Below are 121,896 nucleotides of genomic sequence, written 5' to 3'. Positions count from 1 at the left end.
GAGTGTGTGACTTGCTTTGGATCTGCAGGGGCTAACTGGTTTGATGCTAATAGCATCTGGCAGTACTAGGTTGTTTTTTTTTTTTTCTTGCATCTGCAGATTTAACTTTAATTCTGTCTATGTAGGGTACTAATTTCACCAAGATTTTTGAATCATCAAATATATATTTTTTAATTCCAAGACACATGAAAACATGCGTTGATAATCTTTGGCTAATCCCACCAAATGGAATTATGAAAATCTAATAATCGCGTTAGTACTTTCACTTTGTCCCCGGGAGAGTGACTTGCAGGACAGGTTGTATGCAGCGAGGTAGCCTGTCAGACCTGTCTGAGGGCGAAGGAACATGGCGTAGTGACAACACACTGCTCAGCCGTCAGTCACATCGGCATGAGGAGAGGAGACCAGACAGCCTCGCTGATCTGACTTTCATAACTGCAGAGTTGGAAAACTCAAAATACAACAACCTCTGGTGTCGACCACAGACAGGAAGATGCCGCATGGTGTCCGCTCAGCGGCCACCGTAGGCTAAAGAGGAGAGGCTAGCTAGCGAGCTAGCTGAATTTTGGTGACGAACATAGCCTGAAGCAAGTTAACCGGAGACTTCCCCCTAAATCAGGTTAGAGCGTTTTCCTTTATTCTGGACGTATCACAAGACACTTTTTAACAGGCGGCATATTTTGTTTAGTATATAAGATGCAATGATTGCATACAAAGAGACAAGCAGACGAGATGTGGGATAAGTAAAACTTGCAATTTAGCTTAGAGGAACTAGCAGCTAGCTTCTTTTACCCTGGCTATGTGGAAAAACAGGAGACGTGGTTACTTATCAAAATGTGAATATTATATTTTAAGGGTAGGAACTCACTGTAGTTCAGGACAGACAGGTTAACGTTGATTTACTTGTGTAATAGTAATAGTGAATTTACTATATTTGTTTTCTGCAGAGTCAGTGCCCTGCTGGCTTTCTCTGACATTGGTGTCTCAGGCACAAACTTGCCTCAAGTCGGAGATGTGCCCTATTGTAAGACGGCCAAGTGTCCATAAAAGAGTCCAAATAATTAATTTTAAGAAAAATGTGACTCTTAATTCGTGCCAACTTTCAGTCAGCGCTTACAAGAAGCTGATATTTTCAATTCAACATTGGGCTGATAAGAGGCTGAAGAGTTTGTTTCCCTGCTATGACTCTTTAAAGTCAATAATGTCTGCATTTTGTCAGCTTTTCTCTATTTGTGAGAAATGGAGGCAATCTCCTCATAAAGCTTCCATTTTCTGATCAAACATTACAGCTAAACAGGGAAACATTGTCCATTCCTAGCAGTATTACTACTAGTTTAGATTCCATACGTCATTCTGAGTTTATCAGGTGAAGATGCCTGAATTAGTGGTTACAGGCTGTGAATGTAAATGGAACTGAGTTGGCAGCAGTGGTGCAGCTAAAAGATGCGTGCTTCCCTCCCTCACAGGTGCAGTAGTTGTGTTTTTGCCAGCTTTTAAACTTAATATCCGAAAAATATGATGAAGGATCCCTTTCACAGTTTTACTCGTGCTTTTCTCTAGATGGACTTAAAATATATTTTGATTTGTGGGTAAAAAAAACTGTTTTTTGTAGCAAATTTTACTAATGCAAAGTACCATGTAACCTATGATAACGTGATAAATCAGTCTTTCGTCATTTTTTTCTTTTGATCCTAACATGACGGGAACAACAGGTTTTTTTTATTGGCACGTATTACATAATCCATTTTGTGAAGGAGTGTAGCTGGTTCTTTTATCATGGATAATCAAACTTGTTATCGATAATCTTGTTCTTGTACTTCTTTTGTCCTTTCAGACTAACCAATCATGACACAGAAAGCCAGTCTGTGTTCAGTTTCCCTCGGAGTGGAGGGTATGACTTGTGGCTCCTGTGTTCAGTCCATCGAGCAGCGCATTGGAACTTTCCCAGGAGTGATACATATCAAAGTAAATGCAGTCTTTGTAATGATATTTTTAACATTCAGCGGCAGACTAAGAATTTCTTGCACTTAATGATCTGAAATGACAACCATGGATGTTATAATGATTCAGCCTGTATTTTACTATCAGACTTGCTATAACTTAAAGCCTTCTGTTTAATTTAGAGGTATACAGCTTTAATAATATTGCGGCCTCTCCCTTGGGACTAGCTGCTCTCATTTACAATAAATCAATGGAGCCATTAGAGGTAGTTAAATTACAATTGTTGTTGCCTGCTGTTTTGGTTATTGTGTGTTTACCCCTCAGGCTGAGGTTAAATGAGAAGATAATGTAATAATGTGTTTGAGATGGAGCTCTGCCCTTTGCAGACCTGTGACGGTTGGGTCAAAATGCAATATGTACCAACAGGAAATGTCATTTGGGTCCGACGATAATCTCGTGCCTGCCTCGTTTCATGGTTATCTTAAGAGACATTCTGGGAAGAGTGTATAGATTTTTCTTCCTGAAACAATGATTGCCTCATTCTAAACTTTTTCCCATTTCTCCCTCTTAGAAAAAATGGTTAATCTAATAGTCAGGCACATTCACTTCATGCAAAACCCAAGCTGTGGTTTGTGACTCATGGCTCAGTCAGGTGATCCCTTCAGAGTGTCACATGGTGAGAGCTAAGGGTCATCACAATGAAAAAACATTCTGGAAGCTCACCAAAGCTGTTGACTCATTCGCTGTTTTTTATATCCTAATGTTACATTATTAGAAAAAGACAGAATTTGACAGGAATTTAGATACCCTTGAAGGGTATACAGTTACATTTGGCATATTTGGCTTTTTTTTTTTTTTGACAGAGTAATCCGTCAGTTTATAGTAGTTTAAATTATTTAGGCTGGCATGATTTTGATTTTAGAGAGTGACTTAGTTAAACTCAAAACATGACTATTTTTATAGGTGTCTTTAGAGCAGAAGAACGCCACTGTCATATTTGACCACAACCAACAGAGTCCAGAGTCTCTGTCTGAGGCCATCGAGGACATGGGCTTTGAATCAAGCCTATCCGAGTCCATCAAAGCTACACAAGTCTTGACTGACACGCAGCTGATATCGACCTCAGGTCTGACATCTGCAGCCCAAGAGGAAGCTTTGAAGAACCTTTCCCAGATTCAGGGGGTGCTGGATGTCAGCGAGAGCCAGAAGGGTTTCACTGTCACTTTTGTTCCTTCATTGACTTCATTGCTGCAGCTGAGTCAGGTAGTGGCCAGCGTAAAACCTCAGGAGGTCCCCACTCCCAGCAGCTCTGAGAGAAAAGATCCAACCATGTCCCCATCTCACAGCAGGGGAGGAGAGGTGGCACTCCTTAAGTTGTGCATTGAAGGAATGACATGCCACTCCTGCACCACCACTATTGAAGGGAAGATTGGAAAACTGAAAGGGATTGAAAAGATCAAAGGTAATGTACTTGACCTGTTCATAAAATTACCTTATAGTCTGAGCTAATGGGGATGTGATCACGCAGTTGCACTGTAGAAGAATAAATGTCTTTAAGATAACAGGGGTCATATCATTGTATATATCAGTCAATTTGTAGGTTCACTAGTGACACATTACTTAGTAGGATTTGACCATGACTCATAAAACCCCTTATCAGTGCTATTGCAGAATTGGATTATAGGATGTCACAAGTTTGTTGAGTATGTCAACTGGCTGTATATACTGCTGGGCATATGCTTCATATTGCTTTAAAAGAAATTTGTGTTAAATTTTATTCTGATGACAGATTTATAATAATTGGTTACACATAAATGCCATTTATGCGATTATTGACATTGTTAAACACCCATTGTATCTCTGCTTTTGTAACTTACTCATGTCTCAATTATCCACAGTTGTTTTAGATTCTCAGGAAGCCTCAATCATGTACCTGCCTTACCTCATCACAGTCCAAACCATCATTGACCAGATTGCTGTGGCTGGCTTCAAAGCTTTTGTCAAATCCAAGCCTCACTCGCTGCAGCTGTCCCCCAGTGAAATTGAACGTTTTGTTCATTCTCAAAAACCAACAGTTCTTTCACCATCAGAGTCTTCAGAAGAAACAGAAATCTTCATAGACACAACACTTATAATGCTCAGGGTGAAAGGTATGCACTGTCATTCCTGTGTGGTCAATATTCAGGACAATATATCTATGCTGCCTGGTGTCTCCTCTGTGGAGGTCTCTCTGGAGAAAGAGAAGGCGTCCATCTGTTATGATCCTCTAAAGGTTACTGTGCCTCAGCTGCAGCGGGCCATTGAGGCACTGCCTCCAGGAAACTTTAAGACTCAGTTGTGGGACTCCTCTGGCCCTCTTAGTCCTGTATCCATCTCACCTATACCTGCCTTGTCATCACCTTGGCCTGCAGGACCACCCCAGGCCAAACTTCCTGCCTTACAGCCTTGCTTCTCCCAGCCCCTTGTATCTGTAGCTAAGATTTGCATCGAAGGCATGACGTGCAACTCCTGTGTCCAGTCCATTGAAGGCATGATCGCCCAGAGGAATGGGGTCATGTCTGCCCAGGTCTCTTTGGCTGATCACCAGGGGATTTTTGAATATGATCCCCTCAAGACCTCACCTAAGGAGCTGCAGGAGGCCATAGAAGACATGGGCTTTGACGCCTTCCTACTTGGTGAGGACAGTTGGTGTTGCTTTTCAATTGTCTATTTACTTACATAGTGAAATTGCTAGCTATATATTTCTGTTTTAACCAGACCATTGTCTGTAAATAGTCTAAAGAAGAACTTTGTTGACTCTGCATGCTAAAACACTGTTTGGAGTGTCTCCTCCTACAAGTAGCTTCTGTTTGTTTGACTAAGCAACAGGGGTCTGGTGTAGAATTGGAGACGTCATAGCTAACTGCAATGTCTTGATAGATAATATGTTTTCCACAGAGACCAATTCCCTGCTAACTGTGCCAGATCCCAGCCTGTCAAAGTCTTTGAGTCGAGCCCCTGTGAAGGATGAGGAACTGGACAGTGGTCTCCATGAAGAAACACCCCAGGGACGCAACAGAGACAAGCACTCTACTAAATGCTTTATCCAGATTGGTGGGATGACCTGTGCATCCTGTGTGGCAAATATTGAACGAAACCTCAAGAATGAACCTGGTCTGTTGCACAAATATATTTCCTTATTGTTATATATTATATATTTCCCAAGGATTTTCTAACTCATTGCTTTCACTGGGAACTAAACAGAACATCTTTAATGTTGTGCAGGTATCTACTCTGTTCTGGTGGCGCTAATGGCCAGTAAAGCAGAGGTGCGCTACAATGCTGAGATCATCGACCCTGTGAAGATAACAGAGTGTGTGAAAGAGCTGGGCTTTACTGCCTCTGTGATGGAGAACTATGAAGGCTCAGATGGAAACCTGGAACTAGTGGTGAGTTACTTGGTGGTGGAACAGTCTTTTTAATATGTTAGATAAAATGGAGAAGATATTTTCACCTCATGAAATCCATGTTCATCAGCATCTGAAAAGAAAGTTGAATACATGCAACATTCTTTTGATTGCATTAAATGAGTTATACAGTCCCCTCTTCATACTCTTTTGAAGATAATTTTGTCCCTTTCTCTACTTGTGCTCCTCTCCACCTTCTTTCAGGTGAGGGGAATGACGTGTGCATCTTGTGTTCACAAAATTGAATCCAGCCTTATGAGAGAAAAGGGGATTATATATGCCTCCGTTGCCTTAGCAACCAACAAAGCACATATTAAGTACGACTCGGAAATTATAGGGCCACGAGACATCATCAAGCTCATTGAGGTATTGCAACCTTTGTGAATGTTATTTAAGCATTTGTTATTTGTTATTTTTATCAATGTTCTTTATTTCCTGGTGAAACCAGCATGTACTTACCAATATATTAAAGGCAATTTGTTTCAGACTTTTTATGTGCTGCATTACAGTTGAGTTGATCAGTGGTTTGATTGTTTATTATTTGTAGAATCTGGGATTTGAAGCATCTTTGGTAAAGAGGGACCGCAGTGCTAGTCACCTGGACCATAGCAAGGAAATACGACAGTGAGTACCTTTTTTATGCATAATGTTTATGCTTAGTTTTCTTGCTTATGTGCTTGTATGAAAGTAGAAATGCCACTAAATAACATTACATCTTATTGCATTCTGTTATGACAAGATGGTACGATTTAGGATTTAAACCTAGGTCATAAATTGAATTAAAATCTGAAAAACAAATATTTTCACCCTCTAAGGTGGAGGAAATCTTTCCTGGTGAGTTTGATTTTCTGTGTGCCTGTAATGGGCATGATGATCTACATGATTATCATGGACCACCAGATGAATCATCAACACAACGCTACACTGGAGGACCGCACCCATTACCACTCCAACATGTTCCTTGAGAGACAGCTGCTCCCAGGCCTCTCCATCATGAACCTCCTCTCCTTCCTCTTCTGCGTGCCTGTACAGGTAAATCAGAGGGATCCAGTACAGCTGCATGAAAAATTATCACAACTTTTTTCCATTCTTTTTATATTGTTTTGTGTGCAACATAGGCACGTTTATAGCATAGGGAGAGTCTGAATGAAATATTTGAGCTTCTGTGAATTTAAATTGTTCTGTTTTTCCTCTTCTTAGTTTATTGGAGGTCGCTACTTCTACATTCAAGCCTACAAAGCTGTCAAACATCGATCTGCCAACATGGATGTGCTCATAGTTCTGGCTACCTCCATAGCATTCACCTACTCTCTGGTTGTCGTGATAGTGGCTATGGTGGAGAAGGCTAAAGTCAACCCCATCACCTTCTTTGACACACCACCTATGCTGTTTGTCTTCATCTCCCTTGGACGCTGGCTGGAACAAATCGCCAAGGTATAGCTCATAATTTTTAATGATTATTAATATTTAATGTAATTATATTTTTAAGATACTGAAATTAACACCCTTTTAAATAAACGTTTGGAAAATGTTTTCTCTGCGTGCTTCTCCATCCAGAGCAAGACGTCTGAAGCTTTGTCCAAACTCATGTCTCTACAAGCTACTGAGGCCACAGTGGTCACTCTCAGCAGTGACAAGTCCATTCTCAGGTACTCTACATTTACGGTTAACAAGCACGTTTATTATCTTATTATCTTAAGTTAGTGTAGACACATTCCATATAAATGTTCAGTTTAAATGCCAGTAGAACGATTTAATGTGGCCTAAAAGGCCAGGTACACATGCTGAGAGTGGTTTTCAACAGCGAGTTGTCAGATCCAACTGATTAAATTCCACTATATCTCATTTCCAGTTATAATTGTACACACTAGCCTCTCACATGACGCTATCATAAATTGATCTTCTTAATGTCCATTTTTTATATTTGATGCGAAAAATATATGTCCAATATTTGTCTCATTACTCAATTTCTCAAAAATGGGATATAAATAAGGAAAAGTCCTTTTGGTCTAATGCTCTTAGGGATCCAGCAGAAAGAAATCTATCTGAAGAAAACTGTGCATTATTGTGCGTACTGTGCGTTATTTTCTGTTGTGAAAAATAGAACGTCAAAACTAGTTTGCAAAATCTACATTGTTTTACATCCATATGTGTCATTTAGTGAGGAACAGGTGGATGTTGAGCTGGTGCAGAGGGGTGATGTGGTGAAAGTTGTTCCAGGAGGGAAGTTTCCAGTAGATGGGAGGGTCATTGAGGGACACTCCATGGCCGACGAGTCTCTTATCACAGGTTGGTCACAGGACATGAGATGCAATGTTGGCAAACTACAACAATAATAATATATCACCTATTTTATATCAATCAAAAAATAACTTAAATGTGAAAAGATCATTTACCAGATTTAATGAAACATTTTGGTGAATATTTCAGCTCTGCCATCTGTTATCTGACCAGCTGGTTCTTTTCAACCCCAGGTGAGGCCATGCCAGTGACCAAGAAGCCTGGGAGCTCTGTGATTGCTGGCTCCATTAACCAGAACGGCTCTCTGCTTGTCAGTGCCACACATGTTGGAACGGACACGACATTGTCCCAGATTGTTAAACTAGTGGAGGAGGCTCAAACTTCAAAGGTGAACGTGGTTTGAGTTCTGTCCTGTGTCTTCCTCCTCTGAGATTACATTGGGCAGGTGTGTCATTGCATACATATTTTTTTCTTCAGGCTCCAATCCAGCAGTATGCAGATAAGATCAGTGGCTACTTTGTACCTTTCATTGTTGGCATATCTGTTCTTACACTACTTGCCTGGATCATCATTGGATTTTTGGACTTCTCACTTGTGGAGAAGTACTTCCCTGTGAGTCCTCTTGTCTGACTGTATCAGTCTTCTCACTATACATATTGTGCCGTATCATTTTCAAAAACATTCCCTAAGTGAAAGTAAATTGGAATTAATTTGAAATAAAAACTAACTGTAACCATTTCCTCCCTGCAGGGTTATGACAGGAGCATATCCAGGTTTGAGGTAGTGATTCGCTTTGCCTTCCAGGCCTCCATAACAGTGTTATGTATCGCCTGCCCCTGTTCCCTTGGCTTAGCAACTCCGACAGCTGTCATGGTGGGCACAGGTGTTGGAGCCCAGAATGGTATTCTTATAAAGGGAGGAGAGCCTCTCGAAATGGCACATAAGGTGTGTTAATGATGATACTTCCTTATGCTGTATGTAATCTAACAGAACAGTTGTCTATTTTATGAAATGATTCTGTTTTAAAAGGTTACAAAAGCAATTTAGAGCACATATTATCATGATTAAATATCCTAAAACATTTGAAACGGCATCAAATATTTCTTCAGTTTAATGGTGTTTATTCTTCATGACTATTTTATCTCTCGTTTGTGCAGGTTCGGTCTGTGGTTTTTGATAAAACTGGAACCATCACATATGGTGCTCCGAAGGTCATCCAAGTCAAGATAGTTGTAGAAGGGAACAAGATGCCTCGGTCCCGACTCCTGGCCATCGTGGGTACGGCTGAGAACAACAGCGAACACCCGCTGGGAGCAGCTATCACCAAATACTGCAAACAGGTCAGTCGCTTACTTAAGTTTAACCTCCACACTACTCCTTCTGGTGAGACACATGATGTTGTCTTATTATACATCCGTTTGTATTATACATCCACGTGCATCTGTGTGCAGGAGCTCAACACAGAGTCTCTTGGGACGTGCACAGACTTTCAGGCAGTGCCAGGCTGTGGCATCCGATGTCACGTCAGCAACACAGAGACCCTGCTGAAACAGGCGGACAGTGACAGCGAGGACAGCAACCAGCGTAACAGTGTCCTTGTCCAGATCAGTGACACCCGAATAACAACGAGCGCCCATCCACTCATCATGGACCCGCAACCATTAAGTAAGCTGGGAAATGCAGTTCTAACACACAGCTTTGCTCACATATTAAACAAAGTATTGAAATATGAATTCAAGTTATAATGGAATTAGATTTGCTTAATTTTGCTTCATTCAGGTTTCCTTGCTGCCGTGTAATCCATGTGTTCTCTGTGTGTTAGGCCTCATCCAGACAGCCACTTACGTCGTCCTGATTGGAAACAGAGAGTGGATGAGAAGAAATTGCCTTCAGATCACACCAGATCTAGATGAAGCTATGATGGAGCATGAGCGTAGAGGACGCACTGCTGTTCTGGTAGCTGTTGATAGTAAGTAATAATATTTCACATGTAATCTTAGTCTAATATGCTTTTTACCATAATTCCAGTTACTCACTGTCTAGAGTTATCATCTTCCCTAAAATGTATGTAAATTGCACAGCTGTAGTCTAATTGTTAACCCTTTTCCTTTTGTATATAGACTCACTGTGTGCAATGATAGCCATAGCTGACACAGTGAAACCAGAGGCTGAGCTTGCAGTACGCACTCTGAATAACATGGGTCTGGAAGTTGTGTTGATGACTGGAGACAACAGCAAAACAGCACGGGCCATTGCTGCACAGGTATGAAGAGAGTTTGGGTGTAGAGCTAGGTGGCAGACAATATCGACGAGTGATAATTATAGTCATTATTTTACATTCTCTGCAGATGCATACTAAAACATGTATTCAATAGAACTGGATGCTTTAGCATATTCTTAAATGGTTTTAGTATTTAAGTGTGCTAAGTTGGAAAAGGAAGCTATCAGTTTTTGTTTTTTTTGTATATTTCTGAAATGTTGTCTGTCCTCCAGGTGGGCATCAGAAAGGTGTTTGCTGAGGTGCTTCCTTCCCACAAGGTGGCCAAAGTGGAGCAGCTGCAGCAGGGAGGCAAGAGAGTAGCCATGGTGGGTGACGGTATAAATGACTCACCTGCTCTGGCTATGGCTGATGTGGGCATTGCCATAGGAACCGGCACAGATGTGGCCATAGAAGCAGCAGATGTAGTGCTGATCAGAGTAAGTGGATTTTGTCATGGAACTATTTGTGTTTCAAATGTTTTGACCTGTTAAAACCTCATTGAAACTGTTGATTTGTGTTGTGCAGAGGAGAGATAAATGAATCCTTTTTAATTTAATGAACAGAAACACAATAGGTTGACACTACAACCCTTTTCATTTCATGTTTTTCCTGTCTACAGAACGACCTCTTGGATGTGGTGGGTAGTATCGACCTGTCCAAGAAGACTGTAAGGAGAATCAGGATCAACTTTGTATTTGCTCTCATCTACAACCTAGTTGGCATTCCTATTGCTGCTGGTAGGTGACTGCACAACATTACAAGATTTAATGATATTACAAAATTACACTGAAGGCAGTAATTCAAATAATTTCAACCACAGCAGTCATTTGAAATTTGTCTGCTTGCAGGTGTATTTCTTCCCCTTGGTCTGGTCTTACAGCCATGGATGGGCTCTGCTGCCATGGCACTGTCATCTGTCTCTGTGGTTTTGTCCTCTCTACTGCTCAAATGGTAATGAGATATTAAATTCTTAGTTGCAGCCCTTTTATCTGTTTGTTGTTTTTCTTGCTCTAATTGTAGTCAAACTGTTTCCCGATCCTTTCTGCATTTGTCTCTCCCATTGTCTAGTTACACCAAGCCCACTGCAGAGAAGTTGGAGGCTCGACTAGACAGCAGGCATCAGGGCAGCCTTTCTGATGTCAGCATTCACATTGGCATGGGTGAGATGCGTCGTCCCTCCCCTAAACTCAGCCTGCTGGACCGCGTTGTCAACTACAGTCGTGCCTCCATCAACTCCCTTCGCTCTGACAAGCACTCACTCAACAGCCTGGCGCTCAATGAGCCTGACAAACACTCTCTGCTGGTGGGGGAGGCGCAGCACGAGGAGGAGTTTTGCTGAATATGGAAGGCCCACACGGACCAGCCATGAGATTGGTATGCTGAAGTAAATGTATTCATCCAAGTCTAGACCATGCTCAGCTGAAAGAGTTACACTGAATAATGGTGTATCCATCTGCTGTAGGTGCCTCGGAGGCAGCACCTCTGACCCGAAGAGCGCTTAGATTGCCCTTGTTTTCTTTATGATCAGCCACCACATCACATGGTCATCAGAGCTTGCAGAGCTTGCAGAGATGGTTTCCTTTCTTTCAGTAGCAGACTATCTTTTGTTGAAAGTACTGCCCTTGGGCACACTGTTTGACTGATCCTTTGGCGCTCTGGTCCTCTGACACTGTGTAGGGGCATGACACATCCTGAGAGCCTTCAAGCAGATGTCCACATCCAGAGAACAGTGATGATTAGCTGTGCCTCTGTGGTCATTTGCTAGTACAATCTTTAATATCTATCCAAAGACATTTTAACAGTGGTGTCCTTTGTAAGAGTGGACACTAAAGAGTTGTATTTTAACAAATTTTCCCTGAGTGGAAAATTATGATAACACTGTTGTATTATAATATTCCAGAGTATTTATATTACCATTATTTATCTTTTTTTTCTCCATTATATCTTATGTGAACAATGAAGTTGTTGAGTCCAAATGGCAATTTTAATTTTCAGTCTCCCAAATGTCTAATTACTGAACAAGGTAAGACAAATTGACTGACTCTCAGAATCTATGTAACCTGCAGAGACAAATTGTGCAAAATACCAGAAAAATTTAAATGCCAGTTTGACCCAAGTGCCCATTAAAATGCCACTCTGGCAAAGTACAACACATTCCAAAGATAGAACATTAGCGGTTACCTTGGAAATAATGTGCACAAAGTGCAAATATAGAAAAGGTCAATGACACAAAGCAGAGAAGAGGAAGTCTGACTGTGAATGGTGACGTCAACTACAGAAGACTCCAGTCACAGGTTTCTGTTGTTGCGTTCGCCTTCTGGATCTTAGGTTGATTATATAAGATGTCTATGAATGTGAACATTATTCATCTTTAAATTTAAACAGAAGTTGTTACATGAATTACATGTTCGTACCTGTTTGGTAATCATTATTTGCTTGCTGCAAAGAGAAGGTTTATGTTATGAAAAGGCTTAATTGTAAATGCATTTGTGCTCTTTTTGTCACAGCAGGAGATGATGTTACTGTTGAAGAGTTTCATTCACTGCTGCATATTTTTCATTTCTTTTGTTTCGTATGACGATGAAAATTTGCGCTGATGCACTTGATCAAAGAATAATGTTTGAACCCAGGGCAACAGGAAACACATAAATGTCAGCAGACTAGATCCAGGAGTTTCACCAAACAAGTTACTGGCAAATGCAAAACACGAGCAATGGAGTTGAATTTCATCAAATCTAATTGTACAAGTTATAAAATTTAAATACAAACTACTTCTTGCCTTTGTGGACGGAGACCATTCAGTTGAGTATACTTGATTTTTTTTTCTCTCCTGTGAGTGATTACAATGATTATTTTTTGCATGGCTATCTGGTGAGGGAAATCAGGAGATAACATTGTCCACCTATTCCTTGAATGTTTCAGTCCAAATTTCTCTGGTGTTCCTTCCTGGTGCTGTAAGAAGGCATCAGATTATCCTGCCACCTCCTAGAGAAGCAGTAGGTTCTGTAGCAGCCACATGTTTTGAATGTGATATGCCAATCGGATGTTTCATTGCTTTGTGAAGCCTGTGAGAGTTAAAATCTGTGTGCACTTAAATGGAGTCCACGCTTTCTATCGATGCATAGTTCTTATGAACAGGATGTGCCTTGGAATAAAACGTTTGTTACTTTGTTCTGTCGTGGTCAGTTAAAACCAAAAAATGGGGCTGTAGAGCCACATGTCTATCATAGAGAAACACCAGACACAAGAGTTCATCAACTTTATTTCATCCAGTTAGTCTAAACATTACATCGCCTCAATGTACTGCAAAACAATCAAATACTTTGTCATCTATTTAAAAATATTCATTTCGGTGGATGCAAACTGTAATTTTTTCTTTTTTTTGATTTGAATTACTTTGGCTGTAATAGGATTTAATTTAATTTGGTAGTTTTAATCTTTTGTTGAACATGTTAATTCAATTCTTTAACAAATGAAAGGATGAATTGTCAGACACAGAGTTTAATGCTGAGAAATAATGTCTACCTAAGGGCAAGAATAATATTTCTCTTCTTAATCCATCTAATCAACAATTTACTGAAAAGCATTGTGGCCAGGGAACTGGCCAGGTTTGCCAAGTTTTAAAACAATGTGCAGTTTTTGAAATCTGTTACAACATTGTGCTTTTCTGGACTAACGCACCATAAAACTTGTAATTTGAAAATGCTACATTCAGTTACCTTGAACACTAAAATAGCAAAACTTTACTTCAAACTAGCTTGAAACAGCTCCAACTCCCAACATGGACCACTTAAAAGAGTTACTTTTACAGCTATATATATGTATATATATATATATATATATATATATATATATATATATATATATATATATATATATATATATATATATATATATATATGTATATATATATATATATGCACACACACAGTATATTAAACACCTTACAGAAATCACACCGTGAGGAACAGAGGGTACAATGAATGCAAATTAGTTCATTTCACAAACGTTTGATGTGAAATGCATTTGCATTAATTGCACTGAATGATTTCAATGATTTCAACAAACACTGAGTCCTAAAATATATTCAAAATCACTTACAGACTTAAAATGAGGAGATATGGATCAGTGATTTAAATCTTGTGATTATGTGGCTTCAGTCCATTATTTTTACTGTCATCCCTGATTTCAAAATATGTGATGCAATCTGACATGTTGAACAATCTCTTTAATCTAAAACTGGCCTGATATCTAACATAGACACCAAATAGACATAGAAATGCACTATGAAACTGCCACATTAAGTCTGTGTAAGGCATGAATGAGTTATTGAATTTTAGTGGGGTCAAATATAGTCAAACAAAATCCTGATCAACCACTGGTTGTTAGAAATTCTATAAATGAAAGCCAGTGTGTTTTCCTGAAAAGATCACCGATAACATTTTTAGCTCTCCTGAACGTAGCTTCAGTGTGACAAAATATACAGAAAAGTTAGTTTTCAGAGAAGCCATTGTTAAATCGCTTGCCACTCGGACAAGGAGTGGTTTGTTTATGCATGTTTATGCACATATATATATCTATTTATATAGATATAGATATATATATGTTATATATAAATAGTATGATAGACACTGAGACATCAAATAGCACCATGTTGGCCCATCAATGGCTGCCACCATCATCGCGTCACATTTTATGGGGTGGATCCCTGGACAATGGTCTTCAGATTCACGATTGGATGTCAAGAGGTCTCAAGGCTTGTTGTATTTCATTCATTTGGCAAAATGATCGCAATCCAAGTGAGTTGAAGCGAATATCATCAGAAAATTACTGAGTACAGATTTGGCAAAGGCATGAACTGCAGAGGACTGATCAGTGTTAATATCTGATTATGTTGTAATACAGGTACAAAATGGACCGTCCGCTAACCTTCAGTAGGAGAATATGAAATGATTGGTGGCAACATACAACCAAACAAATGAGCAAAAATATACTGCACAGGAAATAAAAGTCCACTTTAAAATAATCATACATGGGCCACTCTATCTTTTGTCTTGCACACACTTTTCATCCGGCCCTGTCAGAGAAAAATCTTCTCTAGCAGTAATAAGGAAGTCACAATGACAATGCAAACACTCTTTACAAAGGGACTGAGTGAGAGAGGGAGTCATCCGATACCAATCTGTATAGTGGAGATGAGGAGACACAAACTTAACTTTGGCACACTGAATGAGGAGGGCTGGCAGAGAGGCAAGGACCGAGCCTGCAGCTGTGTTATGGCAGTGATTGGATGAAGGGGCTGCACACTCATAGCCCTTTGTTGAAGTAGACCCTCTCCACCCCTGGGTGGTTGGCCCTGATTTTCTCCTGCAACTCTGGCTCCAAGCGGCTCACTGATATAGAGCTAGAGCAAGGAGAAGAATGGAGAGAAAAGTCAGAAATGAATGGGTTACACACATTTACTGTTGGCGTATTGTGCAAAAATTCAGGCAGACGAGAATAGTGCCTACAGGTTTGACTGGTTCCTGTTAAGATAGTACCAAAAGATCAGCCAATTGACTCACCTCTTCTGAGGGAACAAAGCACAGCACAGGGGAGTAGCAAACACCAGGCTGAAAGAGAAAGAAAGTAGGAAACACCTCTAGGAAACACACAAGCACAGTCCAGAATTTATTCATTTGTCTTACTAAAAATTCAGGATGTTATTAGAGTCTGCCTGTTGGCATCCAATGAACCACAGTTTAGATTTCTGAACTCACAGGCACTACATTACACTGAGTAAAACAATTTTTATGGATCCCGGGATTTCATATCCTTGTAAATTTCAGCTTGAAATTTTAAGGGATTTGACATGGCCGCTTATCAGGTGAACCATCTCTGACGACTCACCAGAATCCCACCAGGCTGACTTGAATAGGTGCACTCATCCATGGGAACTTCTGAAAAGGCCAGGCAGAAAAAAACGAATAAGGGGCACAAAAGCAGCAGCGAATTCCCATACTAGAGTGGCCTCATGTTGACAGCGCTTTTCATTCCTTTGATGTGTGATTACTAAAAAGAGCCAAGTGGCAGAGACAGTGTGGAACATCGCGCTCCCACCATCCAGTTTATAACTTTGTGGTATTTGAAATGATGGATTGATGAAACGGAGGAGATTACCACAGCAGATGCATTCCCCTCAAGTTCCTATCTTCAAGAAAAGAGAAATCTGCCTACCTTCAGAAAAGCCTTCTTTTCCAAATGGTTCATCAGAAATGGAGGGATAGCTAAAAAGACATGACATATTAACAAACAATGCAATGTCAAGTAAAATTTTAGCTGCAAAGATGGAGGTTTGGTACTAAACAATGCCATCAGCTGACAGGTAGGAATTAACCTCAAAGCAGGAGTTTAAATGAGCTGGTGAGGCAATATTGTTCGTACCCATTCCTGGAGAAGCCATGAGGATTCTGGAGACCACAACCTGAGAAATAGCCTGTTGTGCAGCTTTTGTTGACTCTCCTAACCTGTTGTCATTCTCATCTGTTATGGGAATACCATGCTGAAGTTCTCTGAAGACAAGGAGCAAAACACATTTAATCAGAGAAGCAGTCCAAATGGCGGGTCTTACCTGCTCTGTAACAGGGACATTTTAAATCATTAGTATTGTGTCTTCAAAAGATCAAAACCATGAGGCTTTAAATTGTGCCTTACCTTTGTCTCATCAGTGGGATGTTGATGCAGTTAGCAGCAGCTACAGCAGCGAACGGAACAAAACGTCCAATCAGAGGTGAAACGTGCTACAACAGGAGTGAAGAAGCATAGAAACAGGAGGGGAGAAATGAAATTTGGCTATGCAGTAATCCTGACAACACAATCAATTTCATTTTTCAGGCCTTTATTACAGGTTACATTTAAGATGCTGTACATCACGGCTTTTCAACATAAATCAGGATGTACCCACACCAAGTCACTATAAAAGCTGGCATGACAACATGCTGATTACAAAGCATGACCATGTGAATAATATGGCTCCTCTATGACAAAGAGATTATTTGTGCATGGCTAATTTCATGTCAGCACACCCGTGCGGCTGAGGTCAGTGCATTAAAATGAGATGTGGAATGGGGTTAGATGAACTGATACCTTTGTTAGTGCATTTAGTCCTAGAGCGGTGGCAACTGCCCCTGTGGTGGCAGACACATAAGCTGTGCCAAGCTGACTGCAAACAAAAGAATCACCGGTCACAACAAACGAAAACTGTCCACACAAAAAGTGTTGAACTAAAGGGTTAATAGGAGCCACTGTCAGCAGCATCATGCCTTTCTCTTACCTGACTGTGATCGGTGCATCTCCACTCCGGTTGGTGTAGTTCACTATTGCATTGAAGGACTGATTGATCCACTGCCAGAACAAAACAGCTGGGGTCGTCCTGAAAGAGTTAAACTATAAAAGTTAAAAGATCATATTTATATATATATATAAAAATATATATATATATATATATATATATATATATATATATATATATATATATATATATATATATATATATATATATATATATATATATATGTATGTATGTATGTATGTATGTATGTATGTATGTATGTATGTATGTTACGATTTCTGTTAGTCCAATAAAATGGTTCTAAAACAAGTTCTTACTTGTAAAATGTCATCATGCAGCCAGTGATCGTCATGTTCATTGGAACCTGTGCTGACATGCGGCCAATCAGGATCATCTTCTCCCCAGTGTCAGGATGGAAAGCTGAGTCGAAAACATATTTGGCTCTCCACAGTTCATCCTCTGTCAGCCCTGGAGAGACTATTCCTTGCCTGCAGCACGGAAAAGAAACAACGTGGATCTGATATCAGCAATGAATTGTATCTGGCACCTGGTAAGTTGCAGCTGCAGCCTGGTTTACCTGTAGTCAGTGATGACTTTGTGTGCATGGGCTAGTTGTTCATTGCTGAGGAGTATGTTTCTGGGGTCTGTGACAGTGAAGAAGTGTTTAGCCCGACCTACGAATGTACTCTGGTCCCACCGGGGCTCCTTGATGTTTATGGAAGTTGATAGCTCTGCTGCCATATTTATCTGTGGAAAGGAAAAATGTTACAATTATCACATGAGGTATGTGTCAGCAAACAGCACATGCATGGATAATGCTCTAAGATGCAAGACTTTCCCAGAACAACATGGTGAATTACAGCACACCCCAACCCTGGATCATCATCGGGGATCATCATCATATTTTTCTTGGAATTGCGAGCTGGACCTTGTTTTCTTTTACTGAACCAAGTAAATGGAGGAAAACCAGTGAAAAATATGTTTCTTTTTGGATGGCAATGTTGCTAATTCATGTAATGTTGCCATGGAGAATGCTGACCTAACACAAAGGTTGCGAAGCTGCAAAGGCCTATTATGGGCACACACCAACCCCCCCAGACTGCGAGTCAAAGCAGCTCTTTGAAAGTGATAAAGCCCATGAACCCTGAACAAAGTATTTCTGTATTTTCACTCGTAAACTACATTTTGTATGGGGATACTGTAAGTCACGTGTAGTAGCTTACACAACAATCGAGGTTATCTTCACTAATAGGTGATATTTCATTCACGCTTTCTGCATTTATGATCTGGAACCAGATCAGACTGCCCTGCAATGAATAGACACTCCACTATCAAGAACATGAGCCCTGTGGATGTGCATGCAGCATGCTCCTTCCTCTCAGTGTGTGGGGGTCACTGTAACCCAGTCTGATCTGGTTTTTAACCATTTGTTCCTTGCTTCATGCGGGGAGACACCACCATACGGCAAATCCATGCACTGATCTGCAGCAGAACGATGAAACCCCAGCAGAAATTGCACCAAAGATGGCTGCTGGACTGACAATAGCACAGGAAGGTCCGGTGTTTGCAGGAGACTGTGTAATGTGGGAGGCGTGATGTCTCTTTAAACTGAACCAAACTCCATAAGGTTCTCACGAGATGGCAACAAAACACCCCCTTCTCTCAGCTTAACCAGCAAAACACCACACCACTGCAGAGGCTGGAAGGCCCTGCCTGTCCATAAAGCTCCACATTTACTCACCTTTAATGGAAGTGATTGATTATTGATGGAGGGGGCTTGGAGGACTGAACTTTGACTTCACACGGCCTTTGATCCATAAACCCTCAGCTGCCTCTGCCCTCACTCTCAGCCAATCAACAGCGGCCTGCGTGGCTGCACATTAACCTGAGATACACAACAGCTCCTCACAATCAGACACACCGGGGATCCGGACCTGTGGCTGCGGGAGCAGGGTGAGCATGCCCCGGGACTGGATACGGTTAAGAGTCCGACCCGACGTAGACCAGTCCAATCTGGACTGGGACTGGAGATGTTCCTGCATCTGGGCATCTGTCTACCGAAGTGTCCACCAAAAAATTATGACAACAAAACGCATTTCAACGTTTTGAAAACGGCCAATCAGGCTCGACATCTGTCCAGTTGTGCACCCCAGATTCGACTAGTCTGAGCCAGCCACATCCACACAGCCAGCCGGTCCCGTCTGGTCCCGTCTGGTCCCGGAGTCCCCCACCTCTCCGACACCGGGGCATGCTGCTCTTTTCATTTCATCTCAATGTCTCACAAATACAGAGAGCTTACTTACTGTACTGAGGGCTCTGGCGGTCCGCAAGAGGTGTCCCTGACAAACTGCAGCTGATTCAACACACAACAGCGTCAGCAGAGACGGAGACACGTCCCCCTGACAGGAACCTCACCGACAAAATAAGAGTCCCTTCTGCGAGCGAGAACGTCCACCAGAAAACACCGGAGAGCCCGTTTTATCCGTCTGCAGAAATGACACGGTGAAAGCGCAAGAGTTCATTCTCTTTGATAGATCATTACAATCTTTGAATAACATCCGAGGCGACAAAATAAGCGTCACTTCACTTTTTCCTTTCAATAGACGCTTTTATTTTCACCAGCGAACTGGTCACTACTTCCGGTCCTGAACTGACATTTTCGCAGAGTTAAATCAGTAAATCATTAATAACTGGCTAAACTTTGCAGGACACACACATGCAAAGCCAGACATACCGCTTAAATATAAGACCTAATAGGTGTTAGAAAAAACATGCCAGAGGTTAATATAAAACAACAAATAAAACTAAAATAAAAGCAAAATGTGTTGCCTGGTCGGCTTAGAGTGGCTTTCAAATGTCATGGAATATGTGATAAAACTATAATTAATAGTTTTAAACCTGCAAACTCAAAATAAAGCCGATAGAACGATACTGATAATCTTATCTGAGTTGCTCATCGGCTGTTTCGATAATGTTTCCATCTAGTGGCGATTACTGAGAGCTGTTACATGTAATGCCACACAGTGTAGCCAGAAAAAAAAGGACAAAGCAACTTCAGTCTTTATTTTGTGTATCTGTGGCTGCAAAGCATGACGTTATTTCTTTTTGTCACTGACATTTATATCAATAGTTCCTGCTTAAATGAATTACATTGATTCTCATCAGAGACAGCAGAGCAGAAAGAGAGCTAGTTACACTCCACAGGGTATAAAAACAAACATAGTCTGTCAGTGCCATGTGATAAAAATCAAATATAAAAGTGCAAAGAGACCATCATTTCTGACATCTAACCCTATCAGCTTACATCACAAAATAAAACTGTTGCGCTTCAAATACAAAAAGAAACAAGTTCACATTATATTTACTGCAACCTTTGATTTGAGGCCATGCCAAGTGAAAGATGCAGCTTAAATACCGTATATATCAACACACTCTGGTCATCATTAACACTCTAACACAAACATTACGTACATTTAGTCATTATTCTCAGCATTGGTTCGTTTTCCTGACAAACCAGCAGGTATTGTGATTGTAATGTTCAGAGTAGCAATCATTTCGAGCAATAAAAACATCATGCACAGAGAGGAAAAAGTTGAAAGGAGGTGGGTCTTTCACTAGATGTGATAGTTTCCTTTTCATTGTGATTATGGCACACATTTTTTTGGTCCATGGTATAATGAATTCTTCTTTTGTCAAGCCTCTGTTGCCATCCTCACCTGTCATCTTACAGGAAATAATCTGGAGTGCGCCGCGTCACATGGGGCTCTCCTCTGCGTGGTGCAGGATCAAACTGTAGGCTTAAAGAGGAAGAAGAGGACTTACTTACTTTTGAGAATTTATGCGGGTACTAGTTATTTAAAGGAAATGCCAAAAGGTCATACAAACAGGAACATTTTTATTCAAATAATAAAAACACTTGTACTTACAAGGAGTATTTCAATGTGTCATCAAGTTCCATGATTGCTGCCTGATTTCCACAACGATAACAATAGTTTGGTGCGCTGAAGATTGTCACTACATTGCGGTCGTGGCACCAATTATAACCCTGGAGAGAGATTATGTGTATGTTAACTGCTTTCATTTCACTGTGTGTATTCTCATGAGTGAATCAGCTCTGTCTCCATGGGAAAAAAAATATTTACATTCACCAGATATACTACCAGTCAAACATTTTTGAACATCCCCATTTTTCTAGTTTTATTTATATTGTATGCAGAAAGTAACCTTAAATGGGAGAGGTCAATTGAAAACTGCCAAACTACAAAACCTGCAAAATGCACAGTCCCCAGACTTTAGCCCCATGAGGCTGTTTTGGATGAAAAAGGAGAATGTAACAGCAAAACGAACTTCAAGAGTAATTCACCTGTGAGAACTTTTGCAATGTTGCTGGACTAAACTTTCCAAACATTGCTTTAGTTTCAGTTGTTGAGAGAACATAATGTTTCTTTGGCTGCTGAGTAAGTCACTTGTTTTTATTAAATTAGGTAGTTAGTTTATAAAATTAGAGATATCCTATCTTTTGTCTGCTGGAGGCTTCAATTTCAGCAAACATTAAAATGTGTACATTTCAGTAATGTATTCTACTGACTGCTAGCATACACAATAATACAGTACCTCCATCACCAGCTGGTGTGCTCTTGATACCAAAGTTAGGCCATTTGCATGATTGAAAGTCTCCGAGATGTCCTGTCCAAAGGTGTAACCAGCACCACGAGGGGAAATGCCCCAACCTCCACGGTCATCTGGGTCCGACCATAACAAGTCACACATGGGACCCTGATACAGGAGGGAAACGCAGGTGCTGTTGAGTCCATTGACCATGCACACATTTGTAATTGATCTGTAGAAAAATCAAACTTTTCCAGAAATCAAGATGACATATTCAGATGCTATTGTTTAATTTAATCCCAAAGCTTCTCTATGCACTGAAATAAAATGACCACTTTGGACATTACAATTGAATTTACCTCATGAGGAACCTCCTGCAAGCGATCCAGCGCTCTGATGTGTTCCAGTGTGTCTATTGAAGGGGACAATCCTCCATGGAGACAGAAAATCTGCAAGAATAAGTATATACGTAAATACACTGAAGGTACAGTCTCTGGATCCGTACCATTTATACATCATGGGAGGCATATGAAGACACAACATTCTCACCTGGTTATCTACTAGTGCAGTGAGGGGCAGATAGTCAAATAGATCTGTGAAGTACTTCCAAACATTGGCATTTCCATATTTCCTCAAGCACTCGTCGTAGAAGCCGTACACTTGTGTGATCTGTCTGCTCTCATGGTTCCCTCTCAGAATTGTGATTCTTTCACGAAACCTTACCTAGATTTTTTTTAGAAATAAGATTCAACACTGGATGCCAACTTTACCAAAAAAAAAAGAAAAGAAAAGTTTTTTGTTTTTTTTTTACCTTCAGAGAAACGAGGAGTGTGACTGTCTCCACAGAGTAATAGCCTCTGTCAACATAATCGCCCATGAAGAGGTAGTTGGTGTCTGGAGACTTCCCTCCTATCTTAAAAAGCTCCATGAGGTCATGAAACTGACCGTGGACATCTCCACAGACTGTCACTGGACACCTAACCTCCTGCACATTGGACTCCTTCGTCAGGATCTCCTTGGCCTGAAGAGAAGCAGCAGGAAAACACAGTATGATGGTGATGAATAGGAAACAGACAGTGGTGCAGAGTAGGCGTGTAGGGTGGGTATGTGTCTTAAGCAGAGAAACCATTCATTTTTATCAAAGCGGAATCAGAATAATTCAGGTCGCTGTGGTGCCGCCGGTGCGCCCCGGTGATGGAGAGGCACCGGGAGTGGGCGTAGCTACTGAAAACATGTCCAGGCGTCCCCTCCATCTTCTTGCAGAGCGGGCTCCTTCAGCGGCGTGCTGCGTGCAGCTGCAGCCAAATGGTGCTCTCCAAAGCAAGGCCACATGCATTTGCTGACGTTAGTCCTGTCAATACTTTTACAAAACGGCACGATGCATCAGCCAAGGCTGCAAAGCCGAAGACGGGTACCAATAGCTCCTCCTGCGCAAACCTTACCTTTTCGCACAGCACTTTGACCTGATTCTCGGTGAGCTGTTTGCACTCATTCAGCTGTTCGATCCATCCGTCCAACTCCTTGGTGAATGACTTGTCGTCCATGCCGGATTCGCTGTCAGCTAAAGAGCCGAGCAGCTTTGAAACTGTTCAGAAAAAGCCTGCGGTGGTTCGGTTTGGCTGGCCCGGCTCCGTCCTGGCGGGTTCCCTGGTGCGGGTGTGATCTCCGCAAAAAAAGCAATGCGTCACCTGTCCCGCGTCCCTGCAGCTTTGTGGGGGGACAGAGTAATTTAGTTCACATGATACGCTAATGACTGACCTCTCCTGGCTAACTATTGTGATAAAATCGATGGAATATGTGAGAGGTGGGAGACCCAGCCCAGCCCGCTGTCATCCAAACCGAGGCTGAGCACCAAATCACACGTACGTCATCGCATCCCCGGTCTGCACGGTGGATGTGTGGAGGCAGATGACGACTGGATTTAATTTTAGTTGACTATGTTATCCGATTTTACTTTTGCCTGCTGTTATCGTACAGTTTAAAGTAAAAAAAATGTTTAAAAATGCAGCAACGTCGTTGAAATAACCGAGATGAACTAATCACATGCATTTAAGCGGTAAATACTCAGATAATATATATAATAGGAACAAAAAAAAAAAAAATCCCCAACATTGTCAACGTTAGACCATGGTTGATAGCTGCTATCAAACAACCTGGCTCGGGTGTTGTGGCCACTGTAATGTCACTGTCACTTGTTTGGGTTTATGTGACTACTCTGTGTTTAGTGTTTTCTGTGACTTTACTGATGTTTGCCTGACTTTATTTATTCCTATTTCTGATCGTTGTGTTTTTTCTTTTACGACACTAAACCTAATACCTCGTGAGATTTTATTTTGGCATTTACAACCTTTCACAAGGCGCTACCAGAAAACTACATTACCCATAGATGCGCGTAAACGTATCATGTGCACATGCGCAGTCGGTCGTTCTACTCTGGACAGCTGTAGGAGAAAATGGCAGCACACATGCTAGGACAGCAGGTAAGACATTCAATGATTTTGGTTTTCTATAACTATCCTACAACTTCTTATGGAAAACTGTCTGGCGTAAAAATATGTCTTGAGTGTTATATTCTCTCCTATGGTAGGGAAATAATGTTAAATGTCCCAAAGAATTCAGACGAGGCATTGCACTTGAATGACTGCTAACTTGTTAGCATGCTAGCTAGTTGGCTTTAACGTAAAATTATACAAAGCGTGCCAAAGGTTAAAACATTAAACTTTTATTTTCTCGCTGTTGACACCATACAACTTTTCATTTTTAGGTCCGCCAGTTCAGCACGTCTGTGATCAGACCTGCAGCAAAACTGGTCAAGGTAAATAATGTCAAACTACACGCAGCGTTACCGCTTGTCTGCAGACGGCTTCATGCTTGTTATATGGTATCAGCTAACCAGGCCTGTATTTATTTTCTTCCAGCCTCCCATCCAGGTGTATGGTGTAGAGGGCCGTTATGCCACTGCTCTGTTCTCAGCTGCCAGTAAGCAGAGCAAGCTGGACCAAGTGGAGCAGGAGTTGGGTAAACTGTCTGTAAGTCAAAAATGATCCTAAATTGCATGAATGACTTCAGTGGCTTATGAAAGTAGTGGGCTCCTCGATATTTCATTGCAAAGTGATTTTAATATTATTCTCATATGCATTTCAGCACTCAATGCTCTTGCAATGTATTTTTATTTGTGGGTACTGAAGATCTTGATAACGGTGTCAAGTTGTGGCAATAAATGTAACATCCATCCAATTTATACCTCTCCTTCTCTGCTCTAACTCAATCATCCTCTGTTGTGCTCATTCTGTTTTTCAGACCATGATCAAGGACCCCAAGATTTCCAGTATCGTAATGAATCCTCATGTGAAACGCAACATCAAGTTGAAGACATTCACTGATGCCCTCACAAAGGCTAAGGTTTCACCCATTACCACCAACCTCATCAGTGAGTGGGGATAAGTGGGCCCCATTGCTATTCAATGAATTACACAAGAGTTTGTCTGTATGTGATTACAGTGTTCATGCATTTCATAATTAAAATGAAAAGTCTGGTTACTCAGGTCAGTATAGTTTAGGCATTCCCTACCAAAATTTATAAACACTAAGTGGTAAATAACAGGAGTGATAGTACACAAACATGATAAAACACAACCTTTCACTTTGAATTAAAAGTAGAATCGTCAACATAGACGCATTCACATTTAACCTATTTGGTTTTCTCCAAAGTTATGTGATACTTGTATCACAATTAATACATTAAAATTAATCATTTTTTAATACAATAAGTTCTCTCACCTCAGACATTTTTTACAGTTGGTCTTAAATTGAAATTCAATGGAATTTTTATTGTAATGGTGCAAACATTTTCTCTGGCCTCTCATGAGAACTGGATAGACTTTCTTGTGTTCCTTTGACATGGACAAGAAATTATCAGATGAAAAGACTATACTTGGCAACAGAATTACTTTACTTATGAACAAAACAAGAAAACAAAGTGATAACTAAAACTTAAGTAAAATCTGACATTTTTGCCAACAAATAAAAACTAGACAATGCCAATGAGAGCAGCTTTTGGCATCATTTTTTTTGGGGGGGGGGTTCGAACTCTTTACCTTTGGGGTAGTTAACAGCAGTTATTCTCTGTAAAAATATCTTTGTGGCCATAAATACAAAAAATTGGTCCTAAGAGACAAGCAGACATCCATTTTTTTTGGTTGCTGCATTTGACTTCAAGATGAAAATATGACTAAAACTAAATGCCATTTTCATTCAGATTAAAAATGGCGAATGAAGATGAGATGAACTGCTTGGCTACACAAATTCACTAATTCATATTAGTGAGAAGGCAGCAATTTTATAGAAAAATTAAAACATTCTCAAGTACAAGTGTCATATTCAACTCTGGTCCTGTCTGCTCAGGAGTACAGCGTTAATATTGCTCATAACATGAAGTTTAGAGATGTTCCAAAATTTGACCTTCAACATAAAATATAGATGTATGAAATATTACAATATTAATGCTGTACAATTTATAATCTCTGTTCAATGTGTATTTTTTTGCAGAAGTTTTGGCTGACAATGGTCGCCTTACTCTAACTGGTGACGTTATCACTGCTTTTGGTAAGATGATGAGTGCTCATCGTGGAGAAGTAATCTGCTCAGTCACTACTGCACAGGTATGAAATGTAGTGATACAACAATTTATGCCTATATTTTCTGAATTTCCCTACAGTTAAAAAAGATTAATAAAACATAAACAGCTCTCATTATGCATCAGTCACTGGGTACAGTCATGCAAACAATAATTTTTCCATTTCAGCCATTGGATGAAGCTAATCTTGCTGACCTGAAAGTGGCTCTTAAGGGCTTTCTCCAGAAAGGTGAAACAATCAAGCTTGAAACAAAGGTACTGTGTAAATAGATTTGAAACATGTAATTTTAGTGAATTAATCAGTGTGATTTTAAGTGTTCATTAATTTCCCCTCTGTCACCTCTTCACAGTCGGATCCTTCAATTCTTGGTGGCATGATTGTCAGTATCGGCGACAAGTATGTGGACATGTCCACCAAAACAAAGATTCAGAAGCTGACCAAGCTCATGAGGGAAACTTAAGTCCCGTGGACTTAGTTTTGGAAAAGATTGGAGATAACCATTGGAGGAAATGCTGATAAATGTATATTGCTACCTGTTTTAGCACTGCAATTGCTCCATAAATCCAGTGTATGTGCTTAAGTTCATATGGATGTTAATAAAACCTACAAAAATGAAAAATGGTCTGTCATTGTTATGAGACATGCATTCCTTTCTATGATCTTCAGTGAGTAATAATGATGTGGAGACGTTGGGGTTTTTGTTTTTATAAGTATAATTGTAAGTTGTACACAATGAAGTACTTGTGTAACTTTTAGAGTTAAATCTGACGTCTGAGCCGACCTACCTTCTGCTGTTGAGACTAATGTCGCTTTTGAGCCACATTGTGACACTAATCTACGTTTCCTGGAAGACTTACTGCGCATGCGTGGTCAGCGCATCCTGTTTTTTTTTTTTCCTTTTTTTAAATTTTTTTTTTTCCAGGCGAAAATGGCTGCCTCTCTCATCTAAACCTCTGCATAAACGATCAAATCAACATAAAAAGGCACCAGAAATCGCGTTGCCTCTGCAGGACAGCACTGATGGGTGTCCCGGCCTAGTTTGTACTGCGCCTTCATGAAGATTAAGCTGCCAGAGAAGGAAAATGTATGCAACTCGAAATTAACCCTTCCCAGCCCAACGTCCACCAACAAATGAGGTACGAACAAATCGTTTTACAGTTTGCATTTGACAATGATCATGAGTAGTGTTTCCGTCCAATGCCTGTTTACTCCCACAAAATGTTGTTTTTAAAAATGCTCCTTTGGATTTCAGTTAGTCGGGGGAAACGTGTACTTTTAGTTCTTCTATCTAATGTTTGTTTTTCTGCACTCCAACAGAAAATGATGCATCAAGTGACCAGTAGCAGTAATGACTATTGTATGAGTGGGCTGGCAGAGGACTGCCATCCACCCAGCCACTTTGATTTGTGTAGCACCCAGTCCAACAAATTCTACCCCTCTCCAACAAACCCTGGTTTGCAGCTGTCTCTTGCCGACATAGCCCCTTTGCCACAGGGCATGCACAAAGCCATATCATGCCAAATGCAAGACACCCAGAACGACTTCCATACTCAGACAGTGCGAATCAGGGGCAATGAAGCTGCAGGGCCCGATAGCACCAAGAAGAAGAAGGGCATAGCAAAGTCAGGGCGGAGAGGGAGACCATCAGGGACCACAAAGTCTGCTGGTTACCGTACAAGTACCGGACGTCCACTTGGAACAACTAAAGCAGCTGGGTTCAAAACAAGCCCAGGGAGGCCCCTTGGTACCACCAAAGCAGCAGGATATAAGGTTAGTCCCGGCAGACCTCCTGGCAGCATCAAGAGTCTAGCTCGGCTCAAGAAGCTGGAGTTAGGTTGTGACAGCAGCAAGAAACTTGACTTTAGCAACTGCAGTGTTCCCAAGAAACTGGACTTCACTGGCTGTGATATCCCTCAATTACCGTACACCATGATGGAGAAAAGAGACCTCTGTGAGCAAAATAGCAAAGTGGATGAAACTGGTGAATAGTTAAATTAGCCTGAAAAGTTTTTTGGGTGCCTCCAGTAAGAGGACCCGAGGAAAACATTGCTCTAAAGTGTTTCAACTGTGTCATTCAGAAATCGTTCTGAGTTTTCACTGTAAAGTTATTGAAATTGTCTTCACCCTCATAATAAACGACTGAATCAGAAGTATGTAATTGCAGTGTGGAAGAGATGCATGCATTTGAATTAATCACACCAATCAGTATAGGCAAAAAATGTATGCAGTTTGTGATTCCAAGCTCACTGGAGACTGGATCTTTTTTCCCCTCAAGCATTTTGTTCCTGAGTTCTTACACGTTTTCTTACTCTGCTTTAACATTTCTATGACCAGCTTCTTGTGATATTTTATACATTTATAAAATTGCATTTTAGTTTAACCAGCCTATGAAAGCAGCTTTGTTCCCTTACCATATATATGTGTTGATGTGTAATTGTCATTTCTGTGTGCTGTCCTCAATATGTTCTTTATTTTGATGTTACCCTAACTCATGACTAACATGGAGTCACTGCAGAACATTTTGATTAGCTTGAACAATGCATCGTATCCATTTGAACACAGTATTTGTTACTTTGTGAATCTAGTTTTGATTATGTATTGTATTGCCTGTTTTTGTCGCTAAACTCACTTGTTTAGCACTTCCAGACTTACATGTATGTTGTTATGCTGTTAATTAGGGAAAAAGATTACTAATAAAGCAGAAAAAATGCCGTGTGGAATATATAATAAATTGCTAATGTGATGTATGTCAAACCACAATAAAAGAACGAAAATGTCTTTTTCACATTAGTTCTCTTTTAAATCGAGGTCGTGTAATTCTCACAGCAGACACCAGGGGGCTCACGTCCCAAGACAATAGTATTCACCTTGAAATAACACCTTTATTTGCCTCCTGCTTAACTAAATTGTGGCGGGTTGACACACGGTCTTACTTTAAAAAGTGATTCCGACTCCACGTGAAAGCAGACTTGGTTAAAGGGTCTGATAACACTCGTTTTTATGTAGACGCCGTGCAGATGATCTATTTGGGGTGGGTGAATAAGTTTCTTCTCGAAGCTGCTCTGGTCTTTCTACTGTACCATTCACCTCATGGGTTTGAGAAATGAACCCCATAGAGATTTGAGCCAACAACCCCGACAGTTTAAACAAAATCAGCACAGAGGTAAGCGCCTCTGCTGTCAAGTCGGCATGTAACTGCATGGGCTTTGTTTGATCATGACGGACTGGCCCGCTGCAGCGAGCCCATTGTGCGCTTTGCGTTTGCGCGTATATTTATTATCAAGGTTACACAATACGGGCACCAAACACTTATTAATGTGAGCCGGAAGACAAGTTCTGATGTTTTTTGAACGGGAGCAGTGGCCCAGTTGTTCTTCACGTTTCCTTCAGTGTGTCCGTCCCTTTGCTCGGCGCCTGGCGGCCTGTTTCCTCATGTCAGAGATCTCTGTGGAGGCAACATGGCGCACGGAGTTGGGTTTGACCGCACAGGCCGTGAGGCTGTTTGCGCAGGGCAATCATTTTGTTTTCACCATCTCTCCCGTCGCCAGTCTGGATCAGCCAGTGCACATTAACTCACAGGCAGCGGGCCAGCCGCACACAAATGCGCCACATAAGAAAAAAAAAATCTAACTAACAAGCATGTTATTCAGTCATCTGTGATTATTGCGTTAAATATATATGGTCACGTACCAGTGGGCATTAGAAACTTCACCTGCGCGTGCACGCGCGCGCCCGTGTGCGCGTGTGCTCGCAGGGTGAGTGTCACGGCCCTCTGCAGACGGGGGGTTGGGTAGCAGTGCCGATTGGTTGCTGCTCACCAACACAGTCGGTCTGGGCTTGTTTTAACATTAACCGGGGGCACTTCGACAGCAGGCAAAAATCATGTAGTAAATAAGCCGCTGCGGCTGTTCGGGGATCTGTGGTGGCACATTGAATTTCGCTGCTGTGTTCTGTTGCAGCGTGATGGAGATTTACTTGTTATTTTGTATTTGAGGTGACAGTTTTTGGAGGCCGCCGCTGATGAGGCGATGAAGTGCAGAGAATGAGAGCGGTGCCTTGGCCTGCTAGTGCTGCTGCAGCTGGGATTGTGCAGATCCGCTTTCACAAACCGAGAAAAACACTCGTGTGCCACACTGTTACACATCCATTGTTGGTTTCACGGTGACCGACCTCCAAATGGTGAGTTTTTTGTCTTTTTCCACGTGTTGATAGTGTTGTGAACTTAGTGCTGATCAGCCCTTTTTTTTGTGAGTCCATAGTAGCTTCCTATGTCGGTGTGTGGTTGTAGCTTGTTTGTGTGAGCCACTCACTGTGTTTCTGTGATGGCTCAGTGTCACTGCCTCTCTTACAGCCTCTCCGCTGATCCATTCACTGTAGTCGTCAGCCATTGCTATGACCCACAACCAGAAGACAAAGCGGCTTGATTTTCTGATAGTTTGTGAATGAGATATGAGCCGAGCGGGCCAGCGGTTGTGTTCACTGTTTTGTCTTGTGCTGTCCGACCGGCCTCAGTATGGAGGCCATGCAGTGTGTGTGTTTGTGTGTGTGTGTATGTGATCGCACAGTCCATTGCTGGTAGGCTCCCTCACAGGTTTCTGTCGGACTGGATATGTTTGGATATGTCTATTTCCGCAATGTTTTTTTGCCTTTTTTTTTAATGCGAATGTCACCATGGTTTTTTGTATTAGACGACACATATTACTCAATGGATCATAGTTCACGAGAAACTTACACGGAGCATTCATGCTAACCTGCCTCTTGTTTATTTTCCAGGACATGGCCATGACAACATGAATCAGTCATACAGACAGGCTGTTAGGGGCTCAACGTTTGGCACCAGCCAGCCAGAGCTGAGGCCCCGCAATGGCCTTGTTAGCACTTCCTATGGAAACCAATGTGGTATTGTAAGGCGCGTCTCAGACCAACCATCAACTGTACAACTGCCCACCTCCAGCCTCAAACAGCCCCCTTTACTGGGGTACAATCAGCCTGACCGAACTCGCTGCTACAGCCCGCTGAGGAGGCTGCAGGACCTTAACACTGTGGTCAGCAGGCCCAGCCTGGAGAGGGACCTCCATCCTCGGAACCTCTTGCAGTGTGCAAGTCCAATCAGTGACGATGATGAGTTTGAAGCACCGTCGGTCCAGCTGCCTCTTTCTCCGAGCAATGATGACATGGAGCCTTTTGAGACTATGCAGGACATAAACAGAAATGGCTTCTCACCCCAAAGTTCTGACAGCTTGGAGCACTGCTCTCCCATCCCAAATGACTATCTGCATTTTGGGTCCACGCTGTTTGACAGCAGTGACATTAAGGAGGAGGATGACGATGGGGAGCACAACAGTAGCGACGAACTGACGCCTTTTCACGACACCCAAAAGTTGGGTCAAATCCGAACTGTTACTGACAGTAAAACCACACGCGATGCAGGGTTGGACAGAAGAACATATAAACCTACTGTCTTAAATTTGATGTCCAAAACTATATCTGAACTCAACCCCACACTAAGCCCTAGTGCACTTCCAGAAATCACAATGAGGGACGGGTGGAGTTTGGGTGAGGAATCAGACAGTGATGCTGAACTTCCCTCCTCTGTTGACCCTGGACTTATTTCACCAACCAACACCAACTCTAATGTGAGTCTGAAGCATTTGAGATACTTCGTAAAGTTTATCTTGTTTGTTTAGTAACACGCAGGAAGTGTATGAGTGCCTATGCATAAAAGTAATAAATGTAATTTTACCTTGTAAAGACTTGTTAAGTGACACTAATATGAGTTAATCACCTGTTTATAAAAGACATTAAACCATGACCAAAAAATAAAAATAATTTATTAAATTAATTAAATTATTTATTGACTAACACACAGTCAGTTAAACGGACAAAAAGCACTTAGTTCTTACACAAGAGGCCATGCAGGTTGCTAACAGTAATATATTAATGCATTATGCTTGGAAAATTTAATAATGCAAAATGTTATCAAAATTTGTTACTCGTAATGTGAGTTAAATCATGACAGGAATTTATTCATTCTAAATATACAATATAAAGTGCTGTGGTTGAAGTTGTCAGATGTTAACCTTAATTGTATTGTCCTGGTCAGTCCAACAGCCCCAAGAAAAAGCCTCTTCCCACAGTAAAATACTTGGAAGGAGACTTGGTTTGGGCAAAGTTCAACAGACGACCCTGGTGGCCCTGTCAAGTTACCTGTGATCCAGACCAGGGGACCCACACTAAGATGAAAGGTGAGATTTGATTTGCATATGGATTTTATGATTAAATGTGACCTTTGCCTTAGAGGTCAACATCAACCACTGTAAGGCAGTTGTGTTTCAGTTAGAGCATAAGTTGTCAATTGTTCTGTTTTGTCTCAGTTCCCAGTCCCCGTCACTGTCGGATGTACTTCCTGGAGACAATAGGAGAAATTGTAGAATGTGCCTGGGTCCAAGGTAACGCCATTCTTCCTTTTGAAGGAGGCCATCAATTTGAAAACTTACCCGTGCTCAGACGGCGGGGGAAGCAGAAGGAGAAAGATTACAAATACACGGTAACTAACTAATAAAAAAATATATATTAAATAAAGTCTATACTTATTGTAAACCTTATCTTGAATGTTAATTTTGTTCTTGGCAGATACCCAAAAGTTTATTGACTTCATGGAAAATCAGTGTAGCAGAAGCTGAGTATCTGCTCAGCGGTCGACAAAGGAACACTGAAGGTCTACTTTCAATGTCCATCAATGGAGAGGAGCGTGTACCTGGTCCGATCCCGCCTGAAAAGCCACGACAGGCCGGCTCTGTGGACTCTGACCGAACCCAATCATCAAATATAACCCCCAATGAAAATGAACACCACCTCATAAAAAACTCTACTCTTCAATCCAATAAGAGCAAAGCTTGCAAGAAGAAAAAGAAATGTTTGTCAGATATATTTGGTCATATAGTTGGTGGATCAAAGGAATCACCTGGTGCCATAACCGTAATGGACAATTTTTGTTCGAAAACATCTGCACTAAAGGAAGAGCCAACAGACTCCCCTTATGCTGATCTGGATTCTGTTCCAATGCTGCATCGTCCCAAACGGACTGCAATGTCTCCGATACAGGATGTTGACAGGCTGGTCAGAAAAGAGCAGGTTCCCACAAAAACTAAAACAAAGTTTACTGAAAAGACAAAGCAATGCAGAAACTCCTGTGATAGCATTTTAACAAATAAAGTGACAACTAAAGAAACAAATCAACAGAATTTGGAACTGTTGAGCAGTTCAACTGAAAAGCACTCGATCAACCTTCCTGCCAGCAGTCGTCTGATGACGAGGGCTCTGAAAGCAGAGGAGGAGACAGATCTCAAAGATGTATTGGCCTCAAGCCAAACGGCAACAAGTACTCATAATGACAATTATATTAATAATGTACCAACACCCATCCAAGGTGAAATGTCTCCTAACTGGGAATCACTCAACAATACATCTTTTTCTGCTGACCCCAGCTCTCCAAAAAGACGTGCAAGGAAGCCTGATAAGAAACTTGTTCGTAATGGCTCCTTAATCAAGTGTGCAGGCTCCAGCGTCACCGCTCAACATCCTGTTACGATCAAAACTGAAAATACTGTCCAGGATCTTTCGTGTTCTTCATCCCCATCCAGTTCACCAATGGATGCTTTTCAGGATGTCAAGGAAGTAATGTTTAAATCTCTCACAAAAGAGAACATTGACTCTGAGCTTGCTGCATTTCGGCCTGATTCCAATTATAAATTCAGTACCTTTTTGATGCTGCTGAAAGACATGCATGATATTAGAGAAAAAGAAGGTAACCCCCTGACTCTCCCACCGTCACCAGACCTGATCAAAGAGGAACCTCAGGTCATCCCCACTGCCACAGGAAGTGACCACCACAAGGGTTCTTATGATAGTTTCACCAAAGGGATCAAAACAGAAAATGGCCAAATGAGGAAATCCATGACACCCAGCAACACAACGGTGAAAACAAAGACTAGGACTAAAGCTCTAATGACAGCTGACACCTACCACTGTGAAGTTTTTCCCGTTCATGCTAGGTCTGGGAGCGCAGACAAGCAAAGGAGAAAACAAAGACTTCCTGCCAAACTTAAACTCAGCATTCCTGGGCTTTCTTCAGACCTGGCTGACATGGCTTATGGCAGGGAGTTTGTTAGTGGCCATGCTGACCTAGCTCATCCTGCATCTAGTCCTCCTATTGCTGCTGATCCCTTGGCCAACTACCTCATCAAGAACTCAGAATCCCCAGTGGCTCCAAAGAAGCGCTGGCAGGTGGTTGAGGCGGCTGTTGGGAAAAAAGCAGAGGGTATGAGTGGGGCGCCTGCTGAGATGAACGGGTCGTACGTCACAAGGCCATCACTGGATCTTGGTCAGGGAGTTGAGAGGCAGACAGAGAGGGACTTCCACTTACTAGAGACAAGTATCACAGCTGGTAAGGCATAAACTGCCGCTGTCAAGTTTGTCCGCCGTGATGGCAAAGTGACTAACAAAGTGTTATGTATGTTGTGTGTTTATACAGGGCATGCAGAGAACAAACGTCTCCGGAAGCCAACTAAAAGGCTGCTGGAGTCAACCGAGGAGTATGAACAAATATTTGCTCCAAAGAAGAAATCAAAGAAACACACCTCAGAATCTTCAAAAATGGTAAAAAGTTTGTTTCTGTCTTAGTTTACGTTCAATAAAAATAGAAATAACCTAATTTCTGAAGTTATTTAATGTAACATTTAATTTAACATTTAATGTTGTACCAAAATTTTCACACTTAATTCTCCAATGGTCTGTATTTCAGAAAAACATTCAGGCCGCTGTGTCCTACCAGCCTGTGACGCCTCAATGTCACCTTAAATAATAAATGTGCAGTCCAGAGTGTGCTATGTGTTTTGTTGTTTTGAGTTTTTATTGTGTACAAGTTGTTATGATTGAAGACTGTTTTATAACACTTTTTTAAAGGAACACAGTCTTGTGTTCTAAAATGTATTTTGGGGGGGGATAATTTCACATCACAGTCATTTTATCCTGATTATGTCTGAACAAATTGGTTTATCATCCCATGATATAATCGCTAGGTTATCAAGATTATCATTGGAGAAACAAATCTGGTAGACTTCCACCAGATTTCTGAAATATCACTGGAACATGTTCTTAATTTGAAAATGCATATTTGATGTGCTGTGTTTGTATGTTTGCACACTGCAGACATCAGGGATGACAGCACTCCATGATCTCAGTACCACACCAGGATCTGTTACCTCAGCCTCATCCTCTGTAGAGCCAACCGAGACTCTGTCCGAGCCTGAACAGAGCCCATCACAGGATGAGCTTTCTCCTCAAGAATCCTCAGTATTCTCAGCTACAACACAACCCCCCTTCGAAACAGAAATAACAGATGAAACTGATCTACCTCCTAAATCTGGTAATGAAATTCAAGAGTATCTTTTTACTGAATGTCACAATTAACTTGGAGCTTACAGTCATACAGCATGTTCCAAAACAGAGTGGTGGTGTTTGGAATATTGACTAGTTCTTATCACATAATAAGAATTTGTCTCTGAAATACTATGAAACTTTTAGACCTAAAAAAAAATGCATTATTCAACTATTTTTCTTCCCTGTAGATACAGGGTTATTAATCCAAGAGAGAAAGAGGCCAAGGAAGCTGTCACACAAGGTGCTGGAATGTCCCATAGAAGAAATGTCTGTCGCTCCCATAAAAAAAAGGGTGTGTTATTACTGAGATGACATTATTTGTGTGTCTATGTAATACAAGTGACATATATGGTATAATTTGTTCTGTTTGCTTTTTAGGAACTAAAGCGACAGAGTGTAGTTACCGCTGAGGTGAAGGTCTTAGTCAAGAAAACTCAGGTAGCAAAATCTCTGCCTAATCTCGTATCCCACCAAAAAATATAATATTGAAATCAGTGGAGGGTATTTAATTGTCCTCAACAACCTCACATTGCACAGGTTGGAACTGTGAAGAAAGAGAAGCCTATGCCCAGCACATCCTCTACTCCTTCTGTTGCCCCTCAGCACTCAGAGAGCCAAAATGTTGCCAGTGGTGTGATCCCTAACAGGTCCCCCAGCCCCCGGGGATCCATGACCCCCAATCAAGACACGGAGACTGAGACCTTAAGCACTGAGGAAAGACAGAATGTACACACTTCAACAGTAATGCCCAAACCTGAGGTGTGCATGTGGTCATTCATTCAAAAGGGACAAATGTGTAGTCCTCCATCCATAAACATGGCTAACACTAGCTCTCTCAATCTCCACAGGTACAGTCTGTTAGTTTGAATGAAAGCCTTTCTACCCATGTGGATATAAAAGGTAAAATTGGAGCAACGTCTTTAAAGGAGAATGTTTGTCAGGTGAGATAACCTATGGGACTGTACATATATATTTTTAACCGTCCTTGGCTCGCTTTTGGACACAGCATATGGTATTTTATTTTGTATTTTTGCAGGTATGTGAGAGGACTGGGGACCTGTTGGTTTGTGAGGGCCACTGTTATGGAGCCTTTCACCCGCAATGTATCGGCCTGTCAGTGGTTCCGAAGGGAAAATTCCTCTGTCGGGAATGCAACACCGGTGAGTATGATGTCATCGTCACGACGCGGGCGTTAGCGCCAATCTTTAACCTGATTATACAATAAAATACAAAAATGTATTTTTGAGGTTAAAAATTCTTATATCTTTGCGTTTCCTCCAGGTGTCCACACATGCTTTGTATGTAAGAAGTCTGGAAATGGGGTAAAGCGCTGCATGATACCGCTGTGTGGGAAATTCTACCATATCGACTGTATATTGGCTTACTCTGCAACCCAGCCGCACAACAAAGGCTTCCGCTGCTCCCTGCATGTATGTCTGTCCTGCCACATCACCAACCCTCTCAACGTCTGCAGCTCTAAGGGTAAGCGCCATTCTGCTTGTCGATTATATGACATTTACATTTTATAAATGGTCCCACTGATTTTGAATGTGTTGACTTCTTAAACACAGTCAAGTCACTGTCATTATTCATAGAACAGTGAATATAGTGCACTGAAGTCTCCTTATTAGAGATTAAACTACAACCATCGCCAATTCTCTACCTACTCAGCAACAATGTATAGATGCGTTTAATGTTTTAATATTTCATTTCAGCCATCGCCACCATCTTGTATTATTTAGTACAAAATGAATCTGTGTTTTTAACTAAACTGCAGACCTGCAATCAGAATGTAAGTCTTAAGTAATCACGACGTAAATTTAAAATTTTTGTTCAGAGATTCCCTATAAATCTTTATTTGCATCACTTTTAGCTTAAATAAAAATTATCCACCTATTCTATGAATGCCATTTACTTAATAATGTCAGGCCTCTTTAGAAACAAAGCCAGAAGTCTGAGATGCTGTGTGCACACTAGCGATGGACAGTGATTTTCAATGAATTGTTTACTCAAGAACTTTTAAAAAATCAAAAAGATGCTGAGTATTGCAACTCCTCTCCATTTAAAAAAAAAAACAAAAAAAAAACAGTTGAACAGCTTCCCACTTTCTCTGTATGTCGTGCCATATGTGCAATGTATGGAGTGCAGGCGATCATCAGTTAAAAGTATACTTGTAGTCATTATAATTTATAGTCTCTCTTTCTTTGGTTTTGTGTACTGTCTTCCGTTAATACTGTACCATTTAATCAATAATCAATTTGTGGCAATCAAGTTGGATGGTAACGTGACCTTTGGAGTAAAAGTGCATATATAATGCATTAAACGGCCTGAGAGCACAGTGTAACGTCAGTCTTCGCTCCTTTGTGTTTTTGCACTAGGACGTCTGGCTCGGTGCGTACGCTGCCCTGTGGCTTATCATGCCAACGATAACTGCATGGCAGCAGGCAGCTTGGTGCTTGCAAACAACAGTTTCCTCTGTCCGAATCACTTTACTCCACGCAAAGGCTGCAAGAACCATGAACACATCAATGTTAGTTGGTGCTTCGTCTGCTCTGAAGGCAAGTATGGTTTTTTTTTATGCTAACTTCTAATCTGCCATCAAAATGATTTTTGCTAAGCGCTCAAGTGTGAAACTGCTAAGTGAAATGACCTGATCACACTGTTGCAAACTGTTCGGGGGGGAAAAAAACTTTTCAGATCAGTGTTTTCCATTTTAATAGCATCCGGTAACTTACATACTCCTACTTAGAAGTTCTAATTATTCATGTAAAACAGTCTTGATTTTTATAGCTGATCTCCACACTAATCTGAATCTTTAATGCAGGACCTTGAATGGCCATAGTCCCCCAAATTCATCTGTCAAGACTTTCACAAATGCTGGAGTTGAGCAGTGTTTACTAACATTGATGTTATAAAGTGTGGTAGCTGCAGCTGTTCTACTTTATATCAATGTTTCTTAATGGTCTGCATTGTGTATCCACAAGATCATCAACTCATCGGGAGACAAGTGATGGAAGTTAATTATCCCTCAGAAAATCTGATGTTTCACATATTGTAATTCAAAAGCCTTTGGCTACATTAACTGAAGAAATGAAATCTGCACCTCATTTAGTCTCTGGTAATCCACAATGGCCAATTTTCCTTGGTTTTTGACATTTTGTAGATGAGGAAAAAATTTAATTGCCACGAAAAAAATAAAAATGTACAAAACTAAATGAATTTGTTGTCATTGCCCTTATCGGTGTGTTATTGTGTTGTCATTTTTAAAGGGGGCAGTCTGTTGTGCTGTGAGGCCTGTCCCGCTGCTTTCCATAGGGAATGTTTGAATATGGACATGCCTCAGGGCAGCTGGTTCTGCAATGACTGCAAGGCTGGAAAGAAGCCTCATATCAAGGACATTCTGTGGGTCAAATGGGGACGTTACAGGTAAGGTTTAACATCACCTTCACATATACACAGTGGCCCTAAGCATATTTGCACTTATGAAACCTGACCTTACCCTTTAGGTGGTGGCCTGCAGAAGTCTGTCTGGCCAAAGATGTTCCAACTAACATATTGAGAATGAAGCATGAGGTGGGGGAGTTTCCAGTGCAGTTCTTCGGCTCAAAAGATTTTGTGTGGACGTACCAGGCCAGAGTCTTCCCATACATGGAGGGTGACACTCACAACATTGAGAAAATGGGGAAGGGTGCTGATGCAGTGTACAAAAAGGGTATGCGTGTACATTAACTGATGTAAAATACACTTTTAGGCATCTCTATTCAATTTACCTCAATTGTATGCTTCAGTAGACTGAGTAAAGATGATCTTTGTCGTCATAGCCCTGACTGAGGCAGCAGAGAGGTTTAGAGAGCTCCAGGCAGAGAAGGAAATGAGACAGCTTCAGGAGGACAGAAAGAATGATAAGAAACCGCCTCCATACAGGCACATTAGGGTAAGGCATGTCGCCAGATACGCATCTGTGCCCATCTAGACTGGCCGAAGACCATTTCATAGAGATGTACTGTAAAAATCCCACTCTTGTTGCTGTCTCTTAAGGTAAATCGGCCAATTGGGAAGGTGCAGATCATCACAGCTGACCTATCAGAGATCCCACGTTGCAACTGCAAGGCCTCTGATGAGAATCCCTGCAGCATTGACTCAGAGTGCATTAACCGCATGCTGATGTACGAGTGCCACCCTCAGGTTTGTGCTGCAGGGGAGCGATGTCAGAACCAAGCCTTCACAAAGCGCCAGTACACAGCTGTGGAAATTTACAGGACGCTGTCCTGTGGTTGGGGTTTACGTGGTGTGTCGGACATCAAGAAGGTAGGTTGAAAAGAAGAAAAAAAAACCAAACAAACAAAGTTTTTTTAATTGTAACTTCTAAAGACATTGTAATTTTACGGCTGCCAAACGATTAAAATTATTAATTGTGTTTCATTTTGTGGGAGCAAAAAAAAAAAAAAAAAAAACTCATGAAAGAAAGCAATATTCAAATACTCAATAGGTTTATTTATAGAGAAAAGGGGGTGTCCAGATTTAGACATATATATTAAAAAAAAAAAAAAAATCTGGATTAACACATTAAATTTGACAATTATGATGATTATTCTTTTCATTTTTTTACCCTTTCAATTGTCAGGGAGCATTTGTCAGTGAATATGTGGGAGAGGTAATAGATGAAGAAGAATGTCGAGCCAGGATCAGACATGCCCAGGAGAATGACATCTGCAACTTCTACATGCTTACACTGGACAAGGTGAATCTGAGCTAAATACCTGCTGACACAATCACAGTATATTGCCAAATTTAGAAACCCAGTTGAAAGTGAAAACGTAGATCAGATGTTTTGTGCAAACCTACAATTTTTAAATTGCAGGACCGGATCATTGATGCCGGGCCCAAAGGGAACCAGGCCCGCTTCATGAACCACAGTTGCCAGCCAAACTGTGAGACCCAGAAGTGGACTGTGAACGGAGACACCAGGGTGGGACTGTTTGCTCTACAAGATATCCCAAAAGGTTTGATGGACAACTCAGATTGGTTGTTTTTGTACTTCATAGGATTAACAATACAGATGTATTTTTTTCCCCTCTCATTTACAATCTACACAATATAGCGCTAACCCTGTTGTGTCCTTTAGGTGTGGAGCTGACATTCAACTATAACCTTGAATGTCGTGGAAATGGGAAAACTGTCTGTAAATGTGGAGCACCCAATTGCAGTGGCTTCCTTGGTGTCCGGCCAAAGGTAAATGTACACATTTTCATCAGCTTTATTGCTTCAGCAGCGTTTATTATAAGCCTTTCGATGATCTTCTAACCGTCCTTACCTACATTTCGAACTTAAAAGAAGGGCTGTTTTGAGAAACTTTCTCTCTCTTATTTAGAATCAGCCGCCAGCAGAGAAACTGAAACTGAAGGAAGGAAAAAGAAAGGTCCCCATGAAGAAGAAGACGAAGCAAGAAGTGACCAAGGAAAGAGAAGATGAATGTTTCAGCTGTGGTGATGGGGGACAGATTGTATCCTGTAAGAAGCCGGGCTGCCCAAAGGTCTATCATGCTGACTGTCTCAACTTGGCCAAGAGGCCTGCAGGCAAGTAAAGCTGGAGACCTGTTCCTCTAATGGTTGTAAAAATTGCTTTTAACAAAAATCACATTACTAAAGATGTTCTACTACGTCAATCTGTATTTCAATCATATTTTATCATGACTTTCACCTTTATGTCTGATGTTTGGGTTGTCTTTTTATTTGCATAGTAGTAATATGGACAAATTTGTTAGGGCAAAATTTAATAACCAGCAAAATGTTAAGTGACTCTTTTATGTTGAATCATGGCAAAATAACGAGATCTACAAAACACTCTCATTGATCATCTGCTGCTAACATAAAATTCTACCAGCTGAACAGCCAGTTTAAGATTTTTTGAAAAGCCATTTTAATCAGAACTCTGAAAACTTTATAAGATTCTGCAACTGTTATAATTTTTGGGTAAAACCAGTTTGTGCCTTTTTAACCTAAACCCACAATATATTGTGTGTATATTGTGATATACTGCGTGTTGAGCAATGACACTAGTCTCATCCTCAGGTCGGTGGGAGTGTCCGTGGCACCAGTGTGACATCTGTGGAAAAGAGGCAGCATCATTCTGCGAGATGTGTCCAAGCTCTTACTGTAAGGAGCATCGTGAAGGCATGCTCTTCATTTCCAAGTTAGATGGCAAATTGTCCTGCAGTGAACATGACCCATGTGGGCCAGAGCCTTTGGAGCCAGGAGAAATCCGTGAATACAGGGACACCACGACCTCTGTGAGGCCCGTGGCCATGGCAGTAATGGTCCCTTCCTCACTGGTCCCGGACTCCAGAAGAACCAGTTCTTCGGCTGCCACCATCTCTTCCCCTGCTGGTCAGGCTGCACTGGGCAGGCAGGAGCCTCCTCCCCGTCTCTACATCAACACAAAGACTGCTACTTCAAGCTTCATCCCCTCCAGCAGATCTTACCTCACAGACAGGACTGAGGGGAAAGTATTTTCCACTTCTACCTCCTTCAAAGATGAGAGAGAGGATGGTGAAGTGGAGGATGGGGAGGTGTGTGGGTTAGACGTAGAAGAGGTAGAAGACGATGATGATGAGGATGTAGAAGAGGATGAAATTGAGGAGATGGCGATAGTGGAGGATGAAGAGGAGGAGCCACTGTATGGTGGTGACCTGCTGGAAGAAGAGGAGGGGGACAATGACGAGGACGACGATGATGAAGACGACGACGATGACGATGATGACGACGACGATGATGACGATGATGATGATGATGATGACGACGACGACAATGACGACAACGATGATGATGAAGGAGAGGTGGTGTATGACACCTCGGGTGACTATGTGGATGAAGATGCTGATGATGGAGAAGTGGAAGGAGCGGGTTTGGAGGAATGGGGAAGAGTGGAGGATGATGATAAATAACTTGGTCCATCCATTCCTTTAGATATTCTCAATAAAAACTCCCAATAGACAAAAGAAAGAAAGAGTTTCATATTTTGGTACCTACTTGAATGCAACACTGCCTTCACTTTGGTACTGCATTGCCTTCTCATCTACTGCTGGACTGACAGTGGGGATGTGTACTGGTGCTAAGGCCGGAGGACGGATACAGTCCATCTCTTTATACTTCTGTCAATATGTTTATTTGTGTCTGGTGCTGTTATTCTCTTTTGTTCTGTTTTCTCATACTTGTTTACATTTTGGCCTTTTTTAAATGTTCGGAATATAAGAAAAAGTTGAGAAGTTTCAGCTGACCAAACTGTCACCATAAGGGCATCTTATGTTGTTGTTACTGTCTTGTCGTACTTGTCTTTCTAATTACAGGAATGATAAATAAAAGTAGTGTTCTCACTGGTCCATGTTACAGTTAGGCACAACAATATCTGCTTGGTACTTGGTAGAATGCAAAAATAAACCCACTGGAGTCATCAAGGTTGAAATTATTCTTGCCAAGTAAAAAACAAAAACAACACTGTTCTTTTTTTTATTGAATCAAAGTTTCTATCAAATCATCTTTTTTTCTCAGACATGTAGGTCAGAGCTCAGGTTCAGAAACACAGGCGATTAAAATAACTTGCACAGCCAAATTATGCATCACAAATCGGTTTTATGTTCATTATTGCTGTTTCAGTGCTGTAATTTAACAAAATTACAATAAAAAGTACTTATTCCCATGGTAACATGGCATCCAGCATTTCCTTCTCATTATGCTCACATAACCAAATCTTTTTAGAATCGGAGCAAAGCTAGATTGAAGCTACCTGTGACTGCCATGTTTTGTAAGTGTGGGTGTTCGATAAGTCAGCAATGTTCATCATTAAAGGGAAGGGGGGATAAGTTTTGGTACTAGTGAGTTCTGTAACCTGTTAAATAATTGTTCCACACAGGTTGAGTTGGAAAACTTAGCTTTTTCCCATTAAGTATAGCTGATAACCAGCAGTGAACTGAGGGTTATATCTGCAGTCTATTTTCAAACAGCATTTTGTTTAACAAGACATGGTCTGAAAGCAGGAAAGTAAAATAAAACCTTTTTGATAGGCATGTGCTTTAGTTATGTGCTTGATGTCATCAAGGCCCTAAAACACGATTAAATCAAACTTTATTCTGTATCACTTAATTTCAACAAAAAATGTCAAAGTTTTATTTTGATGAAGGGACACTCATTCAAAACAAGGCCTTAGGAGCAGGTAAAAGACACACTGGCGATGTCGTCCTTAGGTGGAGCATTTACAGTTGTGGGGCCGATCAGTATGTTTGTGCCCCCCAGTGGCGGGGGGGGGGTTAAAAACGTCTTTTTGCCACATATTCTCTGTGTAGGAATGGCTGATTCGTTCTCGACTCATAAAATAGGGTCTGCGGGTCTGAGTCTCCGGTTTGCTTGTCACATGACCGCTGCACATTCTCAGTGAACTGGTTTATTCACGAGTCAAAATAGGGTCTTCGGGATTGAGTCTCTCGTTCACTTGTCTCATGGCTGCTGTGCATTCTCAGTGTAGAAATGAGTGATTCGTTTGCGGTTCATACCCACGGGTCTTCGGGTCTTTCGTTCATTGTTCACGTGGTTACAGCAGTAACATGACCGCTGTTATTACAGGTCTTCAGTGAGCAGGTAGGCTAAAGTGAACAGCCATCACAGAAAGATGGAATCATTTTTAATGGCAGGTGGAGCGCTCTCCTACCAGAAAATTAAATGAGTCATTTCAACTTTAGGCTTTGGCCCAAAAGGGTGCTCAATAGTTTAACAAAAGCAAACTTGTGTATTATATGCCAAGTGAAGCAAACCTTGTTGTTCTTCAGAGTTTGAAAGCCGTCAGACAGCTACAGCGCCACACTGGTTCCAGTGAACGAAATGAACGAATGACTTGAAAATGATTCGTTTATTTAACTGAACGAAATTAAAAGCCCTGAGTCGGTAAAACCTCCCAACACTACGCCGTTTGATACGTCGCATATTTATGATGTCATCATCTCCGTAAAAAGAGGGACGTCGGGTAATTGTGGTCGTTGTAAAATGGCGACAGCGGTGCGTCAGTCAAAACAAAAGTAACAAACTCAAAAACAGAGGACACGAGAGAGAAAAGTAAAGCTTCTGAAGGGAAAAGCCAATCTGTCGAATCTGTGATGGAGCAAGGTAACGAGCATATTTTCTCTGTTCTTCTTATTAGATGAAATTAGAGGAAACATTTCTTCCACGTTGAAGCCAACAGCTAAGAACAGCTAAGTTAGCTACCGATGTCGGTACGTTGTGTTTTAACGTTTCTAATATTGAGCTGCTCACGACGGAGGGTGAATCTAACCAACACTATGGAAGAAAGGATGTTCCCGATACACGTAATGTTTCTGTTAAGCACTCACTTGGTTGTGTCGAGACGTTGTTGATCTTTTAACGTGGGGTTGTTGTGATAGCAGGTTCAGTCATGGCCGAGCAGACCAGCGCCAGCACGGAGGGCATCGTTGGGCTGGATGAGCCAAAGAAGATGACCCGAGAGGACTGGAGAAAAAAGAAGGAGCTGGAGGAGCAGAGGAAGCTGGGAAATGCTCCAGCTGAAGTGGATGAGGAGGGAAAGTAAGTTTTGATAATTCAGTGAAGAGTCTGCTTCTGGCTCAGTCTGGCTCATTTAGACACTTCGTGTTTATTGTCTCGATATAAACTATTAAGATATAATAAAGATATAAACCATTCATGGCAGCAGCCAAGTTCTGCATATAATTATGTTTGATTTGGTGCTCAACTTTGTGGTCCCTGGAAATAAAAACAAACCCCATAATAATTCACAATTAATTTTGGGTTTAGTGTGAAAAATTTACTTTGTTGTCAAGGTTCAGTATGTTTAACACAACCAACTCTTGCATGTCTAGTGAAATTATTGTTTACATGCTGGGAACAAGCGTATCTCTCACATCTCAGCCATCCTTTCCTATTACTTTCCCTTAACTTCTAACCTAATTGTTTCCTTTTCCTAATTGACAAAACTCCTTCACTCTCACCGAAGTCAATGAAGCAGCTTTTTTGATAGTAATATTGAAAACGTGCTGTTTTTTCTCCTCTCCAGGGACATTAACCCCCACATCCCACAGTACATTTCATCAGTACCATGGTACATTGACCCATCCAAGAGACCCACACTAAAGCATCAGAGACCACAGACTGAAAACCAGAAGCAATACTCAGCCATTGGAGAGTGGTACAAGAGAGGAGTACAGGAGGTCAGAATGAGTTATTGAATTCTTTTCACTTACTTTGAATAAATGAACCTTTAAGTTCATGGCTTTATTTTTTTCTCCAAACAGAATTCTCTTTCGACCAAATACCGCAAAGGAGCTTGTGAAAACTGTGGTGCTATGACGCACAAGAAGAAAGACTGTTTGGAGGTAAAATGAATAGATACATTTTTTGTCTAATAGTAGATATGTACTTTTGGTCATTTCTAACACATTACGTTAATGCTATTGTTATTATGCTGAAATCGACTTGTTATGCTGAAATTATTATCTGATCTTCACTGTGGTCCTATCAGCGACCCAGAAAAGTTGGGGCAAAGTTCACAGGCATAGACATAGCCCCAGATGAACATAGTCAAATCCAGCTTGACTTGGACTATGATGGAAAGCGAGATCGCTGGAATGGCTACGACCCTGAGGAACACCAGCGTATTGTGGAAGAGTATGCCAAAGTAGACCTGGTGAGTAGTCATGTGGTAAATTCCCTGTGGTTAAGCCCTGGTGGTTTGTTTTGTTTTGTTTTGTAGGAAAAAAGTAAACATCTCTCTGAAGGCTGCAGATGTCTACAGCTTTTTATTCAGCACAATATGAACGAGAGCCATATTCAAACAATATGCAAAAAAACTCCCAACTGAACTGATTGTTCATATTGGAATGTGTATTAATCAGATTGATATCTGCCAATTAAAAGTCCCTTATTTTCAGAAATCAAATTTGAATTACCTTTGTTATGGGCAACATGAATTCAGAACCAATATTCATATGCATGCATGCATTAGGACACAAGTCAGGTGGGGTCGTATCATCGGGTTCAGAACATTGATCAAAAGTTGTCTTTTTACAATTCTATTATGTCTATCATGTATTATTACATGAAACTGACTGACTTTCTGTTTGTTTCTGTCTCTCAGGCCAAAAGAACTCTGAAGGCACAGAAACTCCAGGATGAGTTAGCCTCTGGAAAACTGGATAAATCTGTACGTATTCAGTAAATTCCAGAAATAATTGAGGGTGTTGAGATTTTGCGATAAGTGTGTTCGGCAGATTAAGATTGCTTGATCTTATTGAATGCACTGAATCTTTTGCCTGCAGGAGTGGGAACATGACAGTGAGGATGAAGATGAAGATAAGTATGCAGATGACATCGACATGCCAGGTCAGAATTTCGACTCCAAGAGACGAATCACTGTCAGAAATCTGCGTATCAGAGAAGATACAGCTAAAGTAAGAAACACATGTCTATTGAGGCATCATTAAGAGTTGAGAGAGTGTCATTGAGGTCAACAATCTAAATATCTCACATCTTTCTCTTCCAGTACTTGAGAAATCTGGATCCAAACTCTGCCTACTACGATCCAAAGACTCGAGCTATGAGAGAAAACCCGTATTCCAACACTGGCATGAATCCAGATGAGTAAGTTACTCCTACTGTATTTCCTGATTTTATTTTAACTGATATATGATCTAAATACTTGTATTTTTGTCTTGTTTGACAGGGTCGGGTATGCTGGAGACAACTTTGCTCGCTATTCAGGAGACACCATTACTATGGCTCAAACGCAGTGTAAGTCACATAAATCTCACTTCTCCGCTTCTACTCTGTTGTACAAAGAACTTTTTTCTGGTATCACTGAAAAAGACAAGTGTAATATTTCTACTTTGATGGGGGAAAAAAAATTTGACATTTCCAGGGGAAGTAGGTTTGTTGGTGCCATTAAAAACACAGCAGCTGGCAAAAAATGCATTGGGGGTCATGCTTGAATTATTAGGGGTGTGCCAAAAAAATTGATTGATTATAAAAATCGCGATTCTCATTTACTACAATTCTGAATTGATTTAAAATGTCCCAAAATCGATTAAAATAAATAAATCTGCAGGCTGTCTGGCTCCATTTTGTATGCAGGACATCCTGACGTCACATAAACGTGTGGTAAGCACCAAAACGAGGAAACTACTATAATGGAGGAAAGAGAGATTCAACTGGCCCCGTCCTTGTTGAAGGCAAAGATTTGAAGATTAAAATCCTTTCTATTTTTTTTCCAAAATTCCGTTTAAATTTTTCCCACATTAGTCCCCCCCCAGATCTGAGGGGTCTGGTCTCTGCTGCGGTCCGTTCTATTCTTTGGTGGGGAGGTCCGGTGCTTAGTCTAGTCTAGTCTGGTCTGATCTAGTGTCAGGGGAGATTCCGTCTCAGGTCGAGTCTAGTCTTTACTCTCTGGAGGGGTGCCATCGCCGGCCTGGTGTAGGAGCTGGGGGGGTCTCCATTCCTTGCTGTAACCTAGTCAATTACTCGTCACCAATTAACCAGTTAACCTAGACATGTTCAGTTGCCCCCACTGAGTTTTGAACCGCGCCCACTACACTCACACTACACAACACAGTCACCACATTCATTCGTACGTTAATTTAATTATTCATTCATTATTAGTGACCCCCTTCGGAACATTTTTCCAACAGATACGTTCCTTTTCATTCTGAAAAAAACGTGTTTATGTAAAATGTCGATATGGATCATTTGTACACTTATAGATTGGAGCAGAAATCATTATGAATCAAATCATTTTGAATTGAAAATCGTAGCTCCAAAAGTAATTGAATCGTACATGAGATAGTAAGATTCCCACTCCTATTGAATATGTCTGTATTCCCCCCCCCCCCCCCCCCCCCCCCCAAAACTGTTTTGGCTACTGTATGCCTCAGTCACTCACTCCCTACAACTGATTTGAGCAAGGTCATTATTCCAAGGAACAGTAAAGTAAACATGAGCAGTGTTTCATCTTTGACATATATTAACTAAGCGAATGTTAGTAGTATTGAAAGGTTGTTACCATGATTCAGAGAAGCTAAAGACCACTTACAACAGTGGTTAGTGGCTTTATGCTGTTTTGTTTATTTTCTGTAATTGTGTTACATGGGTGTACAGCCAAAGCGCCCCCCCCCAAAAAAAAAAAAAAAACTGATTAATTTCATTTTTGCTGGCTATGATCAGTTCCTTGCTTTCACAAACTAGATGGGACCAGACAAATGAGACTCACAACACAAACAGGCGTGCAACATGCGTTTGTGTTACGCTCTGATGTAATTACTGTTGTTTTATGTTGTGCCAGTGTTTGCCTGGGAGGCTTATGAGAGAGGCTCAGAAGTGCATCTGCAGGCTGACCCCACCAAGCTGGAGCTGCTCCACCGGTCCTTCAAAGTTAAGAAGGAGGACTTTAAAGAGGAACAGCGGGAGAGCATTTTGGAGAAGGTGATCATTTATTTTAAGATAGTATGGCACTAACTAATGGCCCATATATACTGTGAGATATCTTGCTGGTTGATTCATTGGGAACCATGACAAGGGACTAACAGTCTTGGTTCCAGCACAGAATATATGTCAGATGACCACTGTTGAAACAAATAAATTAAGCAAAAGTGGTGGATGTCTCAGATTTCTGACAGAACTTTAGAAGTGGTTGCCTTTGGCCATCAAAGCCCGAAATGTCAGTGGATGTATCTCACAGTGTGATCTATCATCTATCATCTACTGCTTTAGTGTCTTCTTCACTGGTTTTGTTTTTGCATTATTTGTGATACAGTATGGGGGTCAAGAGCACCTGGATGCTCCACCAAGAGAGCTGCTGTTGGCCCAGACGGAGGACTACGTGGAGTACTCGCGCCATGGTGCTGTATTGAAAGGGCTTGAAAAAGCTGTTGCCCGCTCCAAGTATGAGGAGGATGTGCTCATCAACAACCACACTGTAAGAACAGAAAGACAGATTGTTGCTGTTGCTGATTTAGTAAATTGAATTAACTGTATATAATTTCAAAAACTATTTCAAATTTTTAGTGCGTTTGGGGCTCATACTGGAAAGACGGCTGCTGGGGATACAAGTGTTGTCACTCCATGGTCAAACAGAGTTACTGCACAGGAGAGGCTGGAATTGGAATAGTAAGTTTACAATAAGAGCATTAAAAGTTTTGTTTGATACACGGATTGATATATTTTTAAATAATTTTTGTTTATTTTGTTTTTGAAATGTTGGCTTTGTAACATGGGGCTGTTTTGGTTCTTTTTAATAACCTGCAGAACAACTCGGAGTGTGTTCCATTTGAAGAGGGACTTACTGAGCCAAAGGATGAAGAAGAGCCCAAATCTCTACTGGAAGTAAGTGACACTGAAGAGGTTATTGTTCATAAACATTTTTTGTTCATCTTTTTATTTTTATTTTTGGCCAGAAGCAAAGATAACTCTCCTTGTGTTTTTATTATTTCAATGTTTACAATCATCAGATGCATCGAAATAAGATGATGAAAGAGAAGAAGAAGAAAAAGAAGAGCAAGAAGAACAAGAAGCGTGACTCAGACAGCAGTGACTCAGAAGATGAAGAGAAAAAGAAGGAGAAGCTCAGGAAGGTAAAAATATTTTATTTTTTAAACCTGATTGTTGTCAGTTGTTTAGTTGACTTTATCTCTGGTTCAGCTCACTTCAGCCATTAACCACCAATCTGTTTTCTCCTCGCAGGCCCTTGAAGCAGAGGACCAACGGGTGAGGCACATAGATGCAATAATGCAGTTGGATGAGCGAAAGAGGCCATACAGCAGCCTGCATGAAGTGAAAGCACCCACTGAGGAGGAGATGGAGGCCTTCCGCATGAAACGCAGCCGGCCGGATGATCCTATGGCTTCCTTCCTGGGGCAGTGACCTCATCCAACGTCGGGAGACTGGACTGAACCAGAGTAGTTGGTTGCTGGAAAATCTCAGAAAAATCAACCTCTTCTTAACTTGGAGTAGGACCCTGCTGTCTGGTTCCTAATGCCACAGATGTATTATATGTATTTTATTTGGCATACTTTTTGTTTTTAAAGACGTGAACATATATTCAGCAATGATGCTTAATTTTGTTTGTACCTACTGAGATTTTGAGGCTTACTTCAGTCAAATATAAAATAGAGCTGACTTTAAAATGACAGAAATTTGAAGAACCACTTACTGGTATTAGTGCATTTGTCAAAAGAAAACATTTTTATAAATGCTCTGTGTTATCTCAAAAGCTTCTGTTATTCTGGGACAAAGCCTGCACTCACAATGTATGTTCTAGGGTTAGTGGAATGGACATTTTCACTGTTGCGGCAAAGTTTTTACTATTTTCTTTGGACGCTGGAAGACCCCCTTCAGACATGTTATCTGAATTAAAAAGGCTCTGCTTTGTGTTACAAGTCGTGTCCAATATGAGTTTCCGCCAATTCAGCCACCTGTTTAAAAAATTAAATGCACCCCTTTTTTTTAAATGTCCGATGTCTGTTTTTATGCCAATATCTGTATCAAATCACACTGCATTCAACAATGATGTAATGTAATTCCAAACTGCCAAAACAACATTCTTCAGCCATTAACTCTAAAAAATGGTGCCTGTGCAGGTCAAATACGTGCAGACGTGTGCTGATAGAAATATTATCTTATGTCTGCATTTCAATTATTGGAAAACAATTAAAGGTGTTAAGAGGTGAATACAGTATTTTGCCGAACTGCCTCACACAATAGCTGAGATGTTTGGGTTTTTTTTTTTTGGTTTTTTTTTTGGGGGGGGGGCTCTCAGCTATGCATCACAGTGAAGGACATTTTACATTTACACAGTGCTGCGGATCACTGCGTTCTATTCATTTTGTGTTATGTAACATTAAAACCTTTGACCATTATTTAAAACATAAAGCTAAAATTATTAACTGGTGTACAAAGCCTATGGTTTTGTCTAGTATGTGATATCCTGTTTTTCCCTAATCATGAGTTTGTGAGTGTGTGTCACATCACCACTTCAGCTGTGCAATAGTATTGCACTGTCTTGAATATAATGACATCATGGTCAAAGTATTTTTTGGCTGCGTGCTTGGTAAAGCAGGGCGGATGTTATGGACTGAGATTCAACGGGTTGCACATTTCTCTGCAGCTCTTTGAGAATGCCATCTCACACGAACACTGAAACATAATGTTGGAAAGTTTGTGCTCATTAGTCAGAGACAGACTTGGATAAAAGTGAAAAATGGCCTTGGGTCATCGTGTCTCATCTGGTGAGTTGCCTGCGCTTTTCAGATCTCTGACACACTTCCTTTGTGAAAAGCATGCTGCAAGTTGCATTCTTTGTTTCTGTTTGACTTGTGCATGGTTGTAGCATGATATTTCTTTGTAAGTAACCAGTGATAGCCTGAATAAGACGATACTATTAAAACATCTGTGTGCGTGTTTTTCATTGGATTATAGCTGGAGGACAGTATGCATATAAAGTATTTTCTTTGTTAACAGACATTTGCACAATATGATTGAGTCTGACACACAAAACCCAAATGAAAAATTCTGTAAACAATTACTTTCCCTGTCCCTCTTGTGACTCCACAGTGACCGACATGGTCCAGATGTGTGTGATGTTCTGTTTTCTGTCAGTTGTTGTCTCCCAGTCAACAAATTCCTCATCCAAGAAAGGTCGTAACATCACCATCCAATCCTCCCAGCTGGTCTGCAGTGTGCCAGGTCCAGAAGGGCCTGCTGGGAACCCAGGAATCCCTGGCTCACCAGGGGCCATAGGACCCATGGGGCCGCCTGGGAAAGATGGCCCGGATGGACAAGATGGAGAAAAGGGAGCGAAGGGAGAGAGAGGTGGTTATTTACTCACTCGAATCCAGTACAATATTTGAATCAATTCTTCCATTTCCTTATACACACGTGTGTTGTGTGTATAGTTAAGATTGAAGTGTCTTGTATATGGGATTGCCATTGTTGTCAGGTGACTCAGGGAGGACAGGGAACCCAGGCAAACCAGGTGTTAAAGGCCGTCAAGGAGTTATTGGAAAGGCAGGACCCCGGGGGCTGAAGGGGCAACGTGGAATTCCAGGGGTGGCCGGAAAACGGGGAGAAAAGGGGGAGTCGGGTGACCCAGGCCAGGAAGGAGCACCTGGACGCTGCAATTGTGGCAGTACAGCCCGTTCAGCTTTCTCTGTGGCTGTGACAAAGAGCTACCCTAAAGAGCGAATGCCCATCCGCTTCAGCCGGATCCTGCTGAATGAGGGGGATCACTACAACGCCAGCAGTGGGAAGTTTGTTTGTGCTATACCTGGTGTGTATTATTTTACCTATGATATCAATCTTGCAAATAAGCACCTAGCCATTGGGCTGGTGCACAACGGACAGTACAAGATCAAGACATTTGATGCAAACACAGGGAACAATGATGTGGCATCTGGTTCTACTGTTCTCCACCTGCAGCAGACAGATCAGGTCTGGCTGCAGATCTTCTACTCTGAGCAGAACGGACTCTTCTTTGACCCCTTCTGGACAGACAGCACCTTCACTGGCTTCCTCATTTATGCTGACCAGGAGTTTCTCAATGAGGCTGATCGTAAAGCAAATGCTCAGGATGACGATTGATGTTATGAACCTGTAAATTCCTTGTTTTTATTTTATGATTGATTTTTTTTTTCCCATGCCAAAATGTTAGGACGAGGTTGTTCCAGCTCCCCATACTCAGTGAACTTAAGCGTTTTGACACCAGGGGGCAGACAAGCAGAGAAATAATTCAACTATAGAGCAAGTTGAATGAACTAAAGAAATAACCAATTAATGCTGTATCTCTCACGCTGACAAAATAAAAAAACAAAAAACAAAAAACAAACAAAACAGAAACAACAACCCCCCACCCCACCCCCCACAAACACACACACACACAAATAAATAAACAAGCTAGGACTAATGAAGCTCACGTGTGCTGTAAGATTATTATGAGTTTTGACTGCACAGAGCCATCATTTGTCATGTCAATTTTTTATTCACAAAATCAAAACTGAAATCTAATACACCTGAGCAAACAAGTTGATGGTTTGTGCACACCATTAACCAATATTTGTTTCTTAAGAACACTGCAATTTATAAATGATCTCTTTTTATATGTGATAATGAATTGAAATTGAATGAACAAATTGAAGTTTTGGACATAACAAATTTCAACTAAAATGTTTAGCGCATGCATCATTACTACAATATAGATAGGCATCTATGCAGATGGCCACTGTGTGTACTACAACTCTTGTGTGGTCCTGTTTGTGTAAAATTATGTATTTCATCATTTGGATACTTTATGTATCACACTTTTGAAACCTTTACTACTGAGACAGGCAAGCAAAACCTTCTTAGGCTCAGAAACTAAAACTCATAATTTTAAGTGAACCCAGAAAATATTTTTTCCTTCATCAAATTAATTGAAATATAAATAAATTAAATTTTTAAATTAAAAATATGGCAATTGGTGTAGCATTTTGTTAATTGCAGTGTTTTATCTAGCTTATTATATTTATTTCGTATCTGCTTTTGCTGTTTTTCTTGTTTATTGTTTAATCTTTGGGTTACTGTGAGGAAAAGGCATTATGGGCCTGGGGTCCTTTACCCGTGTAAACGCCCTTAGCATCAAATAACACGATTTTCAAATGTATTTATTCCACAAATATGTTAATCACACGTAAAAGAATAAAAAATGTAGTCAAATAAAATGTAACCCACACAGATGCAAACAAAGTGCTCATAGAGTGCTTGAAGCGTGGGTGTTTGTAGTTCTCCGGCTGACCTCTGAAGGACTACAACTCCCAGGCCGAAGCAGGGCCCTCACGTCGAGCGCACGAGCCTCTCGCCGCAGCAGCAGCAGCAGCAGCTGGTGCAGCCGAGGAGGCGACTTTGTTACCGCGGAGCCACCGGAGAGGAAACGGCGGAGCGAGCTCTCTCGGAGAAAAGTGTCAACAGTTTGGGGGGAAACGACCCGACCGAACTCCCGCTGTCCGCATTTGGCAGCGGCGGCCGTTTCGGCGAACTTGTTGGAGGATTTGAAGTTTGCGTTTCGGCCGAGAAAAGGAGGTGTATCTGAAAGTTGAGCCGAAGAGTTGTTCTCTCATTCAGGATGTCGGACTGAGACAAAGGGGTCTGGGGGGCATTCCCGTCGGAGCGGTGAGTGGCACATGTACCCAGCACTTGGATGAAAAGTTGACCGGGTTCGTGTGCAGCTACAGCTGTCCCCCGCTGTTCGTTTGGAGATGTCGGTGTTTTATCTCCGTGAGCCGTCGGGGTGTTTTAAAGCCAGCCGCCTGTTTGTGGGCTCGGCGGACAGTGAACTTGTGTAGCCTCACTGTTTGGCCGCTGTCTCGTGGTGCGGACCTTTTACGTGATAACTGAAGCTTCGGGTCTCTCATTTATCGATCTCTTCCGATAACAATCTGAACACAAGTGGTGAAAACAAAAGGCTGGTTTGATTATTTTGACCCATAGCGTGGTCGAGTGGGCATTTAACCCAGCCATTTAAATTCCCCAGCAGAAAATGGCCTATGCAGGGGGACAGACCTGTGCCGTGTGATTAGCGAGATGATCGAAAACTTTAGAGAAAACATCATCTTTCACCGAAACGGGCTGAATGCTGAGTCTTCTTTACGTTGCAAAACCAACCTCGAGTCGGAATTAATCTTAAAAATCCGTTTCAGTTTACAGAATAACTTTAATCTAAATATCCGCTGTGATATATTTGCTGGTAAAGCCTATTGGAAAACTTTACATTTCGTTCAGTTATTCCCATCTTTCTAATCCGGGAATCGGTGTCAAAGTGAACTTTGTCTTATTTTGGGCATATTTGTCTGAGCAGGAAAAACTTGATTCTTGAAGTCTCCTCTGGATGGGAAAGATGGAGAGGGAGTTGCAATGGTGGAAAGGACAGCTAGCTGCAGATATCCATCAGTCTCTCCGTATAAAGGTACGTCTGTCATCTTTGCTCTATTATGATTTTATTGACAGCATGAGCCGTGCATGTAACTTTGGTTACTCAACAAAAACTGGAGATTTATAAGGAACACAAAACAACAACAAAATAATACAAAAACGTGAATCTTTTATTGTCTGTTTTGCTTTACCACCACAGGCTAATTTGAAAAACTGCAGTATTTTGTAGTCGATATAAAATTACTATATACCTATAACAAGCTAAATGACCAGTTAATCAATCAAATCATTACAGCTGCAATTATGTGGCTCTTTAGTTGATTAGCTACTCAACTCTACATTTACTAATCAATTGGTCAGTCTAGAGAAAGTTGATTGGCATCTATTTAAATAATTCAAGTTCGTTTTTAAGCAATAATATTTTTGTTCTCTTACATTGAATCTGCGAAATTTTATAAAGTTGTTCAAGCAAGGTGACACGTTTGTAACCTCATTTCTCAAATTCTTTGATAGACAAAATAAGATTCATAATAATAAATGAACGGGGAAAAAATCATCATTTACAGCCTAACGAACCAAGAGTTAGAAAACTAAGGGACATTGCGACATTTTTATTTAAAAATAATTAAGAAAGTAACAAAAAAGAAAGGGAAAACAGTCTAAAGTAGCAGTCCCATGCTGGTTATTTTACATATCTCATTGGAAGTTAGGAGGAAATATAATTACAGAGTCCCGTTGTCTGTTTAAACATGATCTAAATTAGATTACATGGAGGAGTTCAGGCTCATTAATTGAGAATGTCTTAATTAACCTCAAAGCTTGATCATATTTCATCCCACATGTCACTGTAATGGAGACATCTGTCACTTGACTCACATCTTCGAAATGAGGCTACTGCCAGCTTCACACTGAGGGAGATGAACACAGATCAGGTCTGAGACATCAGGTGCCTGGAATTGAGAGGTTATATGTGTATAGGTGGAAATTGTGACTGTAATGAATCAGATGTTTGTGAGCCTTACAATGACTCATTCACTTACATACAGTTTGATTCAGTTTGTTCGTGCTGGGCAGTGTCTGACTCAGAGTGTGCTGTCAATTAGACTGAAAATCTGTACACAAAGCAAGGAGCTAAACAACACACCCCGACTCTTTTCTGTCTACTATAATGAAAGAGAGAGATATTCAGTCAGTCTAATGTTAGCTTCTGATCTACTTATATCAGCATTTTTGTTTCAAAAACAAATGCTAGGCTCACCGCAGCAATCACTGTACTGTCCTAATTGTAAATGCTACATTTAGTGAACTGAGGGAATGCTTGAGACAATTATTTGATACAAATAGCATCACGTCATTTAGGTAGCTGAAGTAGACAACGGATTGGATAGTTTTCTTACAACCAACTAAAATAAGCCTACCTGTGTTTTAAATTACATTTACTCCAACAGGCAATTTTGAACTTCCCTAATTTACAAATGTACACCTTTGCCTTATGTGACATTATGTAATACAAAGTGGGACTGAAAGAATTATTCAAAATTTTTTTATTCCATGAAAAAAAAAATATCAACTTGATTTTCATTTACGTAAAGCTTTCCTGTCCTTGTAGTGATAGTACACGCTCTTGTTTTGTGCTAAAGGCTGAAATTCCTGTATATATGGGCTGTAGAAGTCAGTGTTAAAGATTTTATATAGGCTCACAACATGGTACAGTCAATCTATTAGTTTCTTTTCTCTTCAGCATTATGAATCAAACACCTTTGCGCTATTGCTCAGACAAAAAGGAAATGTGACGTGTTACTTTGGGCTCAGTGTAATTTTAGACAGCTAATATTCACACATTTAAAACATTTTTAGACTTCACAAGAAATGTAAAAAAAGAAAAAGAAAAAAAGAAGCCAATTGCTCTAATAAATTCCAGTTTTAACAATATTTTACTGAACCTGTTCAAATATCTACTGTCTGAAACTTGTGATGGTTGAGAGTTGGGTTTTCAGAAATGAATACTCTTAAAGTGCACTACAATTGCCAGTGGAAAAGGAAGGTGAGAATACTGTTAGGGCTGTTTTTTTTTAAATGGCCTTCATATGGTGTTCAGATTTCCTGCTCCCCCACAGTCTCATTCAGCCTTAATGACGTTTGCTGCTGTGATAATGCCCTGATGTGGGAGATAGTGTTGGTGTGTAGCATGTGGCAAATTATCAGACATGCAAATCAGGCAGAGGCAGCTGTGGAATCCTTAATTATGGTGCGGGTCCCCCACAAAGGCACCCACCCACCCCCTGGAGCCCCTCCAGACTCCTGCAGCCCCCTCCTTCTGCTACCCTTGTACCCCCAGACAGACAGATGGACCAGAGGCAGAATCTGAAGCAGTGGGAAGAGAGGAGAGTTTGCGCAGGATTGGGTGGTGTTGTTGGTTGTGGAACTGGGGGTGGAGCTCCTATAAAAGAGGGGGAGGGTGGGGGGGAGTTTACTGTTTATTTTTGGATTCAATTTAAATGACAGTCTGAGAATTGCTGTTGTCTTAGTTGTGCTCAAAATAAATAGCTGACAGTTTGTGTAAACCCAACTGTGTTTGTAGTTCAGCCCTCACACTGAATTTTCTACTGTACAAAGTATTATCAGTACCATGTTTTCCTGTTATGATTCACTGAGTTTTAAACCAGTTTTACAGACAGCTAAGTGCAGAGAGGTTCAGTCTTACCATGTTGTGAATATTTTCTCTACATCTCCTCTAATCTAAGGGCCCCTCGCTGTTTGATCCTAAGGATATTAATCAAGGAATCCCCAATCTCTTATTAAATCCAGATGAAAAGACCTTGTTTTTCTCAGATTTTCCGAGAGCAAAAATATTTTTGAAAACAAAAACATTTTTTGGTAGAAGCACCTTAACTACTTAAAGAGTAGTTTAAGAGTAAGTTTATACAGCCATTGCTAAATGTGTTTTTGTTTCTTACTCAGATTTTGAAACTGGAGCTTTGCTCCCTGTTTTCTGGAGCTGATTGGAAAGATACCCGAGGCTGATTCAATGCTAATGCCCCCGAGTATCTTCCCTCCACTTTGAAACACATGCAGCTAATTGAACATGAATAGGAGATGTGGTAGGGGTGAAACCTAATCCTATCTTCTACTCACCCTCTATGCCACCCCCCTCCTCCCAACCCCCTCTTCTTCCCTCCTAACCACCACACTCAACCCACTGCTCACAGACCTCTGCAATGACCCAAATTATCTCCAGTCCTCTGCCGTGATGGTGAATTAAATGAAATTGAAATGAGGATGATGCATAATCCAGATTTTCTGTTAAATTGAGTTTTGTTCCTGATATTTGAGTATTTCAGACCCACAGCAGGACAGAGTTGGCAGGAGCCATACATGACTCACTATTATTATGCATATTCTTTTCAACTCTTTTCATTTCTTTACCACTGCTTCCTGCCCACCCAGTTCTCCTCAGCCCTCCTCCCTCTCCTGTGAGCGACTGCCCCACTCATCCCACTTCTCCCTTGCAGGAGCTGAAGTTACCGGTCTACCGGGCCCACTCACCACAGATTGGCATGCGGCGATACTTTGCAGACTTGTTGGCCATCCTCAGTAATCGCTACCAGCTATGTCCTACAGCACGTCACTTGGCTGTCTACCTGCTGGACTTGTTCATGGACCACTATGATGTGGCTGTCAAGCAGCTCTATGTGATTGCCCTCTCATGCCTGCTGCTAGCTAGTAAGTTTAACAACACCCAACCTTTTTGCTAAAACCATCTACATCCTGTAACAGTTTATGTTTTAGGTAGCTTTTTTTGTTGGGACATAAAGCACCAACTACAAGTAAATTATGATAATATCAACCACTGATTGATTCTATTAAGTCGAGTTATTAAGGTAATTGTATTTGTAATACAGTTACAAATACAATATCTTTTAAAATTTGCTCTTAGATAAGATTTGTTTTCACAGGGATTTAAAGCATAAATGCTCATTCATCTAATTTTATTGTCAGGCATGTTTTCATGACGCTTTGTATAACTTATTTCTTAAATCTAAATTTATATGGCACTGAGGTGACTTTATTAAGACATTCTGTTTTTAATTTTGAAAAGTATTTTAAATGTTTCAAAGACCATATTATTTTTCTGTTCTGGCTCCCCTTGTCAGACTGATCTGATCTGATATCCTGTAATGACAGTTTACTGTTAGACGTGATGTTGGTTTAAAAAAAAAAAAACAAAAACACACACATACACACACACACACACACACACACACACACACAAGGTTACCATTGTGGTAGGATGACTGTACTATTGTTTTGGGAGAAACTGTTGGGGATTATGCTTATGTCTGCAGAACTTTATCTGTCTTTGATCCTAGCTGTAATGCCATGTCTGTGGCTGCTGCTCTTGTTCCAGTCTTATTTTGTCCATTTCAGATGATTTAGGTTCGAGAATGACTTCCACTCAGAGAGCTGTTCATTTTTCACGGAGCCCAGCCTACCCGTAACCCTCATACAAATCTATTTTAACCTCTACTTGGTCTTTTATGACACCTTTGATCACCCCATGGTTTTAAACATCCTCCATTGTGGATTGTGTTTGGGGGTATATTTGTTGAAAACTACACTGCCAGTTCTTTTTAGGAATTACAGAGCCTCATCAGTTTAATCTTATCTAAAAGCAAGTTTTATAGAAAAAATAATTATTACGTCCTGAATATACATGCTTCTTCAAATAGTTCATTATCAGTTGTGATTGCTGCTATTGTCAAGCTGCGGTTTCTTTCCAGGGAAGAAAAGCGATGCTTTAGACTGGAAACTAGGAACAACATGTGAAATATAATGATGTTTCTGTGTGCATGTGTCTCGTGTGAGGCAGGTGTATTAATCATTCTCCTTGTACATGGTGCAGGTTATGTCGTACTTATTAGTGTCTCTGTGTCTCTCTCATGATTAACAGGTTTTCTGTACATTAATGCAGCCCTCAGCATCATGGGTAATTAGACTAATGATAACATTAAAATGGGAGCCTGAAACAAGGCCCACTCACTTGGGAGGCCTCGGCACATATGTGCGTATGTGTAGATGCATACAGGCCATCTTTGCAATCAGAGTAGTCTCTGTGGTGTGATTGAATTTGAATGTGAGACTTGAAAGAGATTTTATTTAGAAGTAATCTCATGAGAATCCAAGAATAGTTTTGAGAGTTTTCATATTAAATGATATAAATATTTTCAGTCCAACCTGGACAGAAGTTCTTCTTTTACTCTGTAATAGTCAATCCGTGTTTTTCTTTTTTTTTTTTTAATTGATTCTTTTGATTTGTGGTGCTTACATAGTCAGACTCTCTCCTTTTTTGCTTTCCTGCCTCCGACGACTACGGGACTGCAGGGAGTCGCTGCCATGATTGATGAAGGCTTGAAAGGGTGTTTGATTCAAAGTTGTCTTTGGTTTTTATCTGTCCTGAGCTGCTCTGGAATCTGGCCTAGTTATTGAACGGCCTCCCTAGCCTTCCCTTCCTTTGACATGCACATACATTGCCTTTCTTCAAATATCTCTGGCTTCCGCGCTCAGTTAATTAATTGCTACCTCTGTAGTTCATCTCAGCAGACACTGCTTAATCCTGTTACTCCATTGTGTGTGTGTGCTTTTGTGGATGCCTGTGTATACATATGTTTGTTCATGGATGAGCCATTTTTCATTTGCAGGACTAAGATTTTGGTCACTTTTTTAAACCCACAGGGACTGAGTGTTAATGACTGTTGGGCACCTACTTAGAGACCGTGGTTCATTCTGCAGAAGCCAATTACTGAAAGAAACCAAAATCCTTGAAAATTTAATTTCATATTCAGTTCAGAGTGTTAATTTATATACTTCATGTTCCCTTTTGCTAATCTGACTGCAAACCTAAGTTTCTATTGTGCTATGCTACCCATGAAGTCCAGCAATGATCACATCAGTCACAGTGGCAGGTCTCGCTCCCTGAATTGATCTTTATACTGCAGCTATTTGTTATGCTAAATGACATTCTGGATGTGTTGCTTCTGCCTGCCAGCACAGGAGTGGTATGGATTTTTTTGTTGTTGCTATTCTTTATGTGTTTTGTGAATTGAGTTAATAGGTTCTTGATTATTACCATTAGATTTGGATGTATTGTTTGTGATCCCACTACAGTGTCTCATTGGTGATGTTGTATTTGACTTCATTTTTTCAATGAGCCTAATTGGCTGAGGAAACTCTAAAACAAAAAAAGAGCATCCTATGAAATGCACAAGACAATCAGTCACCACACGGTAGACTTCGATTAGGCCTTGGAGCACGGGGGTGGGGAGGAACTGTGTGTTGAGGGGCACCTGCCATATGCTCTTCGAGTCAGGACTCAAACAAAAGCCCGTCAATGCAGGCAGGACAGCCAGCCAGACGCTTCCCAGAGAGGGGGAGGGGAGCAGATACTGAAGGGTTGGAGGTTGTGTGTGCTGGCGTGTGTTTGTGTGTTCATGGTAGACTTGCTTTAAGCTAACATCGCTAAATGAGGAAATGGTTGCTGTGGCAACCTTGCAATAAATCTATGGATTTTTCTTGTCCTGATCACCCTAATTAAGATCAACATCCAAGTCTAGTTCATTTCCTCTGCAAATGGTGTTACTTAACAGCCCCATAGCAGACTGGGTTATGGTGGTGTCTTTTTACCTTTAGCTGGCGACTCTCTTTCCCCTTCGTGATTTCACCTTGTCCGAGACAGGCAGGGAGAGCCAGTCCTGGGACAGGGCAGCCAGTAAAAGCAGCTCCACATCCCTAGGGGGTTGGGAAATGAGTGGAGTGGTACTTCAAAGACAGGTCGGCTGCTGATATTAAACAGGGTGGAAAGGGAGGTAGGAGTGGTGGCCTGCAAAATGTGACATATTAGAACTGAACCAGCCAGCTGGGTGCCGTGAAATGTAGAGTAATAGAGAACCTATTTCCCCCCGTCCTTCTAATAGATTTGACAATGATTCTGAAGGAACTGCTGTTATGTGGAGCACAAATAATTAATGAAATTATTAAGAAATGTATCAATGTGTGTGGAAAATGTCAGAATTTTTTCAATATCAGATGCACAAGTTCATATTTATGTGTAACAGCTGCTGTGTAATTCTAATACACACTGATTCACATGTAGTAAATGTAGTTGTGTTTTGTTGTGCAACGCCTGAGGGTCTCTTTACCCATACACTCCCCGTCTGCCATCATTGCGCATACTGCAAGGCGCTCTATATTCCCAGTTGATGGATCCCCCCAGAAAAAAAACACACACAAACAGTGGGCAAGGTTTCTAGGATTCTCCCTGGTCACTCAGGCATTAGTATCAGGGGTCAAGGGTCGGCCCAAGCCTACAATGTGTGAGCCACCAGGGCCAGGGGTGGCAACACGGAGATTCTGTGATGGAGCTGTGACCAATTTCACACTCCCAATGAAAAATGAACCAGCAAATAAAAGGGGTTTAAAGAGCAGAGGAAATTCCTTCATGCCTGTCAAGTCAAAGAGGAAAAAGCAGAGAAATTAGAATTTTGCTTAGATCTTTATTAGCAATTTATCAATGATAAACAATAAAATAATATAAAGACTGATATAAAAATGTATTAACATGTGTTCCATCACACAAACTTTTGATGTTCCCAGCTTTGAGTTTGTATATTATATCCCCATTTTATGTTCTATTGTGCGATATATATATATATTATTTTTTTTAATTATTAAATAAAAAAAAATTTCATTATTATTATTTATTTATTTATTTTTGGTAGTTTGAATTTGCAGTGGCTCCCTTGATTTGATGAAATCTATTTATAATATTTGACCAAATATCTGTGACTTTTCAATGTGCTTTCAGACAAATTCCAAAGATAATTTACTGCTTAAGTTGTAGGAACCTAAAAAAGTGATGGTTATTCTAACAACTCACAATACTCTTTATTGTCTCATTTCCAATCAACTCTCTGCGAAAAACTGATGTTTGCGTGACAGTTTCTCATAGTTAATGGATATTTCGGGCATTTCCATTTTTTGAAAGACAACTGTGTTTTTTGTAATACAGTCAACAGATCATAATTGTTCACAAGGATTTTTTTTTTGTGCTGAATTACAATTACTTTACGTAGGTCAAATTGGTAGCAACAGAGACAGAAGCCTTTGTCTCTGTCTGAGAATACAATTCTCAGGTTTCCTTGCAGCTCTCATCGCTTTAAACCCCACACCACCCCCCACCTTTTTTCCAAACGGCACACCTGGGAGGAAGCTGCATCCCAGCTTTACCTCTCTCTAACCCCTGACCTGTAACCTCCACTGTTTAAACTCCACTTTTCTCATCCTCACCTATGGGTGCTGTGAGAAGGAGTAAGTCTCCTGTAGTTAAGATAAAAACAAAGGTGTATTTCCCCCCCCCCACATCGCTCCCTCTTACCTGTTAGCCAGATAGGATCATTTAGCTGCCTGCATTCCAGGTAGGCTGAACTCACAGGGGAGGAATGTACCTCCCTTGTACTAAAAGTAAAATGACTAGGATAGTGTTTGCATGTTGCTACAGGGTATTGGGCATATTGTGTTGTAGAAACACTAATCCACATATTCAATGTTACTGTTTCCTATTTATGTTTTTCATAAGCACAAGAGATGAAAGCGTTGTGAAATTAAGTAAGTCTGCTGTTATGGTTAAATGCATGTATTTACATTTTTGACTGTTGATTTGACAAATGTGGTAAATAAGAACATAATCTGCAGATTAATGTACAATATAAGTTATGCTTTCAGTACTTTCAAAGGATACCATGGTGATGCTGCATAGAGGTAGAATCTACTTCTTTGGCCACACCATTGCTGTTTTTTTTTTTTTTAAATAGCTCTCTGTGGCTTCTCTCCTGCTGTGCCAAGTCATTGAAATGAATGACACCAATGTATTGTCATACAGGCAGTGATGTGCAGTCTTCAGTTCTTTTTACAGTGAGTCCAACTGGTTAGTGACTCAGGCTCATGCTGTACCTCTTTAGGTTCCTCTGAAGTTGTTTTGTTTTTCATTTTCAAAGCTGTTTGACATCCCTGTGCCTCTACCATACACAGTCATCCACTATAGTAAAGCAAAAGCGTGATCACAGAGCACAATGATGAGATGGACTTGCACTGTGTCTCTCTCAAGATCAAAGAGGCTAGGGTTGTATGGAGATTGGGGGCATTGATGCCTTTTTATGGCAGTGTCTGTGTGGACATAGCAGCCTTACAGCAGACAGCCCTGATCCAGAGGATATGAGGGTGAGAGAATGGGGCAAGTGTGGACTGGGCCATGGAACAAGCCCTTGTGGGTGTAAACAGCCACGTTTCACTGTGCTTCCTGTTCTGCTGGAGAGACGCCATTACTGCCTCTCTGCTAATTACCCCTCTGGCCTGTTGTGTTGCAGATCCCCCACTGCCCACCCCCATGCTCCCTCAACCATTGCCTCTCTCTTCCCCTCTTCTGCTCTGCTTAATGGCAGGTCGCAACATCAGTGGTAAAACTCACACTTGCTAGGAAGATGCCCAGCTCACAAAGTGTGACCATGAAGAGGTAATAGAGGTCCATCAAAGACTCCCAGAATAGCTGTGCAATGTCAGACAGTCACTGCTTGAAGGATCCACTTCTTACTGCAGCTAGTCAATAAAGCCCCTATTTCAAATGTTTGGTTGCCATGGTTTTAGATTAGAGGCAGAGATTTATACCAAAAGAGGGCTGTTGTAATTCCCAGCTGGATTTAAGTGTTCACAAAGCCAGTACATAACTTTTAATCCCAGCCTGTAGATATAATACAGAGTAATTCTATAACAGCCACTGAGTGACACTTTGTCATTCAGCATCAGTGAAACGAGGCTTGTTTTCATCTTTCTATGCTGGTTTGTTGATATCAGATTTATTTATTTATTTAACTTCCAGTCTCTTTGAAAGGCATTGACAGTCTAATATAGTATCTAGTAGATTCACTGTCTGTTCTCTATGTACACCAGCCTCCAATTATTGGTACATAGAGGAGGCGTTAGAGTTGTGGATAATTATATTAATAACCATAATATCTACATATAACCACATCAGTGTTTCTGTTGCCAATTTCTAAATATTTATGCTGCTTGACTATAAGGTAAAATTTTCCTTTATTAAACTGTCAGGTAAACAAAGAACATCTGCCTATACATTATTGTATTCCTCAAATATTGATATTGGCGTCAAAAACTCTAATTGTTGAACAATAGTTTTTGGACAAAATAGTTTTTTTGCCCACAATGTGCCCCCACGTAAAGCTGTGTGCAATTGAGGCACATGCTTGAGAGCATAGCCTGTATCAGTGTAATCTGACACCCAACTCCTTACCCTCATTCTTAAAATTTGAGCAGAGGCCTGCTGGACCGGTGGATTATAAGCAGAATCGCCCCTCTTCATTGGCCACACGGACCCCTGAGGCCTCAGGGCTGTTGCTATGGAAAGGAGTATGTCTTGGGATGGGGAGGGGACTCTCAATAATGGCACTGCTGTGGTCTGCAAGTGAGAAATATCAGTGATCGAGGTGATTTGGTTTTTCGTAGAAAGTGCTAGGCTTGTATAATCCACAGTAAGTGCCCCACACTCTGTAAGTCTGTAGTAATGCTGTCCTAGGCTTATTAGCGTAATGGCTTAGCTTTATTGCCAGATGTGCAGCAATAGTCTATTTGACTGTCAGTTCTAAGCACACACTTGTGAGGTGCTCTGGAAGATGGAGAAAGGCTCTATACGGATGCCTTTTCAGCTGCTCCATGTCACAACAAATGACTGGATCATATTTTTTTCAAAGAAAATGTAAGCAAAATCATGTTTTCATCTTAAAGATGACTTGGATTGCATGAAGTACCCACATTTTTCAAAATCGTGATTCAAAATAGCAAAAGCAGAACACTTCACATACTCGTGAGGGTTTGTACCTAATGATATAACCACATCCAGAAACCAAGCTCAGTCTGTAAGCTGCTGTGATGTCTTTTTTTTTTTTTTTAATATATATATATCTTTTTAACATCTTGCACACCAAGTACAGTACAAAGAAAGCATGCCTGTGGCATTTATCCGCTCATAAACCATCAAATAGGGCTTTATGGAAGCAACAGTGCCAACACACTAAAATATGCTGTATTTGTTTGTTTCTCTTTAGGTAAATTTGAGGAGAAAGAGGACCGGGTCCCCAAACTGGAGCAGCTGAACTCTCTGGGTTTCATGTGCAGCCTGAATTTGGTTCTCAACAAGAGGGACCTGATCAAAATGGAGCTTCTGCTGCTGGAGACCTTTGGCTGGAATCTGTGCATGCCCACACCCGCCCACTTCATTGACTACTACCTCCATGCCTCAGTGCAGGAGGGTGACCTATACAATGGATGGCCCCTGTCCTCCCTCTCCAAGACCAAGGCCTTCATGGACAAATATACTCACTACTTTCTGGAGGTCTCACTGCAAGGTGGGGTTAGAGGGAGAGGCTTGCTTTATTTGTTTAAGAGTGAAGTGTTCGTAAGTGAAGTGATTATGATGTAGTGTTTGATCTAAGAATTTAAAAATGTCTTGTCCCTGGGTTCTTTTAGATCACGCTTTCCTGAGTTTCCGACCATCCCAGGTTGCTGCTGCGTGTGTTGCAGCATCTCGCATTTGCCTTCAGATTTCTCCAAGCTGGACGACTGCTCTACATCTGTTGACTGGCTACACTTGGGATCATCTCACCCAGTGTATTGAACTTATGCTGCTGTAAGTGACATGCAACACACACACACGATCACAGTGAAGCATAGAAAAAATAAAAACCTAAAGCAGCGCAGGCAGAAAAAACATCTCTAAGTGAACTGAGCAAAATAAATGAAATTTAGACCCCTGCCACTCTGTTCTTTTGTTGCCATTGTTTGTTTTATAAGATGCCCTTTACTTTAACCAGTAGAGGCTTTTAATGTTGTGTGCAGCAATCGTGTGTAATTTAACATCTGTAATTGAGTTGTGCATTTCTTGGTCAGTGGGTGGCAGTGTGTGTGTTTGTTTGTCTGCATATGTGTAAGTATAATTGTTTGCACATGTTCAGACTAATTGTGTGGGAGTAAAAGGATAGCTTTTGACTATGCTGTGCTCAAGTTAATGGATTTATTTATGGAGCTGTTTTTCTGTATAGATCTTTCTTTGAAGTATTCAATTCAAGTAGGCACTTAGTTCTAATTCACTTCTATTTTCTCTCCAGATTTGTATATTGATGTTTTTTCTTGTTGATGTTAGAGTGACTGAAATATGTGTGCTTCGTCCTTCCACAGTGCTCATGACAACGATGTTAAGGAGGCCAACAAAACCAAATCTACTCCTCCTCACCGATCATCCTCCTTGCAGTCCCAGCCCCAGACCTCTCACCTTTCTCCAGTGTCAGCCATCCAGAGACCAGCATCCTCTTCCTCCTCATCCTCCTCTTCTTCCACCTCATCTACACCACAGCTGCTCTTTCAGCCTGATGGCTTCCCCCACCTTTCCCAACATTCTCCGTCTCTGTCCCAGTTGCAGGCGCTAGCTGACTCCCAGGCTCTGGGGCCTGTGGTGAACATGTCTCAGGACTTCTTTCAGAGCCATAGGGTGGGTATTCTAACTGGTGCTCCCTCCTTGACTCCTGGGGGGGGGTTTCCATCCTACCAGAGCCTGACCTCTGGTCTTCAGCCTGGCCCTCGAGCACTTCCGCTCCAAGGCCCTATTTCTGTGCAGATGGCCCTAACTGGAGAGCCGCGACACTGTTTGAGTATGGCCTACAGCGGGGGCTACCTGGGAGCCCATCACACCTTCACAGCTGGCTGCTTTGACAGGTGACGCCAGGCGACGGAGAGGGATCATAAACCCCCGCGGGAGTGCACAGCCATGCTTCCGTCCCAGCTCCCTTCCATGACACATCCACTTACAGGCCTCCTCTCTCTCTCCGTCGGCACTGAAACACCTTCCTCCTGTCCAACTCCCCCATCCCTCTCGCAAAGACGCCTCAAACGCAAGCAGAGGTCCAAAGGAAAGACAAACCCTGTGGAAGTAATCACACTGACGTGACCAACGCTCCACTGACTCTAATGAAATACTGAGGCTTTACAGAAAATGTTATTGCCATATTCTGAACTGGTTTTTATTAATCTATATTATGAGACTGTTATCACTGTGAATGAGACGAAAGCAGCAGTGTGATCTCACACCCACCTCATTCAGTGCCTCTTCTCAGTTGTGTCATAGCTGAGCCGTTTTCAAAAGTGCACAGAACACAAAGTATGTGTGATAAGGATTTTTTGCTGCTTGACTTTTTTTTTTTTAAGTTCTAATCCCCAAAAAATTAACAAATTTTCTGTTGTTTCTTGAGCCACTATTGGAGAGATAAAAGAAACAGACTTGTTGCAGACCTGGCAAGAAACAGAAAAGCTCTGTTACGTCTATTAAATTTTTGGTTGTGTGTCCTTGATGACAGCGAACATTGATTTAATGGCTGTAAACCCTGTAAAAGCTGCAGGGCCCCTTGGGAATTCTTCACCGCATAAGACCTCTGGGGGTTTGAAGAATTCATTGTTTTGTGCACAGCAGGTGAAGTCTGCAGCTCAAACACGCCTGCAGTGTCTAATTTTTTTTGTTCCTCTGTTGACTTTTTCATCTATTCTCTCCCAACTCCAAAGTTAAGCCTCGTGGTGGAGCCATCAAACACCCAGGTGACATGGTGGCTCTTGAAGCTGCAGGCACTGTAATACTAAAGTTTTAATTTCTCCAGCATCCACTACTCAAAGAATTGAACACAAACTGATGTGACTGGACCAGTGTGGTGAAGGAGATGTGGATGTTGTGTATTGTACATATGAATTGCTGCTGCCTTCTTATGAACTGTTGGTTCTGTGTCTGTGTTAATGACTCCAATGTTTACATGAACCACTAAGTATCAGGGACTAGAACAAGATTACTTGAATATGATGCCATTGAAACATGCCATAGCTTTTATTTATGATTACTCATTTTTTTCTTGTTCTTATTTTTTTTTCACTTTGTTTGATGTAGTGTAACCTCCTTTTTTATATCAACTTAGAAGTTAGTTTTCTTTGTACCTCTTTCGAGAAACTGTATATTCAGGCTCAGGTTTTAGGGCTGAAACTAGCAGCCTTCTCATTCATCTCTGCTGTTATGCTTTAAGGCAGATGCAAATGCAGCATCTGTGGGGTCTGATATGCCCCCCCACTTCATCACTGGATCATAGTTTTCTTACAACTCAGTAACTTAATGCACCAAACGGTGTGTTTGCATCACAGTGGAACAACCTCATGGTCATTGGTTTCACAGACAAACATCTGTAGCTGGTCATCTGGAATTGCTTCAAAGTTTTCCAAAACTGCCATCCCCAATCTCCTGCTCCCAGTTTAAGTATAAACACTTGCAGAGTCCCGATGTCATTTGACCACTGGTTACCATGAGGATAGCATAAATTACCACGGACCCCAACTCATCAGATATGACCCAAATCAACAAATCATAAGACTAAAAATTAAGATGTGAAGTTGTTAAACTACCTATTATATCTTGCTGAGCCAAATGATCAGTAAAAACTCTATTACCTAAAAAAAGTATAATTAGTATATAGTATAATTTTCGACAAAAAAAGAGCATGAGCATTTTATCTTTGAGAAGCCTTTCCTAAAAATAAACATTCTGTAAACTGATGTGAAACCAAGACCTGCTCTGTGGATAAATTTTAGCTCACTCCGGAAGAAACTCTGACTTCAAGGTTAAAATTTCTAACAAACATTTAAAAGCCTGCGGTTAAAATGTTCAGACTTTACATTCCAGACTGCTTTGCCATGGATTCTTACTACATCACTGCCTTGTGCTCAGCCACTGTAATACCTGAGCTGTGACTTCACAGTTAGATATGTGAAACTTTGAGATGATACTGCATGAAGCCCTCTGAATACTGTAACACTCACTGATATAATCACGAATCACCAGCTCTTTCACAGCAAGATGTGTTTGATTTCTCACTCATTTTTTTTTTCAGAGATGAGCAGAAACTATGCCTTAGTTGTGCTAGCTTTCTCTCTCACACACACACACACACACACACACACATAAATACATGTTCACATTACCCAATTTGTTTTTTATTGTATTTTTCTCACAGAGGTGTCAAAGGTGCAATATATAATTTTTTCTGTTAAAAAGGACCACAGTCATCACTGTCTCATGTTCACCACTGGTTCATCTTTTTGTAACTTATTTTTGATAATTGTGTGATTTGACTTGCTTGCTTGGTTTCCTTTAGAGGGCAGTGAGTTCTGAACACAATGAATATGTTGCATATTGCAGCCATCTCCTTTGGGATTACCGAATGCTTTTGTCTTTTAGTTAGAGATGCATTTTTTCATCCCGTGAAAGGTGCTGATGTCACGTACACCAAACAACACTTGTCTCATTTGATAATAATGAAATGACACCGCAAATTTTCAATTAATATTTTTATATTATTTTATACCAATCTGTAGTCTTGGATGATGTGACACTGAATGATAAGAGAAATTCTTTATCATAATGTGGCATGGGTAAATAAACACACAAGCGAATTGAATTTCTGAGGGCTGTGTTTCTTCTGAGGAAGCATGATTGAGGTTTACAAGAAAAACAGTGCAGCAGCTCCAGAGATAAATCCAACAAATATTTACAAATAATCCTCTGACCATGACCACATGCTATGGTAATTGCTGTGACCATTTCATTTCCACTCTTGCCATTATGGCTTGAAAATTACACCCATCAGTGGTCATATTCAGCCTTTCACACAAAGTTTTTCAACATTTGAGAAACAACTTCAGTCTGTTTTTTGCTTCTTATCTCTGGCTGTGCAGCTCAGAGCTCTCTGTCTTATGGCATGCTGATATATAGAATCTATTCAGTGATGGGGCCCCCTCTTGCATGCAAAACATTATTCTCCAGGATAATTCTTGCAAACAGGCTGTCCTCCCCGCCACAAACACAGTACAGTGACTCTTAGAAACTGCTGAGCCTCAGTTCTGTTCTCTCCAGTGAAAGTGATTTTTTTTTCCACCCCCAAATTGGTAATTGACAGTATAACCATGTGCAAATGCTCCCTCACATTAGCTCACAGATCTGTAATTACTGCTCAGATAAATAAAAAAAACCCATAAAACCCAATGTTCCTCCACATAATTAACTTGGCATACACATGAAAGAGTACGTTGCTGTCATGCACACTATTTAAATCACTTTAGTTTTTTGGAGATCTGAAGATCATCAAGACCTCCAATGCTCAGTGGCTTGACTGTGGAGGTGGGGGTTGGGGGTGAATAGGAGACAAGGGGTATCAAAAGGAGGAAGCAACTTGTTATTTGCCCCAGGGCCCCAAAACAGGTTTATTGTCTGCTTTCACATAATTTTCTTACGTGAGGCTACAAGAATAAAATGTTTGTAATATGTCATAGTTGTCATACTTACAAAGGCTTAGTTGACACTCAAGTATTGAGTGAATGTCTGTTCTGTGCTGGCATGAATACATAAAACAGGCTCTGGTTGTAATGACATGACACCATTGTGTCAGTTTTTACAATATCTGATTATAATGGAAATGATATGGCATCCAATGAATTTTAATGATAGAAATCCAGCTCTGTCTGTCTGTTGACATTGTTTGAGGTGTATAATTAAGAAGGACCCACTGTCACACCATTTGAATCATTTCAAGTGGTTTTAAAATTGCTGCTGCTGGCAAGGTGATGTTACCTGCATTCCTGGTCAAATATGTTATTAAGTGTTCCCCTTTTCATCACGTTCCTTTTTCCACCTTTTCATATATTGTGTGATTTTAAAACTGAAAGCAGGCCTCGCATTACCACACTTAAAAAGGTAGGATTATCATGGAAATTCAGATTTGTTCCCCTGAGAACATATGACAGAAATGGCAAGCATCCCTCCTTGGGTCATATTTTAAAAAGGCTAAATCCATGAGAGAAACTTTGAGATGATACCAGGGGCTAAGTTTTGAAAAAGCAACACTCTTCACTCTTTCATAATGTAACGCAGCATGTCAGCTATCCAGAACAGGTGGATGATCTGTTACTGAGGGAGAAGTGAGTTAAGATTGTTGCTACAACAACCATGTTGAGAACTCCCTGTTTTTGAACTCTAGTAGGACAGACAAATAAGTCATAAGATATCAATTTATATTATATACTCAAGTAAATACAAAAAATATATCGTCTTTATGTTGTTAATTATTTACACATTTATGTTGACAACAAACTATTTACATATTCATTTTATATTCAACATTTATAACAATTACAATGAAGTCCTGAATCCTTCTCTTGCTCTCGGTGTAAGGGTTAAGGCTTGCGTTTCCCCCAGTTATTTCTCTGGTAACCCTTAACTTTCCTTCTGCAGAAAGCTGAGCCACATTGACTGTCAGTGGAACAGAACAAGAACAAGGGAAATATTGAGAAGGTGTTTTAAGTAGGAAGGAGAGTGCCTCTTAGTGGTGACAATGGACAAGTGCAGTGTTTTTCTTCCTGGGTGCAGAAACAATGGAAAAACTGCACAAAAGCATTGTGTAAAGAAAATGTAACAGTTGTGAATCTAACTGATAGTGACACTTGGCTTTGATTTCAGTATGCGTGGTTTGTCTATATCAACAGAAGTAGTTCTTATTGTCTCACCAGACAATGGTAGTTGATAGGTAGAATTATTAGCCCAGAAGAGGCAAAGTTAACGTTTTAATGTCCTCACTAAGAAAAAAGCAATGGAAAAATGATTTCTTTGCATTTTTTATTTCAAAATATACAAAATATCTTTCAACAGACCCCACAGTTTTTAAAATGTAGGCCTCGACCAAACGGTTGAGATGTCACTTCATGATAAATGTATTAAAGTACATACAAATACCAAGTCAAGTAAAATGCTAACTCCTGGAAGGAATAAACAGCACAAATGTTTTTGGGCATCAAATCCACTTTATTTCTGACGGTATGCTGCAAAGCATTGCTGATTTGCATTCAAACACAGGAAAACTGTGCATTTCTGGAATTTCCATCTTGACACACTCTTTGGACACAGGTTGCACCAGCCACACATGTTACAGTGAAGTGGTTAATGTCCACAGTTGTCATAATTCACATCTGGTTGTGGTTGTGAGGGTCTTGGGGTGTAACGTTTTCTTCTGAGGGGGTGGAGAGCAGGATGAGGGTCGGCCAACTTTGGGCACTGGCTGGTTGACTTGTATCAAACTACGGACGACTGCAAGACGGAATCTTTTGAGAGGCACCGCTTTCTCAGTCAATGAATGATCCGGCTCAACAGCTGGAATCTCTTCCTTGGTATGATATCAGCTATCAAAACGTGCCTTGTGGTGCCAGTAGTCCTGTATGACGAGGAAGTTCAACCCACCCATCAAGAGCAGTATTGTCAGGAAATCTTCGGTCTCTTCAGGGCTAGTCTTGATCAGATCCCCCAACTCTTGAGCCGACTACCGATCGTTGTGATGAGCAATATGTTCAATCATCTTATCAGTGAAGAGCATTTTGAGGTACTGGAAGGGTGTCTTTACAGCCTCAGGGGGGTCAGATCTTGAATCAGGAACCTGGAATTCCTCAGTGTCTTCATGTTTCCAGATTCTCCTTGTTGCCTTTGTTTGGGCCTGAGGGTCAATTTGGGTCAGGTGTCCTGTGGCTCCTCCAATGAAACTGTTTTTTTGGGGTGTTTTCCCCTTTATCAAGTTGTTTCATAACCGCTCTCTCTGAGAGATCTGGGAAACCTCCACTTAACTTTTGAAGAAAGAGGATCAGCATTTAATGTGATTAGTAATAATAAAAAAAAAAGAATTTGAAAAATATCAAAATAATGAGTGAATATTAATTTGAATAATACTTCTAAAACAGTTTTCTTCATTACATTTTTTTTTATTTAGATACTTTGGTCACATACACATGCCCATGTACTGTGCATGTTAGCTTTGGCTTTGATCTCAGGGGATATTCTTATCATCAAATTTCTTCATTTTGTTATTGATTGCTGAAAAATATTGTATATTATAAATTTATGGCAAATATACAGTGCACTTTGGTGCAACGCCACCTTGAAACTGACTAAATAATCAGCATGAACAGCCCTTTCTCCTGCAGGGCTGTGGGTCTACTGCACAGGTGTTTATATTTTCTTAATGAGAAGAGGAAAAGCACCCAAGGCAGAGTTCACATTAATCAAATGTCTATTAAAACGTATTCCACCCCGGCAAGGCTGAGATCCAGCCCTCCCCAGCTTTGTTCCGGCATTTTTGCTTATTCATTCTGACAAAAGGCCAACATCCCCAGCGGGCAGTCGGATCAGTTTTGTTCATTTGCATTTTTGAAGAACAAGACAAATCTACAACAGGAAGAAGAGTGATATGTTCGTCTGGCTTTGTGGAACTGATCGCCGGGCGCTCAGCTATTCATTCACTCTGACAGATTTTTTGAGTAGATCTCACTGAGTGCCGGTTTCATACGCAGCTTCTGTTTCACAACAAGCTCAGGGCACACCTGGCCACTCCATACAGGATTTGGTGGTTCACTTCCAGTCTGTGGCTTAACACTGAGAGCTTGTGTTGACAACCTAAGGCAAGGGAATGGCAGACTTGGTGTGTTATTTGTATTTTAGATATCCTCATTGAATGGATTTCGGCAGGTCTTAGTGTGATTCATTGGTGTATAAGATTATTATTTTTGCATCACTCTACATCTCCACCAACAATTCCAAAAGATGGAGGACAATTAATGTATTGGAAAAAAGCTTCACTTAACTTGCAGAAGGTGAGATGAAAGGAATGAAGCCATTCGCAGTCTGGACATTTTGCATCATTATGTCTACAGTCTGAAATGTTGCTGAATTTCACAACAAAATTGTTCAGTTGGCGTTGCTATGGGTGAATCAGATGTCCACCAAAGCCCATTTGTCTTTTAGATCAACATCATGGGTGCCATCACTAACAAGATGAGCCAACAATAAATCCTTTATGTTGAGCATTCAAAATGGTTTTGGGCGTCGGTTCGAATTGTTTGCATGTTATCCCCATTCCTGCCTCGGTTCCTTCCAGCTTCCTCACACGGTCCAAAGACATCAGAGTTTGGGTTTATTGGTGATTCTAAATTGCCTGCCGGCATGAGTATGAGTGTGAATGGTTGTATGTTCCTGTATGTCAGCCCTGTGACAGACTGGCAACCTGTGCAGGCTGAATCCCGTCCTTGCCCAATATCAGCTGGGATTGGTTCCACCAGATAAGCGATCAGCATTTAATTTTATCAGCAGAAACTGATTGGGTGAGTGTGTGAACAGATACAGTCAGGTCCATTAATATTTGGATATTGGTGCATTTGGACTCTGTACCTCATGTGGTGGATTTTTGACCTCACCAGATTCCAAATTCAAATATCACACTTAAAAGTTTTCCGTTTAGCAGCTCCTTGTAAATAACAAAGTGAGGGAATACCTGGCCAAGAAAGAGCTGGGCAGCCAATTGAATGTAACCTGTAATGTATTACACTCTTCTGCCACCATTAGGTGGAAGTATAATCCCCTCATATGTGGACGCCAGGTCCTAGGAGGTTAAAGCTGAAATCCTGCAGACATCTTGATTGCTTCATATCAAATTCATTGTGGGTGTGCACAGAGCCAAATCAATGAAACATGAAACCAATGTCAGTATAACAGAAAGGGTCTAAATCGTTTATTGGATCAAACATGGAAACTGTTACAGGTGAACTGTTTCATACAGGTTGAAACACAGTACACGGCAGATCCTTGCCTCTAGGTAAAATCGTAAGCAGGAAAATGCTCCTCCCTGTACATTGCCATGTTATTGTCTTTGCATTAGTACCTGGGGAAGCTTTTTCGTTTATTTAACTTCCCGCAGCCTCTTTCCTCTGAGGCGTGTTGAGTCTCGCACTCTTCGCACTGTCAGATCCGCTTGCTAACTCTTTTGAAGGTCACACCCTTCTCTCCTGGGGTTACACAATTCTGCAAAGCATGGTGTGGAAAAGAAAGGGAATGAAAAGGGAATGTAACAAACTTCCACTATCATTCGGCAATTTGAGTCAGGTCAAATAAATATTATGCAGCTACAGTTCGAGTGGTTAATTCTCTCACCATCAGTAGTTTATCTTTCGTGATCTCTGCTGTGAAGTGATACTGAGGAAATGGTATTGAAATCTTGTCGCCTTCCATAGTGACAATGGCCTAAAGGTTGCAAGACAGAACCTGTGTATTGAATTTTATATATGAGAGCTTTACAATAGGTTTTTTACTGATTTTGTGGTGTTTTCCATGAACTTACCTTGAACTTGGAGCCCATCATTGTTGCCAGCTCACATTCCTGGCCAACAGTGAACTCATTGGACCAGCTCCAGTTGGGGATGGATTGAGTCCAGGTGAAGTTGTTCCCATCCTGAAGAACCTCTGTGATCACTTTGTGGTCTGTCTTGGCGTCGGGAACTCCTGCGACAGAGCAGGTAAAATCCCAAATGAAGAAAATAATTAAAGCTTACATGAGCGACAGCTCACATGTATCCAAATGTGAATGAATATGTATTCATCAGAAAATTCATGGTACCAATTGCTTGCAGAAACGCCTCATAGTTTTCTTGACTCTCCAGCTCATATTTTCCAGTGAAAGCCATGATGACAAAAGAGAATAGTTGAGGAAGGAGTGCAGTAAAAAGGAGTGGCCTTCTCACAGATACTTTCTCCTGCTCTCTTTGATTTGCAGCCAAACCTACCTCTCCTTTTTCTCACAAAATCCAGCACGTCATCACGCACCCCCGTAGGTGTCAGAAATGTCTGAGGTGTTTTGTTTTTATTTTTTATTTGTTCGCAAGTTTGAGCATGAATATCCTCATAAAATCCTCTGGACATAAAATACAGGCTCTTTCATTTTATCAGTTATTCTGCTGATTATTTTCATGGTTTATCCATTACTTTCACTATAAACTACAAATAATAATTTCAAACAAAAACTAGCAAATTTCTATTGTGTTATTATTTTATTTAAATAGGGGAAAAGTGTGACTGTTTAGTTTCAAGTTATTAGTTTTAAATTATCAAAGTAACATTGAAAAGAAAGTACTGGACTGATCAATAACTGTCTGTTTGATAATATTTGTTTTCACATAAAACATGCAATAAATCATTAACCATATCAGAAAACCAAAGGGATCGAAAAGTCTTTGTTGGTTTTTATCTGCGACTGAATGAATGATTGGCAACAACTGAATAATATTCATCATAGATACTGGTTAGTGAAGGAGTGCCAGTGTTCTATCTATAGTACCTGTAAAGATGTCAGCTTCAGGGTTTTTGAAATATTTCTGTGTTTATATAAAGTCAGTGAGGTTACATGCCTTCTTCTATACGGTACATATGTACCTGGAACCAGCAGCTGGTTGGCAAAGCTGTGAAAAAAGGTGCTGAATTAAATAGTTTTTACTCAAAGATTTTGGTTTGAATAATAACTAATAAGTGATAACTGACTAATAAGATGTAATGTAAATTAAAATGCTTTAGTCGTGCTGGTAGCGGATTCTGACGCCTCAAGTTTGGTTTAAGTACTATTTAACCCTAAAACTTAGAGTTAGACCCAAAGTTAGAGTGCTTGTTTTTTAATTAATGAACTATTTATCAGTTTGAAGCAGGTACATTTGAATACAACAGCTCTGCTTTTCAGTGGGTTTGTAAGGAAAAGGTCAGCTTCCACCATGCTTCTGGAAAGTTAGATGAAGTGTATATGCCACATTGGCTTCGCACAGGTAACCAGACGCTATATCTGAATTTAGAAAATATGTAATAATTATGTATAATGCATGACTTGTGAAACCGCTTGCACCTCCTAAGCTCAGTAATTAATAACGTATGCTGCAGTTCATTGCGCCTTGCAAGGCTTATTGCGTGGGCCGAGCCAGGCCAGCTGGGTCCTCCTGTCTTCGTATCAAAACAAAACTTAAATTTGAATGTCCATTTATTATGTTTACTGTAACAGACTACTTTTAAAATTTGAAGGCACATGGGGGCGTCTCTGGGGGTGGTCCGGTCTGTGTCGGTTTGTCGGGGGGGGTCTACAGCACTTTTCCATGCTGTATCCCAGTCCATCACTCACACTACGGACAATTTCACCTTCACCAATTAACCTCTCCAGTTCGGCGGTCCAGACTCAGAACTGAACCCACAACCTTCTCATTGTGGGGCGACTGCTGCTCAAGGCACACAGCAGAAAAATTGGTGGATCAGCAGCTTCCACCTGTATTTTTCATTGGCATCCCAGTTCATGTACAGATGCTATTATTAATGATATTACAGACATGATAGATATGTACTTTATTTTTCCTGAGGGAAATTTACTAACATGCATCACTCACACAACAGACAAACAATCAGACATACAGAGACATGCTGCCTCACCTTCACACTGCAGTGTGCTTTATTCAGCATGACAAACAGCTTGTTTTTGTAGAGATTAGATGATGAAAGGTTTACAAACACAAAATAGGCTCAGTAATGGGGAACTTTATAGAAATGTCTGTTGATAATTGTGGCACTTGAGATATAAAACAGCTGTTTTTATCCACACAGCTCCACTTCAGGGGATCAGGAAAGAGGCAGAAAACTGGAGTTTGACTTTCTGCTTTTTGCTTCCTGTCCAGCAGGAGTCAGTCACAAAACATTTATTATATGGACACAATAAACACAAACTCCGTGGAGGCCTGTGTGTGACCTGCTGTTGATGAGCAGACAGCAAACTGTTATCAAACTCAAAAGCTCAGAACTCAGCCTCTTTTCTCTTTCCCTGAACTGTTCAGCGTTGCGCGCTACAGGCTCAGATTCGTTCCCAAACGAATCTTTTTGCCGCATATTCTCTGTGTATGAATGGCTGATTCGTTCACGACTCATAAAATAGGGTCTGAGTCTCTGAGTCACCGCTGCGCAGTGTGACCTGTCCAGTCCCCTTTAAGCAGGTGGCCTTGTGGGTAAAGTGTGACGTAGTCAGCACGTAGCCATGTTGTGTTGTGCTGTGTTGTGTGTAAGCTTGCACAGAAGCGTGTTTGCCCTTCTCTCTGGTGAATGATGCCATAAAAGTACTGAGTTGTAAAGAATGCCGAAAAGAGCTGAATAAAGTCCCGATATTAGCCCAGAGTGCTAGTTACCAGCGAGCCAAGCTAAGCTAAGAGACTCAGCTGCTCCACAGAACAGGCTCAGTGATTCGTTCGCGGCTCATACCCACGGCTCTTCGGCTCTTTCGTTCTTTGGGTTAGGGATTAGGGTACAGCAGTAACATGACGGCTGTTATTACTGGGGAGGAGAGGAACGTTAGCACCAAAGCTAACGTTAGTTATGTAGCTGCGGGGTGGATGTTTCATTTGTCCGCGTGTGATGTTTTCTTTTGAAAGGAACATCTTTGTCGTCAACAGTAAAAGGCATGAAAAGGGACGCCTCCTCCGCCCCACCTGCCATGTCTCTCGTCCACACCGGAGGGGGCGGGGCCCAGACCACCACCGACCGAACCGAGAGGCCGATCATCCAGACAGATTTTAGAGAGACTCAAACAAGTCATCACAATCAACGTCCTACACTCTGAAGTTTTTGGTAAGTTTATTCTGACCAGGATTGGCGGTAAGTGTAATGAATTGATCTTGCTGTTTGGTAGCTTGTTCCTGGCACCGTTTGGTAATTCAACCCCCTCTGAGAACCTACAGGGAACCTACAGGGACCCACCAAGGTTTTGGTGACCGGTGAAGGGTTAAATGACCCCCTGTGATTGTGACGTGTAAAAAATTGGGGACATGTATGAGAAAATGTCTGGACAGTGTGGACATGACATGCAGTTATCAGGACACATCATGTATGACCGTGCAAGCACACAAGTTTCCTGTCAGCAAATCCAGCTTCAGTTCCAGTTGGTCCACTAAACCAGAGACAAACCGAACACTTGTGGGAAGAAATATATATATGACCCCAATTGTTACACAAAAGACTCCATCTGTTCACTGAGGATGGTATTATTAAGTATCTAATTTTGGTCTTTCATGATTATTGACATTAACAGCAATGATAAATTCTATGATGGTGAAACTTCTTTTCACATCCAGAAAGTTTCTAAGTTTATTCATGTTTCAATCACATTTATCATATCAATATTCAGAACCTTTTCAGAACATCAAACAAATAGTAACAAATAAGATCACATCTGATCATTGTGCGCACAGCAGATAAACCAGGTTATACTTTATTTCCACAACATACCATGGAGATATCAAGTGACCGCAACAGAAAGGTGATCATTTGTCATATCACACATTTTACAGGTCTCAGGTTTTATGTCAAGCTTAATCTTTTTACAAGACCGATCATTGGTTTTTAACCGAAAGGGGATAAGAAGAGGTTGTGTTGGATGCAGCAATCTGAAATGATGTCTGTTTTTCTTTTAATCGAATTGTTCGATCAAAATGCATGCAATAGTGTCTTTCCAGTCCTGACAGAAATTTTGATAAGCTGTGTTTGATTCATTATTGTCCAGAAACTTTCTCATCTTTGTCAACCAGTGATACAGTGTAATTGGACAAAATACCTCTGATACAGCAGCATAGTCGAAACACCACCTTACACTGACCACTAATGAGAATGACAATCCACGGACTCTGTAGGTGAAGAACATGTCACAGTTAACTAACACTCAGCAGTCACACCTTGTCCTCAGGCCCTGTGCTGTCTTTGTGTACCCCTCTTTTGTCTCTTTTCTTGCCAAACGAAAAAGAGAAAATACCACCAGTAGTCTCCTCAGCTGCTTTTTCTCCTCCTGCCTCCCCTTTTAGAGCCCTGTGCTGACAGTCCACAGGGCTGCCAGGTAGCAGGTTAGGTGTAGAGGGAGTCGAGGTGGCTGCCCCCCAGATGTATAATGTGTCCCCCTCAGGGCAAGGTGGGAGATCTTTGCTCAGGTAGCTGGGGCTCGGACTGGCTGAGGATGGCAGCGTACGCTGGCTGCCGTTCAAACAGCTGGAGTTGTGATCTGCAGAGCCTTTTCGTGAGTTTCCAGAGGAGCTGAAGTTAGATGTGCGGTAGTTGTATGCGTTCCAGCTGGGACGTTTACGCTGGTGACACTGGCATCTCAAGATGCGAATGAAGGCCAGCTTGAACTCACGATTGTAGCACGGGTAGATGATGGGGTTCAGACAGCTGTTGAAGTAGCCCAGCCAGAAGGTCACTTTGAAGACGATATCAGGTGGGCGCAGGTTCACATTAAAAGACCCTGCAGACAGCAGAATAGAGAATTGAAATATTTCACTCTGTATGCAGTGGCTTCATGCAGAAAGCTCAAGTAAACCCCTTAAAGAAAACATGTTGAGACCTACACTTGTTTGCTTTCTTGTCACAAGTTTTAGAGAAGACCAAACGCTAGAGCCTAGACATAGATGGAGATGATACTGGAAATATTACAGCTAGAAATAACATGGATGGCAAAGCTGTTTTAAATGTCGACTTCTAACACTGTTGCGAAATATCTCTGCTGCTTATACATTTAGTGTGTGGATGTGTTGAAGCTGTCCACTTTATCCACTAGGTGGCAGCATTGGCTGAAGCTAATTAGCCTCAAAGTCTCAATGTATGCAGACAGAATATAAAGCAACGGAATAAAGGACTGCGGTAGATAGTGTTTCCCCAATTACTTATCATTAAAGAAAAACCTTGTGCCTTCTGAAGAAGATAAAGTGCTGCTTTTTCAAGAAAAAGAAAAAAACATTGCTGCTGCCCCTTTACAGTTCATCTGAAGCTTTTCTATAACGAAGAGTGGGATGACCCTAAGTTCTCCTTGGACAGATACTGTATGGAAGAGATGCAATAATTCAGAAAAAATGACATGGCAACCTGCTCTCTAAGAGGTTATGGAGACAACAGACCTTTGATTTCTTGCTGTGCCAAATTGTGTGGTTTAGTGCAAAACAAATAGCTATTAGCTGAAATTGTGTGTTCAACTGCCTGCATTAGTAAGAATCAACAAGACTTTATAACAATTAGAGACGGCCCTAATAATATAAAGAGTATACATGACAAACCTACTGCAAAGTCTTTTGAAATGTTGTTCGTTGTAGGAGTTCCACCTTTACTTGTTAAATTTGATTAATCTCACGTCACATAGGTTGTTTTCCCACTGTGCTCAAGTTTAAATAGGAGGAATATCTTACAAGCTAATGAGGTGAGATGTGGAAGAAGCCTAAGGATAAAAACAGGAATTAATGAGCACAGCAAGTGAGAGATTACTGTGTGAATGAAGCAAAGAATGTGTTTGTGTGTGCTGATGTGAGTTAAAGTGTCTCAATAAACCAAAAATTATTCTTCGATGAATATCAGATTCCCCGGCAGACAGAGGATACTCTATTTCAGGATTTTATGTGTGAAACTACCTCTGGTAAGATAAGACAGGCAGAGTGACACCACAGCTGGCTTCTTCATGAATCTCAGATTAGTGGCGTTGACAGTTATCTTAAGAAGAACACTACATAGTATGTTGTCATACATTGATTTGGGGTAAATCACACACTGCCTTTTACTAGTTGGAAAATAGTAAAAACATCTACATTAGGTTTGATTCTGTGTACCTTTCGGCATACACACAAACAAACCTTTTCAACATACTTGTTGAACAACGTCTCATAAATGGCACCTTACGTGTGTGTGTGTGTGTGTGTGGCTGTGGATGTCAGACTTTGATTTGTAACTGGAGAACTGTATCTTGGCCTCCTGCTGTAGATGAATGGGCCTTTTCTTGGTGGTTGGTATTTTCACATGCTATTTTCGCTTCTGAACAGCCACTTTAATGTGATTACATAACTGTGTAAGTTATGACTGTGATTGGGGTAAGGACTCAGTTGGGATTTAAATGTAGTCATTCTTTCATTTCTCCTTCTCTCACTCAGTCTGTCACCATCCATCTGTTTTTAACAAAATTTTTACTATTCATTCATGCAGTGTAAAATACACAGATTGTAATAATAATATTTCTACTCTTCAGTAGAAAGCTTCCAACATCAATAAATCTTAGCTGTAAGCATCAAAGCCACAACTAACAACAATGTTGAAGGTGACTATTTTGTCAATTATATTTTTAAAATAATAGATATTTACCATCAGAAACAGTCAGAGACCCATATTTTTTTCAAATAATTTTGATTATTTAGTATTTACGCTGCAATGATTTAATCACTGCTTTCGGCTGTGAGGAATTTATAGGTAAAGATGTTTTTATCCACATAACAAAATTTTATTAATTAAGTAAGGAAAGCTTAAATAGGACATGAGTTCGTATCTCTCTCACAATTAAATATCTTCTTTATCAAGAATGGGTCAAAGCCTATGGCGGACCACATGATGAGTTACATTGAGGATGTAGTTTAATACTGCTTCAGTGGAAATGCTCCAAACTGCTGAAGTCATCATGTCTCACTTTCATTTCATTGACACTGGGTATCATCCACTTAGTCTTTTGTTTGTTTGCTTATTGACTGAATAGTTACTGAAACTCAGCGCATTAAGTCTACATTGTAATTTCCAAGCCATTTACAAGCTGCTGATCTAGTACTAAACCCCTTGTGGTTTGTGATTTTTAAATCTGGGATTTTGGCTGTCTTCTAAAATGATGAGAGTGAGAAAATCCAAGCACACATTGTCCATCTGCATAAGAACCTGTTCAGCGAGTGGTGGAGTGAGGAAGCAGCAGCTAGGACACAGAGAGAGTGTTCCTGGTGATGATCCATTAAGTAGCCAGGGTTTTCAGAGTTGTGAGATTTGTGGCTCGGTTTTGTTGAGAAAATATTTAAATGCCATTGCAGGCTACAGATTGGAAGCCCCACTTTATTCAAACTGTCAATGAAGAAAATAAAACTGATTTGGCTGACCAATGGCGAAACTCATTCAGTCAGGATTTTAGTGCTCGTCCCACTGTGCTTGTTTAATATACTGTACATCTGCTGACACAACTGTGTTGCCTTGATTCCAGGAAGGATCTGAAACATCAGGAGGCCCCTACAGTTATCAGAAGGTGGAACGTGGACAGTGTGGCTGTTTTCCTCCTTTCTCTGCAAGCAAAGATAAACATGTGTACAACACACCTTCCTGTAGCCAGATATGGTCCATATTTATGTTTGTATCCAATAAAGGGTGCTTATGTTGAAATGCTACATTATAAATGGCTGAAGCAAGTTTAGCCAAGGAATAATCATAAGAGGGTTGTTGTTTGTAGCCTCACTAATTCTACAAAGAGAAATGTTTGCACCTCCTTCCTGAGGATAGCCCACAGGCGCACACACCTCAGCGTGAAACACAGGAACATCTTAACAAAACAAGGCATCCTGTTATTCACACTAATAGGAAGAAGCAATGCCTCTTCTGTGCCACGAAGAGCACACCCACTTACACAAATCTCTCTGAAAAACTCACATCCAATTTCACAAAACACCCATCAATATGATCTCAATGTCTAGATCTAAAAGGACAGAAGTGTTATTGGCCTCACAGATTGCTTTTAATGAAACCATAGCATGAAGCAATTTTAGCAGATTGGTTTGACATCCGAGGGACCCTTGTGGTCACCCTCGGCTGCCCTGTGGACCCTCCAGCTCAGCTCTGCCACTTCCTTTCTTCTCCATTGCTTTGACACTCAGCGCTCTCATTATTCTTCCCTTTCAAAAATCATTTCAATTACCCCTGGAGCACAAAGGCCGGCCAGCTCAGTGTAACAAAAAAGCAAATGTGCCATACTCACATGTGTGAGATAAACACATGCACACCTGACAAAGCTTCCCTTCCAAAAATTTGTGCATTATATATTGAAACAATTGCATAACACCTCAAAGTGTTGTGTTCTCTCACATTTCAGCGCTTTCTTTGTACCACTTGTTAAACAGACAGCACAGGACATTAGTGCCTGTGTTGTGTGTTAAAGAGCTGTGGTAAAATGTGTGCAAGGAAATAACAGGTGTATCCTCTGAGGACTAATGAGTTTTCTTTGGTTGAGTTAAGAGATGAGAATAAAAGAACACAACTCATTCAAACACTTACAACTAATTCTTCCACAGATTTTACAACGGTCCCAATGTTTCCCCACAAAGTGTCAGACACAAACCTGTGCTGCTCTGCTTTCCCTGTTTTACATGATAGTACATGGTATGTTGACTTTGTGACTGTTGGTAATAAGACAATCAGACGATGTTGCTTTGGAATTTATAGAATTGCAAAAAGTATCGGTCCCTAATTTCTGCTGTTTTACTGACTGAATGATTTATTACATAATGGAAAGACACAACAGATTCCATGAGGAGATCCTGCGTTTGTGTGGGTGCATTAGTACACCAGTGGCATGTGTAGTGCAGTCTCTCTTTTTTTTTATATATACATTATAGATATTAAAAAAGTAGTTATTTAGTTGCAGCCCCAAATGTATGGCAATATGTGTATCTCTTTGTCGATTAGTAATTTTCATTAGGGTTGCACTAATACAAAAAAAATACCTATAATATTGAGGTAATGTTGGTAGACATTGTGATTATGATTTTTTTTATGATGAATTTTTCTATTTCAAATTGAAAATAAGTGATGCAAGATACCAAATAGAAAAAAAAAACATTTTCAATGCATTTTGCAAAATCTCCTACTGTTGTTTAATATAATTTTATATAATGTACAGTAATATAGATAAGTACTGTGGTACAGTATAGAGACGGGTGTGGACTGAGAGAGAGGTTAATAAGAGTGTCAGTAAAAATACAGCATGGTCTTTGGTTGCTTTGATGACTGAAAGGACGTTTTAAAAAGCATTATTTCGTCAGTGTCTGATCTAGTTTCTGCTTGTTATGCCTGTTTTGATGCTGTAATCCTTTCACAATGTGATACAACAGTGTGTCGGGAAATAACTAAGTTTAGATATGTCACTTGTACTGACAAACAAGACAAGTTAGACAGCGCTCAGTTAGTATGTGTGGAATTTTGGTCTGTTTCTCATCAAAAGAAGCATGGCTGGAATAACACCTACTCAGAACGTTTGATGTAGTGTTGGAGTGTGTATACCTTACTTTGCTCCAAGTGAAACGCACAAAAGGAGACACAATAATTCACAACTTGAAAAAGAATGATTCAAACCGAGTGGGGAGCGGTGGCAATTTCTGTGGGACGTACAGATTCTGAATCAGATGGGTGACAGTTATTATTAAGGAAAAGGCTGATTTATTACTTAAAGCTGATGAACTTGGAGTCTGCTGTTTGCTGTTTGCTGGCAGCATCCAGCGTTGACAGAGGAGAGAGAATCAGCTCCAACCACTCAGGGCAGAGATAAGTGTGCTTAAATACATGACCACAAACACATAAATACATGCTACACACTGTCGCCCTCACACGCACAGCGCCGACCAGAAGCTCCCACATACATTACATTAGTGACAGTATGCAGAGGAGGAAGCATACTAATAACTACTGTGAGACAGGAAATCCCATTCTGTGGGCGGAAGCTTATGAATGCTAAGGAAGCAGCATAAGGAGGATTCTGCTGGCCTATCAGAGGTCTAGGATTTAAGTTCAGATGTGATTCACAATGGTGAGCAGGGCTGTAAACTTCAAATGAGAAACAGCAATATTTACCTCGAATAGCCTTTTGGAAGCTTTAGTGCAGTTTCGCTGTCCTGGTTTAATGTTGTGCATGTACAGGAGAGATATTATGGATTATATGAGATTTGTGGCTTTATAATATTTACTATTATATGTTAAACATGTTTGGCTAACTTTCTTTGATGCATCTGAGAATAGTTAAAAATGAACAAGGCCGCATTTTAGATTTGTCACAATGATTCAGTCTGCTGCACCAGAGATAAAGCAGAAAAACCCTCCCTTTGGACATTTCTTGGCAGTTTGTTGATTAGTGTTACATAAACAGGCCCCTTATGAACCCCCTTCCCCACTCTGTGCCCTGAAGTCTTTATAAGTGTGGACTTTGGAAAATGACGTTTGTTACACACTCCTGGTATCTCACCACTGAGAACACCTCTTAGTAAATAATCCCTGGTGTGTGACACTGCGCAGTGATCCTGCCCCAGGTGCTGATGTGAGGACAAGATGAGGTTCATCTTAAAGCCAAGAGCATAAACACGGCCCCAAATGAGTGCAAACGCACACTCACGTTCATTCAGCCACAGTACAAGTCGACACATGGGAATGTTAATCAGGGGAGAGAGAGCCCTTCTGTCCACACTTCATCATTTCGTGTTATCTTAGCCTACACACCACAACCCAGCAGAGCATGTGCATTTTGCCACAAAGTACACTGTTTAATCTCTTAGTACATTTTTTTAAACATCAGTGCCAGCGGGGTGTTGAGTGCCTGCCAGCGTCACTGGCATCAGGGAGCCGGGAGAGGCCCCACAGGCCACTGGCCGCTCTGACCAGAGCACAGTGAGGTCACATACTGTCCTCTTGACACACACTGTAGGTATTTGTTACAACAATACATAACTGAGACTCAGGGAATAACGCAAAAATAACATTCATGTTTGGAAAAGCTTATGAGGAATTCTAAAACCATGTTTTTATCCCCTGTGAATGTCAAGACTGCAGTCAGTATTGCTCTGTTTACACTGTAAATGCTGCAGAGGTGCCAATGTGATCCCAGCTAACGCATTTACACATTCAGTGGCTGTGAAGTTGATGAAATAATGCAGCTCCACTCTGCTAACTGCTAATAAAGATTAAATGCTGGAATTGTACAAGCGCTTATTATTCATCTCAGCAGTTAAATGACCACTGCAGTATATCAAGGCCAACTCAGAGGTGTGGTGACCATTAAAGGTTGGAAATGCTACCCAGGAGACTCTCAGTGCCAGCTCAGATATGATTTACAAGGCCTGCAGCAATCTTTAACAGCCACTGTTTCATTTCCCATGGACTGTAATTTCTGCTCTGCACGTCTCGTTTACTAATGAAATGCTATGGAGTTTCCATTCAGGTATCAGGAAAACGAAAGGGGGTTGTGTAATAAGTTATATTTGCATCTTGAATTTCATGGAACAGAGTAGCAGAGGTGCAGAGCACGGTGTGAGCTGACCTGTCTGACCTACCTATGGGCAAGGCGAGAAAGAAGGGCAGCCAACAAAGCGTAAACATGCCGACCACAACTCCCAAAGTTTTGGCTGCTTTCTTCTCCCGGTAGAACTTGAGGAGTTTCACCGTGAGGGAGCTCCTGGCTTGGTGCGCACGGCCCTTGGCTGCGCCTGAGCCGGCGGACTCCTCCTGCACCTGAGATCCTTTGTGGATCCGGAGGGTCAACTCGCTGGAGTTCATCCTCTCACGCATCACGCCTGCCTCCAGGTTCTTAGTGGTTCTTTTGGCGACTATATACACCCGACAGTACATGGCCAGGATGACGACCAGGGGGATGTAGAAGGAGCCCAGGGAGGAGAAGAGCACGTAAAACGGCTCCTCGGTGATCGGGCACTCCGTGTCGTCCGGCGACGGCGGCTGCTTCCACCCGAGCAGAGGGCCGATGGAGATGACCACCGACAGCACCCACACTCCCAGCATGGCCAGCAGGGCCCGCTTCTCTGTCACGATGCCCGGGTACTGCAGCGGGTGACTCACTCCGATGAAGCGGTCGATGGATATTACGCAGAGGCTCATGATGGACGCGGTGCAGCACAGCACGTCCACGGCCGCCCAGATGTCACAGAAGATCCGGCCGAACACCCAGTAGTCTAAGATCTCCAGGGTGGCGGACACCGGCAGCACCGTGGTGCCCAGCAGCAGGTCGGCGATGGCCAGGTTAATGATGAAGTAGTTCGTCGGAGTCCGCAGGTGCCTGTTGCACACGACCGAGAGGATGACAAGGATGTTGCCCGCGATGGCGAACACGATGAAAGCCCCCAGCACCAAGCCCAGGGGGATGGCCCGGCTGAGGTCCACCTGGCCGGGCTCCGTGTCGTTTCCCCCGGAGCTGTTGGTAAAGTTGACCCGGGAAGACGCGCCACGAGTCCCGTCGAGATCCGAGGAAGCATTTCTCCAAAATGTTGTGACATTGTCAGTGCTCAGACTCATTTTGGCTCAGGAAGTCCTCCATAGAAGGCTTCGGATGACATTGTGACTGCAACTCACGAAAGAGCTTTACCGAACGGAGGCGAACTTGGTCTGCACGGCGAGTCGGTCACTTTCTTCTCCAAATCGGCGCTGAGAGGTTTCTGGAAGAGAGCAGTCCCCATCCAGCCGTCCCTGCAGCTCTCAGGGCTCAGAGGAGAAGAGAGGGGGGCAGCAGCTGTCCCCTGCCCTCTCCGCACCGCAAACAGCTCTGCCATACACTGGCCCAACATACCCCAACAGCAGCCTATGAAGCGCACATGACGCATCACAGCACCAAGAGACCCGACTCCACACAAAACGCTTCAAATACGTTCGCGTCATTTTACACTACTTTCTGGGGTAAGGTGGACTATTGCTGCGTTTTGGGAGAGTCGCCTCTTTGCTGTCTTGCAGCTTATTTGTTTTTGCTCTCTGTGGGAGGATACATTACTTAATCGTTCCGTGCCAAACGAGAGACCTTTGTGCCAAAACCACCTCAGCTTTGTTGCTGGTTTGTAGCCTGAGGCTTTAATAGCTGAAGAAAAGACTGTTTTAGACTACACAAATTTGATTGTGCCTGTGATGTGCTCTGTCATAGCCTATATGTTATAAATGAGCCTTGAAGTAAGATCTACTCAGTTTCCTCTGAGTGGTTCTGAAAAATGTTTAATAATATAAATAATGTGTTCAGACAGACAGCTTTAGAGGATAAGCTGGAAGGGTCAAGTTGATTATGGTTTAAAGCGCTTCAAAATAGATAACAGGTATCTCTGGTGGAATAGATTCCTATTTTGGTAAAGAGCAGGAGTTGGTCACAGTAATCTCATTTTGGATGTGAGCTCCGTTACTGAGGAGTGACTGATTTATTGGGCTGACTTCAGACACTCCTACATTCCTGATTACTAAAACTTTGAGCTGTCCTGTTAAAAGTCTGCTGGCTTCTCATGATGTAGGACAAATGCGAGGAAAAACATCCTCTGAAGGTCTGCAGAGAATTACAACTTTCAATGTGGATATGTTGGAAAAACGAGCACATTCCTTTTCATAAGTGATCTCTAAAGCTCTCTGAAGCTTGACTTTATTTACTCATTAGATAAGACTTTTGAGATTTATTCCAGGCTTACTCAGTTGTTGGAAACATATGCAGGTAATTCTTGATCTGCAGTCTTTTGCTTCAGGTTATTTTTTGGCCAAAGGTGAGCGAAGTTGTTGGAGTAACTTAGGATATGTGCGTTTTCATTCATATTACTGACAATGAAACAAACAAATATGGTACTATTACATGCTACTACATCCTGTGCTGTGTACTGTAAACTGAAATTATGCAAAACCTAAACATGCTACTCTTACAGACGTATTTGTTGACAATAAAGCACCTGATGAAAGAAACACTTTCATAAAATGTAACAGCCTAGCTAAGGAATAAAAATTGTCAGCTTCATCAGACTTTATTTACATTCATCTACACATTAACTCAAAGGGGCAAAGGGTGGTGTAAAAGCATTGCTTGGTTTTGGACTGGACAACTAGTGTGCACAAAATGGTTTCCCAGTAAAACAGCCAAATTCACATTTATTTTGCTTATCCTCCAATTATTGGGAAATGGTTGGTTTATCTTCTTTTTTTTCTTTTTTTTTAGAATGGAAAGTGTATTTAGCTAGACATCTAAGTTTCTACCTGTTTTTCCTCTTTAGAGCAGACTCTCTTTGAAACATGTTTGTCTATCTAACGTTCAATGTCATCACCAAGAGAAGTCAGATCTAACTTTTTCTGTCATCGTTTAGTCTTCATAAATTGTCCAAAGTGTATAGTTCTTCTTGGAAACAGGGCTTGGAAAAGGTAGACATATGAGTTAATAATGTTGAATGATTTTGTATTTACAAAAAAAAAAAAAAAAAAAGTCAAAACAAAATACAGATGTGTTTTATTTTCATATTATTAATATTCTGGGTCATTTTTGGGTTGTACAGGATAGGCAAAAATAAGCCTCAGCTTCAGCCCATTCCTTTTTTGGTTACACAGTTCTGCAAAATTTTGTTGTGAGAAAATGTTTGGTGCAAATATGTATGATAATGTTGTGTTAGTTGATTGCACACAATTGAAGTATTGCATACTGTAACCGAAATACACTTTTCATTCATTCAATCAACAAAAGTTGGTGTTCAGTCCCATTTTGAGTAAAATCTACCTTTTCTTAACATGCCAGTGGTTTTAAAAAAGCTAAGGTTTGATGCCCATTTCGCTACTTCCCAAAGGTGCTTTGAAAGCCAATTTCAAATATATTAAAAAAACTCAACCAACCAGGAAGAAAAAATGTGAGCTCCAGGTTCTTAGGATCACACCAGGTTTACTAGTTAAATCAGCACCTTGAAAAATTTCAGAAAAATTTCAGAATGGATTAAGAATCGCTGCCAACAGAGTCTCACAATGATCACCTCTCCTCAATGGTGCATCATCTGGAATAATGTCAGTTCATAACCAAGTCCGTTTTTTATAACCAAGTCCGTTTTAGTGCCACAATGCATTTCACCGGCCAGTTCCTTTGATTGAATACACCGAGCTCTGGCCTCCCAGTGTGCTGCCAAGTGCTCCCACTGAGACAAGTTTCATATCTATCAACTGAAATTTGCTTTGAGTAGGAGCATCCTCTGCGTCGTTCTCCGTGTGCTTCATCGGCGAGGAGTTTCCCTAAGTTCAAGAGGGTCGGCTATTAATTCTACTTAGACGGCTAAATGATATAAAGTCATAGAGCAAAGTGATCTCACATATCTTCAAGCTTTGCAGAATTATTTGTCATTACTTTTAAACAATTTAACATTAAGATTAAGAGAGACATTTTTCCCTTAAAGTCTGGGTGAAGACATTTCCAAATTTAGAGTAATTAAATTTGTAATGCCAATAATCCAGTCATTCTTTGTACAATTCTGTGTCTGCAAGGGATATTTTTTGTCAGTTCAAATGAGAGTTTGATATGTCCAATTGTGATTTAAAACCGTCAGTACACAGAGTTCATTCATTCTGTTCGTCTCATCTGGCCATTTTCCACATCATCTGCATGAAACAGTTTGGCTTAAATTGTGCATTTAACTGTCTGGGTTCAATGTTTTTCCCGCTGTGAGAGGCCTAAGAGTTTCCTTCTCTAGGAGTTAAAAGGTCAGAGGTCAGAGTCTCCCGCTGACCTCGTGCTCCTGTACAAGCCCTAACCTTAGACTTCTGTGGTCATATGTTGATACCATATGTTGATATCTGTCACTCAGTTTAACAAGGGCTGATTCATTTATATGAAGATACAGAGCTGATATTAGAAGCAGAGGGATCTGTGGTAAATTATCCCGAAGAAGTGATTGAACAGAGCTCTGTTATGTTTTTGCTGTCTGTTATATTCAAGTGGATGATGACAAAATAGTGTTATATTCAGATCCTCAGCACAAATAAAAATGTAGAAAAATGTAATTGAAGTATCTACTCATTATTAATTCACAAGTAGGGTTTTATTGCTGCGGATGTTATGCATGTACTGTTGTATGGTTTAGTTTGGCCTCACCAGAGGTTCATAAGGTTTATCTGAGGGGCTGGAGATAATTAATAGGAGAGACGAAGAGGAACGTTTTTTCTACTTACACCAACTTGCATTCATATTTTGAATTTTCTATAATCTTTGCTATAATCTTTTTGTTAATCATGGCGTAGTGTCATCTCTGCTGGGCAAACAGTTACTGAAGTTGGATCATCTGAGCCATTTAATGGGGAAACTCTCTTCATGGTGGAATAACTAAAACATGAAGATCAGCCTTGATGGGCATCAATTGTGTCCTGAATAACTGGTTTAATATTACTGTATATTTTACTTTATGAGCTGATCACTTATTTGTTAACTAGTATAAATAGAGATACTAACATAAATCATCTTTGCCCTGTCGTATTTAATTGTAGCTAGTTAATATCCAACATGTTAACAAACTCAGAGGAGGTCTAACAAAGGTAAAAAAAAAAAAAAAAGGTAATGGTGAAATATCCAAGATAGATGATCACATTTGACCTGACTGACTTTATCAACAAATCTTGAATCTTAAACACAAATGATCGGTTCACATTGCGCATTGATATTAGGTAACTTTTCTCGTTGTAATTTGAAATTCCTCTTATAGTTGTTCTGATGTTTTTAGCCCATCAATAAGCAAAGAGATGCCAGCTGGTGGTGAAGCCCACACAAAACCAATCTATAGCGCCCACCTGGATGAGTGGGCTCCTGCTGCCTCGCTGAGCAGTCTCTCCCACACCATATATGGACCGAGTTGTGTAATATACTGAGATCCAGAAAATATTTTTTTGTTGTATAACAGTTGGAATTAGTAATATGATTTTGGAACAACCATAAATAGACTCCAGGAGCCACAACACAAAGATGGAGAACATGATTACCTCTTCCACGTTTGTTACACTTGATATATTCAGGCGCTTGTCTTGGAGAGAATAACAGGATGTATTGCATCATGGTGTACCACAAAAGGTTTGAGGCTTACACATTCTGTATCCATCACTCAGAGGAAGCTGAATTTCAGCGATGTTTAGAGTAATGTTTGTAAAAATAAGCACCGCATGTACCTGTTTATGTAAGAACAGATCTGTCACCACAAGGGTCATAATACCTTTGTTGCCGCAATCACACTGACATTTTAAGAGTCCCTAAATCACAAATATAATTGCATAAAAACTTTGTATGAAACCACATGGGTTTTACAACTTGGTAAGCTTAATCTTTATTTAGATAAAGTCCGAAAACTAAAGTCCTGACTACAAGAGAAGCAATTTTGAATCTGTGTTGTGCATCAGCGTGATGACTTGTCTTATTATCTAGTATGGACAGAAAATGGCAAAAGCAAAAGGAAAAACAGATGAAAGGGATATTTTGAAAAACAGTCATTTAAGGAAATTCACACTAGATCATGGAAGCATTAGTGCTCTCAGTCAGCTTTGCACATACTATCTGTCATCTCAACTGAGCTGCTCTCTCAGCCTTTACTTTCACCCGCTCTGCTGGAGGTCCTGGTCTCCTTCCTTGCTATATGACAGACATAGAGAGGGGGTAGACCTTTGAAACATGACTTCATGCTTGCACCAAGCTGGGAGCTGTGTTGGAAATGATGATAAGGAGGACCAGTTTGAAATAAAAGTTACACAAATTAGAATTTTATATCCACAAAAGAATCGAAGACAACGTGTGGGAATGTCTCTTGTAAAGAAATACTTTTTCACCCCACAGTTCTTCTCAGTTAGATGTTTTGCTTTAAGGCCCTCTTTGAGCATATCGGCAACTAAAGAGCCAGAAAAGAGAAATAAGATCATCCAGTGACTGCACAACTCCAAACAAAGGCGAATGTTGCTATCTTCTGGCATGCCATGCACATTTGCCAACATACTTGGTATTTTCGCTTTGCAATATGATAATAGTTCAGTTGTAAGATGACAATTTGTGCACCCTCCAAGAGTTTTATCTTAATTTGGTGCTTTGATAAAATACATGTCAATGGAAGAATGATATTCCTTTCAGTCGTGACAGTCCTGTGGAAAAACAAAGTAGATCCCATCTGATTTCTTCAAAGGAGTGGTCATCAATGCGACAGGCATGAGCGCCTGCTAGCACATTTCACACTAACCAAAACATATAAATTAGACCCAGGCCGACAGAAGGTGCCTTAATATTTTTGGTTCCCTGACAACAGATATCTGGGGCTTCTGGTGAGTGTTTTGTGTTTTGGACAACTTGGAAAATTTTGTACAAGAAATCCACATCTCAGTTCTCATCTCTGAAGAACTGTCCATGAAAGTGGGAAGTGAAGTTAAACTGCCCTTTGGGCCTTCGCTGGGAATTAAAACGACGGGCAGTGATGGATAATGTTGAAAATGATTCCGAAAAACTGGCCAGTTACCAGCTGTGATTTATCTTGTGTCTCCAACACAACTTTCTCACCCTTGTATATCAGAATTTATATTCCTATGGATGTAGTGGTCTTCGTCTGGCAGCTGCAGAATGGTTTCTGTCTACCGATTATCGTAGTGCTAAATCCCTGCTGAAGAAGCCCAAAGCCTTTCAGCTGAACAATAGATACAATTAATAGAAACTGTTTCCTCTCACACTACATAATTCAAAGTACAAATTTTGCTGTTTTATTAATATTTAACGAATATCTATGTGCTTACACTGCTCAGCAAATGTCTTCCGTTGCAAATGGAGACACCTCCGTGCCATGTGCCTGTGGGTACCTGATCACTTAACACCGCAGCACTACACATTATCCTCTCAGGTTCTTTATCCTGTGTCAGACTGGAAATTGTGTGTGAACAGCAACCAGGCAGTTTTCTTACATTTCACACCTTCTTATTCAGTTTCTGTTGAGTATGATTGTGGTGAAAATAGGAATAGGTATGTCTTGAATCATTTTTTCCCCCTCCTCAGCCAGAGTTTTGCTATCATAACAATGGATAAATATTTCACGCCTTTGGTGAATTGGTGAACAAACTAATTTACAGGAGTACTGTTTTTCTGCATTATCTGTTTTGTTTTGTTGTTTTTTTTTTACACACACACACTACGCTTCTCCAAACTGAGGGAGGAGATTCTTCTTTTCCTGTTGTGCATCTGTGCCCTGATTTCAAGCAGTTGATGGTTATTATTAGTTGTTTCCTTACGGTGTCATGTAATCTAACGCTCCAAATGCTTTTCCCAGCTGAAAGTTTACAACGGCATTGTTGTTGAAACAGCGGCCGCTTTCAGAATCACAATCAGATTTTATTGCCAGGTATGTGTAAACATATTGGAGTTTGACTCCGGTGTTTCTATCTTCGACAATTAAGGGAAAGACAAAATATATATGTATATATACACTGACATTAGAAATATCAGAAATATTTGTAGTGGACTATTTTACAGTAGTGCAATAGTAGTAGTAGTATCTGTCTGATCATATCAGTTCATTTGCTTTGGTCTCATTTGAGTTGCAGGAGTTTAAACAGTTTGACAACTGCTCTTGTATTTAGATCTTGGACAAGAGGGGTAGAAATCCATGTGGTTACATCACAGCTTGGGGAAGGCTCAGCAGTAGGCATCAGTCTGTGAAGAGTAATGAAAAGGAGAGACAAAATGGATTTCATCAATGCTGCTCAGTTTCCAGTGCGCCTGAGGAGACTAAACTATTTTGGCTCCCCAAAAGAGGAGATGAATAGCCTTTCACTCATTTGAGAAGAGCTGGGGACATGACTGAGTTTATAGTGGAAGTGAGTGGACGATACCTTGAGACACTATCTTTTAGCTCAGCCTCTCTCTGACTTTCCTCTCCCTCTTTTTTCCCTGTTCCCTGTCTCTCTGCATTACTGGCCATCCAGGATAAGTTACCATACCTGCCCACGCAGCCACAGTGCCTGCACACACTGTTATATGCACCGTGCAATGGGGCATTTACTGCTGATATGTTACCTGCTCTGACGGAAATGAACAGCTGGCAAAGAGGTGATTTTCCTTACCAAGTGAGGAAACTGCAGGTCCAGCACTTCTCAAACCACAATTTATATTTGACAAAAGGGAATCGGACGCAGTGAAGTCAGGGACACCTCACTTAAATTTGATAAACCTCTGGTATGAGTTCTGGCTGACCCCATCATAAATGCTCATGGCTGCAAGTTTTTTTGACAGAGACAAAAACAGGGCCAGGTCAGGTGTGTGTGAGTGTGAATGAGACTGATGGGCCGTGCTGTTGTTGTAGGAAGGTTCATCAGAGGGGATTCTTGGCTGATGATGCTTGTGGCAGGAAATGGCTTGGCGTAAGCCCAGTTTGTTCATACACAAAGTGCTGCTGAGTGGACACTTTAGCAGTGCGGTGAGTCCCAACCATTAGATAATTGCGTGTGAGGTTTTGTGAGGAGAATGAAACTTGTTATGTATTCAGTATTTCCCCCAGCAGGATGATGAGGATGAAGCCTCTGATCCACCACACCATCTTTGAAACTTCGTAAAGCTGTCCCCTGCGTGTTTTCTCACCAGTGTGAAAGAAATGTGAGTGGCTATGATGCTGTAGACTGTAGACGGGTCCTCAGGTGATTTTTAGGTCAAACTGCACTGTTATTTCACTGTAGCATCAGAGAAAATAATTTCTAGTCTAAAATACCTTTTCAGCCCTGGTGACAGTTAAACTGCTTTAAATGGTGCTTTAGTGATAACCTCAGGCTCTCCATCATCTGAGAAATGAATAATGAAATCTTTTCACTTTGCATTCAGGCCTTATATGATCATTGCATTTGAATACAAGCAATCTAGTTGAATGTAATCTTTGTCCACCTGAAAGGAACTAGCAAATTGTTCACTCAGAAATGCCATGTTCAAAGGAGTGTGTGTGTGTGTGTGTGTGTGTATGTGTGTTTGTGAATGCATGGCTGAATCTTTGTGTCTTTATAACTTGAGATTGATTGTCACTTTGGCACAGGTTGTGATAAAGGAGTGTGTAGCAGCCAAATGTAAGCCTGTGAGTGGGTCTTGAAAAGTGTGTAGTGTGTAGTAGTGGAACAAATGGAGCTGACAAAGTAATATTGACGGGACAATAACAACAGATCAGATAAATTATAGTGTTTCAGCTTTCTTTGTCTGTTTTCCTTTGACATCAAACCTCTAGCTGATGTGAATGAAGTCAGTTACGGCAATAGCACACTTTCACACACATTCTACTAACTAACACAGTTATGTTCAGTTCAAGTTCTATTACATCTGACTTCAACCTGTCTCAGTCCATCAAGGAAAGTAAAAGAGAAAAACAGGAAATGGAGACCTTTGTGAATCAGTGGCTGAAAGATAATCACGTCTCTGTATGTTAATCAGTGTTGTGCCAAGACTAAATTTAAACTTGGCATTTGGCCTTCTGAGTTAAATGAATTATTGTCAGCCACTCATTCAAATTATGCTTTCACAATATATCAAGGAAATGCTCCAGTTGTCCACTCTTATTTAGGCAAAGTATGAATGAACATGCTGTAAGGAAGGAAGGTGGTGAAAAAAAGGAAACTAAAACATTCAGACTAACTAACTGCATAAGGCAAAATAAAGGTCGTCATCAAAGCCCCACTTGCTGCCTGGTGGACAAATTGAAACAGCTCAGTAACTAGCAGATGTTTAGTATATTCAGTTTATGTAGCTGCATTTATAAAATCTAAATATGAGTGAATGTCAGGACCGGAGTTTGGCCTTTCCTCGACTTTCTGTTTTAACTGTTGTGTGATTTGGGGTGTACTGTGTATTGTATTGTACACCAAGAGCCAAGAGCCAATTGTCAGCCTGTGTGTGACATGCTTTTTTACAAAATTTGGATTATGACTTTTTTTAATTTGGTGAATTTGTAAATTGGTGAAAAAACTAACCTTTTTCCATGTTTTCTAGTTATTTTATTCTATTTAACTGATGATGAATCTTCATGTGCTTTGGTCAGTGGTAGTCTTCTCTTATTTTCAAGACAAGCTATACGCATTGTCTGGAAAGATTTTGCAAACAGAACTTTTTCCATCAGTTGTTTGACCATATGAGCAACCTTTCGTTGCTCAATCCTTCCAGAAAGATTGTCCTAGCATTGTTATTATTATTTTTTTTTTTTTTAATGCAAAGGCTTGGGAGCTGAAATCTTAATAAGGGACAGTCAGTACACAATTCATCAGTCACTGTGACGTCTTCTTTGCTTGTTTAGCAAAGTGAAATGAGCACACCAGCATTTTTTTTATCGATCCAAATAGACACTGAGCCAAGATAGCTCTCATGACCTCAGCACTGAAGTGTTAATGAAAACCTATTGAGTTTGGATGAAGAGATGGTGAGTCTGCCTGTGTCAATGGCTCTCCGCTTCTCAGAATATCCTACGAACACTAGCAAGTACCGCCCTGTGTCCCAGGTGTTATATGTAACCAAACAAACACAACAAACATAACAACTGTTCCTTGGGAAACAGGCAGAAAGGTTAGGACAGATGAGCAATGACCTGCTGGATCTGTCTGCTCATATCGATTTTCTTCATTAAAGAGAAGGGACATGTTGTTCTCCTCGAGATCCAAGTGAAATGTGTTCATCCCCAACTCTTTTCTTTTAAATCTTTCCGTATGAATTCAGCATTTTCAGCCCTTAAATCCATTAGAAACTGTCAGGTCTTTGGAAAATGGTGCATATTTAAAAGGGATGTACAAATTACAAACAAAAAACATAGCACTTTTAAATCTGGGAAATATAATAAACAATGCAGCATTTTCCATTGGAATAAACAAAGCTCGTTCTCATAGTGGAGCTGTATTTGGTTAGCCTTTGGTTAAACATTGGACATTAGGAAAGGTCTTTGAAAGCAGCAAGACGTTTCTGATGATATGAACATGGCCCCAGCCCCCTGTCGAGAAAGGGAAGCTGTCAGTATATAAAACTGGCTCTTCCTCGTGAACACAGCTGTGGTTCAGCTGGTATGTGCTTGAGTTGAAGGTCGTTGCCCCTCAGCAGTTTTCCATCACATCCAAAGAAACATGAACTGTATGGGTTCAGTCTTAAATTAGTGACTGTCGAGAATAACAACATGCATTCTGTGAAGCAAAATTTGGGGATTTTTCCACATGGATATTATTCTCATACTTCTTCTGTTGCCATCAGCAATATTATCATGTTTACCTTTTAAATAATTATGTTATAATGACAATCTAAAGGCAAAACTGACTTAAATGGTCTTGGTAAGGTCATTGGCCACCATGTGCCTTCAGAGCAGCCTCAATACTTGTTGGCATTTATTGTAGGAGTCTGAAATATTGGAGAGATGAACATCAGACTTAAAAAAGCTATTTGATGTTTCAGCTGTAGAGGAAGAGAGCACGTGTTTCGGAGTTGAGATCGGGCCATAATATTTTTCTGATCAGTGACTGTTCATCAATGGAACATGGGGAGTTACTCAAAGACAAGGGGGCACTGTCCTCCCTGAAGAGACTACACTCATCAGCACATCAATGTTTCATCATAGTTATCTGCAATTGATCACTCAGAACATTGGATACTGATTTACAGTGACCCCTCTGTCTAAGAGGACACGACCTAAACCAAGTCTACGTCATGTGTTCCGCAGCATAACAGGACTACCAGATCTTCACACGATAGAGGTCAAACATTCAGGCCTGCACTGTTCTCATGGTGTCGCCACAAATGTACTCATCTACTGGGAGTTTGTTGAAAGATGAGGAATCTGATCATGGCACTTTTCCCTTCACCTTTGTGGACCTGTATTCATTCATCTTTGTAATGAGGGGTTTCTGCAGTGCAGTCCTACAATCTAATCCCTCTCCGCAACTGCGGATGGACTGTTCCTGCTGACACAGTCTGTTCACGTCCGTGACATTCTCAGTCACTTGAGGTTGAAATTGAGTTTTTACATTGCGCAATAATGCAGCAGTATCACTGCTGTAAAATGTAAGTATCTGAGCACAAGTTTTGAACTTTTTTTTTTTTTTTTGTTTATACTGTTTGTTAGTTTGTAAGTAGCAATGGCTGATACATTACTGTTGGTTGTGCAAATGAAATCTTCCACCTTCTATACTAGCAAGATTTCAGGTTTATTTTGCCCTTTTTTATGAGTTATTGGTTCATCAAATAGACAGTTATAGTATTAACTGCTTATCCCACCCACCATATGTCTGAGATTGTGTAAAAAGAACAGAATGACAAGTTAACAAGGTTATAAAGATTTTGTTAGGTTTTTATCAGAGAGGGTTTTGAACAACAGCAGAATATGCTGGAATATGTTGGCTAACCCCTGCTGCATTTGTTACCTGCATTTACTCTGGTTTGGAAAAGGTTTTGAAATCACTTACGCAACATTTCATCCACCTCACACAGAGCAACCATAGCATTAAATTGGATTTGCGTTTCTCCTCTACCTTTGGGTTGGTTTATACCAGTATCTCTGATCGCAGCAAAAATCAATAAATGCTCACCAGCTATTAGGTAACTGTGTCTGTGCACTGTTTTCTGCTGAGTAGGTGGTATACAGTGGGTTTACCTCTTTTTCATGCTCTGTGAACAGTACAGTCTGTAGTTGAGAAAAACTGCAGTCAAGTGATAATTTGTCATTATGAGAGACATTTTTCCCATCACACATACAAAATCTTATATTTGTAAATACCTCTCTTTTTTGTTTATTGTGATAGTAAAAAGGTCGAAAAAATTCTGAATTTTCCTCCAGCTGACACAGTGAAAGTGTGACTGAATGGTCATTTCATTGCCCTTAAACAAATCTGTATTTTCATACCTCCTCTTTCCTTCGATACTTTATTATTACTAACATCGCGTTACGTTGTAGCTGATTGTCTTTTGACAGCATTATTATGCCTGGAAGAGGTGCAAAGAGGTCATACCATTTCGTTATGTTCCCTAACCAGCAGCTGGAAAATCAAATCATATTGAGTCCAAGAAGAGATATGCCGTCCTTGGTGGACAGAGTTATCCTTTCCAAAGGTAGATGGTGTATTTATTGGGCCATATGTTGTTGCTGTTATCATAAATCACAGCTCCCAGGATCCTTCACAGTGTGTGGACATCAGCTGAGTCAATAACTGGCAACAGATAAGGCGGATTTGCTGATGTAAGTAATCATGACGGATTTGTTCCTGTCTCAACAAACTGTGAAAAATATCACTTCCAGTTTCAGAGGTTGACATAACATGCAAAGGAAGATGTGGTGTTATGGTCAGACGGATCGTGGCATATCAATGGTGCAGGTTTGACCGAGCGTTTCTAATTAGGAGCCAGTGGTGGCAGCTGTGATTTGCCCTTAGCTGGGGCTAATCATCCTGCATGGCAGGTGTTTTTTTAGGGGGTTGTTTGCACTGGGCTCAGAGAGAATGTGTGACTACCGAAGGTAAACACCATCAGTTGGCCCGCTGTTTTTTCTGTATGTTTAATGGTCTTGGTGTGTTTTTGGTCTTTGGTGTAAGTGTGTAAAAGTGCAGTCCTCCTTTTTGTTTTATTTTTTTAGCTCCCCTTCCTGTGATTCCCATCTAACTTTATTTGAGTCCCATTGCTCTTATTGTTCTATAGAATTTGTGGTGCAGCTATATCATATTCCACAGCCGCCCTTTTAGAAAACAGTTTCATGTTTGCAGCCCCAGTCATTATTTTTTTTAATTGTGCTTTTGAGGACACATAACAGTGGACAAACAGCATGATGAGCAAAAAGGATTCTTTGAGGCATTGTGATAATCTCTGAATCTTTTCACATGACTTGGCAAATGGGAAAAGCACACGAGTCAAAATAAACTTTGCATGGAAGTTTGTAAATAAGTCCCAAAATAAGATCTTTTAGATAGCTCTCTTGACACTGATCATGGCCAAACCTCGGTGAGGACGAAGATATTTTCATCCTGAGAATTGTTGTGGACCATGAGACCCTCAGGCAGCGTGGAATACCAGGGACTTAGAGTATTTCTGTAGATGATCGAAAAATAGGTCCAGACACATTCACAGCCAGTGAGTGAGATGGATTACCGGAGTTTTGTTAAATTCCAAATTGTCAGACATGCAGCTAAGTTTCCCAACATAGCTCCCACTGGAAACTCATTTCAGGTGCTTTTCCTTGCCAGCAATGAAACAAAGATGTCAAATCACTACAAATTGCTCATCGTTTTAGTTTCCTGTATCTCATCCCAAGAGTAATGGATGAAAAAAAGCGCTTCAGTCAGGATCAAGCTTTTCTTTATTTCCAGCTCCAGAGTAGCTCTGTCATTAATATGTTCTCACTGAATTAAGGGCATTTTCCCTTTGAGGACATTATCAGCAGAGTAAGCCGATAAACACAAATATCATTTGGGGTTTTGGATGTTGTGAATCTGCGCATACTGTTGGGAAAATTTGAGAGTAACCACACCGAGCATATAAATATTTAGCAACGACTTAGATTCTTCCACATTGGGAATGCGTGGGCGCAGTTAATGTGGAGAAAGATTCAAACAATGACAAATGCGCTTGCATGCACATTTTATTTATTAAAGCCTGAGATTTGATTGTGTTTGGTCCGTGCCTGTATACTGCACGTGTCGACGACATGGATGAACAGTGACTCTACAGGCCAGGAAACAGTTCGGTGTGTAACCTCCTGTAACACGGCTTCAGATAAAGCACCAAGAATAGATGTGCTGATTGGCATTGCTGTGCATGAACATGCTCATTTGCAACTAATGATCTAAAAACCAACCACAAAACAACATCAGAAGAAGAATTGTGTCTTACAGCAGCGCCTGACGCAGCATGTGTCCGTTGTATAGTGAGGGCAATTCAAACAAGGCAGCCACTCGTACAGCTGAAGTTTGTGTGAACATTTAAATGACCTTATGAACTAAACAGTATTACAGAGACAACATATTACCTGTTGGGTCTGAAAAAGAAGTCTAAATGCAGCCAACAGCTGTAAAGTTCCTCCTTCTGACAAACATAAAATTGTAGCATATAGCAATTGATTTAGTTCACAAAGAAGAAAAAAAAATATGCCATAAATATGACGTTAACTTTTTGGTTCATATTTAAAATGATGACCTTTATTTGAAACTAAGCGGACCAGCTGTTGGATGCAGCTTCAGATTTACTGAGCAGCCATAGACAGATTAATCCTCTCAACTTGGCAGGAAAGTTAATGTTTTTACTTTAACCTGTTTGCTCCCTACTGAACAGCGTATTTCAGTACATTTTCACATTCTGTCCTCCTATTTTGCACTAGATCAATTTCATTTTCAAAGCACTGATGTTCGCTGTGTCCAGTCTTCATAAGCTTCTCGTATTGGAAACACTTATCGACAGCATGTGAAATATATTTTTAAAAGGGCTGTTGATGCAGAAAAAACTATCGATGTAGTTTTCTTCAGCAATAGCTACTAAAGACAACAGAGGACCTTCCAGACAGATTCATTTTAATTTTCCCATGATTTTTGTTTTGGCCCATCTCTGTTGTTTCCACCACACTATCCTCTCTTTTCTATTCTGTTTTCAACATGTACAAAATGTGTGCTTATGAAGCTGTTTTTCTTAATTAGAGTGAAAAGGTGCCATTCAATCTGAGCTCAGGTAATGGATCAATGATCAGGATGATAGTGATGGGAAACAGCTCATTTCAAGCAACGTTAGTTTTTCGAGAGCCCGCAGCATGAACTTGAATGACTTGAAATTCATTTTCATTAACAGCGTGTCGGTTATGAAAATTTGAGTAAAAAATAATTAATGACTTATTGCATTTTTTAAACTTTGGAAAAATCGATGTGGGCTTGCGATAAAATTTAGACAGATTTGATTAATAACACATGAAATGAAATTAGCCATGTCTCTACAGACTCTCTGACTAACTAGACCTAGGCATTCACCAAAGAAGCAGATGATCAGTGGTTCATTTAATGTTGACGCCTATGGCAAGAAGCTTATCACTGTTCTTTGGCTAATCTTGACTTCTCTGCCTCATTTGGATGTAGACCAGAAAACTAAAAAATAACGCCCTCGCGTTATTATCTTTCAGTTTATGTATTTATTTTGGTTCATTGTACTGTAATTTGTCACATACGTAAAATGTATGAAATGTTCTTGAATTACACACAGTAGTTGGAAATAGTTGGAAATAGTTACCATATTGGTAACTATTTCCAATGTTAATGAACGATAGTAAAAATGTGCTTATTTCATCTGTTAATTTGAGATTTGCCTTCTTGTAACTGGTTGAAATGATCAGTGGAGAAAAATGTAATCACAACCTTCAAAATTTACCCATTCAAAATCTCCCATTGGACCATAGTGTGGTAATCCCCCTAATGTCAGAGTCACTGTGAGCCATCAGTAATTGCTTCCAAACCGCAGACTGTGGTTGAGTGAACTGACCAGACTCGGGGCAGCTGGGCCGATGTTTGAGGTTTTCTTACTCTGCTTGTTGTCTTCTGTTATAATCCAACTCGATCTTTATCTCACCCATGTTTTTGGCCCTGATCCCTCATTGGAGGCCTTAATGTTGCTCCAGCTTTAACAGCCTTACACACTGCCTTGTGGTTTTTGAGTTAAACCACCTACATTAAGGTATGTTTTAGAGATATGTTTTGTACCTTTTAAACTTCACTGGCTGTTGATAAAATGATAAGAAACCCAGAAGGATATAGCAGCTTTGGTTCCTTTGGGAACAGCAGATTCTAGAACAGCATTTGGCCCCAAACTACGGAAATTCTTCAGCTTGTTAAGCATCTTGTGTTCATGTTATGAAAGACTCGACAGAGCTGTGATGACCAGGGAAATTTGTCCTGACTTTACACAAACTTAAAACCTCAGAGGATCAGTTTAAATCTATAATAGATGCTCTCCGACTGTGGTCTCCACCATCGATCTCTTCGTGTAAAAAAGTTGCTTCACAGTGGGAAGATAACACTTTACCCGACAGCATGACCTCAGCGATGTCACTGCCGAGTGTCTTCAGAAAATAAATTACTGCTACAGCATGAGCCTGTTCAACCCATTTTTAAAGCAACAGAGTCAATCAGGAGCAATTTCCTCCTCACAGCTGCATAAACTACACAAGGCTCCAGGGCAAAGCATTACCATTGGAGTTCACCTGCAGACACTGTGTGCACAGACACAGTGACATTACATTGTGGGAAATTTTTAAAATGAACAGTGGACATCTGACCATTTGACCAAGGGGTAAAGCAAGCATGTACATGAGCAGTCTGGTACGCACAAGTATGCACAAGGCCGTATAAACAGCTTCTGTTCTCATTTGTGGCTTCCTGTCTCTCGCTGTCTTCTTCATGAGTTCCAACAAGAAGCTGCTGTGGCCAACTTCCCACAGGGCTAGCTGGGCTTGCCAAAAAGGCCATGGCTTGGCTCCACATCTGATAGCCACACCCCTCATGTGCTGCTCCTGTTCCTTATTTCTTCATGTGAGGTAGGTTAGAATAGGAAAGACTTAGATCTAATTAAAGACGCAGCGCTGATTTCACACATTAAATCCAGTTACTTGTCATGGGGGTTGAACACATTGTGATGATGATGATGATGTTTTGTGATGCATTTTATGTCTTCATTAGAGAGATGATGGGAAATGGAAGACAACAAAGTTCTTTGTCCGGACATGAACTGTGGAAGTTGCAACTTGACTCCGTGGCCGCAAGGGCACCCTGAGATTATTACTTATAGAGATTATAACAGGAGGCATGTTACTTTGTCTTCGTAGTCACTCTTTAATGAATGAACCTGGCAGCTCAGAAGCTATTCTTAACATTTAGGATTACTGAGAACGTTTTCAGTGAACACTTCAAATGGAGAAAGTTGACAAAAACCTAAGAAACAGATGGAACCACATAAATCAAACAATTTGTCATCTATTCAGTCCCATCAGAAACTCTTTTACAGGCGTTGGTTGATTATAAAGCTTACAGCGACTCTACATTATTGTTGTTCACTGAGGACCAAACAACAATATTACCAGAACAATACATTTAAATCTCACTGAGCCCTCTTCAGAGCGGATATGTGGTTCAAAGTGAACTAGGGCACGAGTTCTGAGTGCACTGACTCCAACGGGAATTACCCCCTAAGCACCGGTGTTGGCCGTGTGAAATCAGGACAAAGTACAGCAGGAGGCTCTTTTGCTTGTTTGTCACTACACTCCTCACTTATTCCAACAATGTAAAGTTACAGAGGGGCCTGGAAGTACATAAGGGTCGATTAATGTGGGCCATAAAACCACAGAAACAAGCAGGCCTGTGCTGGTTTAAAAAAAAAAAAAAAGGCAGCATTGACCAATCAGATCCACGTTTCAGCAGTCAGAAAGGAAAATTGATTTGTTTTGCATCTGGCAGAAAACACCACATGAATTATGTAACATAACGTGATATAGCAGTTAAAAAACGAATAAAATCTTAACCATTTTTAAAAGCTTACTTCTTTTCAGCTTATCAAGCTGATTTTTTTTTTTTTTTTTTTAACATTTTTATTTCAAAAGTAGTTTTTCTCACAGTTTATTACCCAGAGGAGTTTTTCTGTAAAGATGAGAAGGAATTCATAGTGGGCCCTACTCTCCCATAAAGCTAAGAATCCTAAATAGTAACCCATTGGTAGCCTGCATTGCGTTTCAAGCGACCATTTGAATTTGATCTCTGACTTCTTGAGAGTCTTAAAAGACGTCTTTCACATCAGTACGGCATAAAGCCTGCACAGACAGAACTCCAACTCATCGGGCTTATGGGGGATGAATGAAAAGAGCAAACATACTGTCGTAGCTGTAGCCGGTATTACTGTACGGCATTACTGTAGCATTAATATCTGCAGTTCACTTCTGTTGGGCACAAGCAACTTCTCTGCAGAGTGATTCCGGCACTTGAGTTTCTTCTCTGTGATGTGGATGCCTATATCTTTAAAACATGATGCAGTTTCTCAAATCAAAGGTTCAGATACTGTCCTTTGCAGATGTAATAAATCTTTTGCCATGGACTGGTTGGATGGATATTTTATCTTTATTGCTATCTAGCCAGCTGAGCCATCGGGTTTTATAGCTGGTTTAATTTTCCCTGGTTTTCACAGATCTTTTCTACGGGTCTCTAATATTTATGTTTCCTCCCAAATACAATGGAGGTAAATGGAATTTCATTTGTGATGCAAATGCGTAGACAGTCTGTACTAAGTGTTTAATAGAAAGCTGTTCCACTGCGTTTATAGTGGGGTTAAAGGCCCCTGACTCTAGAAAGAAAACTTGCTTTTAAAATTTGATGTTTCAGTCCTTAGTCCTTATTTTACTGGGATGAAATCACAGCAAATAAGATCCAGTAATATTCACTTTATTGGAGACCAGTAGGTGCGAGGTGCGAAAAGATATTTTTGTTAGTTTTGACAGAGAACCAGCTACTTAAATTTGTCGGTGGGCAGGTTGAGTTCGTTTCAGCCACAGGAAGCTCTTGAGTCTGCTTGAGATGCTGTTGAGTCTGTAGTGATCACTCGTGGGCCAAGGCCCTGGCCTTTAATCTGGTTCTCAGGAGCCAGTAAATGAGTGACGTGTGTGTGAAGCCTAATGTAATTATACTGAGTTGCACAATATCAGTCCCTTGATGTGTATAAAATGTACTTGGCTAATGAACGGATTCTATTTCTGTGTGTTCTGGCGGAAACAGTGTTGCACTTGTTTTGGAACAAAATGCCAGCCTGCTTGTTTGAAAAGTGGCTGACAACAAATACAGGAATCAAACTGGCTGAGTGACTGTCGAATGAAAGAATGGGCGTACAACGCTTTTTAAGATGTATTTTGTTCTCAAGTAGGCCTACATCTTGGAAATAAGTGTTGCAATTGTGCAACAATATTTAGCTGTAGCTGGTGTGAAATGATTTCACTGGAAGTGACATATAGATAGAATAAAAAACATTATTCATCTCTGATGATGCTGCTGATGAGATATTTCATTCATCCATTTCAGAAATGATTATGTCTTGTATTGTACATCTTTATATTTATGTTCTTCCACTTCAGTTCCATTTATGCTATTCTGTACTATCTATCTTTTCCATTCCTTTTCAGAGGCAAGTATTTTTTACTATATATATCTATATATATTTTTTGCTATAGTATCTAAGACCTTTACTAGATTTGCATCATAAATTATATGGGTATTTCTACATTGTGCTGGTACTATTTTTACTTCAGTAAAGGTTCTGAATTATTCTTCTAGGACCATATTGCTATACTATACAAGTATAGCAAGGGGGTATTTTTATATATTAACACTGTTTAGAAATATTCCTTGTTGTAACCTCTGTGATCAGCAGCCTGCATTTATCACAGATCAACACAGGACATGTTCTATTTATTCCTGCACTGGCTACGTTGGAATGTCTGTTTCGTGTCTGCAGCGTGAAATCCTCAGAACAATCCCACACTCCAAAAAAATAGTTAACTCATCCTGCAGAAGCATTTCCAGTCTTGTGCTTGTCATTTTGTGATGCAAAAGGAGTAGTTGATGACTGTACAAGGTGCATATGTATCATTTGCTCCTCCCCAGGAGAGGTTTATATTTGGAGTTTGTTTCCCCAAATATACTGAGCAAGTATGTGCTGCTAGATTTTGGCATCATTGAAAAGAATATTTTCCCCAGCTGTCTCAATCAATTTGTCTCTACCATTTTGGATGGCTGCTGTAATCCATAGCAATCATTTACACTGGCAGACAACCTTGGCATGGTAACAGTGCTCATAATTTTGTCAAGAACAGGAAAATAGCACATATATGAAATAGAAGAATTTCATACACGTGGCTTAGTGAATGCGTGTAAAGCATGACATCATTACTGTAGCTCTGCACACAGAATTTACAGAATTTCTTAGGAAATATTGTACTGATCCTGTGACTTGTCATAGCTGTGTGCTTTATGACTTTCTTTTTCGATTGAGTTAAGAGCTACACAGAAATGCCAGGGCTGTTTGACTTGTTTGACATTTTAGGTGTAATAAATATAATATATAAATATAATATACAATATTACCATATATACCCTCATGAAATTCCATCAGACTCCAGAAATGAATTTTACTCTGTGTCTTGAGTCATATAATTGTGGTGCCAATTTCGTTGCTGAAAACCATCACAAAAGCATTACTTGTAACCATTCAGCACTTCAAGGTTGTGATGAAGGAATTTAATGAGACATACATACCAGACCCCTCCCCGTGTGCCTCAGTGAGGCTTGGCTGCGCTTGTTCATGTCTCTGGTTCACTGGTTTTCCTTCCTGAGATGTTTAAGTTGAACTCAGCAGCAGTTTTGTTTATGCATCACAATTTAGCCCATGTCCAACTCACTCACTTCCTTACACTAACCCAATTTTGCCCCTTTCAACACATCAGCTTCAAGGCCAAGCTATTCACTTGCTGCCTGATAATGTCCACTTACTAAGCACTGCATTTGTAACAAGATAATCAGCATTGTTGAATTTGCCTGTCAGTGATCATAATGACACGGTGGTTATTTTATAATGAGAAATATGAACATAGAGAAAGCAAGCCTTATATTTTTCTGGGATTCCCATCCAAAACCACCAGAGACTATATTTGACTTGGCATCTGGGTAATGAAACTTGTCAGAGTTATAGGCCATATATAATATACCATGGAACCGCTACAGACTGATATTTCATGCTGACTGTGCTGTTTTCTAAACTTTACAAGCTGCTGTTTAACAGCATATTTTTTTTATTTTCACGGCTTTCCCCAAGTCTAATAATAAAACTAACAGTAATGTATATGCTATTGATACAGAGCTAACACAATTCAAATAAAATAGTAAGTGCCCCTTAATGGCCTACTATGTCACTGCCTCCTAAGTAGCCTGTTAGGACCACTGAAAAGTAGCAGGGACTTTTGGATGAGGTATTCCTTGTTATTCTGAACAAAACGCACACAAATGTGGGTTTACTTTAGCTTCCTCTGGCGTGGCTCCCGTGAGTTATGTTATGTACGAAATAACACACAAATGGTAAGGGCTAAAGAGTCACAGTGAAATTGAGCCTGGCACCACAATGATGGGATGCTCCATGTTGTCCAGGTTATTGTCAAAAGTGACGGAAAGATCAAAAACTGAAGGGTATGTTAGTTGTCCCATCTGAACCTGGAGCAAAACAAAACAGTGTTTTACTGCAGCAAGAAGCCTATGAGGTTGTTGTCATGCGTATTTATTTATTTTTTAAGTATACCCTCAGAGTTAAGTGGGAAGCCAAGAAATTACAGATTTCCACTGGGAGCGACTGAGATTTAATGGGCTGTGCTGTTTCCACTTCTCTCATAACTGAAGTGCCCACTCACCACATGAAACGTGAGCCACACTTATAGCAAGTCAACAGACCACATTATATCCATTAACTTTTATTGTTTAACTAAAATTAAAATATGTCATGTCTGCAGGACAATATGACAAGATTTTCTGAATTCTGTGTGAACACATCACAGGAAGAAACACAGAGGAGACCTAAGCATCAACCAAGTTGTAAGAATGCGCCCTCCAAAGGATTTAGTTAAGAGGACCAAACACTCATCATTTACACAACATTTACACAACATTTACACTTGACTATTTCAGAGCGGCAATTCCAGGGACGTGGGATCTGACAGAATGATGAAATGACTTTGCAACAGGCAAAACATGGAGTCACACCATAGCTGTCCGCTGGTGGTGATGTTTTACAGTGAAGAACAAAAGGGAAACAGGATCTGTCACACAACATGTCAAACTAGTTCAAAAGTGGGCATAGTCCAAACCTGTTGGTAATAATAATAATAATAAAAGTAATAATACCGTTTATTTATTGAGTGTTTTTACCAATGTTACCAATAAAAACAGTAAAATCATTCAGAATTTGTATCAGTATCCTTGAGTCTGGGCCCTCACAGTCAGATGACATTGGTTGGTAATACAGCGAGTATGTTATTCATATGACCTTTAATTTAGAAAACCATTTTTGGGTTTGTGTGTGTGTGTGTGAATGAGAGAAAGAAAATTTGTACTTGAGTTTTTTTCGTTTCATTTGTTTCCATTCCTTTAACAGTCATTGCCCTACAAAGCCATTAACACCTAATTATTTAACTCCTCAAAAAAACACACACACACACACACACACACACACAATGGATAAAATGTGTAAGAAAACCATCTGGGATGGGAGCTGCTATCTTCTCCCTATTTTAATTACAGTCGTTACAGGAAATAGTACAGACGAGCGTTTGTTTTTTTTTTTTTTTTGTCTCCCACCCAGACTCAGTGTTCAGGGGAGTCGTTCCCAGGCCTCCTCACTAAATCATCTGTCACTTTCAGCTCTGCTGTGTGTTGCATTGAAAGAAAGAAGGCCAGAGATTTGCAGCATTACCTTATCACAGTCAGACTCTATCAGCTTTTAAAATAGTCTTTCAGCAAGAAAAATATGTTGAACAATTTTACATTTTGGCATTTCCCAGATTGCAGTGTGTGTGAGTGAACTCTGAGAGGAGATGAATTGCAGCGGAGCTCCTTCTACTGCAGACAGTTGTGAGTTAACTTTAAGGCACAAGTCTATGTAACAACTCAGTAATTGTGTTAAAACTGCTGTCAAACAAAGATTTGGTGAATGGGATATTTTTCCATATTAACAAAACCACCCTCTCCTTCATTGTGCGGTCATAGGCTCTGTAAACAAATGTCACTGCCCTAAATTTCACATCAGACCTCACTGGCGACTAAGACCATAACAAATGCTTCATTTCATTCACTTGACTTCACACTTATGCTGCTGCTCCACAGAAGTTTTGGCAGTTAGCAGCATTTGTGCATAATCAGCCAGACAGCTCACGTATCATGTCTACTGCAGCCAAATCTTAATGAAACTGGTGGACCCATCTAGAAAACAGAGAAGAAGGCCAGGCCAGAACAGCACTGGCTCCATGGTTGGACTAGGAAGGATATTCAGCCTCGGACATACCTGAATCTTTACATAGAAAATAGTTATAGTGACAGTTATTGAGACATATAAAAAAAAACTTTTTTTTTTTTTTTTTTACATAAACCATGTCCATTTTTGATGAACATCCCATACACTTGTTTTCTAAATGTTTTGTGAGCACAAAGTTAAAAAGTGAACTTGGCAGTATTTCCTGGTGGATAGTCAGTGTAATGTTGACACTAACACTGAGCTACCTCAAAAATAGCTTTATGTCTTCCATAGTATTTATGCCATTACACCTGTTTTCCTTGGTTTTTTTACCTACCTTTTAAGACGGCCTTTAGGCCTTAGCAAAAGCACATTATCAACAATTGTGTGATATTTTCCCAAAGCCCAGAAATAATTACAAGTTTGTCCTCATGAGGGCATGTTACTTACATGTTTTTTATTGGAGCATGATGGTACGGTACATTTTAGTACGTAAATGTAAAATGATGAGACAATCTACGCCACAGATGAGGTCCGATTTATATACTTCAGGGAACAATGCTGGCTTTTAAACTTTGAAACAAGAAGTAAAAATAAACTTCTGAAAAATAAAAGACAAGCATCAGCATCATGGGTGTTCCCTCTTGTCCTCTCCTGGGTAGCACTGCTAATCTCTTGCAGAGATCAAGTGATGATTACAGGGTGTATTTAAGAGTTCTGCGCACAAAGAGAGCAAATGCATTTGCTTCTCATTTATGTTTCCACATACTGTGAGTTGTGAACATGGAGTGCTACCAAACAACTTAACCAAATTGCTGTCATTACTTAAAAATGTTTCTTTTAGTAATGCTGACAATAAAAAACAAAATGGCTTTAAATAGTTCCATATTTAAGAGATAGTAATGAAATGCAATCAATCAATATAAAATTCTGTCAATCCATTATAAAGTAAGCAGTTTGTAAAACACAAAGTAAACCTGAGTACAGATAAGTGCATTCATTAAATTTTTTTTGTTTAGATAATGACTATCATTAGCATTTTAGCAAATTATGAATCAAATAACCATTCATCATGATGTCACATATTTGTCATGCAACAACTTCATTCTTCACATTGTTCCAAACAGGAAGTAAAACGAAAGAAGTACCGATAGTTTTTTCTTCCTTTATTGAGCCTCGGTGCAGCCGCTCAGTACAAACTCTATTCTTCTGAAATCCACAGACCACAGCCAGAATAAACATTAATACAATAGCGGCTTGAACACTATCATCACTCCTCGTATTGGCAGCTGTGTTTATTATGGGGATCCGGGGGGGGGGATACATAAGGGTGAAAAAAACACAGCCAAGTGTTTCTTTGGCAGATGTAAGAAATTGTGCGCACAAGATGTTTATATCTCTGGGGATTCTCTGCTTGTAAGACAAATTACATTGTTGTCAAGGGAACAGCCAGAAATTTGTTCAAATCTCTTTTCCTCTAATGACTTTTAAATATCTGAAGCAATAAACTGAGGGTGTGGAGTAAACCTGGATGTTACACATGACAGGGATACATCATTTAAATTGTGCTGTGGAATGCTTTTCTCTCTCTGATAGATGGAAAAAAAAATAAAAAATCAATCTGAATAAATTTAAAACAAATGCATGTTACCCATCATGAACTAGACACTCTGTTGTTTTTTTTTCCTCTAAGTTGTCACTGTGCCTATTAGAGGTATTTTCTTTGCCTAATTGAAATGCCACAGGCATCAGTGAGAAACTCAGGCCGTCCCACCAGACCCCGAGCCAAAAGAGCTGCACAATTGCAGCTACAGCATCTCCAAGGAGATTGCCTCCATGTTTTAGTCTGTCTACAGGGTGCAGCACAATGTAGCACAGATTAGAGGTTGATTGTGTAACCTGGGAGTAATTTCACTGATTGGTCATTCATGTCAGGGTCCATACTGACTGACTTTGCCAGGAAGTGAGAAAGAGAGCGAGGAATAAACTCAGTATGCGAAGTTGCTGGCTGAGAGACACGTTTTAAATCGCTTTCTTTCATTTTTTGACCTATTTCACACGTTGAACAGAGATGTCTTCAAAAACTGAATGCTGCTGGATGTTATTTTTAATTTAAATAACAAAAATATCTCCATATAAAGTAATTTAACTTCATAGTACAACTAATAAAACCCTTCTGCGTCAAAGTAAACCTTCATTTTAATCTTAATGAAAACCAAATAAACGACATACAATCTGTTTTCAAAAGAATTAAACTCAGTCCATTTAAGCGCGTCATCTCACATGACTCACATGAGCAGTGGGAGTTTTCACTGCTATCAAGGGAATACAGATATTTCAATTTACAGAACTTCTAGCTTGCCAACGTTGAAATTTTAACATTGAACAAGCTGGAATCTACTTCTGAAGACCGTGCGACATCATTATAAGTGCCAATTATATGTCCTCCTATCCCTTTAGAATCAACTACACTCTGACCTACAAAACCATACTTTCTGCTGCTGCAAACTGTTTTATGTTGCTGTTTTATGTTATCTGTTTTTAAATTGAAGACAAGCGGCTTATATAACACGATTAAACTTGGCTTCCTTTGATGATCCGATCTCTTGTTTTTCCTGCCCCAGTAGATTTCATACTGTAAAGCTCCCATTGTAAATCTCCCCAAAACAAACTGAAAAATAGCTCCCAGTATGCAACAACCACATAGAGTCTGTATGTCAAGCATGACTCAGAAATGGCTTTTATGTTCACTGGATATGACAATAGGTGTGTTGATCCCTGGAATGTCACATCTGCCCTCTCAGTTGAGTTTTTTTTCCCACTGATTTGGTGCCTTTTCTGCAGCTCCCCATTGAGTCCACCCATGCAGACGGTATGCTTCCTTCCCGTCTTTGTTTAGGTTCCTAATGTGAAACTAATACACAGGGTTTGTTGGCTGAAGATGGATGATGTTCGCTGTAGACAAGATGACTTGAGGAAGACGAAATGTGTGTGTCATGTACGTGAGAAAATTTCTGAAATTCCTTGCGTAGATAAACAGGTCCAAGTGCACATTTTGTCATTGACTTTGACTCCAAATCAAATCAAAATTTATTTGCATAGCGCCAAATATAACAAAATTACATCAAGGAACTTTACACATAGAGCAGGTCGAGACCAAACTCTTTATGGAGTTGTTAAAGAGACCCAACAAATCTCTGCAAGAGTGAACACTTGGCAACAGTGGCACGAAAAAATTTCCTTTAAGAGGCAGAATCTTTGGGCAGAACCAGGCTCAGGGAGGGCTGCATCAACTGGGTTGAGGGGGGAGGGAAAGGCTCCCTGTCATTTAAATGACTGCAATTGTACCGTCGCCTTTGTTCAATGAGCTCAGTGGTCGTCTTTGCAGTATTTTTTTATTTTTTATTTTTGTCTTATTGAAGACAAAAGAAGAAACGAATTTTTCATCCAAGGTGAGCAGAGAGAGAAGCAGAGGCAGTGAGAGTGTGTGAAAGAGAGGAGGGGGAACTCAACAGAGAGATAGAGAGACAACAAGAACAGGAGAAAAGAAGATGCCATGGAAAAACAAACGAAACGTACAGCGATTCCAACCTGGCAGTTCTAAATGTGCACGCGTAGATATTAGCAGTAGGGGAGAAGAAGAGCTTACTGTACAGTAGAAGTGTGTAATGATAACTAAAGGAGTGGGGACATGGAGCAGGTGATTCAGCACCTGTAGCACAGAGGCAGGAAGAGAGAGGGTAATTAAACCTGAATTAAATCTTGAAGGCTGCGACAGAGTCCGCCCCCCAGAGGGATGCTGGGAGTTGGTTCCGTAGAAGAGGAGCCTGATAGCTGGGACAGCAGGGATGACGCCTGTGATGTGAGGAGTGTCATAATATCAAACGGTGTCAGTGCTTGAGAGGCATTTTAAATAACAGACGCCACATATCCTAATTTTTTTAAATAGGTCTGGAGAACACGTGCCAATAAATTGTGTCCTGAAGCCAAAGCCTCAATCAGCAGATTTATGGAGGTTTTCCAATAGAAATGTATTTATCTGATTAAGAGTTTAGACAAATCACTTTCCATCTTCACCTGATGTAACCCACAGTTACAGTTTAGCGTTAGCTGAGCCTTAGAGGAAGTTTGTTAGGTTTTTTTAAACTGTAAGGTAATTTAACTCAAATGCCAAGACAAAGAGGAAAAATGAATGCTGTATTTACAAACCCAAACCCAGTGACACAGGACACTACAGCAAACAGAAAGTGTCCCACAAACTACGAGTCCATAACCAACAGAGGCAGGCAGGAATCAGGGTCACTGATCTATCACAGCAGCACCTCACTCACATCCAGTAAACAGAGTCCAGAGGTCCTATGGGCAGAGCACAGACTAAACTGAACTCCAGGGAAGGCAATTGGAGAAAACTATGGTTGAGGCGAATCAGCCAGATAGCACGTAGGATGAGGAAACAATCTGACAGCACTGCAGAGTAGAAGCAGAGAACTCAGGTGCGCTTCCTGCTGCTTGCCACGCCTCCAACCTGCACCAGGATCTGCAAGACCAGTAGGACAAAATAATACCACCACGACAAACGTAAGACAACACTCCTGTTCATTTCCTCTGTGAACCTGATTGTCAGTGTTGTTTCACTTATGTGAGACTGCAGATTTGTTTGTCTTTTGTTTTTTACTTCATTTGTTGTCAAGTTCATTCAATCATTCATTTATTCCCCTTTTTTTCTTTCATTAGTCCATTTGAAAAAATCTTGTTTGCTTTCTTCCTTCACTTCACTCTGTCTTTCATTTCATCTACTCTCCATTTCTTCTTTTACTTTTGTGTTTTTTGTCTTAAATTCAGTTTTGTTTGTACATTCTTTTGTCTTTGTTTGTCCCATTTTTTCACTTTCATAGTTTGTTCCATCAGCATGAAAGAAAAAATTAAGTAACAAAATTTAAGCAATGAAAAATTTTATATTTTGAGAGCAAAAAAAAAAGAAAGAAAAAGATTTGTTCTTTTAGTTCCCTCAGTATTGCCTTTCTTCTTCTCATACTCTCTGTCATTATTTTGTTAGCTATCTTTCTTTCTGTTTTTCTCTTTGTTATTCTCTTACTCAAATGCGTTCTGTTCATTTTTGGCCAGCAACATTTCCATTGTTGTGTGTCAATATTATTAGGTTGATGAAAATGTGGTTTGCTTGTATTTCTTCTATTCCCTTGCGTTTTCTTAAATTACAGTTTGTTGGGGATTCATTCATTGCAGAACAACGTTCTGCTGGAATTTTACTCATCCAATATTTTAGTTATTATAGCAGTTATACTGGTTTTGCTTCACATGTACTGAGTAACTCGGTTGGATAAAAATCAGCTTTCTTCTTCTTCTTACTTCTAAAATTACTCTGAATCAGATTTATTTTTTTATATTTCCATATTGTGCAGAATATATGCATGTGTGTGAACACTTGCCCTTGGAAAACAAACGTTCTCATGACCCTTGACTCTTGTTGTGTTTAGGAATGAGGACTCGTGGCCTTGGACTGTTGTGCAATATTAAGGCTGAGTCGGACTCCATCTGCTCAGATGAACAGACAGGAAACAACACTATGATAAAACCTGCAGTGGTTTAAGCCAACAACAGAACTTTGACTCAGAGCCTGTTCTTAATTAACTTCTTTGACTCTGACTGTGTGGATTTGTATCCCTGATGCGAGCTCTCAGTTGAGCTGCATAGGTGGACTTGTGTTTATTCAGTTTATTCAGATCCTCAACTATCCCAGATCTGTGAAGACTAACTCCAAACATTTTCCCATACTGGCCCCTGCTCATGGTTTTCTCAGCATCTCTCAGTCCAGTGTTAGTAGCAGGGGTGCCTGGGCCATGTGAGACATGAAGAGAGGACTTTGTTTCCCAGGGGGGGGAAAGAGTTGGATCTGTATCAGCCTCGGGTCAGGAGAGCTTCTTCTCTTCTGTACATCCCTAATCATCTTTCCTTTAAGAGCATATTTATGCTTGCGCATTTTTCCCCGTCAGTAGTGCTGATGAAGGCTGGACTCATGAGAATGCTGCTGGTTGTGTGTCTTCATATCCTGCAGCAGTGCCTCGCTGCCTTACTCTGTGTAGGCGCAGTCTGAGCATCCTACCTTTCTGATGCCCAATTTACAGTAAACAATCTGCTGTCAAGTTCGCAGCTCAGATCGGTACGAACACCCCAATGTGGTAATTTATTGAGCCAAATGAAAAGACGTTGTTTGTGGGAAAGACTTGGGAAAATGTATTTCCCACAATATTGCTGCATTGATGACAGGATGGCAGCGTCCCAACACACTGGGACTGGGAGGATCAACATTAACATCAGGAGTGATCATTGTAAAATGACTGTACACTGATTAAAAGAAGACATTGGGAATACTACCTCTCTTACTTAACGCCACTCGGGCAGATTTAGAGGATGCATCTGCCAAATTCAGATCTCAGTTTTCTTTCGCTTCCAGTCAGTTTCCTCTCCGCTCTCAAACTTTCTAATCCTCCTTCTCAGATGCAGATTGAAGTTCTCTCCTTACTTTATCTAATCTACATCACTGTTTTTCTCTGTTGCACTCATCGGCTCAGTGTATTCCAGGAGTACTTGGTGGCGTTTCCACTCCCAAACTCCTCTTGAGCGCTGCTCTCCCTGGTGGGATATTAATAGGAGAGAGGAGGGGGCATTGAAACACACTCTCAAGAGAGACAAGGGTGGGAAGTAAAAAGTGGGGAAAGGGCCCTCAAGTCTTTGGGAGAAGTAGCCATAAATCCTTCATGCATGAATTGTACACTCACATGTAGATTTATGCTATGACCAAGCATGGGTCTTTTTTATATTTAGGAAATAAGATATAAATGAATGCTGAGAAAGAGACTGAGAATAGATACAAAAAAAGATGTTCCACTGTTTATCCTCCCGCATACACTCCCACAAGCACTCCACAAAAATTATGTAATCATCGAAATTTCTGGACTTCCTTCGTGATTCAGAAAGGTGACAAAACCCAAAACAAATGATTTGAAATACATTTCATAAAGGCCTCATATGAGATAAATAAATGATCTTTTGGATTTATGGACTGATTTTGTAGAGATTTAAAATTGATCTATGCCAGGTGTGACAGTCCCCCTGTGAACTGGTGTAAGAGTCACATCCTGAGCTGCTGTATCATCCAACGTAAAACATGGACAGGACGATGTAATTTGTCATGGTTGAGGCTTGGTTAGATTTGTGCTCAAAAATAACAAGGGTTAGTGTGTCAGCGAAGGGTTGAGAGTAGTTAGGTTTAAAAGGACCACTTTATTGAGTTTACAGTAATTCTATCATCTTAGGTTATGGGACGATGGTCAGGCTTAAAAAGGCGTAAAAAGTCGACTGTGGTTGGAAATGGGACACGACCGGAGTTATACTCTGATATTTCATCAATCAATCCTTGCACCGCCTCCATAGATGGTCTTTGCTGCACAGTGCAGGCTTCAGTTCTGTACTGTAACCCAAAGTCACCGCTCCAAAGGTATCAGTGGATTCTCTCAATGTCAGCAATGTTGCAATCAATACTTTCTGCCACCAGCCTCCTGTGATGGATCACCTTAGGAAACCTCAAATCGACGACACATGAAGTTGATGTATGTTTTGCATTTGTGGACCCATCAATTTCCACTTTTTATTGCATTTGATTTAGAGAAACTCAAGCTTGTCCAGTTTGTGCTTTACTTCTGGTTTTCAAGAAATGAAGCTGACCATGCGGCAGCTGCAAACCACTTCACCAACCTTCTAAAAATGACTCAGACTAACTCACTTCTCCTTTTCAGTTTGCTCTCGGTTTTCTCAGACATCAGCAGAAACTGCCCAGCTACTGATTTGTTAATGCTGGGACCTTGGCCACCGACCAGAAGTCTTCCTGCCTTGAATGCCATTTTTAAATCGTTATCAGTATTGCAGACTGACAATGGTCTAAATTTGAACCAAACAAAAACTCAATAGAAACAAGATAATTTATTGTTGATAATAGCTAAAAAGCAGGTCAGAATGATGGGTTGTGAACTACTATCATGTCTATTATTATTATTAATATCAACAACAACAACATCATTTATAATTAAAAAATATGAATCTCTGCACACATTCACACAAAGATTCACATTTTATTTGTGTTGGTAGATTCTACGAACGAAGCAACTGAGAGAACATCATCATGGGAAGACAGTGATCTATGGAGCAGTAAAGCAGCTCAGGGGTGGCTGGTGGAGGTGGAAGGAGGCCTGTGAGAGGTGAGAGGAGGGCAGAAACTGGTACAGACACAATATTTTCCTTCAGCTCCTCTACTCACATACACACACTTCTGCTCTCCATTGATCATACAACAGTGACCTTGAAACATAAATGATGGGAGCTGTCAGAACATATGTACACACATATGCACACACACA

At 40.6% G+C, this 121,896-nt stretch overlaps 11 protein-coding genes across 15 annotated transcripts; 7 read left to right on the top strand and 4 right to left on the bottom strand.

The window, feature by feature from the left end:
• Nucleotides 1-344: 344 nt before the first annotated feature.
• atp7a (ATPase copper transporting alpha) lies at nucleotides 345-13,059 on the top strand. 4 transcript variants are annotated; one of them, XM_029512393.1, is made up of 24 exons: nucleotides 345-619; nucleotides 1,835-1,965; nucleotides 2,905-3,403; nucleotides 3,840-4,616; nucleotides 4,879-5,094; nucleotides 5,206-5,369; nucleotides 5,592-5,753; nucleotides 5,935-6,011; nucleotides 6,203-6,419; nucleotides 6,588-6,821; nucleotides 6,945-7,036; nucleotides 7,549-7,676; nucleotides 7,862-8,016; nucleotides 8,106-8,240; nucleotides 8,379-8,573; nucleotides 8,786-8,968; nucleotides 9,080-9,293; nucleotides 9,451-9,597; nucleotides 9,749-9,891; nucleotides 10,122-10,325; nucleotides 10,508-10,625; nucleotides 10,737-10,839; nucleotides 10,957-11,262; nucleotides 11,351-13,059. In XM_029512393.1, the coding sequence occupies exons 2-23, from the start codon at nucleotides 1,846-1,848 to the stop codon at nucleotides 11,225-11,227; spliced, it is 4,554 nt and encodes a 1,517-aa protein (XP_029368253.1). In that variant the 5' UTR covers nucleotides 345-619; nucleotides 1,835-1,845; the 3' UTR covers nucleotides 11,228-11,262; nucleotides 11,351-13,059. The 4 variants fall into 4 exon arrangements, with proteins under 4 accessions (XP_029368253.1, XP_029368254.1, XP_029368252.1 ...); XM_029512394.1 differs by having other exon boundaries at nucleotides 4,906-5,094; nucleotides 10,957-13,059; XM_029512392.1 differs by having other exon boundaries at nucleotides 10,957-13,059.
• A 2,010-nt stretch (nucleotides 13,060-15,069) lies between these two features.
• Nucleotides 15,070-19,586, bottom strand: sfxn1 (sideroflexin 1). Its single transcript, XM_029511869.1, has 11 exons — nucleotides 19,522-19,586; nucleotides 17,796-17,965; nucleotides 17,536-17,706; nucleotides 17,201-17,299; nucleotides 17,014-17,089; nucleotides 16,582-16,667; nucleotides 16,312-16,439; nucleotides 16,105-16,154; nucleotides 15,778-15,827; nucleotides 15,453-15,500; nucleotides 15,070-15,292 (listed from the first exon to the last, which is right to left on the bottom strand). Exons 2-11 carry the CDS (start codon nucleotides 17,957-17,959, stop codon nucleotides 15,196-15,198), a joined length of 969 nt encoding a protein of 322 aa, XP_029367729.1. The 5' UTR covers nucleotides 17,960-17,965; nucleotides 19,522-19,586; the 3' UTR covers nucleotides 15,070-15,195.
• A 757-nt stretch (nucleotides 19,587-20,343) lies between these two features.
• LOC115049563 (serine/threonine-protein phosphatase 2A catalytic subunit alpha isoform-like) lies at nucleotides 20,344-23,629 on the bottom strand. Its single transcript, XM_029511870.1, has 7 exons — nucleotides 23,269-23,629; nucleotides 22,638-22,847; nucleotides 22,376-22,549; nucleotides 22,186-22,275; nucleotides 21,833-21,994; nucleotides 21,145-21,263; nucleotides 20,344-21,015 (listed from the first exon to the last, which is right to left on the bottom strand). Exons 1-7 carry the CDS (start codon nucleotides 23,368-23,370, stop codon nucleotides 20,943-20,945), a joined length of 930 nt encoding a protein of 309 aa, XP_029367730.1. The 5' UTR covers nucleotides 23,371-23,629; the 3' UTR covers nucleotides 20,344-20,942.
• A 644-nt stretch (nucleotides 23,630-24,273) lies between these two features.
• atp5po (ATP synthase peripheral stalk subunit OSCP) lies at nucleotides 24,274-27,074 on the top strand. The gene is made up of 7 exons (XM_029512707.1): nucleotides 24,274-24,306; nucleotides 24,591-24,641; nucleotides 24,745-24,855; nucleotides 25,127-25,256; nucleotides 26,375-26,487; nucleotides 26,631-26,717; nucleotides 26,813-27,074. The coding sequence occupies exons 1-7, from the start codon at nucleotides 24,280-24,282 to the stop codon at nucleotides 26,921-26,923; spliced, it is 630 nt and encodes a 209-aa protein (XP_029368567.1). The 5' UTR covers nucleotides 24,274-24,279; the 3' UTR covers nucleotides 26,924-27,074.
• A 311-nt stretch (nucleotides 27,075-27,385) lies between these two features.
• Nucleotides 27,386-29,242, top strand: LOC115050118 (UPF0461 protein C5orf24 homolog). The gene is made up of 2 exons (XM_029512856.1): nucleotides 27,386-27,599; nucleotides 27,781-29,242. Exon 2 carries the CDS (start codon nucleotides 27,784-27,786, stop codon nucleotides 28,450-28,452), a length of 669 nt encoding a protein of 222 aa, XP_029368716.1. The 5' UTR covers nucleotides 27,386-27,599; nucleotides 27,781-27,783; the 3' UTR covers nucleotides 28,453-29,242.
• A 1,051-nt stretch (nucleotides 29,243-30,293) lies between these two features.
• Nucleotides 30,294-43,599, top strand: nsd1a (nuclear receptor binding SET domain protein 1a). The gene is made up of 23 exons (XM_029512773.1): nucleotides 30,294-30,642; nucleotides 31,237-32,099; nucleotides 32,567-32,708; nucleotides 32,838-33,010; nucleotides 33,097-34,909; nucleotides 34,997-35,121; nucleotides 35,674-35,890; nucleotides 36,093-36,196; nucleotides 36,283-36,342; nucleotides 36,442-36,663; nucleotides 36,753-36,845; nucleotides 36,941-37,064; nucleotides 37,186-37,386; nucleotides 38,283-38,462; nucleotides 39,174-39,330; nucleotides 39,411-39,616; nucleotides 39,726-39,838; nucleotides 39,943-40,212; nucleotides 40,529-40,645; nucleotides 40,766-40,907; nucleotides 41,030-41,136; nucleotides 41,276-41,480; nucleotides 41,976-43,599. Exons 2-23 carry the CDS (start codon nucleotides 31,254-31,256, stop codon nucleotides 42,845-42,847), a joined length of 6,489 nt encoding a protein of 2,162 aa, XP_029368633.1. The 5' UTR covers nucleotides 30,294-30,642; nucleotides 31,237-31,253; the 3' UTR covers nucleotides 42,848-43,599.
• A 1,315-nt stretch (nucleotides 43,600-44,914) lies between these two features.
• slu7 (SLU7 homolog, splicing factor) lies at nucleotides 44,915-51,418 on the top strand. Its single transcript, XM_029512928.1, has 15 exons — nucleotides 44,915-45,056; nucleotides 45,332-45,491; nucleotides 45,979-46,132; nucleotides 46,217-46,297; nucleotides 46,444-46,608; nucleotides 47,059-47,124; nucleotides 47,240-47,371; nucleotides 47,464-47,561; nucleotides 47,644-47,711; nucleotides 49,255-49,394; nucleotides 49,726-49,887; nucleotides 49,977-50,078; nucleotides 50,217-50,294; nucleotides 50,420-50,542; nucleotides 50,652-51,418. The coding sequence occupies exons 1-15, from the start codon at nucleotides 45,047-45,049 to the stop codon at nucleotides 50,829-50,831; spliced, it is 1,719 nt and encodes a 572-aa protein (XP_029368788.1). The 5' UTR covers nucleotides 44,915-45,046; the 3' UTR covers nucleotides 50,832-51,418.
• Nucleotides 51,419-51,554: 136 nt separating this feature from the next.
• Nucleotides 51,555-54,574, top strand: c1qtnf2 (C1q and TNF related 2). 2 transcript variants are annotated; one of them, XM_029512930.1, is made up of 3 exons: nucleotides 51,555-52,195; nucleotides 52,566-52,778; nucleotides 52,906-54,574. In XM_029512930.1, the coding sequence occupies exons 1-3, from the start codon at nucleotides 52,168-52,170 to the stop codon at nucleotides 53,544-53,546; spliced, it is 882 nt and encodes a 293-aa protein (XP_029368790.1). In that variant the 5' UTR covers nucleotides 51,555-52,167; the 3' UTR covers nucleotides 53,547-54,574. The 2 variants fall into 2 exon arrangements, with proteins under 2 accessions (XP_029368790.1, XP_029368789.1); XM_029512929.1 differs by having other exon boundaries at nucleotides 52,521-52,778.
• Nucleotides 54,575-54,833: 259 nt separating this feature from the next.
• On the top strand, nucleotides 54,834-71,921 carry ccnjl (cyclin J-like). Its single transcript, XM_029513123.1, has 6 exons — nucleotides 54,834-55,109; nucleotides 55,795-55,902; nucleotides 59,381-59,591; nucleotides 67,040-67,339; nucleotides 67,461-67,620; nucleotides 68,169-71,921. Exons 2-6 carry the CDS (start codon nucleotides 55,825-55,827, stop codon nucleotides 68,704-68,706), a joined length of 1,287 nt encoding a protein of 428 aa, XP_029368983.1. The 5' UTR covers nucleotides 54,834-55,109; nucleotides 55,795-55,824; the 3' UTR covers nucleotides 68,707-71,921.
• A 4,664-nt stretch (nucleotides 71,922-76,585) lies between these two features.
• LOC115050131 (gastrotropin-like) lies at nucleotides 76,586-77,658 on the bottom strand. Its single transcript, XM_029512879.1, has 4 exons — nucleotides 77,498-77,658; nucleotides 77,222-77,382; nucleotides 77,035-77,124; nucleotides 76,586-76,905 (listed from the first exon to the last, which is right to left on the bottom strand). Exons 1-4 carry the CDS (start codon nucleotides 77,562-77,564, stop codon nucleotides 76,846-76,848), a joined length of 378 nt encoding a protein of 125 aa, XP_029368739.1. The 5' UTR covers nucleotides 77,565-77,658; the 3' UTR covers nucleotides 76,586-76,845.
• Nucleotides 77,659-81,140: 3,482 nt separating this feature from the next.
• Nucleotides 81,141-90,427, bottom strand: LOC115049814 (alpha-1A adrenergic receptor-like). The gene is made up of 2 exons (XM_029512362.1): nucleotides 89,028-90,427; nucleotides 81,141-82,180 (listed from the first exon to the last, which is right to left on the bottom strand). Exons 1-2 carry the CDS (start codon nucleotides 89,998-90,000, stop codon nucleotides 81,615-81,617), a joined length of 1,539 nt encoding a protein of 512 aa, XP_029368222.1. The 5' UTR covers nucleotides 90,001-90,427; the 3' UTR covers nucleotides 81,141-81,614.
• Between the last annotated feature and the right edge of the window lie 31,469 nt (nucleotides 90,428-121,896).

Source organism: Echeneis naucrates, chromosome 10, assembly GCF_900963305.1.
Source record: "Echeneis naucrates chromosome 10, fEcheNa1.1, whole genome shotgun sequence".
Taxonomy (NCBI): Eukaryota; Metazoa; Chordata; class Actinopteri; order Carangiformes; family Echeneidae; genus Echeneis; species Echeneis naucrates.
Note: the sequence above shows the minus strand (reverse complement) of the source record. Positions and strands in the feature narration are given on the sequence as shown.

Bases quoted from the DNA above. Each gene is read 5' to 3' on its own strand.
- LOC115050118 (XM_029512856.1), top strand. From the start codon at position 27,784: ATGATGCATCAAGTGACCAGTAGCAGTAATGACTATTGTATGAGTGGG.
- LOC115049563 (XM_029511870.1), bottom strand. From the start codon at position 23,370: ATGGACGACAAGTCATTCACCAAGGAGTTGGACGGATGGATCGAACAG. The intron at 21,995-22,185 runs GTAAATTCAATT...CTCCTGTATCAG, and splicing joins TGCAGGAGGTTCCTCATGAG to GGTCCCATGTGTGACTTGTT. The intron at 21,016-21,144 runs GTAAGTACAAGT...TTCCTCTTTAAG, and splicing joins GACACATTGAAATACTCCTT to CCTACAGTTTGATCCTGCAC.
- nsd1a (XM_029512773.1), top strand. From the start codon at position 31,254: ATGAATCAGTCATACAGACAGGCTGTTAGGGGCTCAACGTTTGGCACC. The intron at 36,343-36,441 runs GTAGCAAAATCT...CACATTGCACAG, and splicing joins TCTTAGTCAAGAAAACTCAG to GTTGGAACTGTGAAGAAAGA. The intron at 39,839-39,942 runs GTAAGGCATGTC...CTGTCTCTTAAG, and splicing joins CTCCATACAGGCACATTAGG to GTAAATCGGCCAATTGGGAA.
- c1qtnf2 (XM_029512929.1), top strand. From the start codon at position 52,168: ATGGCCTTGGGTCATCGTGTCTCATCTG. The intron at 52,196-52,520 runs GTGAGTTGCCTG...GTGACTCCACAG, and splicing joins GGGTCATCGTGTCTCATCTG to TGACCGACATGGTCCAGATG. The intron at 52,779-52,905 runs GTGGTTATTTAC...CATTGTTGTCAG, and splicing joins GGGAGCGAAGGGAGAGAGAG to GTGACTCAGGGAGGACAGGG.
- atp7a (XM_029512393.1), top strand. From the start codon at position 1,846: ATGACACAGAAAGCCAGTCTGTGTTCAGTTTCCCTCGGAGTGGAGGGT. The intron at 6,012-6,202 runs GTGAGTACCTTT...TCACCCTCTAAG, and splicing joins CATAGCAAGGAAATACGACA to GTGGAGGAAATCTTTCCTGG. The intron at 8,969-9,079 runs GTCAGTCGCTTA...ATCTGTGTGCAG, and splicing joins TCACCAAATACTGCAAACAG to GAGCTCAACACAGAGTCTCT.
- ccnjl (XM_029513123.1), top strand. From the start codon at position 55,825: ATGGGAAAGATGGAGAGGGAGTTGCAATGGTGGAAAGGACAGCTAGCT. The intron at 55,903-59,380 runs GTACGTCTGTCA...TCTCCCTTGCAG, and splicing joins ATCAGTCTCTCCGTATAAAG to GAGCTGAAGTTACCGGTCTA. The intron at 67,340-67,460 runs GTGGGGTTAGAG...GGGTTCTTTTAG, and splicing joins TCTGGAGGTCTCACTGCAAG to ATCACGCTTTCCTGAGTTTC.
- LOC115050131 (XM_029512879.1), bottom strand. From the start codon at position 77,564: ATGGCTTTCACTGGAAAATATGAGCTGGAGAGTCAAGAAAACTATGAG. The intron at 77,383-77,497 runs GTACCATGAATT...GCTCTGTCGCAG, and splicing joins GGCGTTTCTGCAAGCAATTG to GAGTTCCCGACGCCAAGACA. The intron at 77,125-77,221 runs GTAAGTTCATGG...TGCAACCTTTAG, and splicing joins TGATGGGCTCCAAGTTCAAG to GCCATTGTCACTATGGAAGG.
- sfxn1 (XM_029511869.1), bottom strand. From the start codon at position 17,959: ATGGCAGCAGAGCTATCAACTTCCATAAACATCAAGGAGCCCCGGTGG. The intron at 15,501-15,777 runs GTGAGTCGTCAG...TTTCTCTTTCAG, and splicing joins GTCAGCCTGGTGGGATTCTG to CCTGGTGTTTGCTACTCCCC. The intron at 15,293-15,452 runs GTGAGTCAATTG...TCCTTGCTCTAG, and splicing joins GCTTTGTTCCCTCAGAAGAG to CTCTATATCAGTGAGCCGCT.
- LOC115049814 (XM_029512362.1), bottom strand. From the start codon at position 90,000: ATGAGTCTGAGCACTGACAATGTCACAACATTTTGGAGAAATGCTTCC. The intron at 82,181-89,027 runs GTAGGTCAGACA...TGCTGTCTGCAG, and splicing joins CTTTCTCGCCTTGCCCATAG to GGTCTTTTAATGTGAACCTG.
- atp5po (XM_029512707.1), top strand. From the start codon at position 24,280: ATGGCAGCACACATGCTAGGACAGCAG. The intron at 24,856-25,126 runs GTAAGTCAAAAA...TCTGTTTTTCAG, and splicing joins AGGAGTTGGGTAAACTGTCT to ACCATGATCAAGGACCCCAA. The intron at 25,257-26,374 runs GTGAGTGGGGAT...ATTTTTTTGCAG, and splicing joins CATTACCACCAACCTCATCA to AAGTTTTGGCTGACAATGGT.
- slu7 (XM_029512928.1), top strand. The intron at 49,395-49,725 runs GTGATCATTTAT...TTTGTGATACAG, and splicing joins GGGAGAGCATTTTGGAGAAG to TATGGGGGTCAAGAGCACCT. The intron at 50,295-50,419 runs GTAAGTGACACT...TACAATCATCAG, and splicing joins AGCCCAAATCTCTACTGGAA to ATGCATCGAAATAAGATGAT.